Below are 144,179 nucleotides of genomic sequence, written 5' to 3'. Positions count from 1 at the left end.
CCAGAATTGGGAGCTCCCCTTACCTTCAACACCTACTTCCTTCTGCCAACAATTGAATATGGGGCCTGTGGCAAGCACAGTGCCCCAATTTGGGGAAACCACTGGAACTGCCCTCCTGACAGCCTTGTTCTACCAGGTTTAATGAGATAATGGCTGGAATGTACTTAGGGAACTTTGAAGAAAACAAGTCATCTTCATTTTTGGCTTACCATAGGGTCATACTGTTGAGGAAACATGACCTTTAAGATATGAGGTCTTTGGGGAAATTTTAGGAAAGTTGGATGCTACTACTGTTTTTGGCTTTGGGTGTGTATTAATAAAAACAGATTTCACTATGGCAAAAACCTTATCAAAGAGACAGTCCTTGATGAAGTCACGGAATTTGGTAAACATCTTTGACTATACATGCCAAAGTGGAAAAGGACCACTTTTTTATAGGCACATAATATAGGGTCCAACAGTACTAACACTTCATATTTCTTAATAATCCCAATGAAAACAGATAATAATAAAGACAGTTTCCCTCTCTAGACTGTAAACTTGTTTTTTTATTTTGTTTTGTTTTGTTTTTAATGGCATTTGTTAAGCACTTACTATGTGCCAGGCACTGTACAAAGCACTGGGGTAGATACAAGTTAATCAGGTTGGATACAGTCCATGTCCCATGTAGGGCTCACAGTCTTAATCCCCATTTTACAGATGAGGGAACTGAGGCCCAGAGAAGTGAAGCAACTATCCCCAACCCACAAGCAGACAAGCAGCAGAGCTGGGATTGGAACTCAGGTCCTTCTGACTCCCAGCCCTGTGCTCTATCCACTAGGAAACACTGCTTCTCAGAACTTGCTGTGGGCAAGGAATGTGTCTACCAACTCTGTTATATTGTACTTTCCCAAGTGTTTAATACATTGCTCTGCATACAGTAAGAGCTCAATAAATATGATAGATCAATTGATTCACTGATTTTGTGGTCTTCCAGTTTGCCAGCACACCATGACTTCCTTTTCCATTTGAATGCAAGTGTTAAGTTTTTGTGCTCAACTGAAATGTCATTGTCTATGGCAAAGCTTGAGATCCTTTAACTAGCATTGGTCCAGATTCCTTGACTGATCCAGAGTGATATTGTAATACATAACCACAAGGTTAGATTGCCAAATCTGTCCAGGTCAGTGGAAGGAGTAGCAAGAGCAGATAGAATGAAAATCAGCCCCACCGAATCCTTAAGAATCAGAGCATCGGGCTGACACTGAGATGGAAGTGTGGTGACTCTGTGTAGGGAATGTTCACCTACTTGATATATTTTCTAGCTGTAATCTTCTCCATCTGGACCAATAAGTTCTTTTTGTAATTACATGTCACCTGCTGCCCTTCTTGGTCTGGGAAAAGGTGGCCATTAAATATTCTGCCCCTTAATTTAGACTAGGGAGCCTACTCATAGTCCAGTTTTCCCAGCACATCCTTGGTTTGAATTACTTTTAGTCCCTCTACTGCAGTATTGTTATAATGACCATTTCTCTTAACAATGACTAGTAGACCCCTGTGCTGCCTGTGACCTGGAAAGGACAGGGCACACGACAAGTCCTTGCTCTCGAGGAGCAAAAACATGCTATAAAAACATGGCCAAATATATGCACAGACCTATTGCCCCAAAGGCAGCACTTTGCCAAATGTTCATTCTTCAAGGCCCATGGAAGAAGAGATAGTTTTTGGAGAGCTAGTCTAGCCAGAGCAAGGTTTGTGTCTCTTGGCTCCCCATTAATGCTATTGTTTGCTCTTACAGGTCTTCTGGAATTAAGTCTGAAAGGCTCCTTCATCTCTAACCCCATGCATGGTTCAGCTTCCCAGTCACTCCTGCAAATCCTCTGCTTCTGTGGTCATTCCACAGACAATCATGAGCAGAGAAAATGGAGGGTTTTCAGTTCTCCTCTGATGCTCTGTTTCACTGATTCTGCTGTGGCAAACATTAGTTGTTCATGCTTAGAGTACTGTGGTCTCATTATGGAGCTTTTTAATAGTGCCTAATATTTTCAAAGAGTTTTACAATCATTTAATCAATTTACAATCATGGAGGAGCAGTGTGGCCCTGTGGATAAGCATGGGTCCGGGAGTGAGAAGGACCTGGGTTCTAATTTTGGCTCCTCCACTTGTCTGCTGTGTGACCTTGAGCAGGTGAATTCATTTCTCTGTGCCTCAGTTACCCCATCTGTAAAATGGGGATTATGACTGTGGGCCCCATGTGGGACATGGACTGTGCCAACCAGATGATCTTCTATCTACCCCAGTGCTTAGAACAGTGCCTGGCACAAAGTAAACACTTTGCTCATACCATAAAAAACAGAACAAAACAAAAGAATGTATCCATCTCTTCTTCCCAGTCAATGGATGTTTGTGTAGTGGGGCAGATCTGTGCTTCCAGGGCAAATAATACTCCCTCTATTTGAAGGATGAGGCAATTGAGGTAGAGAGAGAAATGACTTGCCCAGGTGCACACAGCATCCTCAGAACTAGAACTCAGAGTTCTTCAGTCTCCAGAGCATTGCTTCCAGCAGTGAATCATGCCCATTTTTCTGCATTGGTGCCACCTTCATTGTTGCCAAAGCTAGAACTCTATTTAAGATGGAGATATCTTATTTTATCAATCTCCCAACTACTGTTTTCCTAGTTGCTCTTTTCTCCCCATGTTAGAGTGTTTCCTCCTTCCTCTCCCTCTTTGGTTACACACTCACCACCCCTCCCCAACGCGCCCACCCCCCCAGTCAATCCTTTCCCCCAACTAACATTTCCCTGGCTGTTCCAACATGCTTCCTGTAGATCGTCCCACCCTTGTGCCTGGACACACCCAAATGCAGTGTCCCTGACCAAACAATGCGTAGCTAGGTGAAGTAAGAGCCCAAGGTGTGAAAATAATTAGGTAAGTGAAGCAATGGAAGGTCAGGGATTCTTTTGTCTGAAAGAACAAACAAACACACACACACACACAGTGAAAACCAAAACAAGGAAACACATCTGTGAACTTCACACCCATCTTGTCTCAGCTATGATCTGAACTCCCGCACTCTGAAGCCCAAATCACCCTGAAACCAGGGCTAAAAGAATGGCAGAGCTTGCAAAGAGTGGTTATTCTATAACCAAGGAACGGACATGATTTTTCAAGGGTTTCAACACACCTCTTGTGTTTTCTTCTCTGTTTATTCCCACACCAACCTCACACCTTTGTTCTCCTGTTGCAATGAATCAGTGTCACGGTTAACTAGGGCCAGACTCCATGCCTCCCTGTGATCATGGTAAAATGCTCCATATGTTGGCAGCTGGTACTAAATGTCCAGTCTCAGGAGAGTTTGGGGGGAACTGTAACTCCAAAACAGCTCCCTTTCAAGGGAAAACAATCTTCCCAGCTTTGCTCTTGACAGTGCCTGGGTTTCTGAAGCTTTATCCTTGCCCTGCCTAGACCTATATCCTCCCCATCTGAACTCTGGGAAGATCAGCCCTTTAGAAAGGATAGAGAAGTCTTCTCCTTAATAAGTTCTTTGTCTAGCTCTATCCCAGAAATCAGTTAAGATTCTTGGGAGGCATAATTTATGAATGCTGAATACCATAAGACCATTTTTATCATGGGACTTCAGGAATGATCTAACAGGAGATTGATTCCATACCCACAAGGAGAGGCAGGAGGACCCAGCAGAGATGTTATTGAGATATTACTCTAACCTATACATCAGTTCCCCCAGGCACCCTGGGATGCCTGGTTGATTTGCTGGACCTATTGGAGTCAGTCAGTTGGCCCTCTGTAAAATGGGAAGGATAGGTAGTCTCTGAGACCAGTTCTCTCTCCCTTTTCAAAGCCCTACTGAGAGCTCACCTCCTCCAAGAGACCTTCCCAGACTGAGCTCCCTCTTTTCTCTGATCTCCTTCCACTCCCCCTCACCCTCTGCTCCTCCTCCTTCCCCCTTCCCCTCCCCTCAGCACTGAACTCATTTGTATATATTATTTATTACCCTATTTATTTTGTTAATGAGGTGTACATCCCCTTGATTCTGTTTATAAATAAAGCACGGACCAGGGAATCAGGACTTGGGTTCTAATCCCAGTTCTGCCACTTGTCTGTTATGTGACCTTGGGCAAGTCACTTCACTTCTCTGTGCCTCATTTACCTCATCTGTAAAATGGGTATTAACACCGTGACTGTGTCCAACCTGATTAGTTTGTATCTACCTCAGTGCTTATAATAGTGCTTGGGGCATAAAAAGTGCTTAACAAGTACTATTATTACCATTATCATTATTATTATTTTCTACCCCAGTTCTTAGTACAGAGTCTGACACAGAGTAAGCACTTGACAAATACTATATAAATTATTCAAGGACCAATTAATCAGACCCTTTTCTTCCTTACTTTTTTAACACCCTTTCGTGGCTCCTGCATACATCCACAGTAGTGAGCAAGGGACAGGAAAGAATGTAAAACTCACATTGCTGAGTTTTCTTACTTGGTAGCAGCTGTGGTCAAAGGTTTGGAGGTGAGGGACTTGAAGCTATTGACTATAATTAGATTTCTACATGATCTTTGGATTGAATTTACCGATATTATCCCATTACCATGGATAGTTGAGAGTTGGCTATTTATCTTTTTTTCTTAGCTTTTTTAAATGAATTCATTATTTTAATATTGATTTGAAGTGTTTTTAAATTGACTCGTTTTGAGGTATTTGTCAGAGAGTACCAGGGGGCGTCAATTTTGAAGCAAAATCTAAAACTGGTGGAAAGAACTTGAAGAAATTAATTTAAAGTGCTGATGCATCACAGACAGCCCATGCAGTGAGGAAGACATTGATTGGCACCTGGAGCTGAGGGCTGTGTCAGGAAATGCCCAGCTTGGAGGTCATTAGTGCAATTATAAGTCTGGAAAACAGACAGATGCAAGCAAGAAATGAAATTGTTTTCAGCCTGACATGTTGACATATTGGACATTTGAATTGGCTATTGTGGGGCTGGTCCAGCCCAAGAAGCTAGCACCTGGAAAGGAAAGATTTCATTCTGAGTGTTTACAGTTTTCAAGTGAAATAAAACAGACTCTCTACAGGCTTTTTATCAGTCAGTATGCTAGGGACCCTCAGCGTGCTGCCTTGTCAGTCAACCTGCTGCTGAACAGGAAAAAAAACCCACAGAAAAGGAGAGGCTGATCCCAGTTATCAAATGAACAGCCTCCAAATGGTAAAATACATTTCCTCTGCAAGAGTTGCCTTTTGATTCTTTACTTTGGATTGGATACCCTGGTGGGAGAGAACTTCTTCTGGTGATATTTATTGAGTTCTAAAAGCGCTTTTGCCTGAGGTCCTGGGAACACTCCACAGAAGCAACAAAGGTCTTGGATCAGTCAGTTTAAATTCTCTTTAAAAAGGACAGGCTAGAGGAGCACCTGCAGAGGATCGCCAAAGCCAAAAGATGTCCTCTGCAACTTGAAAAAATTATACTTTGTTGGATCTAGGAAAAGAGGATGCTACAGGGACAAATGCCCTCCAGGCCTCTGATTTTCCCACCATTCAAATATCGGAGTCTTTCTTCTACTCAGTTCAGGGCCATGAATTGCTTGGAGGAGTCATCTCCAGACAAACATCACTAGTGTAAGTCCTGATGATGGAATTCTGGGGTTGGAGGGAAGGGAGGAGACTAGTGGGTAGAGGACAGCAGCCCTCTCTATTCTTGGGAGCCCTGTTAAAGGCACTTGACTCACAGATAGGGTTCATTTCTGAAATGAGGTATTCTTTTTTCTGCTGATTTCCTTCTTAAGGAAAAAAGAGCCCTCCTCCACTCACCCCCACCCCCACCCCCAGCCTCTTAGTTGGTCTGCTAAATTGATGATGTCGGTGTTCTCAGAATGCTGGGAACCATTCTTCAAGGTAGAATATTAAGGGATGGGAGAGCCAGGTGGTATTTTGGTGTCTGGAAAACATCTGAAAACTAGTTCCTGAACTTTTATTCTTCAGTTTGGCAAATAATTTAATACATGTTTTGCGTTGAACACAGTTCCCCTTGATTTTTAAGCTCCTGTGTATTTGGAGGGCATTTTAATCCACCCGTTCCTAATCCTTCACCCCCTTTAGTCCAGGCTTTGTTTACTGAAGTCATCTGATATCCAAGAAGCTGATTGTACTTTTTCTTTGAAAGATATAAACTGTTCAGAGCTTCCTTTCCTTTGAAGTGGGTGTTGTCAAGTTTTGCCAGCACTGAAGGGAATCTTTGTGGGTAAGGCCTCCAGCTTGATTCTAAACGTGGGGTCTGTAAACTCTGGGGGGAGGTTGAAAGTTAAGCAGCGCACTTTGTCCTCTCCCTAATAAAGAACTTCAAGAGCTTCACCCAGGTGGATGCCACCCAATTTGATGCCATGCCATTTGATGTAGGAAGTGGAAGCTTTTTGAAGTGGCATTGAACTTCATCATCATGCTTTCTTCCTTCTCCCTCTTCCTCCTCTCCATGTTTTACCCCCCTTTACTTATTTTAGCCTCCCTGCACCCTTCTCAGATCTGGCCCCAAACTAGACCTATGTTGGCCCCATTCCTCTCCTTCTTCCTGACAAAGAACTTCTCATCCTGTTCCATAGATAACTTCCATCTCTTTGCTGAAAAAAGCCATCTTAAATCCTTGGTCTGATTGCTGATTGGCTACTGCCTTCTGCTTTGTTCCCTTCTTGTTGTTTCTTGTTGTTTCCCCCTGGATTGCTTCAAGGAATTCCCCTTCTGAAAAGCATAATTGAGCCACAGTTTCAGGGATTACGAAAGTGAGGTGCTGATAGCCCTGGCAGGGGCCAGGCACTGTGCCACTTGGTCTTGGGTAAGCTTCTCTCTCTAAATTCGGCTCTGCAAATGTACCTCGAGTCCTGCCACAAACCTGTTCATCCAGTCTTCGGCACAGAATGGACCGCCGTGTCGGTGAGTTGGTTGATATTGAAAGAACTCACTCAAGGGACTGGATTGAGACTTCCCAGCTCATCCGCTCTTGATGCCAAAGCTAGAGGTGGAACCTAGCTTTCTAGAGAGGAAAGTGAAGGAAGAAATTGAGGTTGATGGATTCCACTTCCTTTCACCGAGGGCCTATAAACCAGATCCATTGAAATGCCAGTGTACCATGTTCCTGACTCATAAGCTGACTCAAGGGGTGTGAGACAATCACAGTACATTGGTGATTGCCAGAGGGGAAGGCACTCCAACTTGGCATTTTCTTTCTGTCCATTAGGGTCTGAATAAGCCCCCCTCCCAAATTCATTTCCCTGTGGTCCAGGAACAGCCAAGCAATGATCACTATGGATCTAAATTGGATCTGAATCAGGGACCTAGGAGGCAGTAGCACTCCAGCTAAAGTAATCTCATTCTATCACCTGCCCGTGTTTTGGAAGGGCAACTGGATTTTTATCCTCCTATTCCAGAGCGTCTCACTCATGTGCCTTTAGTCATGTAGCTTCCACATGTGTTCCTGAAATCAGGGGACTGGGAATTAGCTGGATTTACTGTCATTCTGGTAGTCATCTCTGGTTCTTTTTCTGGGAAGGCTTTATTCCTCAGGGGTTTGTCTCCATCCCACATTGCTCCAGCTCCCTGAATGGACCGAAATTAGAAGCCAGAACACCTGAATTTCATTGCCTCCCTTCACCCCCACAGTTATCAGCAGCCTCCCTCTAGACACTTTGAAGGAAATTATAGGGTTTTGAATCCACGGGATCTAAGGACACTCAAAGTGCCTGGAAGTTTGGCAGTGAACCGAGGGCTCACCGATTCACCCAAGCGTTGCAGCACGTGTTCTAAATTACATAACTCCTTGTGAGAAACCTTGGCAGTGTCCAGGAATAGCAGGTGAGTCGAGGATGGAGGGCAGGTTCTCCGACTCTGACATTCCAGACTCCAGTTGGAGCCTGGTGCAGTTCCCATTCATTGTTGCCTAGGTTCTTGTCAATTTCTCCCTTGTTTATATTTTCACTTGTTTTTTGCTCTGATAAACTTTGTGGATTTGTTCATACAAAAAGTCTAGATCGTCTTTTCCCAACACAACCTACTCCACTGCTCACTCAGGTGAATTACTGCTGAAAACCCCATGTCACTCAATTTAAGAAAAAAGCACTATCTAATAATAATAACGATGATGATGGTATTTGTTAAGCACTTACTATGTGCCAAGCACTGTTCTAAGCTCTGGGATACAGATTGGATGCAGTCCCTGTTCCACACTGGGCTCACTGTCTTAATCCCCATTTTACAGATGAGGTAACAGCGGCACAGAGAAGTTAAGTGACTTGCCTAAGGTCACACAGCAGACAAGTGGCAAAGTCAGAATTAGAACCCAGGACCTTCTGAGTCCCAAACCTGGGCTCTTGCCACTAGGCCATGCTGCTTCTAAGAGGGGCAGGAAGATGGCTACTTCTAGTAGGTTCCATTGTTTGGAACTGGAAGCAGTAGTGGAGATCACTACTGGGAAGGGTTCTCTTTCACCCACTTCTGCCACCTGGTTGATGCTGCTGTTGCTGAGGCTGGAAGCCTCTGGTGGTATTTTTTTTTCATTTGGGAAGATTGGAGTGGAGACTCCTGGGAATGGAGAAGAACTGATGGCATAACCAGTCTCATTCCAGCTGCTTTCCATATACATAACCTTCAACCTTCAGGGGGGTGCAAAATAATGGGCCTATTGAAGAAATAAGAGGGGAAGGAAGCATGCATGGTATATGAACATCAACCATGAACGTAAGCATTTTATGAGTGTGAAACATGAGGCCGTGTAGCCTAGTGGAAAGTTCATGGGTTTGGGAGTCAGGCATCCAGCTCTCTGAAGCAACTTCTATCACTTATCTCCTGGGTGACCTGGGACCAGTCGCCTAATTTCTCTGGACCTCAATTTCAATAAATCAATCAATTGTATTTATTGAGTGCTTACTGTGTGCAGAACATTTACTAAGTGCTTGGAGAGTACAATATAACAGAGATGGTAGATATGTTCCCTGCCCACAACAAACTTATAGTCTAGAGGGTTCTGGATTCATTTATTCATTCAATAATATTTATTGAGCACTTACTATGTTCAGAACACTGTACTAAGGGCTTGGGAGAGTACAATACGACGATGAACAGACACATTCTTTCCCTGCCCACTACGAGCTGCTCCCCACCCCACAAATGTCAGGCCAACGTTGTTTGTGCCTCCTCCCTAACAGTTTTGGAAGTTGATGCCACAGAGCCCCATTTCCAGTTGGGGTAAAAGTACTCTACCCCTTCCTCATGGCCACCTGAAGCTATTGATGGCCCCCTCTAGGCAAAGCTCGAGGGGACAGTCTATTTGTAAAAGGTGTGCAATAATTCCTGCCTTTCCCAACTTCACGGGGATATTATGAGGCAAAAATGAATAAATTCATGTGAAAATGCTTGCAAAATAAAAGTGCTAATTAGATATAAGATTATTATTAACAGTAGTATCATTACTATTGTACATGATCCATCCACAACAATTAAAATGAATGTCAACAAGGGCCACCATCATTTATCTCTTCCAAGAATCCTGTTGTCACTGTCAGAGATAATAATGAGAACCCGATTAACCACTGAGCCAACCCAGCAGTGGCATTGCTTATATTCTTATCTGCTCAGTGGCCTCTTCTTTAGAATCTCTCTTTGTCTGGCTTTCAAGAAAGTTATGTTTACTGTGGAAAGATGAATGGGTGCACTACAGGAAAACACATCTGTTCTTTGAGCTTCGCGATATGTGGGAATTCTGATTTTGGTGCTAGAAAAGGGGGAATGAAGAACTTCCCAAATGCCTGATTTAGCTTCACAATCCCATTGATGGGGTGAAGGGGTGGGGGGAGGGAAGAGAGGGAAGCAGAGGTGGTTTAAGGAATAAAGGGGGGTAAGTAGCAGTAGTAGTAGAAATAATAATAAAGATTGTTATAAATGTTAATAGTCCAGGTAGGATGGAGAACAGGTTTTGAATCTCCACTTTACAGATGAGGATCAATTTGCCATACAGATGGAAAGTGGCAGAGCTGGGATATGAACCCCGGTCTTCTGATTCCCGGGCCCATGCTCTTTCCACTAGGATATGCTGCAGTAGTGGTAGTAGCAATAGTATTTATTAAGTGCTTGCTTTGTGTATAACACTGTACTAAGATCTGGGAAAGAAGATACTAGTGGGAATTAACCCTCGTGGAGATAAAAATCTAAAATTAAAAAGGGTGAGAGGAGACTGGCAACAGATACATTAAGGAGGGATGAAACAAAATACTAAGATCACATAAAGACAAAAACAGAAATCAGTAGGGTGCTGTGTTCAGAGGAATAGAATTTCAGGCTTCTTGCCTGAATAAACTTAGATAAACCTGGAGGTGTGGGAAGGGTTAGAATTGGAGAGATGTGAGAGGAGGTATTTAGCAATGAAGAACTCTTAAGGTACTCGCTCCCTGAGTTTGGTGTCAGGGCCTAGGTTTTCAACCCACTGACCACTAATCAAAGGCATGAATATACATTTGGAAGTAGCTTATTTTCTAATAAACACACTGGTATCTACATAAATATATAGATAGATCCCATCATATCTATGTGGAGGAAGGTATAGAGGTAATTCTAGTATAAAATATGTTTTCATTATGAGTTTTGGATAGAACATGAAGGCAGAATTAGGACACATTCTTCCTACAAGGCACCTCTATCTGGGTAGATCGCCATCAGGTAATAGGAGAAAGGGTTTTATGCATGGGCATGATTTCTGAAACAGTGTGGCTACAACATAGATTTTCATTTACACGTTAACTGTATCTGTCTGTCCTTCTTTGTCAAAGGTGGCACTGCTGAGAGTCAGACTACCCACTTTCAGAGTCACCGAACAATGTCTCCCCACCAACAGCAGCGGTTCCAATACAGTTGGCCCATCCAGCCCTGACTCTGGAGCTGCTACTGACCCAGAAAAAGCCAGCTGAGCTGGAGCCACTGCTACATGCCTTTTTTAAAAATGGTATTTGTTAAGTGGTTGCTATGTGCCACACACTGTACTAAGCATTGGGAGTAGATACAAGCAAATCAGCTTGGACACAGTCTATGTCCCACATGTGGATCATAGTCTTAATCCCCATTTTATAGATGAGGTAACTGAGACACAGAAAAGAACCCCACTTTATAGATGAGGGAACTGAGGCACAGAAAAGTTAAGTGACTTGCCTAAAGTCACACAGCAGACAAGTGGTGCAGCCAAGATTAGAACCCAGGACTCCTAGGCCCATGGTGGCTGGTGGGCCTGGTCCAGGAAGATCAAGCCAGTGACAGTAAGACTCTGTGAGGTTAAACAGTCACCACAGCTGTCCTGGAACCTTAACCTTAACCCTGTCCCTGAAGGCTCCCCCAAGGGGTCTGGGTGGGCTGGGGGCAAAGCAAGTGGATTTGTATTAGAAGCTTCAGATGGTCTAGCGGTGAATGGAGCATCTGATCTAGCCCTAGACCTTAGTGAAGGCAGGAGAAATCCCTGTGGTTGTAGGGTGAGATGGCATGGCGAGGGGAACAGTTTTAGCTTCCTCTCCCTTTCCCCCTTTCCCCTTCCTCCTGTCCTCCATTGCCTTTACATCCTCCCCTATGACTCCTCTTCCTCCTCCTTTTCCCCTCCCTCTCTTCCACCTCCCCATTTGGGCATTTCTTCCCCCCTCCCTTTCACTCCCTTTCCTCCCTTTTTCACTTTTCCTGTCTCCTCATAGTCCCACCCACTCAAGGCTCCATCCTAAATTCACACCTGTACTCAAAATGAAACATCACCTGCACCCCTGTGGGTAGCTGTTTCTGAAACGGTCTCTCTGTTTCCGATGCCCTCGAGGCCTCAGTTCAAGAAGAACATTGCTTCTCAAAAGGTCTGCCAGCCCTGCTGTCATTGATACTCAACAATCTACTGTTCCAGTGCAGAGTGTATTTTGAATACATACACATTTAGGGCAGCTTATCTTAAAATGAAACTACTTTCAAATAGGTCATCCTGCACAAATATGCACACATTGTAAAAACAAATTTAAGGTAAACCCATACCTGCTTTCTGAAAGATGTTTCAAAAATTCCCCAGTGAGTCATGGATTGTAGATATTTGTGTCATTTTTATGCTTTCTATTACAGACTGTATAAACCCAGATGTCAGTTTTTCCCCAATACTCTTTATCATTACTTTTCCCAAGACACCATTTCTAAATGTATTCTGAAGTTACCATCAATCTAATATCTAAGAAGATGAGAAATTGAGAAGCAGTGTGGCCTAGTGGAAAGAACATGGGCCTGGGATTCAGGAGACCTGAGTTTTAATCCCAGCTGCCTGCTCTTGGGCAAGTCACAATTTTTGTGGACCTCAGTTTCCTCATCTGCAACAAAGGGGACTCATTAATTGTTCTCCTTCCCTTTTATTGTGAGGGAATTTGTCCGATCTTCTTATATTGTATCTATCCTAGAGTTTAGTACAGTGTAGCACATAGTAAGTACTCAAAAAATTCCACTGTCATTATTATTATCCAAAATAACTCGTTGATAGGGGTCTTTCCATTTCAAATGTCTTGAAATATCTCATAAAAAATAATTGCCATCTCATCTACTCAAAAGTCAGCAAGTCATTTCTAGAAAAGAATAGCAAAAGAGGCTTCTTACTGACGGATTCCCTGCAAAATGGACCCCGTCCATGAGGCCTCATTCAATCAATTAATCAAGCAATTGATCAGTGGTATTTATTAAGTGCTTACTATGTGCAGAGCACTGAACGAAGTGCTTGGGAGAATACAACACAGCAGAATTCACAGAAAAGTTGCCTGCCCATGTCGAGCTTACAGCCCATGATTGATCAACCGTAGGGAGTTAAAACCCTAGCAAAGATTCTGAGCCAGGCTATAATGAATAAACTCACTGGGCCAGCATAGCTGCATAGTATGGCAAGGAGCTTGAGGGAGATTAAATCCTGAGAGCCTAAACAGAAGCCCAGTCCATCTGTCATAAATATTCAATCCAAAGGCCACAGGTGCATGTTGAAGTACAAAGTTCCCTTTTCGTCAGCTTCAGTGCCTAATCCACTAAGGAAACCTTTCCTTCCTTCTGTCTGTCAATCATTCTTTCTTCTTTTATTATTATTATTCTTTTATTATTTTCTCATTAACTTTATGCTCTATATCCTATCTGCAGCAATATAATAGTACTTGGCTAAGAAGTTGTTCAGTCAAACTGGACAAGCCAAAGCAAACCAGGAAAGAGAGAATTTATAGTTTTCTTATTTTAATCATTCTGAGTTTAATCAGTCAATCATTTGTATTTATTAATTGCTTCCATATACAGAGCACTGTACTAAGTACTTGGGTGAGTATAATGTAACATAGTAGGTGCACATATTCCCTGCCTACTAGGAGTTTACAATCTAGAGGGGGAGTCAGAGATTAAAATGAATTGCGGATATGTACATATATGCTGTGGAACTGAGGGTAGGATGAATATCAAGTGCTACGAGGGCATTGATCCAAGTGCATAGTTGAGATAGATGAGAGCGGGAGTAGGGGAAATGAGGGCTTAGTGGAGGAAGGCCTTTGGAGATGTGATTTTAATAAGACTTTAAGAATTTAAAATGGCAGCATTGCATTCCACTGAATTGGGAATGAGATGATGCCCCGTTGATTGCAGGTTAGAAAGAATCCTGTTCTCTTCTTATCTTCTCAATGACAGGGTCCTCAAGATCAGGTGATTAAGCATTCGATGCTTCAGCGATTTATGCTTTGGGTCAAGAGCAGCTCATGGGGTGCCTGGACCTCTCTTACATGATGATTTTTACAAACTGATGTTTAAAGTAGGGTTTGTTTCTATTTCTCTATTGTTTGGGCTTATTTATATGTACGCATTTTCTGTGTGTCCAGTTACCACCCCAGTAAACAATTATGGAATTTGGCCCAGCTGGGTTATGTGACTAGAGGGAAGCTATATAGCTTGTCAGTGCTCAAACCAGAACTACAGTCCAGGCTTCAATTTCTAATTCAGAGGTCTCTGAGGCAATAAGTCATCAGAACCAGTCTACATATTCTATTAGTTCTAGTTTTTCTGAAGGTGTTATTTTGACCTGGTGCCCATGGACCCTTTGCTATTTTGGGTGGTGTCCCTAGAGCATGGCAATTTCTTTCTGCTCACAACAATACAGGTTCCACCTACCAAGCTCACTGTGGTCAGGGAATGGGTCTATTTAACATCATATTGTAGCCTCCCAAGTGCTCAGTACAGTGCTCTGCCCACAGTAAGTGCTCAATAAATCAGATTGAACTAATTAATTAAACGCAAGTCCTCTCAGAGCATCTCTGCTACTACTGTACTCACATGATCTGTACTCACATGATTTGGGGGAGAAGAGTAAACGTAAGGATAGATTGAGTGAAGGTAGATGTGGGAGTAGAACATGGGGGGGAGAAGATGGTGTCCATCTTCTGAGTTACATGGCTTTATGTCCATCCCTCCTCTCTCAATTCAGTGGTCACCAAATGAATCTCTCATCTCTTCCTCCAACAGTTTGGGCTCTTCTATGAAATCCTTTAACCACGGGTTTCCCCACCACTATCACCTCCACCTTACTACTCTCCTCCCCCTCCCAGGAAATAAGATGAGCAAGCATCTGAGTGATTCATCTCTCTCTACACACATATACAACATGCACATACACGCACACACACACACACACACACAGAGTTTGTGGGCCCAGAAAGTGTTTAAACAAGCCTCCCAACTGGTTCACACAATCTGATGAGGTTAATAAAGTATAAATATAAAAATCAGAATGATGCCACATTACCTCCAAAATCAGCAAGAGTGAAAATGAAGTGTCGTTGCCACCTTTTCCAAAAATGAAATGGAAATAGCCATCACCCAAAAGCAACTGTTGCACTGGGATTACTTCTTCCCTGAGCTTTCAGCAAATCAAGGGGAATTAACCCAAACCAGCAAATCCAGCAAACAGCTATGCAATCCTGTGGGTGTTTAGGTTGCTCAGAGCCCTGCTGTAGTGCCTGATGCTTACTGGTTTTGCCTCTGTATTTCACTCCATCTGAAACACTGGGTTGACTCCAATAATGAGTAACAACACAGCATTGTGGAGTTCTGCACAGACAAGGATACCACCTCCTGTTACAGCAGATTAGGGGAGTGTGCTCGTTTGTCATAAGTGAACTGAGGATGAAAACTCATTTCTGGCAATGGTCCAAGCCATGTAATTCAGAGAAAGGCGATAAAATTATATAAAGAGCCTAGGACTCAGATGAGGCTCAATAAGCCAGACTCTCCTTTCTGGAAACACCATAAACTCTTTTGGGCCATTCAAGTGCCACTTATTGTCCTGGAGTGGTCATGAAGTGGTTGGAGAAGCAGCGTGGGCTTGTGGAAAGAGTACAGGCCTGGGAGTCGGAGGACCTGGGTTCTAATCCCGGCTCTGCCACTCGTCTGGTGTGTGACGGGTTTAGTGGGTTAAGTGGTGGGCAAATCGCTTAACTTCTCTATGCCTCAGTTACCTCATCTGTAAAATGGGGATTAAGACAGTGAGCCCCATGTGGGACAGGGACTGCATCCAACTGGATTAGCTTGGGTCTACCCCAGAGCTGAGTACAGTTCCTGGCACATAGTAAGTCCTTAACAAATGCCACAGTTATTACAATTATTATGTACTAACTAATTGGTTCCTAGAAGTCCAAAGGATGACCACAGCTTCCCAAAGGCCTTGACCTGCTCCCAAAGAGCAGCTTGCACGTGGGGAGAATCTAGTTCAATATGTGTGAAGGAGCAGTGCCATCCTGTATACTTTGGAGGAGTTGTTGTGTTGTGATTCACTAGCAGAAAAAAAAAAACCAGTCTGTTTCAGTTTGGCCCAAACAATACTTCCAGATAAATCTGAGGTAGGGAGAGGTTGAGGTACTATTGGGTCCAGTCAAACCTACTCAGACATCCAGTTAGCTACCCTCTCTCCCTCATGGACCTCAGGGGCAGGACAAGATGACTCCAGAATCCCTGGAGTCTCTGCAGCCAGGGAAAATCTCTTCTTTTCTGGGCTGAGGCCCAGGGTCTGCCTGAATAGTGGGGAGTGGGGAGGAATTAAGCCTTCTTTTCCCTGACTCGCTCTCCCTTTTGCATTATCTATGTATTTCAATCTTTGACCTTTAGACATTTGATACTTACCCCACCCCCAAACCCACAGCTCTGCATACAGTAAGTGCTCAGTAAATACCATTGATTAATCGATATTATATATTATTTATATTCATGTCTATCTTTCCCTTTAGACCTACTCATTATGGGCAGGGAATGTGTCCATTAATTCTGCAGTATTGTACTCTCCCAAGTGTTTAGTACAGTGCTCTGCACATAGTAAGCACTCAGTAAATATGATTGATTGATTGATTTAACACTGATGAGGAGCAGAATAAAAATAAAAGCAACAGTAATAATAAGAATGATAATAATAATAGTAATGTTTGTTAAGTGCTTACTATGAGCCAGGCACTGTGCCTACCACTGGGGTAGATATAGCAGAATCATATCAGACAGTTCTCAACCCTACATGTAAGTATCAAATCTATTTTACAGAAGAGGAAAGTAAGGTCCAGAGAAGCTAATTGACTTGCCTAATGTCATCCAGCAGGCAAGTATGGCTCTGGGGATTGAACCCAGGTCTCCTGACTCCCAGTTCTGTGGTCACTCCATTAGACCAGGAGACATCCCTCTGCTCAGTAGTGGGCTGTCTGAGAGTAGAGAGTTATAGGCAAGGCCACACATCTGGGAGATGATTCCACTCAATTCTATTAGAATGGCAGGGAGGGATCATCCTGGAAGCCAGAAGGAAGCAATCTGGGATTATGCCGCCACTACTGCCTTTGAATTAAGGCTGGAGGAGGACAAAAGAAATACAACCCAGAAGTGAGTCTCCTACATTACAAACACACACCAACATCGCCACATGTATTCACATACATGTGGCATGGCCGAGTTTAAACAGCATGGGCCAGAGAGTCAGAAGGATCTGGATTCTAATCTTAGCTCCACCGCTTGCCTGCTGTTTGGGCAAGTCACTTCACTTCTCTGGGGCTCATTTACTCATCTGTAAAATGGAGATTGAGACTGTGAGCCCCATGTGAGACATGGACTGTGTCCAACCTGATTTTCTTGTATTTACCCCAATGCTTAGTACAGTGTCTGGCACAAAATAAGTACTTAACACATAAAAACCATAAAAAACCTGATTTACTTGTGTCAAGTCCAGTGCTTAGAACGGTGCTTGGCACATAGTAAGTGCTTAGCAAGTACCATCATTATATTCTATATGCTTTTAAGGGAACATACAAGCAAACATGCACTTTCTTAAGCCCAAACATTGCGTACATTAAGCACCAAGAAGGAAAAGAAGAATGATCAGTGGGAGGAAGAGAAATGATATGGTGAGAATGCCTAGTTGGGTGAGTTGGATAGTGAGCAAGTGGGAGAGAGTAGATAGGTGGATGGGAAAAAGTGGTAATACTTGATGAAGACCTTTCTCCTGGCAGTATGATTTGGGGTTCCTGAATTGCATCTGTAAGTTCCTAGGAGAGCTAAATGCACTGTCTTCTGTATTAGAATGTAGTGGAGGAAAGACAAGTTTAAACAAATTTGGTTTGGTTTGGTTTGGTTTGGTTTGGTTTGGTTTGGTTTGGTTTGGTTTGGGAAAGAGCACATATGCAGGATGTAAAAGAATGTGCAGTGGGTTGGAGTGAATGATGAGAGGAGTTGGGTTGCACAGTCACTGAAATCAGATATAAGTGCTGACCAGAAAACGCAACTACCTTAGAAGAAGGATTTGGCCACTTCAGCTGGTTTTCCTTTCATTAACTTATTTAACCAATCAATCCATCTATCAGTGGTATTTACTGTGAGCCCACTGTTGTGTAGGGATTGTCTCTATCTGTTGCCAAATTGTACTTTCCAAGCATTTAGTAGTGTTCTGCACACAGTAAGTGCTCAATAAATACGATTGAATGAATGAATGAATTTACTGAGTATATGCCATGTGCAGAGCACTGCATTAAGCACTTGGTAAATTACACTACAATTTTGTTGATAGATATGATCTCTGCCAAAAGGAGATTTCAGTCTACTTTTACAAAGAAAAGTCTGCTTTTTCACAGGCTGAATGTTAAACTAAAATAGCAAATTACACTTTGGTTGAACTTATTTTGGAACTCCGTTCAGGTCTTAGTACAGTGTATTACACAAAGCAGGAACACAAGAAATAATAGGGTTGGTATTAGCACTAATGTGAAAAGCTTATTCAAGTTTTTTGGGCCACTTCAACTGGTTGACAGTGTAAGGGAAAGCTGAGCAGAGGGCGGAAAGGAATGATTTGGACAGGAAGAAGAGGAGCAGTAGCTATCAAATCCTCCCACCATCCACTCAGGAAAAGTTGTTTAGGCATGCTACACTGCAAGGGCATGATTGTTCCAGAAACTTGTTTAAACTGTATTTATGCATCCATCTCTCAGGGGCTTCCACATGTCCCAGAAGCCAGGTCTCTCAGATGCCCTGCCCCTTGGAGGCCCTACTTGGGGCCCTGCATGAAAACATACTGGAGCTGCTCTGGAGAGAGTCTGACCTCCCAATGAGGAAACATAATAATAATAATAATAATGGTATTTGTTAAGCACTTACTTTGTGCCAGGCACTGCTCTAAGAGCTGGGGTGGATACAAGCAATTAGGGTTGGAGATAATTCCCATCCCAAATAGGGCTTACTATCTCAATCCCCATTTTACAGATCAGGTAACTGAGGCACCGAGAAGTGAAATGACTTGCCTGGGGTCACACAGCAGACAAGTGGCGGAGCCGGGATTAGAACCCTTGACCTTCTGACTCCCAAGCCTGTGCTCTATTCACTATGTCATGCAGCTTTTATCTGTGGCGCTCCCAGTTCTGACCTCTGGGATCATTGATAATCCTCTAGACTGTAAGCTTACTGTGGGCAGAGAACGTGTCTGTTTATTATTACATTGTACTCTCCCAAGTGCTTAGTACAGTGCTTTGCACACACTGTTCAATAAATTCGATTGACTGACTGATTCACCGTTTGATTATCTTCCATCTTGGATTGTGAGGATACCTGCTTTGGGAATGGTTTATCTCTAGAGGGAAGGCAGCAGCACCTTGAAAACCCTTTGTATTAGGATGAAAGAGGCTATGACTCACTCTGGGGAAGCTGTGACCAGATAGACAAACAATGACAGAATGACAGAGTCATTGATTCCCTTGCCCTGCTGATCAGCTTGGGCTCTCTCAGCTTACAGTTTACACACCCTGAGTCCCCACAAACATGAAGCAAGCCAAAGCTTAGCACTTTGCTTTTGTACTCTGAGGGTTCAGGGGTTTGTGGTGAAAGAGCTTCCTATACCTCCTTTGGTTACATGGGTCACCCTACCTATCAGAGGAAAGCACCATGGAGCTGCCACAGTGGCAAGCAGTTTTGGAATATTCCAGGGGCCAGGATTTGGAAATGATAGGCTTACCATTGTTTCTCCTATTAAAGGAGCGGGCTAGGGAGGGAGATGGCCCGATCCTTCGAAAAACTCATTTCATTATGATCTTGATTAGTTGTGGCATAGACTCTGAGGGCGTTGGCCTGGGTATATAGGTTGAATTCCCATCAGGGGAATTGCATTCTGCTGACCTACATTCCAGTTTGGCAGTTTCAATAAGAAGCAGGATTCTTCTTCACTTCCTGCCCTAATTGTTGTTCAGTGTTACTGTGTGCTGTTAAACAGCTGGTACACTCCACCCAAGAGTTGGCTGCATTTCAAGGGCAGGTAAAAATATTCCTACTTGCACATAGCTTGTAAAGAGAGCCTTCTGGATGAAAAAGGACTCAAAGCATGTGGAATGTCATATACTACACATGAAATGCTTTTCTTTCTATTCCGCAGGTTAGAAAGTTAAACTGATACATTCATTCTCTGGGGTCTTCTATACCAACTGCCATTTCTTCAGACCTTCTGAGATGAAACCTCAAGATTAGGTCTCCTCCTATGAATCTTCTATGATGACTAGTCAGAGTTCAGGGATGCTCCATAATTGAATCCATGCTTGAGGCCCGTGAACACACAATCTTTGAGGCTCTCATCACCAAGACATAAGAAACCTTCATAAGGCTCCAGAGGATTTAGAAATCAGAATATCAGCTCTTAGAGGAAGAGGAAATGTGGAGACTTTTGATCCCTGATAACCTTTAGGGTAAGTGGATTTCTCAACGTGGTTCTAATGGGCTTGTGAGAAGGGGTTCCCTCCTGGGAGAAAGCAATTCTACTTCTTAATTTAAGGAGTCTGCATTTGGCTGGTTGTCATGAAACAGGCTTCAGTGTCTATAGGTAAAGAGCTGGAGGTCAGAATTTACAGAAAGAATCTGACAGCCACCAGGGTTTTAGCTACATAGCCCTCTCTATCCATTTCTGAAGAGTTCATATGTCTGTTTGGTTTCCCTTTGTTCTGCAGCAAAACATCTGATATTGTCTTTTGCTGGTTTGGGTCCATTTTGGTTTCTTTAGGATGCAGGGGAGATTTCAGTATCCACTGCATTAGCTGATTCCCAGGTGGCCACTGCTGCTTCTGTAATATTAGCCATTTTTAAGAATAGTTTATTTAGGGATGATGACTTCTGTTGGATAAAAATCAGCACTTGACCCTTTGGATGGTGTGTATTTTCAATGTTTGCCAATCACTCATTCTTACACATTTCCAAAATGTTAGGTATTGGATGCTAGACCTAGATTCCATTTCTGCATCTGCCTCTTTGAGATTTGAAGTAAGACATTCGAGTCTTCTGCATGTGCTGCACTTCTCTGAATATAATATAAGGGTATAATGATATTATACTCATCTCAACAGCCTGGGAATGAATGGGATAATATGAGCGCAAGGAGAAAGGTTCTAACACATGGTTCCTTTCTAATTTGTATTTCAGCTGAAATGGAAGTAAAGAAAGGAAGACACTGCTGGAATTCCAGATATTTTGGAGGACCTGCATCCCACTTCATTCATACTTATCTACCCCAAGGCCACAAGAGGCAGACTAATCAAAGAGAAATTTCTACCAGAAATGAGGATGACCTATTTATGTTTGAACATCCTACCTCTATTCCTGGGAAAATAGCCGCTGCTTAATTTTGTGTGAGTGTTTTTATAAGTTTTTATTCTCTCATTTTCAATTCTAAATACCTGGGATGAAAATGCAATGTGGTCATAAACCAATGAGAATGTGGAAATGGATAATTAAATTCTCATATGTGAGGTCCTATACAAAGCAAGTTGAGCAGACACAGTTCATTCATTCATTCATTCAATCATATTTATTGAGCACTTACTGTGTGCAGAGCACTGTACTAACCACTTGGGAAAGTATAATACAACAATAAACAGTGACATTCCCTTCCCACAATGATCTTACAGTCTAGAGGTACTTACAGTTCCTGATTTTGAGTAGTAGCAATCTACAGCAGGAAACAGTGAGGTGGAGACTTACATAAAAGTTCAAGCAGACCCACATACAACCAAGAAATGATATTTCAGTAAGCGCATAAGCTAAAATGAAATAAACATTTACATCATGCACCATACCAGCATGACTTGTTTGTGGTTGTCAAGTGAAAAGTGTGAGTTGCTTGATGGAATTCAGGGGCGGTAGGGAGTCGTCAGCTCATTTTCACTTCTTACTGCTTTCTGACTTCAATCGCTTTGTTAACTTCACCAGGTCTGAGAGAAGTTTGTTCTAGTGGCTTCTGTGTTGTATGTTATCAGGAGAATGAGTTCTCATTCTACCACTCGCTTCCTTTCCCTTCTTTCAGGTATTCCTCACTTCAAACCTTGATTTCTGGAAAAATGAGGACTACCCTTGCCCTCATCACTCTCAAGGAGAAGCAGAGTAGCCTCGTGGATAAAGTATGGGCCTGGGGGTTTGAAGGACCTGGACCCTATTCCTGGTTCTGCCACATGCCTGCTGTGTGACTTTGGCCAAGTCACTTGACTTCTGTGTACTTCAGTTACCTCATCTGTAGAAATGGGGACTAAGGCTATGAGCCCCATGTGGGACAGGGACTTTGTCCAACCTGATAAGCCTGTATAATAATAATGGTGGTATTTGTTAAGTTCTTATTATGTGCCAAGCACTGTTCTAAGCGCTAGGATAGATACAAGGTGATCAGGTTTTCCCACTTGGGGCTCACAGTGTATTTCCCCATTTTACAGATGATGAAACTGGGGCCCAGAGAAGTGAAGTGACTTGCCCAAAGTCACACAGCAGACAAGTGACAGAGCTGGGATCTATCCCTCTGCTTAGTATAATGCCTAGCACATAGTGAGCACTTAACAAATACCTTAAAAAAAGGATAGTTTGGGAGGATAAGGTCTTTAAAGAGTTTTGAAGTCCTCAGTGATGGGTGCAGTTTAATGGCAGCTTGCTTATCCCATATTTTAAAATGAGTTCAGTGATCTTTCATTCCCTCGCCCCCCAGTCTCTGGCATCAAAGTGCTAGCTCCTGCCCTGGCTATCACTCTGCTCATCACTCTTTGGACTTTCTAAAACAGGCCTTTCTCTCATCATTTAGCAATGGCATGACCATGCCACCCACTCACATTCCTGCATAAGGCCACAACTCTGCCCTGGGCTCAGTCTAAAGTCATAACAAGAGAGGGGAAACCATACAAGAGAAAGCAACTGTTTGACCACAGGCTGAACTCTACACAGCTTATAGCCTCAGGATCGGGAGCCTGCAACCCACACCTCAATTGTGTTCTAAATACAGAGAGGCTGAACAAAAGCTTTCAACCTGACATCGGACAGTCAACCAGAATAAGTGATTAAATCTCTCTTACCTGGGCAGGCTGGGGACCCAAGACATCGACTCATTGGAACATGGAGGGTGAAATGGACAGAACCCTGATTACACACCTCTAATCCATTGTAGACCCACTGTGTCCACTTCACACTCCCACCGTCCCAGGCATTGACCACCAACTACTTTTTTATGACTCACCCTTCCCCAGTGGTACTGATCAAGCAAGTTTTGATCATTTTAAGTAGTTAGAGTACTGTTGGTTTTGATTATGTGTTTTCCCCCCCTATGGACAATGGAAATATTTAGAGTTTCTTAGACTCAGCCCGTTCTGATAGAGCCACTGGGCCACGACTTACCAGAGTGAGGTTCAGGCGGGTAGGGAGGAAAGCTTCTGGATGTGCTCCTCTTTTCTCAGCCAGTTGTCAGATGTCTGGAGTCTCTGGCCTGCGGAAGGCAATCTTCAGATTCAAGATCTGAGCCCCACATAAGAAGAGTTCAGCTTTAAGAGGGACAAGATGACAGATCTTTCCTCCCTTTTGAGTGCCTGTAGCCAACATCAGTGAGGAACTGTCCAGCAAAAGAACAGCTCCTGCAGTAAGACTTGGTACAGAGTTCTTAAAAGGGAACAGGAGAAAAGCCAGTTGGGATTTCCGTATAAAATAACGAACATCACCTGAAAATCCAAGGCGATTAACTCCACACTCCTGCCACCCTTCCAGTTTGGGCTACTTTGGCCACTGGGGAAATTGGGCATTTTGTCCTTGGCTCTCTGTACTCAGGAGGCTCCCTCTAGCCATCAGAGGAGCCTGCTAGTGTTAATTTGTCTGAACACCCTCATAGCCTCTCTTAGGTTACCTGAGCAACCAACAAACAGCCCTGCAGAGGAAGGGAGGGAAGACTGGGACATAGCAGCTCTGAGCTTAAATGCCAGTCATGCCTCTAGCTGTGTGACCTTAAGGAAGCTACGTGAATCCCCTATGTCTCTTCTCTCAAGTGACGTCAGTGGAGTAGTGCACCTACAGAGATTCCCCCAGGCAGGCAACAGCTATGGCCCAGAAAAGGGCCAGGCTTGCAAGAGGGTGCTGCTGAAAGCAGATGTCCCCAATTCTTAGATCTTTTCTGCCCCCACAAAGTCAGTCAGTCAAGCATATTTATTAGAGTTTACTGTGTGCAGAGCACTGTACTAAATGCATGGGAGAGTACAATAGTTATATAAATAGTAAAATAAATAGACACTTTCCCGGCCCACAGTGAGTTTACAATTTTCAGAAGATCTGAAGGGCTCATACTCCTGAACTAACCTTAAAGTCATACTGTCTGTCTTCAATGAAGGGCCCTCTAGAAAACTACCTCTCTCACCCCAACCCATGGATCAGAGACTAGGGAGTTTGGTGGTGGTAGAGAGGGGAGCTAGGGGATGAAAACAGATAGAATTAGACTCTTGTCTCTGTTTCTCTCTATGGTCAGACATCCCAAAACATTTCATTAACTAAAACCCTGCAAAGGAAGAGGGGTTAGGAGAATTTGCATAATGTAGTCAATTTACCTGATTATAAATTAAGAATCCAAAGGAAATCAAACTGCATTCATTCGATTCATCATCATCATCATCATCATCAGTGGTACTTACTGAATTCTTATTGGGTACAGAACACTGTACCACGTGCTTGGGAAAGTACAATACCACTGAGGTAGTAGACAAGTTCTCTGCCTACAATAAGCTAACAGACTGGAGGACGGTAAGGTATTCAGTTGCCAGCCTTAGCGACCTCCTGGAAATGTTCCTTACTCCAAACACCTCCAGATGTCCCCTCTGGCAGTTGTATATATGCCTGGATAGCTGAAAATGATTGTAAGTTTCTGTGGTTTTTATTTACATATGTTTTCTGCTTTTGTCCTGTCTCTCCCCTAGGCCCTCTACCTTCCCCCATAGCTTCCCAAAGCACTTAGTAGAATAGCCTGCCTTAGTAGAATAGTCTGGGGTTCAAAAAACAGTGGCCGTTATGTCCCACTGTTTCTACTCTGAGACTACGCAGGCATAACATGGACCCTCGTCAGGGCAAGGGGCTGTTTTCTAGAGTGCCATACACCCTTGAAGTAATGTTTAAGGCTTGAGTGAATGCAAATGAGTCTACAGATGCTGCTGAGAAGAAGAGGTATTTGATCTTGGGTTCTTGCCAAGAGTGTCTGACAGCCAGCACAAAACTCCCGAGCTCAGTTCATGCCCCTGGCTGACTCATGGCAGAATAACACATGCACTAGTTTACTTTATTTAACTGAATAGGGCTGCCACTTTGTTCTCCTCTCCCCAGGGAGTCAGGTGGCAGTCACTTGAAACTGGCTGAAAGCATTTTTTTCTGGCTTTCTGGAATCCAGAGGACCTTCACTGCTGCAGGTGAGTTATAAAATTCACCTTAGAAGTTCACTCCGCACTAGGCTTGGCCATAAGGCAACTGACCAATAACAAAGAACATCAGAAGGCCCTGGGTTCAAATCTGACCAAGGTTGCATTGTTCATTAAAATGCCCGTAGTGAGGACTTTGGGAAAATAGTGGAAAGCATGATTTGGCCATGAAAATCTGAGGCTGCTTTGGCAATGAGCTTTTCTGGCAGCATAAATTATTTTAAAGACGGAAATAATGATTTCATGCAGTTTCTTGGAACTACGCCTCACCCAACATTGGCGCTCAATGAATATTAAACAACAATAATAAGACTTTTATGGATCAGAGGCGATTAGGCAGAGAAACATTGACCTCAAGATAAATAAAAGAAAAATGTGATTTAAAAAATAACCTGAGTGATTTAGCTCTATTATTAGGAATAATACCATGCATTTCCCACCACACTTTCAACCATGGAACCCAAAGTGCTTTTGAGGTGGGTTTTATTGACCTGTATTTAAAAGCACTTGCTATTTGCCCCAACATCAACCCCACCACACTTATGTAATTTATTTTAATATCTGTCTCCCCCTCTAGATGGTAAGCTCCTTGTGGGCAGGGAACATATTTATCAACTCTGTTGTACTCTCCCAAGGGTTTAGTACAGTGCTCTGCACCTAGGAAGTGCTCAATAAATAACACTGATTGATTACAGGGGAAGAACCTAAGGACTAATAGATTTGCTGGATACACCTAAAGAATTCCTGGTAAACAAATCAGGGATACTGCTGCAGTGAGGATAGTAACAGTGAAAATTCATCTGCTCAGCACTCTATCCAGAAAGAGAGAGAGGGAGAGAGACAGCAAGAAAGAGAGAAAGAGAGGTGAAAGAGTCAGAGAGATAATCCACACTTTGAGCTCTTCATTCCACTCTCCCATAAACCAGCACAAACTTATCTCTTCAGTTTTCCATGAATTAGGCTCTTACTACTTCCTTTGTTTCTCTTTATCACTGGCAATCAGTCAATAAAGCAATAATATTTATTGAGCACTTACTCTCTACAGAGCATTGCACTAAACAGTTGGGAGTGAAAAATAGAGATAGTAGACATGATCCCTGCCCTAGAGGATTCTATAATCTAGCAGGTGAGACAGACACTAACACTGATTGCAAGTAAGAGGAAGCAACAGAGTTTAAAGATATAAATCCTTGTGGCTGGGGCTGGGAGAGAGGGAATGAAGATCCAAGTGCTTAGGTGAATCAGAAGTGCTGAAGTAGCAGAAGTGGGGAAATAGAATTGAGAAAAAAAGAGGTTAATCAACAAAGGTCTCCAGGAGGAGATGTGATCTCAGAAGGGCCTTGAGGTTGGGAAGAGTAGTGGACTGCCAGATGTTTAAGGGAAGGGAATACCAACCAGCATGGAGGGTGTGAGCAAGTGATTGAGGTGAGATAGATGGGAGCAAGGCACAGTGAATAATAATAATAATAATTGTGGTGTTTGTTAAACACTTACTATGCGCCAGGCACTATACTAAGTACTGTGATAGGTACAAGCAAATCGGGTTGGACACAGTCCCTGTCCCACGTGTGGTTTATAGTCTCAATCCCCATTTTACAGAAGAGGTAACTGAGGCACAGAGAGGTTAGTTGACTTTCCCAAGGTCACAAGGCAGACAAATGGTGGAGCTGGGATTAGAATCCATGACCTTCTGACTCACAGGCCCATGCTGTAGCCACTACACTCTGCTGATGAATATCAATCAGTACATCTTATTTATTGAGTGCTTACTATGTGCAGAGCATTGTACTAAGCATTTAGGAGAGTATAATACAATAGAGTTGGTAGACACATCCACTGCCCACAAGGAGCTTACAGTCTGGAGGGGGAGATATACATTAAAGAAATTACAGATCTGTACATAAGAGCTGAAAGAGTGCCTTAAAGCCAGTGTTCAGTAGTTTCTACTTGAAGCGCTTAGTACAGTGCTCTGCACACAGTAAGCACTCGATAAATTTGATTGAATGAAATGAATGTAAAGGGAATGGGCAGCCATTGGAGGTTTTGGGGGAGTGGGGAGATGTGCAGAAGACAGTTAAGAAATGGTCTCTGGTGGGCCAACATTCCCTTTGGCCAAATTCACCCTTTCAGCTGCTTTCAGAAACACTAAGGCTTTGCTCTCTTGAGTGGGTATTAGCCAGAGGATTCTGGCTAATTGCATCCAAAAGAATCTGACAAGTATTCTTCAGAGCTTTAGCTTTCCTTATCGAGAACATAGTAAACACAGAACAAGGTGGGGTTTTCCATGGTTGCTTTGGTCAAAAAAATCTGAACACCAAACATGATATTTGGAAATATCATTTCAAAAGTTCCTCTTCCAAAGAGCTATTCAAGGATATGCTCTAAATGTTTTATGAGAACATTCATTTTTCCATTTGTTAAAAGTAAAAATGGGATTTGACTTTTTGCTATGGCTCTAAAACAAACACAAAAATACTGGTTCAAAAATCCCACTTGAAAAACTGAGTCAACAATGTAAGTGCTTAACAAATTCCATTTGATGGTGATGATGATGATGATCTTACGTGAATAACAATGAGCAAAATGGATTTCATTTTCAAGGATGATTCTGTTCTGTAATGTAGAAACGTGTTCCAAATTTCAATAGTGAGCACACACAAATACACACAGCTGTCTTTATAGTGCCTGGTTCTCAGCCCCTGCAAGACTTGGGAATACTACCGCAGAAGGAGAAAAAGATTTACAAGGGGAAAAAAAAATCTCATGCCCCTCTCACCACCTTCACCACCTGGTGATTCTCCCTTGTATTCTTGGTGTCTTGGTGAGAAATAGGTCCCCTGTGGGTTCTTTGCACAGAGTGGGCTTGGATAGTGCTGATGGGACTATTCAAAAAAATCAGTCGAGAAGCTGAGGGAACTTTGGAAAAGTTTATGGACTTGAAAGTTGAGTGCAGGTAGCTACAGGTTGGACTTCATGGTCCTCCAGCTAACTATGACAGAGCTTGTAGTCAGCAATAAGTACTTACGTGTCTGTTTCCCCAATAGTAAATGCCATCTGGTCGATTATCCCTTTGGAGACAGGGTTCAAGCCTGTGAAAGAATCTGAGTAATTTAGCATTAGCAAGTGCCAGCAGTAACCAAGAGACTGTACAGAACAACAGCTCTAGAGAGTTGAATTAAGTGCTAGCAGTAACCAAGAGATTGTACAGAACAGCTCTTGAGAGTTGAATTGGGATTAAATAAGGGGGAGAAAATGCATGCTGGAAAATCATGGGTGGAGTCTTACTTAGGCAGACTAACTGTCCTCTCCACTCTGGGTAGGCCCCAAACGTTCCCTCTCCCTGGAACAGGCTGAAGAACTTCCCTCTTTCCCCTTTATGATTTCCCCATCTGCAGCTGGAGGATTCTCTCATTCCTGACGGCGGCTTGGGCAGCATTTGCAAATACCCAACCATTTCTCTGGCTGCAATCGGAAAGGTCCTCCCTCATATCTTCTGTATGGTTAGAGGAAGTCATATAGAACATATGTATATTAGAACATAGGTTAGAACACACACACACACATATATATATATATATATGTATGTCTATATCTATTACACTTGAAATATATTTAAAATCATGTTTATATGAAGACTTCATGAGAAACAGCATTGTCTAGTGGACTGGAGTACAGGCCTGGGAGTCAGAAGGTCATGGGTTTTAATCCCGGCTCCTCCACTTGTCTGCAGTGTGACCTTGGGCAAGTCATTTCCCTTTTCTGTGCCTCAGTTACCTCATCTATAAAATGGAGAGTGAGATTGTGAACCCCATGTGGGAAAGGGACTGTGTCCAACCTGCTTTGCTTGCATCCACCCCAACACTTAGTACAGTGCCTGGCATATTTTAATTGCTTAACAAATACCATAATTATTAATTTAATGTTAGAAAACAATACTTATTCTAGGTAGTCTGTATTAAAATTGTGGGGTAGATTGCTTTACAGATATTAAATATTTCTTATATTAAGAGTTAAAAATCCAGCTTCTGTCTATGTATGAAAAATGAGAATATTAAATACAAATACATTATCATTACATGTAAGAGATTTATTAGTTTCACTGAGGGGATAATTCTCCCTTCAAACCCAGAGGCAACTCCTACCTCCAGGGAAATATCAATGAGAGAATTTAGCCCCACCCCAAAACTCTTGCACACCTCGTTTGGGCACTCAATGGGGTTCAAGGAAGAATCAGGCTTAACTTAAGCTTCACATTCATTAGACTATTAGTTTTTCCCATACAACTCAGAGCATGTTCAATATATTGAATATCTCAATTATATACACCAAAGCAAGAATATGAGAATAAATAAAACCAGCCATACATTTTCAAAATGAAATTCATTTTGGTGAGGGAGGGATTCTGAGCAAATTAGATTACCAGATTTGCATCATTTACCTTGCTAAGTATCTCCCCAACTGGCAGTGGAGATTAGAGGTCAAGTCATTCTGCAATAATGTTGGCCAGCCATTGGAATGCTTACCAGCTCATTTCCCATTGCTTCCCAATATCCCACAGCACAAACCTTGAATTACAGGAAGTGAATGAGGCCACACCACCTGAATGTCAATTTTCAATCTTTATTTTAAGGTTTAGGGGCCAGTAGACTGTTTCCTTTTCAGCCTAGTTGAATTTCTTTCAGGCTCTCGGCCTATTCCAATTGACCTAGGTGTCTGAGCCTGGATTTCAACCGAACAAATTCTGCAGGAAGTAATGTGCTCAATCACCTAGGACACTGGAATGGGATTTAGAAACTATGGCCAACTCTGCATGGGGAGGGCATATTTGGGAGTGGACTTCTCTAATGGAAAATTCCTCTCGTGATCTGACTCTGCATGGGACAAAACACATATTTACTGCTCAAGCAATGCTCACAGGAAGAGTACTGACCAGGCAAGGGCAAATCTTTGCAGCCAAGAATTACTAGTTCTGCCCAATGCCAAACCGGGTACCCTTCAGCAGACAGTTCCAGAGTCCACCTTTTTGAGAAATAGCATTAAGGACTCTTTTAGTCCCTGAATTTGCCCTTACACCCTACTGCCATCCAAGGTGACCACAGTGTTCAGGGAGGCTGGCAGTGGGCAGTAATGCACTGTCCCCAGCACTCCTGGCCAACTGCTGCAAAATCACATGCCTCAGGGGCAGTCAAGACCACAGCAGAAGCCATCTTCCAGAGAAAAATCTACATCTGCATGGATTTTACCAGCTCACCAAATTTCAACACACAAATGTATTGTTACCCACTCCTTTTTGTGTTACTTGAAAGGCAGATAGGCAAGTTTGCTCTATTAAGAAATGTCTATTCAGGATTTGAGGATCTGGGGAAGTGCAGATGCAGCCTGTGAGTACTGGCTTTGCATCTTTCAATGTCTCTGTGACCCTGAACAAGACATGCAGCATTCATTTGCCTCAAGTGTTCTTTTAAAAGAAGAAAAGTAACATGCATGGGGGGTGAGTTTGAATAATTGGGTGACCCATGCCAGGTCCACATAGCACAGAGTAGAGTGGAAAGCTGGCAAATAGTTGGTGAATCTGGCCAAACTGGATAATTCAGTGGAGTATTAGTTTAGAGCCTACATGCTGGTGTAAGCCAAACTGAACAGTTCAAGTTCATTTGGTGCATATCCAGGCCATTTCTAAGCCTGGGGCCTCAGATTGAAGATTTCTGTTTTATTTTTGGCTTGAGTATTCCAGGTGAATTGAAACTGGGAGACAAGGGAAGTTCAAGGCAAGTCACCTAGGGAAGTGGGAGGAGGTGGCAGTGGGACAAATTCTCAAGATCCCATAAGAGGAGGGCTCCTTATTTTTGGTCACCCGGGCACTTTCATCATAAGAGCAGCATGGTCTAGTGGAAAAAGCAAGAGCCTGGAAGCCAGAGGACCTGGGTCCTAATCCCAGCTCCACCATTTGTCGGCTGTGTGACCAGTGACAAGTCACATAACTACTCTGTGCCTCAGTTACCTCATCTGGAAAATGGGCATTAAATCCCTCTCCCTCCAATTTAGACTGTGAGCCCTATGTGGGATGAAGTCTGTGTCCAACATAATTTCCTTGTATCTACTCCAGCACAGAGAACAGTGTTGGACACCTAATAAGTGCTTAAAAATACTACAAAAAAAGGCCATTGCTATTTTAGAAGCACATGGTGAACAAGACCTGTTAGTTTAAGCAAACACAGTGTGAAAACAGCAACTCTCAGGATGCAGAAGTGGTAGGGGTTGCACATGGTGAGAAAATGACTGTGAGCATCAGTGGTGGCAAGGTGCTAAGCTGGAGGGGGTCAGCCTCAAATATGCAAACACTCTTTGCTGCCATTATTCCGTGGTTCATGAGAAGCAGCATGGCCTAGTGGAAAGAGGACCTGGGTTCCAATGCCGGCTCCACCACTTGTCTGCTTTGTGACCTTGGGCAAGTTACTTAACTTCTCTGAGCTTCAGTTCCCTCCTTTGCAAAATGGGGAGTCAGTCAGTGAATCAAATTTATAGAAAATTTACTGCATGCAGAGCACAGTACTAAGTAGTTGGGAGAGTAGAATATAATAATAAACAGACACATTCCCTGCCCACAATGACCTTACAGTCTAGAGGATTCAATACCTATTCTCTCTTCTACTTAGATTGTAAGACCCCTGGAACCCGCCCCAGGGCTTAGTACAGTGATTGGCACATAGTTAGCACTTAACAAATGCCACAATAATTACATGACATGATGATGTATCCTTACCTTTTGTACATTCTCTGCACTGAAAGTCAAAAGGTAGGGCTTTATCACTTACTCCCTTCTGAAGAATAATGAATAGTTCTGGAGCTTTGTACAATTTCCCCATTTTCAAAATAAGGCTGAAAATACTCCATCCCAAAACTACAGGGCTGCTTGAGGATTGTGAAATAGTGTCTCTATTGTGCTCTGAGCATCTTGCAGCTGAGGTAAATGAAATAAATGAAAGACATTCCTTATTAATAACTGCCACTTACATAGTATAAAGGGTGTTGCTCTTTAGATTTTGAATGGAATTTTCCTATTAACACACTTTTCCAAGGAATCAATAGCTCATCAGAGAAAGGGAGACAGAAATAGCTGAAGTCGTCAATCCTTGCTCAGAATTGAGCCCATCAAGCTCATCTTGGACAGAGGGCCTAAGTTTGATTACCTCCCCTAGTTGGGCAACTTTCCACGGTGACAGGCAATTGGGTGGGATTTGAAGCTTTGAGGTTTCTGGGGATCTGTGACATTTGGTGTGACATCATTAATAGACTCAAAACTCTTCTCTAGACTGTAAGCTCTTTGTGGGCAGGGAACATGTCTACCAACTCTGTTGTATTTTACTCTACCGAGTACTTAATATAGTCCTCTGCACATAGTAAGAGCTTAATAAATACCATCATTTGATAATAGGAGTGGGACTAGGGCAGACCAGAAGAGGAGCTGACCCCTGTCCCCTCTCTGGAACATAGCAAAAAAATGCCCTTTACCACAAAGGGCAGTGTGTAGATGCTCTTGGATTTTCTGGAGCATTCTGACCCTGGAGAACCACCCATTGCCCAGGCCACCAATTGTCAACCTCACAATGAAGTTGAGAGAACAGACCGAGATAACTAGTGGTAAGGGCTTTGGGAAAAAAGAAAACACCTACAAATGCCAGGTATCCTCATTACTTTCATCATTAAACTAGCAGCTGCCAACAAGAAAATAGAAATAAGCTCGCTGTGGGCAGGGAATTGGCCTATTATATTGTTGCATTGTACTCCCCCAAGTGCTTAGTACAAGGCCCTGAACATGGTAAGCACTCAATAAATATGATTGATTGATTGTTTGGCTCATGGGAAACAAAGTGATCACGTGAAATTAAAGCAAGCCTGTCTTTGGCAACCCAACTGGCCTAGAATTACACCAACTCAGCTTGCATTAAGAGTACAGAGCCTATAATAACGTTCCCAATTACTATTTTTAAAATTATACCAGGCTGCAAGCCTCATCTTTTTTTTTCAGGACAAAATGAAGGCACATTTCCACATGTACAAGAAATGGTCCTGCACTGCAACTGACGCATAGAATTTGTTCAGAAACCTTCCCTGGATTTTATTTCTCTGGCTATGTGATTGGCCCAGTTTTTACAGTTGGAGTCTCTTAAATAAGCTTCCATGACGTACTTTGTGCATCAATCCCCGAAGCTGTTCAGTCCTGGTCCCGGGAGATGAAAATAGGACCTCCTGGTTATAGCCCATGTGCTCCAACCAGAATGTTGATTGGGCTTAATGCATTTGATATAGAAACGAATCCAATTTCAATAAGTACTTTTCTCCCAAGAATTTTTAAGAGCTTGCAATAAACAAGGCCAGAGCCACCCCTCAAGAAAGGCAATAGTAGATGAATTAAGGGGGAAGGGAGGTGACTTACTGCATTCAGAAGAAATTTAACCCTAATGACTTTTTCATGTAATCCAGCAAAGTGAATGGATCAACAGAAGTTGGGTTCCAAAACAGCTGAATTGGCAATTTACTGATGACATCACCCTCCCCACTTGCTTGATTTAATGTGTTCCCTCAATGAATGCCTCATCAATCGAAACAGGCATAAGATGACACATTCATATTGATTTTTTTTATGCTAGAAAGTTTATTCTGGCTTTAATAAGCCTAATGAATTTGACATCATTTTCAAAGATGCTAATTAATCCCTGGCTGAAAAGGGTTAAAAGAGCTCTGTTGGAGTTCTGCTACTGGCAGGTTTTTCACTGTGCATTTGCGCAGACAGAAAACTAACAGTGATGGACAAACCTCCCTGAGTTCAAAGGTTTGTTTTGGATGAACACCTAAAAACTTCAGATGCTTTTCTGAAGCTTATCTGATTTATTCAAACTGGGGAGGGGAGAGCACCAACGGCATTTTGGAATCCAAAAACCACAAAATATGCTCTGCTGGGCTCTTTTCACCTTTATTTTGAAGGCCTTGTGTATTTGAAAGGGAAATTTAATCCATGTGTTTCTGATCACCTCCGCCCTCGAGCTCATTGAAATGCTGTTCGGTGAGATCCAGCACACGGACCAAGCCGTAAAATGTTCTTTGGATCTCTTGGGAGGAAACACGCTATGGAAAAGAGAAGTCAACACTGTTGTTGTAATTCTGGGTGCCCCCGGGCAGAGGCAGAGAGACTGCAAAATGGTGTGGAGCAAAGACATGCCAAGGATTTTGAACCAGCGTAGAGTTTCGATTTGAAGTTTCAGAACAAATTTGGGTCAGTTCTTATGTTCTCCAAACCGGTTTACCCTGTCCCCTACTTAAAAATATATCTGTCACAGGCAGTACTTTCTATTCTTTCTGGAAAACAATATGAAGTGGGCACACATTTTTCACACCAAACAGAAAAACTATTTCAAAATGTTTAAAAAGACAGTGCCAAAGCAGATTATATCACATAACAAAAAATGAACTTTTAAACTTTGGAAATCAGACAAGAAAAAAGAACTCCATTGCTTCACATTGTATATATATATATATATATATATATATATATATATATATGTGTGTGTGTGTATATATATATATATATATATATATATATATATACATCTCGAGTTCACTTCACAAACACAAGGTGCACTGTCAGAAGTGCCTTGGGCAAAGTTTGTACTTTGCTTGAATTCTAACTTTTGTTTACCAAGGTAATAAACCGGTCTTCTCCTCCAGGTGTAAAAGCTATTATGAAAAGACATATTTGTATTTCACCCCACCTCAGATGTACGGTATGTGCTACATCCTACACTATATGAACAGCCTGGATTGAGACAAAGAGAGAGAGGGAGAGGGGCAGAGAGAGAGAAAGAAAAAGAAAGAGACAGAGAGAGAGAGAGGAATATGCCACAGAGGATTTAGAAGACTAGGAAATTCTGAAGCCCTTGAAATGCTACAGCTCCAGTCATCTAGATTCTTCACTCCCACCTGTATTCTTTGAAGCCCAGCCCTGCCCTTCTTTGCGGTATTTTTGCATTTACAGTTGGCTTCCCTCTCTAGCTCCCAGAGCTGTATCGCGTGTGGATGTCCCTCCAGGCCTATTTGCCAACTCTGTTTAGGCAAGTTAAGCCCCAAACACTTAATGTATTTAGTTTTCCAATCAACTAGTTGCAGACATATTTTTGACTGGAAAAATTTATGTTAAGTAACTCAAGGTGGGCTGCAATTTCAGACACATCAGAGATATTTCACATTCAAATTTCTTTCCCATTCTTCACACAGGCTCGTCACGCCCTGGTGGTTTATTGGAGAACCAGAGGATGGGTGGGAGAAAACCTTCACCCATATTTCAGACCTGATTGAGTGGCACCATGTGCCTCAAGCCATAAATGCATTGGAAAGACACTGGCACATGAAGAAGAAAAGTATGTATGGAAAAGGGCAAAATTTGAATGCAGTCAGGTATGCTCTAGGCTTGTGCGCACTAAAACACTCCTCACCAGATTAATGCAATGTGTTCTACTTGTGGCTACTTTTGAAGACCACCTAGAAGCTCATACTGAGGCACAGTGCAACAGCCTACTAGTGATATTACAGATTCAGAAGAGGGTGATTTTCCATGGATCTCCATGGTCCACAGTGATTGTCTCTTCACTTTCTTATGGTATTTATTGAGCACTTACTATGTGCCAAGAAGTGTACTAAGCGCTGGGATAGATACAAGCAAATCAGGTTGAACATAGTTCATGTCCTGCATGGAGTTCACAGTCTTAATTCCCATTTTACAGATGAGGCAACTGAGGCACAGAGAGATGAAATGACTTGCCCAAGGTCACATGGCAGACACGTGATGGAGTCAGGATTAGAACCCAGGTCCTTATGACTTCCAGACCTAGGCTCTATCCACTAATACATGCTGCTTCCACATACAATGCAAGATCTTCAGTGGTTGAGTACTTGGGGCCTGCAACTGCAATCAGCAGGAGCATATCTGCTTTGAGGACCTGGGGAAAGGGCAGACATTAGGGGATAGAAGTATGGTGTCATCCACATATTGCCTTTAATTTTGGAGAGAAGAGGCAGCTGCCTCAGACCCACTTTCCCCAAGAGGCCTCTAGAAGCCTCTGACTTGAAGGAACTCACCTTTCTCAGGTCCCTGCAGCCATCCTGACATGGTCCCTCCATACTCTTACCTCTGCTGCTACTAAGGAATATATATATATATATATATATATATATATGTTCTCTCGTTATAAAACAAGTCCTGTTGCTTTATAGTATGCAGGGTGGGGAGGGTGTACTTTGGCCTGGGAGGTGCCGGCCTTCGTCTGTCCTGGGCCTTCCAGAGTGCCATCTAGCTCTAAGGAAGTGCTTAAAGTCGCAATACTTCCCTCTTCAATAGAAGTTGCCATCACTAGGGTATATAATGTTCAATGCCCTCTTACTTCTTTTGCTTTTTAAATAGTATTTACTAAGTGTTTACTTTGTGTCAAGAACTGCTTTGAGCTCGGGGTAGACCAAGTTTATCAGCTTGAACACAGTCCCTGTCCCACCTGCGGTTCACAGTTTAAGTTGATTTAATCCCCATTTTCAGATGAAGTAACTGAGGCACAGAGAAGTTTAAGTGATTTGCCCAAGTTCCCACAGCAAGCAATTGACAGAGCTGGGATTAGACCCCAGGTTCTCTGACTCCCAGGCCTGTGCTCTTTCCACTAAGCCAAGCTGCTTCTCCATCTGTGAATTATTAGCTGTGGATTATTTTGGAATCTGTCTACCCCCACTAGGTTGTAAACCCCTCCAGGGAGGGACTAACTACTCGCTATTTTATACCCTCTCAAGCACTTAGTTCTGTAGTGCTCTGTAAAGAGCAGGTGCTCACTAAATACTATTGATTGATGACTTGATTCTTCAGGACCTCTGAAATGCAATCCCAGAATTTCAGGGCAGCACCACCTTTGATTTCACAATTCCCATGACCTAAAGTAAAAAAGTGAGAAGTGATGTGTCCAAGTAAAAAAAGTGCAGGTTTGGGAGTCAGAGGACCTGGGTTCTAATCCCAACTCTGCCAATTGTTTGATGTGTGACCTTGGGCAAGTCACTTCACTTCTCCCTGCTTCAGTTACCTTATCTGGAAAATGGAGATTAAATCCTCCTCCCTCTGATTTAGACTACGAGCCCTATTTAGGACAGGGATTGTGTCCAACCTGATTGTCATGTATTTAATCCGGATCTTAGAACAGTGCTTGACACATGGTAAATGCTTAACAAAATATCATTTTTAAAAAAAGGCAGCAGTGCCACAAACAGAGAATCTCTATGCTTCGTAAAATGCAGGGTGATAGGTCCGTGAGCATAAACACACATACACACCAAAACATATTCACTCCTAAAAACTTCTAATAGCAAGGGGCACCGATCAACTGCTTGTTCTACATTAAAGAACATAGCCTGCAAACTAGGCTGTTAACTGGATAAAGGTGAGATGGATGTGGCTTTAATTATTTTGTTCCTTAACTTAGGATCAAGGAATCTCTTCAGAGATGCTCTGTGCCTTGGTTGGTTGCTGTGGAAACCCTGTCAGATCCAGTGAGTGCTGCACCATGACTTGACACACGCAATGGTGACATTACTGCTGTTCGTCTCTCACCCAGAATGGAACGTAGGCTTCTTGTTTTCCCGGAGAAGGGTTCGTTTAGACGAGGGGAGTGTGAAGCCAAACTGTTATCTGCAGCCCGGTAGACCCAATTGGTTCCAATCCTGGTACAACTGGAGTTGATGTCACCATTGCCTCCAAATGTAATCAAACGCCTCCTATTGCCAGACGCCTTACTCAGTGGGGAGATCTCTGGTTCTGTTTGGAATTTGTCATGTGTTTCATAACTTTGTCTGGGTGGCACTGGCAGAATGAGAATGAATAAGAGAAAGGAAATGAATCGAGCTAAAAAATTCCAAACCCAGGTTAATTGTGGTTATATTCTAATGAATCCAATAAAACGTTCATGGGGAGGAGCTAAAGTTTAATTATTTTTTAGTATTAATGGAGGTGGGGTTGTGGGGAGATTAATACTGGAGTTTTTCAAATATAATTTCACAAACTTTTGATCTGATCTAAGGTTTTTGCTAGACCTGGGCCATCTCTGGACAGTTTCAGGGGTTGGATTATGTCAAAATATCAAAATCCATTTTTCTCTGCCCACCCCCACCATCAAAAAATAGTAAAGTGAGGTCAGTAAAGTTCAGATTAAAGTACCTATTGTCTTTAGACAATATTATAAATGGACAAGATATCCACAGCCCAGGGCAAATTATTTTGAGGATGCCCAAGACAGATTTTGCATATGTCAAATGCCTCTTCATTCTGGAGTTCACTTGATAGGATTCTCTACACTCAAATGTCGTTTCATTTTCCCAATTAATTGCAGGTTAACACTTGAGCTTCCAAAGAGTAAGTTGCTTCTAAGATTGATTTATGGATATCAATAAATCATTGGTATTGATTGTTTACTGTGTGCAAAGCACTGTACTAAGGATATATTTTTAAATACTGTCAGTCTTAAGATACTCATCATATATGCCAGCAATTATGAAGATTTTCAGTTCAGATTATCACCATGGGCTTGGGTATGTGTTTTATGATCCTTATCATTTTCAGGGGGCAATTTTTGAGTGCTTACAATGTGTTAGATGCCATTCAGAAGATACCAATACCATGGATGAGTCACTTTATCATTTTACTCCTTGAGATTCAGTAACAACAGATTTCTTAAAAATTCCATCTCTAATGTGGAAAAAAAAATGAGTTTTGGCCAGAAAGGCTCAGAAACTTGAGGACAAAATATAAGAGTAACATAAGCATCTATTATTATTCAAAATCTGCCACTTGCCTATTGTGTGACCCTAGGCAGTCACTTAACTTCTCTGGGCCTCAGTTTCCTCATCTGTAAAATGGTGATTAAATACCTATTCTCATTCATTCATTCATTCATTCAATAGTATTTATTGAGCACTTACTATGTGCAGAGCACTGTACTAAGCGCTTGGAATGAACAAATCAGCAACAGATAGAGACAGTCCCTGCCGTTTGACGGGCTTACAGTCTAATCGGGGGAGACGGACAGACAAGAACAATGGCAATAAATACAGTCAAGGGGAAGAACATCTCGTAAAAACAATGGCAACTAAATAGAATCAAGGAGATGTACATTTCATTAACAAAATAAATAGGGTAATGAAAATATATACAGTTGAGCAGACGAGTACAGTGCTGAGGGGATGGGAAGGGAGAGGGGGAGGAGCAGAGGGAAATGGGGGGAAAAGAGGGCTAAGCTGTGGAGAGGTGAAGGGGGGGTGGTAGAGAGAGTAGAGGGAGAAGGGGAGCTCAGTCTGGGAAGGCCTCTTGGAGGAGGTGAGTTTTAAGTAGGGTTTTGAAGAGGGGAAGAGAATGAGTTTGGCGGAGGTGAGGAGGGAGGGCGTTCCAGGACCGCGGGAGGACGTGGCCCAGGGGTCGACGGCGGGATGGGTGAGACCGAGGGACGGTGAGGAGGTGGGCGGCAGAGGAGCGGAGCGTGCGGGGTGGGCAGTAGAAAGAGAGAAGGGAGGAGAGGTAGGAAGGGGCAAGGTGACGTAGAGCCTTGAAGCCTAGAGTGAGGAGTTTTTGTTTGGAGTGGACGTTGTTCTCCCTCCTATTAGACTGAGCCCGACGGAGGACAAGGTCTGGGTCCAATCTGATTGTTTTGTATCTCCCCCCAGGGCTTAGTGCAATGTTTGGCAATAGTAAACGCTTAACAAATACCACAATTATTAAAATCAAGCAACATCATCTCAGGCTTTGGAGAGGCACAGGGACACTGAGTGCTTCGATGAGCTTTCCAAAGTGGGGGAAGAGCAATGATGAGCCTCTCCACTGATAGCCTAGTAAGCATAGCAGTAATCAATGTAGCACCCAGTGTTGAAGAGCAAAAGAAATTTTTCCTCTCCCATTCCTCCTCCTCCTCCTATGCCATTGCAGGCCCAGCCTAGATCCCATCCTACCGCTCTGATCAGCATGGCCTAGTGGAAAGAACACAGGCCTGTGTGTCAGACGTGGGTTCTAAACCCGGCTCTGCCACGTGTCTGCTGTGTGACCCTGTGCAAAACACTTCTCTATGCCTCAGTTATCTCATCTGTAAAATGGGATTAAGACTCTGTGGGACAGACTCTGTGTCCAACCTGATTACCTTATATCTACCCCAGTGCTTAGAACAGTGCTTGGCATATAGTAAGTGCTTAACAAATACCATAATAATTATTATTATTATCAAGTACCAGGCCCCTAGGTTTGGTCTGGAGTGGTCCTACCTGAGGGTTCTGGCCCAGTATCAGGTCATCTGTAGTGTGGGGATCCCTGCTGATATGCCAGGTTGTAAGAAGGGTCATCCGATTGCTTAACTATATTTCAGGCCAGACCTGTAGGCTCAGACTAAATCAGCTCCCTAAATATATCTTTGAACTGTAACTAGAAGAACGAGAAGAGGAAAGGTGGCAGGGGCAAGGGCATGGGACAGATCAGGGACACCTGTATTGAAAGTTCCTTGTGGCCAGGGATCATGTCTACCTCTTCTACTGTATCAGCTCTTCCACTCAGTTCAGTGCTCGGTACACAGTAAGCACCCAATAAATGCCATTGTTTGATTGATTGAGTGTCTGATCAATTCAGGGAGAACCCTCCAGTCCACGATAAACTCAAGGCTGCTCCAGACAGGAGCACACACTCCTCTCTGCTCCCCGACTTCATTCTCCAGGCACCTCTCAGTTTGTTCCTGTTCCCTATAGTCTGAGCTGGAATTAGACTGCACTACTAAGACCTGAGGAAACCAGGCGAGTTTGTTAGGGCCCACATTCCTGCTCTTATTACAGTACCTGGAACATAGTAAGCGCTTAACAAATACTATAATTATTATTATTATATGTCTCCATGTTGTACTCTAGACTGTAGGTTCATTGTGGGCAGGGAATGTGACTGCTATATTGTTATACTGTATTCTCCCAAGTGCTTAGTACAGTGCTCTGCACACAGTAAGTGCTCAGTAAGTACAGTTAACTGATTTGGGAAGAAGACTCATTTTACCCACCTGTGGTCCCTCCAAACTCTTCATCTCCCTCTGAGAAGAATCTAGAACAGTGTAAGAATAGAACACATACTATTTAAACTTCCTTTCCAGAATATACATTTAATAGGCAAGCCAGTTAAAGAGCCAAATCTCTAGATATTCAGTAATTCACAGAAAAGGGAATCCCTGCTTTAGACAGAGAAAAAAAAGTTTCTTATAGCAGGAACCTTGATTTTACCAACAGATACTGTTACCAAAGTGGGGCCTGATTTAGGTCAAGCCCTTGAATTGGCACTGTAGCTACATTTCCCGATAACAGCAACTTTCTTTTATTTTTTAATTTTTTTCATTTGTGGTTAAGGCTGTTCCTCTCAGGACAGTAACCCTTGAGTGAAAGTTCTCATTTCCATTTCCAAACTGTCCCCCTTCCCATTTGCTTAGTTTGGTCAAAACAGTATATTCTGGGCATTAGTACTTCTTAAAAAGAAAGCCCATGCTGGTGGAAAAAAGGGCCATTTAGGACTATGGAGAAAAAAGCGGTGAGAAATACAAATAAGTTTTCCAGAAGATATTATTATATCAAAACACAGGCTGTCCAAGGACATGGTAGCACCTCAAGACTGTAAGCCTCATTATGGGCAGGCAAAGTGTCTGCTAATTCTGTTTTTTGCACCTTCCCAAGCAGTATAGTGCTGTGCACATAAGTGCTTAATAAATACCATTGACCGACTGGTTGATTGATTGGGTCGACTGTTCAAGCAGTTTTCTACTTTTTCAGTGGCCTCCATCAGTCTGGATCTACGCAAGACATTACCTTAAAGGGAATTGGTCAATCTTAATTAGAAACCAAACGTAGGCTTTGCTTTAGGAAAACTAAGCACCTAGAATTCAAAAAATCCTGTCCTTTCTAAAAATCAATGCAAATGTTTTTTCCTCATATCAATTTTTTGCAAACCTGGGAATCAAGAGATGAGATGGGACACGATGCGCAGGAACCAAAAGGCAAAACTATTAATAGAAATTGAAACTCAACAGAGAGTGAAATCATCTTATTTCAAGTTTCCTTGCAGGAGACACATTACTAAAAGCACATTAGATTCTTGGAACTGAAAGATTTTTTTTTTCTAAATTGACTTTTCAAAGTTTCTTCTGTTGGTTTACTGCTTACATTTCACTCATCCAGGGTCAGTGAAACTAAGCTGGTCAGCATAACTTTCTAGGTACTCTGGTTTCACTTCCTTGGGGATGGTTAGTTTCATTTGGGCTTCTCATGCTATCCTTCGGCAATGCACTCTGGTCTTGCAATTCTACCCCTCAAAAGGGTCCTGAAATTATCAAATTCTACCTGGGAGAGCAGGATGTACAATTTGATTACTCACTGATGTAAGCCCCAGAGTTCAGAGCTGGAGGCAATGAACAGCTACTGGTAGAGACAGGGCCAAGTTGGAGCATTCAAATCAATCAATCAATGGTATTTATGGAGTGCTTACTTTGTGCAGAGCACTGTACTAGGCACTTGGGAGAGTACAATATCACAGAGTTGGTAGACCTGTTCCCTGCCCACGTTCCATGTCCAGAAAGGGAGACCAACATGAATATAAATAATTTAGAGATATGTAACGTAAGTGCTGTGGGGCTGAGGGTGGGGTAAATACCAAATGCCCAAAGAGTTCAGATCCAAGTGCAAGACCACACAGAAGGAAAAGAGGTCTTTACTGGGGGAAGCCTCTTGAAGGAAATGTGACGCTAATAAGACTTCAAAGGTAGGAATAGTGGTGGTCTGGCATATGTGGAGAAGGAGGGAATTCTAGGAGAGGACTTGGAAAAGAGGTTGGTGGTGAAACAGATGAGGACAGGGGACAGTGAGCAAGCTGGAATTAGAAGAGTGAAATATGCAGCTGGGCTATAGTAGGAGATCAGTAAGATAAGGTAGGAGAGGGTAAGGTGATTGAGTGCTTTAAAGTCGACAATAAGGAGTTTCTGTATGATGCGGAAGTAGATGGGCAACCACTGGAGGTTCTTGGGGAGCGGGGAGGATATGTACTCTCCTTCAGTTGACTACTTACTAGGAATCTCTCCAAGTTACAGAGGTACCAATATGCCAATCCAGGGACAGTCAGAACTGCTGCCCAAAGTCCCTGAGTATTCATTCAATCATATTTATTGAGCACTTTCTGTGTGCAGAGCATGATACCAAGTGCTTAGGAGAGTACAACAAAACAGCAGACACATTCCCTGCCCACAGTGAGGAACCAACTGGGAGGGAAGAGATGTGTGTAGGGCAGGTTGGCTCAATGGCAGAAAGAGTGCCCCACCATCAAGAAACTTTGATCCGATGACCCACCAACAACACAAACAAGATAAGACAACAGCAGGTATTCTAATTCCTCTACTTGCTCCATTTAGGGTGCTTCTGGTTTTTGATGGTCTGAGACCAAATCTTAGTCTGGGAAAATGGTCCTGGGCAACTTTGGGGTTTGCTTGGTGGCTCTAATCACTTTCCTTTAAACCAAAATCAAAATTGGGGGGCCTCAGAGAAGATGTTCCTCCTAAAGCAGGAACTTTAAAAAAAGGATCAAGGTGAATAGTGAAGCCATCACCATATAGATGAACGGTTCACACTGAGTTTCTGTCTGTAACAACTGGAAGCTGTTGGTAAGCTCTCCCTTATGGCGCCCCCTTAGCCCCCTTCACCCTCACCATCAATCCCCTCCACAAACACACTGGTGAGCCAGAATCTGGGTTTCACCTTGGTGTCCTAGTTGAGTCAGGCTTATCCCCACATGGAGTACTGGTGCATTAGTCACCAAGGAAAGGTTGAATTGATTTTTTTTAATAGATGGCTCTATGATTATGATTTCCATTTCACCCTTTAGGTTCCGGGAGACCTCAGTTTCACTTCCCACAATCTTAGCCTAATAAAGACACTAAAGAGACCCTTTGCCCAGCGGCTGCTAGTGGAGAGCACAGCTGCCCAGTTGGTTGGCGTTGGACCCCTCTCATACCTTTCAGGGGCACCTTCTCTCAGAGCCTGGCCCTCCTTCCTGGGAGCTAGAGCTGAAGCTGGCAAGGAGAAGGCTGCGATGTCGACACAGGGGGAGGGTTTTTCTCAGGGTAAACGGCTGAAACCACCCTGCAGCTGATTGCCCTTTAATGGCATAATAATAATGCTAGCTCCTTGCCTCTGCCTGGCTAGGCGCTAAGAACTGGCATTGCCAGGCCCTGGCCCTGGAGGGCCGCACCCAGTTTAATTGATCTCTTTCTATCCACAGACTGGCGCTGGGCAGGAGTCAGCACATTTTCTTCTATTCACTGATCTTCCTCCATGCCAGGTTCACACAAGAATGTTTCCCAAGCAGAACAAACATGATTAAAGTCTGTTCTCTCTCTCTCTCTTTCTCTCTCCTCCTCCTCCCCCAACACCTTCCCACCACCTTTTTTTTAAAAAAAAAATCAACATGTCCATAGCTTTTAAAACTTGCCACACACACATCTTTGGGGGCAAGGTCCTGGTTTATTCCATGCCAGCACTTGGCATAACATACAAGAGTTTGGACCTAATTCTGCTTCTCCCCCAAAACCCAGAGCTAAGGGGTATTGGAGTGAGCCACTCTTTCCAAATTCAGAGCCCACCCCACCCTGAAATGGCCCTCTCAAGAGGGACACCTCCCAGGGTTAGACTCCCCATGTGGAGGTGATTGGAATGAATTCAGAAGCCTTGTTAGAGAGAGCTGATGGGAATTTGGCTTCCAGAGCTCCCCCATGCTGAGACCTACTGCTGCAATAGAGTTGCCTATTTGCCCCCTGGAGCTTCTGACTGAGCAGCCTTCTCTGTGCACTCAGGCCAATGGTATAAGCAGGAACACATGGAAGGGCCTGGATAGTGCAATGTGGATTCACACCCACTAGGAGGCTGTTGGGCAATAGGCAGGACACAGTCGGACCCAAAGAATTCACTTCATATCCTGCTGTGACTCGTAGTGATCATAAATTTTGAAAAGTAATATTCCTATTAACTTCTCTCCTCCCATTTTCTGGTGAATTAGTGAAAAGAAATAGAGGGTGACTTGAGGCAGTAGAATTCTCACCTTCCTGCCCTCCAGCACCCAAGCTCTCTACCTCACCTCTCCTTTCTGACCCCAGCTCCTACTCACCTCCTTGGCCCAATCAACTTGGCAATGGGCAAGCTAAAACAGCTATATATTCTCAGGGTCCGGGCTCAGTGGGCAGCCAGGGAGAGGAACTCTAGGGGTGGGTTAGAGTTCCAAGCAGGTGCCTCTCCAATAATAACAATAATTATTATTTGGCTCACAGTCTAAGTAGGAGGGAGAACAGGTATTGATTCCTCACTTTACAGATGGGAAGCAGTGTGGGCTAGTGGTTAAATCACAGGAATTGGAGCCAGAGGACCTAGATTCTAATCCCAATTCTGCCTATTACCTGCTGTGTGACTTTGGGAAAGTCACTGAACTTCTCTGTGCCTTGGTCTCCTCAACTGCAAAATGGAGATTCAATGCCTGTTCTCCCTCCTACTTAGACTTTGAGCCTTATGTGGGATGGGGACTGTATCTGGCCCAGTTAACTTGTACATACCCCAGTGCTTAGAAGACTGATTGACACATAGTAGGCACTTGGCAAATATTAAAAAATGAGAAAACTGAGGCCCAGGGAAGTTAAATGACTTGCCCAAGGTCACACAGCAGGCCAGTGGCAGAGCCAGGATTAGACCCCAGGTCCTCTGATGCCCAGGTCAGTACTTTATCCACTAGTCCATGCTGCTCTCTGCTCATTCCTGTCTACATTAGAGACTAAGGGGCACGCTAGTTGTCTGCCCATGCTCTGCTAGAGTGTAAGCTCTTTGAAGACAGGGAATGCATCCGTTACATTGTTCTAGTGTACTCTCCTAAGCACTTAGTAGAGTGCTCTGCACACAGTAAGTGCTCAATAAATGAATGGAAGGTAGTCAGAAAGTTGGAACAGATCACAAAGACCCAACCCTGTCCTTACCATTTGAAGATCTGAGCTGAGGCATCCAGTCAGGGTGAGAGAGAAGGGCCCACTTGTTTACTAAGTGCTATTCATCTCTCATCTCAATCAGGAAACATATTCATTTGCTCAGAATCATCCTTCAAACTCCCCTTTTTTGTTCTGATAATTATAATCATTAAGGTATTTATTAAGTACTTACTGTGTACTAAGCTCTGGGGTAGATACAAGATGATGAGACTGAGCACAGATCCTGTTCTATGCAGGGCTCACAGTCTAAAAGGGGAGGGAGAATGCACCTTATCCCCATTTTACAGATGAGGGAGGTAACTGAGACTCAGGGAGATTGAAGTGACTTGTCTAGGATCCCATAGCAGGCCACTGGCAGAGCTGGTACTGGAACCCAGGTCTCAGTACCCCTAAAAGAAGCAGTGTGGCTCAGTGGAAAGAGCCTGGGCTTGGGAGTCAGAGGTCGTGGGTTCTAATCCTGGCTCTGCTGCTTGCCAGCTGTGTGACTTTGGGCAACTTCTCTGGGCCTCAGTTACCTCATCTGTAAAATGGCAATTAAAACTATGAGCCCCACATGGGACAACCTGATCACCTTGTATCCTCCCAGCACTTAGAACAGTGCTTTGCACATAGTAAGTGCTTAACAAATACCACCATTATCATTATTATTATTATTATTATTCCTAGATGTATGCTCTTACCACGAAGTCACAATTCCTACGGAAATACCTTTTAACCATTAAGGTAACATAGCTAACACTCAAAGTGGGCAGGAGCAGTAGCAATCATTGCTCTCTATCTAAATAACAATTATCTAGAGGGAAAGTAGACTTCCATCTAGAGGGAATGTGCACTTTTCCCATCTCTTCTATTTTTAAAGTCCAACTTCCTCTGATTTTGTTTACATAGGAGGATCTAATGAGAACATTTGTTTCTTAACCATTGAACCCAATGTAGCCATTTTTGGACACTTGTGCTTTCTTTTTGCATACACTCTTCAAATTGGTGCTAATTACTTCTATCTGAGTTACTATTCCAAGAAGGATGACGACAGAATGTCAATTTGCAGCCTCAAAACATAATGTCCCAATTATCAATGCATTCCAGACGAGAATGGTCTGGGCTTCCACTGGAAAAGATTTGGTTTCATTATAATCAGCTAGTTGCTTGACCTCATTTCATAAAAACTTGCTTTCTAGTAACATATGTATATTTGGGTATGTACACATTAGATATATTCATACACAGATATGCATATCTCCATGCAAATACTGTACAAATTTACTGATATCTGGAGGCATGTATATACAACAATGTACATTTCTATTCATGCAGTTGGAAACATGAAACAAATTATAACTATAGACAATTATAATCAAAGCAGCATGGCCTAGTGAGCAGAGCATAAGCCTGGAAGTCAGAGGACATGGGTTCTAAGTTCTGCTCCATCACTTGTCTTCAGTGTGGCCTTGGGCAAGTCACTTAACTTCTCTGGGCCTCCGTTGTCTCATCTGTAAAACAGGGATTCAGACTATGAGCCTTCTGTGGGTCGAGACTGTATCTAACCTGGTTACCTTGTATCTTCCCCAGAGCTTAGTAGGGTGCTTAGCACATAGTAAATGCTCAACACACACCATAAAAAATTAATACAATTTTTACGAAATGCTTATTTACAATGTTTCCTCACATAATATTTTAGATTCTTTTTAAATGGTCCAGATCAATACCTCATACATCTATTGTTCTCCACTTTAATTTTTTTCTCATTTAAAATGTGTGTTTTCTCAATTCTTTGGGGAAAATTATAAGGAGATTTCATGGAGTGTAAATTGAAATCCAAAGAGTTCTGTGAATAATATGGACATGAATACATGGACCAGTAGATTTAGATGAGCACGCAAACTGTGTGTATACAGAACAAATGATTATATGTGGTTTAATAAAATATACATGTAAAGGTGTAAACTCAAATTCTCTTAAGTAGGGAAATGATGAAGTTGTCATAATTGTTTTCCTGAAAACACATCTCCTACGGTTATTTATTTACAGTATAATTGTGACTCAATCTTATAATAAAAGTTTGTGCTACTGAAAAAAACTGGTTTTCTTATTCCAACATCTTGAAGTTCTTTTAATGTTTGTTGAATGCTCAGTTTTCTTTCCTTTTCAAGTTGGAAACAGGTTGAATAGCTTATCTCTCTGTTAATTTAGTTATCAAAATCATGCAAGAACTGAAAGCATATATAATTACTATTTGTAGTGAAGAATAGTTTCAGGAAAATAAATCACCTCCATGTTTATCAAACAGTATTGAAATTTGTTTATATTGCTCTAGAGTTATGAAAACAGACAATTTGAAACACAGAATTACATCCCGTATCTGCCTCCCAAACCAGTTTAATTGTTTAAACCTGATTCCTTCTCAAATTTTGCCAGGAACCCATTCCTTAAGGAACGAGACCTAATAATACAGAATATTTCCATTTACGAAGTGTACCCGGTGTTTTTAGACATTTTAAAGAATACAGCTTGTAAAGGGGATTTCTTTAGCTGAATGAGGAAAAAAAGTCCAGTTTCCCTACAAAATGACTAAGTTTGGTATAATAGATATTCCTCAAAATAGAAAAGAATAAATTCCATTTTCTAAAATTGCTACTAAGCATGGTAACTTCCGCCCTCTAGAAAAGCTCAGGCATAAACATTGTGTAATAAATGACATGGAAATTTTTTACTAGCAGCTGAGTACAACAACAGTGTTCACTATGGTGAAATTATTTCTATAATGATTTATAATAATAACTCTTTGTATTTATGCAGCACATTACTTTCAGGGAGATCAAAATATTTTTCTGATGTTATCTCAGTAATCTTCATGACACTCTTATGAAGTAGGTGAGGTAGGTATTATTATCTCCAATTTTACAGACAGAGAAACGAAAGCCCCGAGAGGTTAAGTGACTTGCCTGAGGTCACACAGTAAAAGAGAAGTAGAGCCAAAAATAGAATCCAACTATTCTAACTCCAGATCCTCTGTCTTGGCCTCTGATAGAACCTCACTGACTTATTTTCTGCCACTTGCAAAAAAAAAAAAGCACAAAGAAAAGTGGGCATAATTAAAATATCCATGAAATCTTGCTATAAATATGGTCTATAATGAGAACTCACTATAGTGATAGGAATCTATAGCACTAGAAGTAGTAGTAGTCACAGTTAGTAGTAGTAATATATACACTTTGTGTAAAGCACTGGGAAAACATACACAAAGCCACAGTTAATGGAATACATGGCCATGTGATCTGTCTTAATCAATCCAATGGCATTTATTGAGAATGTAGAGCACTGTATTAAATGTATTTTTCAATCTAGCAGGATAATACAGATACTCCTTATCTCAGGTTACATTGGAGCACTTTACAAACTTGTTCTAGTGAGGTTTCTTCTGTATAATCATTTAACAAAAAGTATGAAATATCTACTAGATTTGAAGATCTTCGAGAATGGGTCTTACATCTTTTACTTCTGTTGTGTGTTCCCAAATCTCAAGTTCAATGCTCTGCATACTGTAGGCCCTCAGTAAACACTGTTGCTGCTGTTGATGATAAGAACAAGTAAATTTGACCACTGGGCTGGGAAAACCTGGTTCACATTCTCCAGGAAAGAGTAAAAGCCAAAGCATTTCAACAGACAGAGCTGCCTTCCAGTCACCTCAACCCCTGACCATCCCCCCCACACCACCCCCCACTCCCTACCTCTGGTCTGCTACCTAAGCCAATTGGGATAAGTTCTTTCCCCTCTAAGAGTTTGAATTCTGAGGTATCCAGAGGAAAGTGCATTGGATATGATTAGGATTAGGGTCGGATTAGGATGTAGAGGAATAAACAGTGAACATCCTTATCAAAATCTCCACCGGACTTTGCCTCTCTGTTTTGAAATCATGTCTGAGTTGAACCACTTTTCCTGATGGTAATTGCTCAACTTGTTAGAGCAAGTAAACCAAACATGACCCAGGGCTCTCATCTTACAGTGGTCCTGAGGAAAAATACATTTCCACTATAAACATCCTGTGGGGAACACCAAGCAACACCTGGAAGGGGCTTTCTGATTTTCCTGGAGCCTTACAATGGAAGCATGATAAATCTTTGATGTTGAGCCAGAATCACCATACATCAGATTTCAAATATGAAAATCTGAGTCTTCAGACTCCTGGATGATCATAATGAGTGGGTGTGCCAGCCTGATTTTGGATACCATGGACACACACATATGCCCACCCATTCACTATTCCTACACATTTACCTGCTTCCACTCAGGTTGGACTCCAGTTTCAACTCTTTTGCTGATGTCCCCATAGCTGGGTTGTCCATCCTCTTTATACTTTATTGTATTTGTTATGGTATTTGTTAAGAGCCTACTGTGTGCCAGGCACTGTACTAAGTACTGGAGTAGACACAAGATTGGGTTGGGCTCAGAACCTATCCCACATAGGGTTCACAGTTTAAATCTCCATTTGTAGATGAAGTAACTGAGGAACGGAGAAGTTCAATGAATAGCCCAAGATCACATAGCAGACAAGTGGTGGAGCTGGGATTAGAATACCCAACCTCAGACTCCCAGGCCTGTGCCAAACTAGACCACACTGCTCCCCGTCTTCTCCACAGAAAGGTTAAGAATGGATAGTTCACATCAATAAAATCCAGTTTTTATTCTTGGTAAAAGGCCAATGATCCCATGATACTAATGTACAATTAGGGAACAGTGATGGTATTTGTTGAGGGTTTACTATATGCCAGGCACTGTACTAAGGGCTGGGATAGATACAAGCAAATCAAATTGGACTCAGTCCGTGTCTCAAGTGGGACTCAAAGTCTCAATCCCCATTTTACAGATGAGGTAACTGAGGCCCAGAGAAGTGAAGTGACTTGTGGTGACTTGTCCACCACAGCAGACAAGTGGTGGAGCCGGGATTAGAATCCATGATCTTCTGACTCTCAGGCCCATGTTCTATCCACTACGGATGGGTTCTGAGATTTCCTTCTGATCCAAGAGTGTGTTTGATATCCATAGGGAAAACAAAAATATACACTTTTCCCCACTCTTGCTCCAAAATTAATCAATCAATCAAATGTATTTATTGGGTGCTTGCTGTGTGCAAAGCACATGTCCTAAGTGCTTGGGAGAATACAACATAGCAGAGTTGATGGGGGATGGATTGGGTGAAAGATTAGAAAGCAGAGACTGAGAGAACTGGTAGAAAAAAGGCTAAGCCTACTTGGGTTGTTTTTGCTGCTTCCTACTCCTGTGGGAGTGGAAATTTTTAGAGGTCGCTCTGAAGAGGGAGGGTAACAGCAAGCTGGGAAAGAAGACAGGAAAAACAATATTCAGAAAGAAGTGTAACACTTGCTGAACTTGTTCTGACCAGAGAATCAATCAGTCATATTTACTGAGCCCTTACTGTGAGCAGAGAAGCATACTAAGCACTTGGGAGAGTACAATAGAACAGATTTGTTAAACATATTCCCTGTCTACAACGAGCTTACAGTCTAGAGCAGGGGATAGTGGTGACATCATAGCTCTCAGCCTAATGGATAAAGCACTGGCCTGAGAGTCAGAAGAACCTGGTTCTAATCCCAGTTCCATCATGTGTTTGCTGTGTGACCTTGGGCAAATCACTTAACTTCTCTGGACCTCAGTTACCTTATCTGTAAAATAGGGATTAAGATTGAGACCCCCAGGATGGACAGGGACTCTGTCCAACCTGATTAGCTTGTATCTACCCCAGTGCTTAGAACAGTGTTTGACACATAGTAAACACTTAATACTTAAGCACTTAATAATGATAATAATATTTGTTAAGTTCTTGAAGCATAATAAGCACTTAAGCATCATCATTATTATTATTATTATTATTATTACCCTGACACCTGATGAATGAGATCACTCATGGAGAAGGGTACTGAATACATCTTCTTCTGTAGAGAGTTACCCTCCTCCGTGGAGTCAGATTTGCCATTGGACATGTTTCTTTGGCCTCTTGAAACTACCTAGGTGCACAGATAACTGAATGATGATCCTATAGAGAGACCAAGACAGTTCAAAATGAAGCTTCTGAAGATTGATGATATTTGCAACGAGCTCCATGAAAACTATTTTATGGTATTTGTTAAGAGCTTACTATGCGCTAGGCACTGTACTAAGTGCTGGGGAAGATTCAAGCTAATTAGATTGGACACAGTCCATGTCCCACATAGGGATCACAGTATTATCCTTATTTTACTAGATGAGGTAACTAAGGCACAGAGAAGTTAGGTGATTTGCCCAAGGTCACACAGCTGACAGGTAGCAGAGCCAGATTTAGAACGCCAGTCCTTCTGACTCCCAAGTTCTATGCTTATGCTCTAGCCACTAGCCTGTGCTGCTTCTCATTGTATTGTACAATGCAAAATATTATATTGTAATCTCCCAAGCATTTAGTACGGTGATCTGTATACAGTAAGCATTCAATAAATGTCATTGATGATGATGATCACAACAGCACTTTTGGATCAAGGAACGTCTACTATAAATAGCAATGTGAAAACAACCAGTTTCCCATTGCTCTCTTCTGCTGGACAAGTCCTCGACAAAGGCTATCCAGAGAGGCTAATGGTGCAGACCATTAATTGTAATCTCCCTGAATCACAGAATGGTTTCAGCCCAATATATAGCATGAGAGACCCAATCTTCCCAGCAAGGCAGACTCAACGTATGTGAAGGAGTGACACCAAGACTTCTATAACATGTTTATAAATCTTATAAATGCATTTGACACCAACAACAGGCCTGAACTCCCAGCAGCTCAGAGAGGTTTTCTGAGATCCTGAGGCTACATGATGATGCTATCACTGGTTAAGCCGATGTTGAAGATTCTCCTTCTGACTTTCTCCCCATCACCATTAAGATAGAACAAATAAACCATTAAATTAAAATAAAACCTGTGTTCTAGGTCCATTCCCTCTCCACCCTATTCCAAATAGTCATTCTTGAAGATGACAGGGCTTAGAGCAGGGGCCAGGATGGGCTTCTAATTTACCAAGAAATCCTTCCAACTTAGTCGGCTTCAAGCAACAACAAATGTTTTTGAAGTCCTCATTCACTAGCTATAGTTCCAAGATAAATAATTTTTTGAAGGCATATTTGCCAAAGGAACATAGATTATTTTGAATCTCTCTGCAGGGACAGCAAATCACTGTGTGATTACAATTAGCCTTAAGAAAACTGGGACTCTATATCAGCCAGTACCTGGGTAGCTCTACAGATATCTATTAGTTAAGGTACTTGTTAAGTGCTTATTATATAATAATGTTGGTATTTGTTAAGCGCTTACTATGTGCAGAGCACTGTTCTAAGCGCTGGGGGAGACACGGGGGAATCAGGTTGTCCCACATGGGGCTCACAATCTTAATCCCCATTTTACAGATGAGGTAACTGAGGCCCAGAGAAGTTAAGTGACTTGCCCACAGTCACACAGCCGACAAGTGGCAGATCTGGGATTCGAACTCATGACCTCTGACTCCAAAGCCCATGCTCTTTCCACTGAGCCACGCTGCTTCTATTTATATGTCAAGTACTGTTCTAAGCACTGGGTTATATACAAGTTAATTAGGTCAGACGTAGTCCTTGTCCCACATGAGGTTTGCAGTCTAAATAGAACAGCGAACACATATTGAATCCTTATTTTACAGATGAGGAAACTGAAGCATGGAGAAGTTAAATGAATTGGTCAAGATCACACAGTAGACAAGTGGCAGAGCCAGGACTAGAACCCTGGTCCTCTGACTCCAAGGCCCATGCTCTATCCACCAATCCACGCTATTTCACTAATTTGGCCACACAGAACTTAATGCTGTCATTGAACACTGTGGACCATCCCTTCTCCTTGATATGTTATCCAACCTTGGCTTCACTGACTCCGTCTTCTCCAGGTTCTCCTCATTTCTCTGGCCATTCATTCTCAGTTTCCTTCAAAGTCTCCTCTTCCCCCTCCCCCTCCTATCTCCTAACTGTTGGGATCCCTCAAATTTCAGTTCTTGGTCCCCTTCTATTCTCCATCTATACTTACTCCCTTGGAGAACTCATTCGCTCCCACTGCTTCAACTATCATCTCTATGCAGATGACACCCAAATCTATATCTCCTCCCCTGTTCTCCCTCTCTCCCTCCAGGCTTTCATCTCCTCCTGCCTTCAGAACACCACTCCTCCCACCACCTCAAACTCAATATGCCCAAGACAGAGCTCCTTATCTTCCCTCCCAAACCTTGTCCTCTTCTGAACCTTCCTTTTACTGTGGACAGCACAACCATCCTTCCCGCCTCATAAGCCCGCAACCTTGGTGTCATCCTTGACTCTGCTCTCTCATTCACCCCACACATCCAATCTGTCACCAAATCCTGCCGATCTCACCTCCACAACATCGTCAAGATCCACCCTTTCGTCTCCATCCAAACCACTACCACGTTGGTACAATCACTCATCCTATCCCGAATGGATTACTGCATCACCCTCCTTTCTGACTTCCCAATCTCCTCTCTGACTTCCCAACCTCCTCTCTCTCTCCACTTCAGTCCATACTTCACTCCACTGCCCAGCTTACCTTTCTACGGAAATGTTCAGGGCATGTCACCCTCCACTTCTGAAAAATCTCCAGTGGTTACCTATCAACCATCATATCAAACAAAAACTCCTCACTATTGGCTTCAAAGCTCTTCAGTGCCCCTTCTTACCTCACCTCCCTTCTCTCCTTCTGTGTCCCAGCTGGCACACTCCACTTCTCTGGTGCTAACCTTCTCACTGTGCCTTGATCTCCCCTGTCTTGCCACTGACATCTAATCAAACAAACATTTGTTGGATTGAAAGTATGAGCCTTGACACAACTGGTGATGACCACTGAAAAAGTAGGTTAGGAACAAAAAAAAATTTCTCTAGTATAGGCAAAATATTGAAGAAAGCACAAGATAGAAAGTATATTTGAATACCCTTAAAGTGTCTCTCTATATCATGTACATTAAAGCATTTTCAAAAAGCATTTTGCTATCTCCTTTTCAAACTATAATGAAAAAACTTTGAGTTGGCTCTTTGGTCTTTTTAAAGTGATGTCTTCTGAATTATATACTCAATTTTGGTTTCTTCAATGCAGAGTTAAATCATGGAATTACAGGACTGGAAGGCACTTGTAAAGATCAAGACAAAAGCTTCCTAACTAGTATGCCATGATATACCAGGATACTCTAAAATTTTCCTGGATGTGTTTCTTCTAGATTGTAAACTCCTCTCTACATTGCAAGCTCTTCACTAGACTATAAGCTCTTTGAGGGCAGGGATGATGTCTACTTTGTTGTACTCTCCCCCAAATTTAATAGTAATAATAATAATGGTATTTGTTAAGCACTTACTATGTGCCAGGCACTGTACTAAGCTCTGGAGTGGATATAAGCAAATCGAAGTGGACACTGTCCCTGTCCCACGTGGGGCTCACAGTCTCAATCCCCATTTTACACTTGAGATAACTAAGGCCGAGAGAAGTGAAGTGACTTTCCCAAGTTCACACATTAGACAGTGGCAAAGCAGGGATTAGAACCCATGACCTTCTGACACCTAAGCCCATGCTCTCTCCACTATGTCAGGCAATTCTCTGCACACAGTAAGGTCTCAATAAATACATTTTATCAGCTGGTGACATCTGGAAACTTAGGAGATGCAGTCAGATTTGAGAGAGTGTTGTAGAGGGTGGATTCAGACTCTGAAAGATGAACCAGTCAGAGAGGTTGTAAAAAGATTGAAGAGAGAAGCAGGACGTCTCATTAATCATCAAAAGGGGACAGGGTGGAGGGCGATTTAAAGAGAGACTTACAGAAAGTTATTTGAGCATGGGGGCAAACTGATGCATTTTAAGGAAAGAAGTAAAAATACTTTTTTAAGGAAACAGTTGCAAGATCACTTGATCAATCAATCAGTGGGATGAATTAAGTGCCTGTTGTGTAAGCAATTGGGAGAATAAAATACGATAGAGACACATTCCTTTTTAGGATTTTACAATACCCAGATCCCGTATCCTGTTATAGTAGTGAGTGTTCAAGTGAAGTAACAGATGAGGGCATTAACAAGACCAACAAATGATGAGCGAGCCAAACAAACTGAGTCTAAGAGAGAAGAGAGACAGGCACGACAACCAAAGTTGCTAACACTAGACATTTAAAAATGCCCATGGGAGAGGAAGAAAGAGCAAGAGATAGTGACACTAAAGGACAAAGAAGGATAAGTGAAGAGTGACAAGAGAGAAGTCCTGGGCATTTATCACTGGAGAGTGGCTGCCAGAGGAGTTGGGAAAGCATTCGCCTAAGATGAATCTGACCAATGACATGACCAGAAGAAAACTTTGGAAGGCGAGACTTCAGGAGAAGAGGTCGCTAGAGTGGTGGAAGTGCTAAAAAGGGAAACTTTGAGAAATGTAGAATAATAAAATTAGGACAAGCCATCATCCATACAATGGTCAATGGGATAAAAATGGAAGATGGGCAAGTTACAGTTGTATTATTCTTATGCAGGGGGCAAGATGACAACAAAGAGAAGCCCAAAGCTACACACTGGCCTTGTTTAAAATGGAAGAATTTCTTCTTAGCTCCTTCATTCAAAACTATTATTTCTGTATCACAGTGTCTTTCTTCTTTTTAAACCATGGTGCTAAGAAACCAATAAAAGGTCAGTTTGGGATCCAAAGTGGCCCACAGGTGCTTTTATTAATAATAATTATTATTATAATAGTGGTATTTGTTAAATTCTTACTGTATTCCAGGCAGGGACTGTATAATCTCTGGGGTGGATACAAGCAAATCAGGTTTAAAACAGTTCCTGTCTCTGTCCCACGTGGAGCTCACAGTCTCAATCCCCATTTTACAGATGAGGTAACTGGGGCCCAGAGAAGTGAAGTGACTTAACCAAGGTCCCAAAGCCGACAATTGGCAGGGCGGGGATTAATTACCCGGGATTAACCGGGTTACTACAACCTTCTGGCTCCCTGGCCCAGGCTGTATTCACTATGCCATGCTGCTTCCCCATCAAATTGTTTTGGTTTTCTTTACCATAATGTACCAGTCTCTTCTGGTACTTCTCTCTATTGAACTCCAAATCAAGGTTTTTAAAACCAGTTTGCCAATGTAGCAAGTTCATTTTCAGTTTTCTCTCACATATAGATTAACTGATAGGATTTACTTATTCTATTGAATAAAACAATAGTTCACAACCATATTGCCTTTGTGTGCAATTTCACAAGAAGAGAATTGAAGAAGAGTCAAGTGCCGGATAGAAACTGGAAGTAGAATTTGGAAAAGCAGAATGTAAGTTAATTAAATTGGTCAGAGTGCTGGCAGAAAAAAATGTCCATTCAGTGTAGGGGGACTTTGAACTCTTTGAAAAAAATCTGTTGTTCTGAAGAGTAAGTGAAACAACCAGAGATTCTGATTAAGAGCACAATTTTCAGTGGAAGATATTAGAAATGAGAAAATTGACACCTATTTTAAATAACTCCAAAGTCTGGTCAATACCAGTTTTTCTTGCAGCCCTTAAAGGAACCTGAGAAGATTCCCTCAGAGAAGAGCACAGAGTGTCAGACTGGAAGCGAATGCAAATGTTCATATCAGCTTTAATTTTGCATAGCATGTGTAGCTTGTGTAGGCGGATAACTCTAGATTGATATTTCTGGTGGCATCAACCACTCATACGAGGATACCTGAAAGGGAAAGGGGGTGGAATCATCATCTCTTTTAATTTTAAGAAAGTAGATTAAATCTCTTCTTGAAACTCTCAGGCCTCATAATGATCATCATCCACAAACATTTGGTGAGGACCCACTTACCACAATATGTATTACTAATATTTGTTATTTGCCTAATTTGGGTATGTTATGTTCTTGGGAATATCCAAATGCATCTAAATTGAGTACAGTCCCTACCCACAAGGAGTTGGCAGTCTGGTGAGGAAATACAGAAACAACTCTAAGTCAAGCATATAAATAACCCACTTCTCTTCTATCCTGTCCCCACTCCAAAAACAGTAAGGATAATGAATGTTATCTCCACTCCAATAAGAACGAAGTTCCTAATGTTCTACATATTTTCAAAAACCACTGCTTCTCTATCTGGACCAACAGGGGTATGGGAGGGCAGGTGGTGTTCCTGGGGAGGGGGTGAGAACATGAACCATGAGCTGTCAAATTATGATAGCAAAGGGCTCAAGTGTAATTCTGGCTTTACTCTCCATCTTCTTCTGTGGAGGCATGAGGCTAGGTCCTCAAAGATACTATACTAAACTTCCAGGAGACTTATAAAATTTGGAAAGGATGCATTCTTTCCCTGAGGGAGATTACAATCAGAGACAATAATAATAATGATGATATTTATTGTTTACTGCATGCCAAGCACTGTGGAAGATATGGGATAATCAAATCAAAGAAATGGACCCTGTCCCACACTTAGCTCTTAGGCTGTAAGCTCCCTCTAGATTGTAACCTCCCTCTAGACCATAACCATTTTGTGGACAAGGAATGTGTCTGCTATATTGCTGTACTGTACTCTCCCAAGCACTTGGTACAGTACTCTGCACACAATAAGCGCTCAATAAATATGATGGACTGATTGACTGACAGACTGCTTCCCCATTTTACAGATGATGAATTTGAGGCACAGAGAAGTTATGTGACTTGTCCAAGTTCACACAGCAGGCAAATGGAAGAGGCAGGATAGAACCCAGGTCTCCTAACTCTCTGCCCTATACTTTATCCACTAGTCTATACTGGTTCTCAATACAGGTACACCTTAGAGCCTTGGCCAGGCCAGAAATCTGGGACCTGCCTTGGCCCATCCCAGTGCTTGTCCCTGTCAGGCTCTGGCTCCTGACTGGCTCCCACCTGGCATGGTTGGGCCCTGCTGCAACACAGAGGTAGTGGCACTGAAGGAAGAAAGCAGCATGGCACAGACCTAGGAGTCAGAGGATATGGGTTCTAAACCTGGCACAGCTGTGTGACCTTGGGCAAGTTCCTTAACTTCTCTGTGCTTCAGTTACCTCATCTATAAAATGGGGATTCAGACTGTGAGCCCATGTAGGACAGAGACTTTGTCCAACCTGCTTTAGCTTGTATCTACCCCAGCTCTTAGAATAGTGCCTGGTGCATATTAAGGATTTAACAAATACCATCAAAAAAGAAAAAATGCCGAATACCAAGGAGCGCGGAGGCCTAGTGGAAAGAGCACAAGTCTAGGAGCCAGGGGACATAGGTTCATTCAACCATTGATTCATTCAATCGTATTTATTGAGCGCTTACTGTCTGCTGAGCACTCTACTAAGAGCTTTAAAAGTACAATTCAGCAACAAATAGAGACAATCGCTACCCAACAATGGGCTCACAGTATAATCCCAGCTCTGCAACTTGCCTGCTGTATGATACTGGGCAGATCACTTAACTTCTCTGTGTCTCAGTTTTCTCAACTATAAAAGGGGATTCAACACTTAGACCGTGAGCCCCATATGGGAAAGGGACTGTGTGTGATTGTGTCTGTGTGTGAGTGTGTGATACTTGATTACTTTGTATCTATCCCAGCTCTTAGAACGGTGCTTGACACAGAGTATATGCTTAGTAAATACCATAAAAAAAGAAAGAAATGGAAATGACCAGAATGTCACCTCTGAAAAGCTGCTCCAGACAGATATGGAATAACCTGGCAAGAACCCTGAAGCAGGATTTTAGTCACTTCAGATTTGGAGCCTTCACAACTTGCTCCTGGAACAAGGGGCTCTAAGGGCCAAGGGTCATCCAAGCCTGACCTGAGTCCAGGCAGGTTTGGCTCAATGTCTATCCAACTGACTAGAGTGAGTTCAGACCCCTTAGAGTCATGTGAATTTCTAAGCCAGAGCTGAGCTCAAATATAAACACTTAAATGATGAATGTATATTCCCGCACTCTTGGAGCTAGTAGAGAATGGGCTGGAAATTGGCAGCCCTCAAAAATGCCCAATACTGAGGTGTTTGTGACATCACGTGTTATCTTGGACGCCAATGATGACATGAAAACATCACATGCAGTACTTTGAGGAAATTCTCCAAGTTTGCCAATATCTTGAGCATGTCTCCAAATGGGCCTCTGCCTCCCCATGTCAGCTTCAGAATCTTCAAGTGACTCTTCCAAGTCCCTGTAAACATGGCTGCCACTTCTGAGCTGGGACTCTCAGCATGAGGAAGCTTGCGAAGGGAGGCTTGGCATTGAAAATAAAAATTCCAGACATAAAGGCATCCAAATACCCACAGGGGAGAGGTTAGGATGGGATGGACCAGCTGAACACCTGACTGGCTGGTTAAAAAAAACCCCCAAAACCCACATATCTGGACACTCAAGTAAGAGGGTTCTGATAGAACCACATAGTAGTATATTTTGTATTGAGGAAATGAGTGGGGCAACTCCTGCTCATTCTGAAAAAGGTTTTGAGAAAGAGTCAAAATTTATAGCGTGTCTTTAAGAGCTAGAAGGAGCAAAGTGGGACAGAGAGGCTCTTCCAGACACAGGGAATGGAGAGGGTGGTTTGGGAGGTTGGCCTGACGGAAGTGGCAGTTAACCAGTCATAAGGAAGGCTCCCCTTGGAGAGGAAACAGAGGCAGATATAATTGAGAACGACTGACTGACTCACCAATCAAAACAGGAAGCTGGGCCTGACAAGGGAGATGGTGGGCCTGAGCTGGTATGAACTTGATGACTGTGTGTCTCTGCCACTTTCCTAATGGAGAAGAATCAGAAAGGATTATAAATGGAGGCAAAGGCTAAAGCATAGTCAATAAAACCTCACTCAGCACATCTTCAGATGCCATGAAGTCACCAAGATGTGATTTATACAAATCTATTAAAATCAGGAGACTTAATTCACATTGATGGCAAATCAAGTAAATTCACTGGGAGCTGAATTTTGGGAAAAATTTCAAAAAGGGAAATAAACTATCAGCCATTTTTTAAAGCATAGCAAGTCCTCTAAAGCTTTAATATGAGATAGTTCCTACAATTATCAAATTAGCTCTGTCTATTAAACCTCCAGTGATAACTACTAAAACAAATTATTTTTGTTATAGCATATAACAAATTATTACTATTATTAGTAGTATTATTAATATTAATCTCAGCCCTCCAAAGACCTCAGCCCCATTTCCTATTGATACACTGATTTCATTCATCCTTGTGTTTTCTTTGTCTGTAACTACAGTGTTATGTGAGTTTTTACTCTAAAGAAACTGGTTTACACTAGATTCAGGTGAATGGAGAAAGACTTGACTATTATGGGATCCTAGAGGTAAAAGGAGTTTAACAGATTATTTAGTGTGTTCCCTGAAACCACTCCACTATATTGAAACCCTTCCAAGGCTGTTCAGAGAAGCTCCAGTGCTTGCCTATCCACCTCTGTATCCAACAGAATTTCCTTACTATAGGCTTAAAAGCGGTCAGTCACCTTGCCCCCTCCTACCTCTTTGCTACTCTTCTACTACAACCCAGCCCGCACACTTTGCTCCTCTAATGCCAAGCTACTCACGGTACCTCAATCTCAACTTATCTCGCTGCGGACCTCTGGCCCATGGCCTAGAACACCCTCCCTTTTCATATCTGACAGACAATTACGTTCCTCACCTTCAAAGTCCTTTTTGAGACACGTCTCCTCCAAGAGGACTTCCCTGACTAAACCCTAATTTCCTCTTTTCCCACTCCCTTCTGCTTAGCCCTGACTTGCTCCTTTATCCATCAACCCCCTGCCCCCAGCCCCACAGCACTTATGTACATATTCATAATTTATTGATTAAATAAGATTGATTAATTGATTGATTTAGAGTTGATCCTGTTTTTTTTTTAAATCTCCAATAAAAGGAGCTTCTACAACCTTGCCATGCTTATATTCATATTATTTATATTATATGTTGTTTCCAGGTAATTCTGGTACCTAAGCTAAATCTCTCATGCTGCAGTTTAAACCAGTTTGCCCTAGTTCCTTTCTTAGTGTGGGTGGATAAAAGTTGGACACTATTCCCACTGCAATCACACCTCATGAACTGGAGAACTGCAACAGTTATGTTTATTGAGCAGCGGAGGGTTGGTGGGCTTGCAATCAATTGTATTAAAATTTTCCATCAAGCCTAATCCTGTAATCTTTCTCCACACCAATATCTTTTCTCCTCAAACATTCCCTTTTACTTACTGCTAGGACAACTAAACTTGAATTTCGTATACTCATAACTGTGCAGCCATTTGGATTTTCTCTGTTCTCCACATCTATACCCCAGACTACTCCAATAAATTTGATATTTGTTAAACATATTTAATAATAATAATAATAATAATGTTGGTATTTGTTAAGCGCTTACTATGTGCCAAGCACTGTTCTAAGCGCTGGGGTAGACACAGGGGAATCAGGTTGTCCCACGTGGGGCTCACAGTCTTAATCCCCATTTTACAGATGAGGTAACTGAGGCCCAGAGAAGTGAAGTGACTTGCCCAAAGTCACACAGCGGACAGGTGGCCGAGCCGGGATTCGAACTTATGACCTCGGACTCCAAAGCCCGGGCTCTTTCCACTGAGCCACGCTGCTTCTCTATTTTACTATGCATCAAGCAGTGTTCTAAATGCTGGGGTAGATACAAGTTAATCAGATCAGACATAATCCCTATCCCACATAGGGCTCGCAGTCTAAGTAGTAGGAAGACTAGGTAACCTAGCCCTCTCTCCTTTTTAACATCTCTAGAATTTGAGCTCTTTTCCACTACAAGTGCTAAAAGTTTGTCCATGGCAAAGACACTTTCCAATTTCCTCCTTGGCACTCTCATCTCAGCTTCTGATCTCTCTCCATCCTAACTTGATCAGGATCTTGTGAACAGGCTGTTTTTTCTGCCCCTGCCCCTTAAAATGGGGCATGACAGGACTGGGCTTGTTCCACTAAACCATGCTGCTTTCCTAAGAAGAGAGAAAGCAGCAGCATATACAAAAAAGTTATAAAGAAACCAGCAAAAAGACCTTTCTTCAGCCATAATATGATCTCCTCTCTCACTCTTCTTCTCCGGCTCCCTCACACCCCCTTCCTCTTGAGTGTCCACTACACAGTCCCACGCACTAACACACTCATCAGACAAGCTTATATTCACTCTTTCAGCCTCACATGCATATTCACCCACACAGAGATACATACACTGACAGACTGGCATAGTTGTCCATAGAGACATCTCGAGTTTACAGAAGACTGGAGCTTCCTTGGTGACAAGAGAAGGTAAGTCATAAGGGCTACATTTTCATCAGTGCTTTTCTGGCACTACTGCTAAATTCCATGGAAGTGGGCTTCCCTGAACTGGTTCCCACAGGATACAGGACAGGATTTAGGTCTGTCTCAGAAATGGCAATAGTGGCAGTAGACTGCAGCCAAGAGGCCTTCCCTGACTAAGCCCTCATTCTCTCTTCTCCTACTTCCTTCCGCATGGCCCTTACACTTGAATTTGCATCCATTATTCACCCCTCTCTCAGCCCCACAACACTTATGTACATAACCATAATTTATTCATTTATATCAATGTTTGTCTCCCCCTCTAGACTATAAGCTTGTCTCCCCCTCTAGACTATAAGCTCACCGTGAGCAGGGAGTGCTTAGTACAGTGGTCTGCACACAGTAAGTGCTCAATAAATATGATTGATCATTTGATTGCAGCCTGACTAGCTTGACCTATCCAAAGTGCTGCTTCAGTCCTCTGTACTGAGTTCATCTGTTTCCCTGTAGTTAGAAGTTCATTAGTCATATTTTCAAAGCACTTTTGAAGCACTGGGAAAAAATACACAGGTGTATAGTGTGGCATAGTGTGTGAGCCTGTTTGTGTGTGTGTGTGTATAAGTTGAGTAGGCTGGGTAGGAGGAAATGGGAAGGAAAGGGGAAAGAAGTGAATGGAAGGTGGGAAGAAGAGGGGAGTCTGCAGTGGTCCACTTGTGAGTGAGGAGATAGGAGAAACCTGTTGACTGATTCTCTTTCCCTGCTAGAATTTCATCTGCTTCCCTCTTGCAGGATTTGTGGCTGGGGCTCTGACCAGAGGTGCACTGGGGATAGCAAACAGTAACCTGGGCAAGACATGGAGTTTTCCATGGAAAGTTATTTCTTTTCATATTAGAAGGGGGTACATTATGTATGCTGACCCTTAAGGGTAAATCTTAGCAAAAACTCTGCTTGAGGGTGTAGGGGACATGCATTTCTAAATGCACGTCCTCTCTTCTCTCTTCCCTACTATCCCAACTCCAGCAGCCCAATCCTGCTTATTGAGCATCACTTTCAAGTCAATCAAAGGTCCCTGGGGCAGAAACTAAGATGGCAATTCATCAACATATATTTGCATGTTTATGTAGATGTTTTTATGTGCTAGAGAACAGCTGGAATGAATGAAGTGTCAGAGTCCAGAGGGTCTAAACTATGAAATCATGGTGGAGGTGAGTCTTTAGTAGAGTTTTACACAGGATGGGGGCAAGCATGGTAGCTGGTCTTGGGATCTGGCATTGTCCAGGGTCATTTAGGGACACACCCCTCTTTCAGGAACTGCAAATAGACAACTTACTTCCCAGAAGCCCTGTTCACAGAGTTCATCTGATCCCTGAGAGAAAGGAGCAGAGCTAGCCTGAAGATTTCTGGGACGCGAGTAAACTTGTGGCCTTAAATAGGAGGTAAGGCCCAGGACAGGGCAAATTAGGACAACTGCCCCAAGTGCTAATCCCAAATAGGCTAGTGGAGGACCAAATAGGCCCCAGATTCAAAGTTTCCAGCTTAATTCCAGGGAGACTGATGGAAAGGCCACCCTGAAAGTTGGCCAACTCTTTAAACCCTCCTTGGGCCAAATTCAAAAATGAGGGGGCTTCACATTGTTCTACTCATCCTGGCCCTATGCCAGCCCACCTCTACTTAGTGTCAGCTTCATCCTGGAAACATTTCTGGGACTGCTCTAGATGCCCCTGAAAATTGTTCCAATCAGTTATTTGTCTTTCTTTCCCCTCCCTTCCTCCTTTCCCCTTTCCCCTCTCTCCTCTGGGCATCAAGATGTCATAATACACAATACAGCATCCACATTACCCATTGGGAATGCTCTTCTTGGGAGAGAGCAAAAGAAGAAATGTAGGATGGAAATTGATAGGAAAGGACTCATCTTTCTCATTCAACCCACAAACTCTATCTGTCACCAAATCCTGTTAGTTTAGCCTTCACATCATTGCCAAAATCCACTCTTTCCTCTCCATCCAAACTGCTACAATGTTAATCCAAGAATTTATCCTATCCCTCCTCAATTATTGCATCAGCTTCCTTGCTGACCTCCCTGCCTCATGTTTCTCCCCACTTCAGTCCATACTTCATTCTGCTTCCTGGCTCATTTTTCTACAAAACCATTCAGTGCACATTTCAAGAACCTCCAGAACCTTGAATGGTTGATCTTCCACCTCCGCATCAAACTGAAATTTCTTACCATTGGATCAATCATTTTGCCTCCTCCTACCTTCCTCTCTGATTTCCTACTATAACCCAGTCCTCACATTTCATTCCTCCAATGCCAACCTACTCACTGTACCTCAATCTCATCCATCTGTCCACCAACACCTCACCCAAGTCCGGCCTTAGACCTTATACACCCTCCCCACTTCATAACCATCAGATGATCACTCTCCCCACTTTCAAAGTCTTATTAAAAGCACATCTCCTTCAAGAGGCCTTCCCTGACTAAGCCCTTGTTTACTCTTCTCCCACTCTGTTCTGCATCACCCTTGTACTGGATTGTCACCCTTTATTCACTCCACCCTCATTTCCACAGCACTTTATTGAATAGAACATGGGGTTGGGAGTCAGAAGGATCTGGGTTCTAATCCCAGATCCTCCACATGTCTGGTGTGAGACCTTGGGCAAGTCACTTAACTTCTCTGGGCCTCAGTTACCTCATCTGCAAAATGAGGATTAAGACTGTGAGCCCCATGTGGGACAGGGTTTGTTTCCAACCTGATTAACTTGTATCTACTCCAGTACTTAGAAGAGTGTATGGCACATAGTAAATGCTAAACAAATACCATAATAATTTTTATTATTATTGTGTACATATCTGTAAAGTATTCATTTATATTAATGTTCGCCTCCCCCACTCTAGACTATAAGCTCCTTGTGGGCAGGGAACATGTCTACCAACTAGATTGCATTGTACTTTCCCAAACATTTAGTACAGTGCTCTGCACAAAATAAGCATTCAACATATACAGTTGCTTGCCTGACTGATTGAAATGGGGGCTAGCAGGAAGAAAGGAGAGTGTAGGCAGAAGAGAAGAAGGAGAACAGGAGAAGGTTTGGGCAAGGGAGGAGGATATGAGAGAAGGCAGAATATATGGGCCAGAGTTCAGGAAGGTAGGGTTTGGCAGGTTCAAGAACTAAATATAGGGCGGAGCAAAGGGATAGGGAGAGAGACAGACAGACAGACAAGCTGCCTAGCCTATTCCTGGTAAAATTAATCTTACCAAACATGTATGCCAAGGTTCCATTTGATCCCACATAAGATAGAATGAAAGGAAGCCTAGACTCTTCCTCACTCTTTCAGCCGTAGTTCTCAGATCTCTGAAGTGCCCTCTTCATTTCCTGCCAAGGAGACACGGCAGGCAGGTGGGAAAGCCTCCTGGCAGGATGTGGCTTTGGTCCCGGAGGCTGTGGAGAGAATGTGGACAGGAACGGATTAGCCTAGCTTCAAAGGTAAGAACAAGGAGTATGACCTCGTTGCAGAGAGCAAAGAGGAGCCTGAGAATGAACTAAGCTTTTATGGCAGTGTGGCACCATTACCCTCATACTTCAGAATCCTGAACATTGTGCTGCTGGATGGTGGCAAGTTCTATTTAGGTTGTTGACGTGCCCAAACCTGGGTTTGGCAAGAATACAGATGGAGCGTGAACAGGTCTCTGGCATTCACCATGTAGCTTGCCAATAACAAACATGCCCGCCACTTTCCTGAAATTCCATGAGTCGGTCTGCCCATGGCTGTGTATACAGATGGATCGATGGAATTATTTGTGATTTAATCCAGTCCTCGACTTCTTGGCATGATGCCTGCCTAAACTAAGAAGTTAAGAGGTTGCACTTCCTTAAAATGCAATATTTCCCAACAGAACCTGCATCAATCAGCCGATTAGTGTAATTACGCATGCATCATTCAAGGCTCCAGCACTGGGTAATGATAGCCTGCTCCAGGCTCCACTGGGCTCTCCCTGAACCGGCTCAAAGAAAACTGTTTGAAGGAAGGCATGAGTGGATTCGAAATGCAACCCACAGGACATCGTGGCAAGTCACAACAGTCAGTTTGGAAGGAAACATCCATATGATCTGCCCAGCTCTGGTAAGGTAGTTGAATCTTAGTTTGATTGGTTGGGTGTGGATATTGACTATGAAGCGTGGCGTTGCAGGGCATAGGAAAAATGTCCGTGGAAAAGAATTCTTTTCCCCATTTTGGCCCCTCGGTCTGCTCATTCCTCTCCAGTTCCTCTGGCTCCTGAGGCTACTGCTGAAACACCAATGGTGATCTGTCAGTTTGTTGTGATTTCAGAGAGAAAGCCAAGACCTCACCTGACAAAGTAATAGTTCAAAAACTGTGAAGGATCAAACAGGGCTCCGGGGAGTAAAATTGGCTCCTGTGCTGCCTGAGGCAGCAGATGGGTTGCCCCTGAGCTTCAGAGGATTTGGGCAGCTTCTGTGATGCCCATTCCTGTTTCCGGGATGCCCGTTCCTGAAGGCTCAGGGCAGAGCCCTTGAGCAAAAATTATTCTGGAGTCTCCAGAAACTCCCTCACAATTCCTTGTACCATCAGGGTCAAATCCAAGAGGATGACAGAGCAACCCTGCTGTTTCATGGAGATGAGTGCAAATCTTTTCACCTGCCGGGGGTCCCTATGAACTCCAGTTTGCACACAGGTGCCAGTTTAGCTAAGGCCTGAAATATATGTCTCTCTCTCTATTTTCCTCTTCTTTTGCTTTCTCTTTCTCCCTTCCTGTGTTTTTCTCATTTTTTTTCTGTATTTCACTTGATGTTGTTTCAGTTTACAAAATAGCTTTGGGGAGGTATATTTTTAATTATTTTTTAGACACATAAAAACCTGGTTCTTGTAGAGGATTTAAAGCTTTTTCAGTCACTTGAGAAGCCTGGAAACACAATTTTGGTTCAGTTCGTGAGAACAGGGAAATGATACCAACGATTGCAGTTTGTTTTTTTTTTCTGTGGTTGCACACTGAGCTAAGTGGTGAAGCCAAAGAGATTACAACATCAACTTCAAACCTGGGTGGTTCTGATTCTTTCCATTCAAAGCCATAACCAAGAGCATTCCAAGAAAGATCAATGGCTTTGCCTACTGGCTTCTATGTCTACATCCCACTGATCTTTCTAGCAGTGGTTGGTTGGAATATACTGTTGGAATATCAGTACACTAAGTATCTGGCTTGGATAACCAGTCCAACTTTTCTCCTAGTGTGGAAAGAGTTTCCAGAATGATAGCCTTGGAGAAAGACATTTTTCATGGACTCTCTGACAATGCCACAGACCTTTTAGAAGATAGAGTGTTGAAGGTCAATTTCTCATCTTCCTTGCTGTGGGTGCCCTGGGTATATAGGGAGGAAAACAAGCCTTTCAAATTGGTCTTGCAAATATATTAAGAGAAAAGTATTAATCTACAATTTAACTTCTAATCCTTCACACAAATTGTGAAATTAATGAAATCTGAATTGCACACTTTTCAAGCCTAAAACATTATTTTTCCTAAGTTAAGTGATGTTTTTGTGGCTGATTTACTGGTGCCCTATGGTGAAACTCATTGGCAAGAGATTTTGGTTACCTGAACCTTGTAATACCATTAGAAAGTTTACAGTGTTCCCAGAGCCCAGTTCAAAGAGCCTGCCAGACAGTGATGCTTTTCAATCCTCTTGGACTGACACTGCATTTGAGATCATCCTCATTTTCTTCCTCTTCATCATTAGTTATTTCTACTCAATACTCAGTTGCAAAAGATGTTGTACTAGTATCATTGATTGGAATCCCTGGTTAAGTTTTGCCTAAAACTAAAATTGTCTGAAAGGGAATTGTCTCCTGGTAATCTTGAAAAGTAGGGGTTTTCACTTGCTCCCATTTTCTCATATGAATTTTTTACTGCTTATTTTTCCAACCTCCATTCTTCCATCTTCCATCCTCAATATTTCAACATGGAAACTGAGGCACAGTAAGGAAATGAAGTGAACTGACTTGTCCCAGGTCACAAAAGGATTCACTGTGGGAGCTTGGACCAAAATCCTGGCCTCCAAACTTTTATCCATGATCGTGGATCTAATAGGCCCATGGGCATCCAGAAGATATCTTTAGGAATAATTCAGAAGCTTTTGTTTTAATGTCTCAAATCTTGGGGGGAAAATTTGGAAAGGGACCAGGGAAGCCTTGCAGTGCCTGTCAACTGTACTCTAGAAGTGAGGCTCCTAAAAAGAGAAAGAGAAAGAGAGACAGGAAGAGACAGAGAAAACAAACACTATCTGATGCTAGATCACTGACCCTGGAACCTTTTAGATCTGGAATGTGAAACACTTTGCTGAAAGTAGCCTGCTAAAATTCACAATTTACATAGGAATGGAAAATAAACCATACCAGAAATGAATTAACAAAAGTGATTTCCAGCTACCTGAGAGGCCCAGATACCATCCATATCTTGTTTTCGTTTTCACGCTTGCCTGTTTTTGACACCGCACACACACAGCATCTCCAATTAGGACTTGACTCTCTATTTCGCTACTGTGCTCCTTTGGGTGTGATGAGTTGCCCTTTTGATCTAACCCAGGAACTGTCTTAGCATTAACTACAATCTCAAACCCGAGAGAAAGAATGCATAAATCAAATCCATCAATGTCTTCTGTCACTGCTAAATCTTCCTTGCTCCTTACTTGTTATCTCACTATCTGTGACAAATAAGTACTATATTCTATGGCAAAAATCTCAGGCAGGCTGCCTCTTGACCTGTTAGCATATGCCAACACTCAAAGCAGGGCTTGTCGCTTTAGATGAAAGGCAAATAGTGGCCATCAGGCCCATAATGCTTTCTAAAGTGTAACTAATCAGATTCCTCTTCTAAACATGATTTCTAATACCATAGTGAATTGTGATGAATCAGGTACCAGAAGGAGACTGAAATCTATGTTAAGCCTAATGAACTGACTTTTATACAATCACGAAACCTTTACTTTTTTATGCCTTCTGAAATCTTTGCCGTACTTTACCATTTTTAAACACAAAAATATGCTTGTAAAAGCCCATGGATTTGCTTAACAAGATGCATATTTCACATTCATCATATATACTATCATTAGCGTGTCTGTATTTTGCCAAGGTGAACATGGTAAAAAGCTAGCACTGAGTCAGGAGACCCATTTTCAATGTAAACCTCTTTAAAAATACTGGAAAACGGAGACCTTTCTATAGAGCTATTAACCTCTCTGTCATGGACTTAGTGTTTCTTATTATACTAACTTTGCCAAAGAGAATTTGGGCTAAAACCTTCACTAAAAAAAGAGAACTAGGGCAAGTACCCAGTTCCTTCTCTAGCTATCGAAAACTGAAGGCCACTGCTCAAAAATATTAAGAAATATATGAAGTGCTTTTCTGCGTTTGACTAAAAGGAAGTGATATAGAGTAGCAAAGGGCACCATCTGAAAGTGAATGGATGAATTACTTGGACATTTGAAGGAGGAGAGGCAAGAGGCTTTTTTACTACACAAAAACATGGAAAATGCACATAGTATATCCAACTCATTTTTCTGCCCTCTATGAAGAAATAGTGTGCTGCCTGCCCTCCTTGACGTTCAAATCCATGGATAAACTTTCCAACATCTTTAACTTTTCCCATATAAAATGACCAGCCACCCCTTAATTTGTCCACTTCCTCTTGAATTTATTGGTGACCATTTCAGTTGTAACATTTTTGGGTTTGTCTCCCACACTAATGTGAGCTCCTAGTGGGCAGTGAATATGTCACTTCTTTATTCTGTCCTTCCCAAGCATCTAGTACAGGCCCCTACACCAAGCATGTACTCAATAAATGCTACTACCACTATTATTTATTCAATAGTATTTATTGAGCGCTTACTATGTGCAGAGCACTGTACTAAGCACTTGGAATGTACAATTCGGCAACAGATAGAGATAATCCCTGCCCAATACTACTACTTCCATAGCTGAGTATGGTCATCCATTTTGGGAAACAGCATGGCCTAGTGGAAAAAGAACAGGTCCGGGAGTCAGAGGACCCGGGTTCTAATCCTGACTCTGCCAATTGCTTGCTGTGTGACCTTTTATTCATGACCTATCAGTTCCTCCAGTCCATAGTTTCTCAGTGCTGCTATAAATCACTGGTTCCCCTCTGTTCCCACATTTGTTGATCCCCTTCAAAAAACTCGAGCAGATTAGTGAGGCCTGACATCGCCACAGCAAAAATTATATTGTCTTTACTCCAATAAACTGTTTTTCTACTTGAGCCTTAAATTTCAGATTAGGTTTAGAGGTGAAGCTCACTTTCGATAATACTGAGAATCACTCTTTAAAGCTTCTTCTACATGGTGTTACATTAGCAGTCTTGCTCATCCTCTGATACAGAAGCCATTTATAATGTTACATATATTTCTTGGGAGTTCAGCATTTTCTTGCCCAGGCCCCTCAGGATCTCCAGATGGATACCACTGAGTATCAATGATGTGTCTATATCTAGTTTATCAGTTTGATCTTAAACAATCTAGGTGGTTACAACCATCTGATCCTGCCTACTATGAAAAACAATTTAGGACTGTTAGCCTCCCTAACACCTTCTTTGCTAAAGGATGAGTGAAGGAATTCATTGAGTCACTCAGTTACCTTCGTTCCAAACCTCAGTGCACTTTCACTTTTTGCATAACCATCAACAAGTGTCCCCTGATTCCTGTTTTAATATGATTGAAAAATCATTTATTATTGGCTTTCCTCTCAAATTGTTCCTCAAACTCCTCTTTTGGCCCACATAACTTTCTATTTACAAATGATTTGCCAATCTTTATAAGCTTACCTTTATAAAAAAAAGCATACATTTTTCCCCAGGGTCTTGATTTATCACTTAAGATTTTTGTTCTATGGTACACATTTTTTATAGGCCTTAAAACAGAATTTGTAAACATCTTCTCATTCTTTTATTATTTTAGTTACTCCTTTCAGGTATTCCCCAATCAAGGCTCACATTTTATTATCATTCCCATTCTAAATCTCTGTGTTGGGTATTTTGTCCTTCACTCCCCAGCAAAAATGTCATAATGAGACTATTATCATAATGAGACTATTACTGAGGAGTGGGTCTCCCATATATACTATCCTTTCTATACCAAATCATGTCCACTAATATCAATCAATCAGTGGTATTTATTGAGAGTTTACTGTGTGCAGAGCCCTGGGATAACCACTTGGGAGAAAACAATACAACAGAGTTTGTAGAAATGTTCCCTGCCCACAGGGAACTATCAGTCTACAGGTGGCAAAGTGATTTATACCAATTGCTACTGAGATGCTTAGATTGTAAATTCCTTGAGGGCATGAGTCACGTCCTCTAATTCTACTGTATTTTCTTCTAGTCTCTAAGTGCTTTGCACACAGTAGGCACTCTATAGATACTACTGATGAGTTATTGCTAAGGAAATCTGAAAAGTGCAACATAATCATCTCATATCATCTCATTTGTGGCCCAAAAGGGGAAAATGTGAATAGTTCAAGGTTCAAGGCTATTATATGCCCCCTCCTACCTCACCACCCTTCTCTCCTTCCTCAGCCCACCTTCTGCAGCTAACCTCCTCACTGTGCCTCATTCTCGCCTGTCCCGCCATCGACCCCTGGGCCACGTCCTACCACTGACCTGGAATGCCCTCCCTCCTCACATCTGCCAAAATATCTTTCTTCCCTTCTTCAAGTCCCTTCTGAGAGCTCACCTCGTCCAGAAGTCCTTCCCAGACTGAACCCTCCCTTTCCCTCTGCTCCTCCTCCCCTCCCCATTCCCCCTACTCCCTCCCTCTACTCTACCCCCTTCCCCTCCCCACAGCACTTGTGTATATTTATATATATTATTTATTACTCTATTTTATTAATGATGTGTATATATCTATGATTCTATTCATCTATTTTGGTGGTATTGATGTCTGACTACTTGTTTTGTTTTGCTGTCTGTCTCCCCCTTTTAGACTCTGAGCCCATTGTTGGGCAAGGATTGTCCCTATCTGTTGCCAAATTGTACATTCCAAGTGCTTAGTACAGTCTTCTGCACATGGTACATACTCAATACATACGATTGAATATAACGTAATTGTAGAGGAACAAGGGGTGAAGACTAGATCAGAGCACCAAAGCATTAAGGAGACATGACACTCATCTGTTTTCAGTGACTGAATCATCCTGATTTCTAAACAAATCTTTTGGATTCTTATTGGAGACAGTGTTCCCTGGGGTTAAAGGCAAGGAAATATTCTTCCTCCTCTCACTGTTTTGCACTACATCTATCCCTTTGCAAAGAGTTTAAGTTTTTAAAGTAATAGGAGTAAATATAAATAAATACTGACTAGGTAGATAAAAAGACAGAGAACTACAAGTTTTTACATCACTGTTCTACCATATCACTGGTGACAGGTGGTTAACAAAACTCTTCTTTCAATCCAATACCCAATAATCCTATTTTTAAAAACCTATATTAAGTGCTTTACTGTGTACCAGACACTGTACTAACTGCTGGAGTAGATAAGCTAATCAGGCTGGACATAATCCTTGTCCCACATGAAGCTCACAGTCTTAATCCCCATTTCTCAGAAGAGGTTACTGAGAAACAGATAAGTGAAGTGACTTTGCCCAAGGTCACATAGACAAGTGGTGGAGGCAGAATTAGAACTCAGGTTTTTCTGACTCCCAGGTCCTTGCTCTATCCACTAGGCAACACTGCTTCTCCCTATATTCCCAAACTTCCTTTGCCAACATCCTAAAATGATGATTAAGAAAAAAGAGCCACATTCCTTTTATATCACATATGCAGCAGCTTTCAAAATGTGTCCTGTTGTGGTTATTTGATTCCCTTTGCTTAGAAATCAAACTTGAATTTCCCATTTTTGCCCTTCTAAAAAGAAAACACCTGATTTGATCTTTGCTTTCTCCTTCTTTAAGTTTTACTGACATTCCCAGCCCCAGGTCATGACACCCTGGTTGAAAATCACAGGCCTGATTCTATCTTAAGTGCAACATGACTGGAAATAGAGCCAATTACGCAAAATTCTCAGAAATGCAAGCCCCAACAGGACCTGTTGGTTGGGATCTGGCCTGTTAATTGGTGTCTGGTCTGAATATGAGTCTTTAGTTACTCTCTTTCCTACTGTGCTCTGATATTTGACTTTACCTCCCCCATCACAGGAGAGAGGAATGGGTTTCATTAGCCACTGATCTTGAGAACTGAGGCAAGGGATGGGACACCAGCTAAGGGCTAAGGGAGATTTTTGGGTAATGACTCTCAGCATAAACATGTAGGGAGAAAACGAGGATGCCTTCCTCCCTTTCATCCACCACTAATAATAGTAATAATAACAATAATGGTGGTGTGTTAAGTGTTTACTCTGTGCCAAGTACAGTATTGAACACTGAGATAGAAACAACGCAATTAGATCGGACATACTCCTTGTCCCAAATGGGGCTCACAGCGTACGGGGGAGACAGACATTTAATCCCCATTTTACAGATGACTAAACTGAGGATCTTGGAAGTTAAGTGACTTGACCAAGGTCATGCAACCGGCAAGTGATGGAGCTGGGATTAGAAACTAGGTCCCCTGACTCCCAGTCCTGTGATCCTTTCACTAGACCACACAGCTTCAGAGCGTTACTTAAGAGAATAAGCACTGCCATCACCCACCAGAGCTGTGATAAGTGCTTAGTACAGTGCTCTGCACATAGTAAGCACTCAATAAATATGATTGAATGAATCCTCCCTTTTTAGTATTCTGCCCCTGACAGTGGAAACAAGGTATTTGTCAGAACAACGTGATAAGAGCAACCGTCCTCCTCATTAATAACCCTCCTCATGGTTGAAGATGTACCTTCCTTTAGATATTCTTAGCTTTTCCCTCTTACATCCCCCAAGTAGGCCCATTATGGCACTCATCCAGGAACAGGAGTAATGTATCCCCTTAGCTAGTTCATTATACCTGCTCAATGATTATTAAATTATTATATTATTATAAAAATCTATTCATTTCATTGTAAGCCTACATTGAAACATGCATAAATAAAGCAAAGGAACTGAGGATGTTGTAGGAAACCAATGGCATATTTTTCCCTCTGGATTTCTTTCTTTAGGAGAACGCTTTTAGCCCTGAGTTCCTCTAAGTCTCCTTCTGACTTATGGGCCAGTACCACTCTGGAGACAGACTAAAAGCTCACTTCCAGGCTGCCGAAATCATGTAAGGAAGAAATCCTGCAATGTACACTAGTTTGCCACAAGGAATTCTTGGTTGCACTGTAATCACATGTTTTATAGTGCACTCATTTCAGATGAAAAATGCATAGGTATCTTGTTTTGTTAATATATAAACTTGTTCATTTCTCTCAAAAAATTGTCATCCTCTCTTTCTAAAATGTCACTAAAAGGCTGAGGTCTACAGGGTCGATTAGCTTATGAACAGATCCAAACTCCTCTTAAACCTCCTAACATTTTCAGCCTGCAAAGCATCCTGTGGTACCGAGAGCCCATGCTCATCTACACGCTGAGTGAATAAATGCTCCCTTTAGATAATTTTCAAAATATCATACTTACACTTCAATGGGCGCTCCCTCTTACTGCTATTGTGGGATCAAGAAAATGAGAATTTTGCATTTGCTATACCTATAATTCATTTATTTATTTTAATGTCTGCCTCCCTCTAGACTGTAAGCTCATCGTGGACAGAGAATTTGTCTGTTATTTTGTAATACTGTACTCTTCCAAGCACTTAGCACACAGGAAGCACTCAATAAATATGATTGATTGATTGGATTGTTCTACCACATCTTCCATGACTTTGTCAATTTCAATCATATCCCCTCTCAGTCTACCTCTCCCAACTGAAGAGTCCTAATATTTTCATTCTTTCCTTCTAAGGAATCCATTTCATCCTTCTGACCATCTCAGTCGCCTTTCTCATAATAATAATAATTATGGTATTTGTTAAGTACTTACTAAGTGCCAGGCACTGTGCTAAGCGCTGGAGTAGATACAAGCAAATCAGGTTGGAGACAATCCCTTTTCCTTCGTGGGGCTCACAGTTTCAATCCCCATTTTAGTTATGAGGCAACTGAGACACAGAGAAGTTAAGTGACTTGCCCAAGGTCATACAACAGACAAGTGGTTGAGTCGACATTAGAACCCATGACTTCTGACTCTTAGGCCAGTGATCTACCTACTAAGCCTTTGTGCTTCCAGTTTCAACACTTTTCCTATGAAGGGGTAACTAGAACCTCCCAGAGTTTTTCTATGGTTTTCTTTTTTTTTTTTCCATTCTCTTTCTGATGATGCTCAGTATTATGTATGTCTTTCTGGACTGCAGCCGACACAACCTAGGACCTTATGAATTACCTAGTGGGGTTTGGCAGTGAAAACAGTAAATTGCAAATTGAGGGAAGGTTATTTAATAAAGTGACTCCTGTAGTTTTTTGCAAAGATGTGACTTGGATCTCGTCTCTCCACTTTAAAATGAAACATATATGTTGCCTAAAAAGCAGCATGGACTAGTAGAAAGAGCAGAAGCCTAGGAGTTAATGGTCTTGGGTCCTATTCCCAGCTCTGCCACTTGTCTACTGTGGGACCTTTGGCAAATCACTTCACTTCTCAGTGCCTCAATTTTCTCATTCATAAAATGGCGATTCAGTACCTGTTCTTCCTCCTGTTTCAACTGTGAGCCTTATGTGGGACAGGGACTGAATCCAACCTGATTATCTTGTAACTACCCCAGCACTTAGTACAGTGCCTGGCACCTAGTCAATGCTTAACAAGTACCATGATTATTGTTCTTATTAATTATTATATCAAGCAGAACCTTCCAAATACAATGATTTGGGGCTGAAAGTACATTTTCTATCTCGAATGCCACCCCCAACAGCTTGCAAACTATGACTGCACACACAGTGATTATTCAGTACTTCAAAAACAGAACAAAGGATGGCAATGGAATAATGAACATAGTATAGGTGTTGGAAAGTCCCAGACCATGTGGCAGGAGGTGGCATGCCCAGCTCGCACACTTCATTCCCCTAGCACCAGCCTTGTTCACAGTGCCCCATTCTCATCAATGTCACTGCCAACCCCTTTCCCTCTGCCCTTCCATATATACCAGATCAACACTTTCCCCACCTTCAAAGCCTTATTTAGGTCACATCTCCTTCAAAAAGCCTTTACTAATTAAGCCCTCTTTTTCCTGATTCCCTTGTTCTCCTCTGCATTGTCTATGCACTTCAATCTGTACCTTTTGGGCACTTGATAATAATAATGTTGGTATTTGTTAAGCGCTTACTATGTGCAGAGCACTGTTCTAAGCGCTTGGGTAGGTACAGGGTAATCAGGTTGTCCCATGTGAGGCTCTCAGTTAATCCCCATTTTACAGATGAGGTAACTGAGGCACAAAGAAGTTAAGTGACTTGCCCACAGTCACACAGCTGTCAAGTGGCAGAGCAGGGATTCGAACCCATGACCTCTGACTCCCAAGCTCGTGCTCTTTCCACTGAACCACGCTGCTTCTCCTAGTATTCACCCCATCCTCAGCGCCATGACATTTATGTACTTATCTGTAACTTATTTATTTATAAAAAACGTGGCTCAGTGGAAAAGAGCCTGGGCTTCGGAGTCAGAGGTCATGAGTTTGACTCCCGGCTCTGCCACTTGTCAGCTGTGTGACTGTGGGCAAGTCACTTAACTTCTCTGTGCCTCAGTTCCCTCAAATGTAAAATGGGGATTAACTGTGAGCCTCACGTGGGACAATCTGATTATCCTGTATCTACCCCAGAGTTTAGTACAGTGCTCTGCACATAGTAAGCACTTAACAAATACCAACATTATTATTCTAGATAGTATGCTCATTTTGGGTGGGGAGTGTTTCTACCAACTCTGTTATATTGTACTCTCCCAAGCTCTTAAAACAGCACACAGCACATACTAAGTGCTCAATAGATACCACTGATTGATTGATTGATGCCAAATTATCCTGGCCAACTTTAGAGTCTCCAGTGGAATTTAACTGTTGCTATTTCTGAATTCCATGTTGTTGTTTTTTATATTTGTTAAGTGCTTACTATGTGCTAGGTAATTTTACTAAGCCCTGGGGTGGATACAAGCTAATCAGGTTGGACACAGTCCCTGTCCCACATAGGGCTCACAATCTTAATCCCCATTTTACAGATGAGGTAACTGAGGCCCAAAGAAGTGAAGTGACTTGCCCAGGGTCCACAGAAGACAAGTGGTGAAGCTAGTATTAGAACTCAGGTCCTTCTGACTCCCAGGTCCGTGATCTATCCACTAGGCCACGCTGCTATGGCCTGGCATAGGATAGGGATTCAGAGGGCATCTGCAGTGATTTGACCCTAGAAGCAGTAGCAGACAAAGCTTTGGTCCCCCTTGGAAGCAACACACTTGCCTCACCCATACACCAAGTCCCTGCCTCCAATCAGCATGACAACAGAGAAACATTTCCAATGACTGGTCCAGTAGAAAGCACCCCAAAATAATGGTTAAAGTGCCAGTCCACTTCTGAATTTATTTACAAATCCCATCTATCCTTCTTCCACCTCTCTCTACTTCCGAGAATCAGAAGAAATGAGATCTCAAGCACTGGGACCTCTCAATCAATCAATCAATCAATCATATTTGTTGAGCACTTACTGTGTGCAGAGCACTGTACTAAATGTTTGGGAAAGTATAACATAACAGAGTTGGTAGACATATTCCCTGCCCACAGTGACCTTATAGTCTGGAGGGGGAAACAGACATTAATATAAATAAATAAATTACGGATTTGTACATAAGTGCTGTGGGACTGAGGGCGGGGAGAAAAAAGGAAGCAAATAAAAGATGCAAGGATACGGCAGAAGGGAGTGGGAGAAGAGGAATTGTGGGCTTAGTTGGGGAAGGCCACTTAAAAGAGATTTGCCTTCAACAAGCCTTTGAAGGCAGGGATGTTTTTTCTTCTAAGAAAAACATGTTCTGTGTCCAACCTGATTATCTTGTATCTACTCCAAGTACTTAGTAGATACTCCAGTATTTAGAACAATGCTTGACACATAGTAGGATTTTAACAAATGCCATTAAAAATGAGATTCCCAAATGCTGTGGGCTCTGCTAAGAGCATTATGCTCTGAGGAATTGCTATATTTTTGTATCTGTACTGTCACTGAAAATACACAGGTTGGTGAGACAGGGGAAACCAGGTCCAAGTATTCCTGTTTGGAAGCATGGGCTCAACTCAGAATCCACAGAATAAAATATGTCTGGGGCGGGAGTAGATGGAGATGGGCACTCGTACTTGTGCATAAAGGGCAGTTCATGAGTTATTCCTTTAATTCAAGTGTCTTGTTGGGGGGAGTGGGGGGAGAGAGAGGAATTTTAACTGCTTAGTTCAGTGATTCAAAAATCTACTAATTTGCTCCTAGTCCCTTTAAAGAAATGATCATAGGTTACCTGGTTGATTGTAGAAATCAACCATGAGGTCCCAAGATGCCCCTTACATATCTTCCCTACTTGGCATGGTAACTCAAAGCAACAGTCTTTCGATTTAAGAGAGGGAGGAGGAGGAGAAATGGGAGGGGCAAGAGGAGGAGGAGGAGGAAGGAAAGAGGAAGAAGGCATTAAAAAGGAGGATCTAAAACTGGATTTCAGTTCCCACTACTGGGAAATGGTTCCATTTCCAATTCTGCATTTCAAGAACAAGAAGGCATTAATTTAGTTTTGTTTTTCTTCTCTGCCTTTGAGTGAATGAATGGATTCATCAATAGTATTTATTGACCATTTACTGTTTTCAGAGTACTGTACTAAACACTGATGAAGAAATCCTCAGAAGTGGGAGCTAAAAATGGTTCTGGAAGTGTGAAGTCCACAATGATTGCTTGCTAAAAATTCAGAATGGAGAACTTTCAAATGTGCCTTATTCCAGCCATAATACTCTACCCAGCTATTCCTATGACATTAATATCACCAAAAAGCACCAGATCTGTAATGTTTCCTTGCATTTAATTTCTCCCAAATACCATAATAATAACAACTGTGGTATTTGTTAAGCATTTACTATGTTCCAGGCCTGTACTAAGCGCTGGGGTAGATACAAACAAACAAATCAGGTTGGACAAAGTTCTTGTCTAACATGGGGCTCATAGTTTTAATCCCCATTTTACAGATAAGATGGCTGAAGCACAGAGAAGTGAAGTGGCATGTCTAAGGTCACAGAACAAAGTGGCAGAGTCAGGATTAGAACCCAGGTTCTTCTCACTCCCACACCCACACACTATCCATTAGGCCACTCTGCTTCTCTACCATGAAATTCCAAAACCACATTATAATCATTATCATCATCACCACCACCTTCATCATCAGCAACAGCATCTATTGAACACTGAACTAGGCAATTGGGGAGGGGTGGAAGGGGCCAACATTCCTGATATAATAATAATGATGTTATTTGTTAAGCACTTACTATGTACCAAGGTCTGTTCTAAGTGCTCGGAGAGATGCAAGGTAATCAGGTTGTCCCATGTGGGGTTCACAGTCTTAATCCCCATTTTCCAGATGAGGCAACTGAGGCCCAGAGAAGTTAATACTGGCCCCAAGTCACACAGCTGACAAGTGACAGAGGCAGGATTAGAACCCAGGTCCTTCTGACTCCCAAGCCCGTGCTCTTTCTACTAAGCCACTACAATGTCTTTGTGTGGGGAGGCAGTGTTCTCTAGTCGAAGGCACAAAGGACTGGGAGTCCGAAGAGCCAGATCCTTGTCGTGTCTCTTGCAATGGCCCGCTGTGTGATTATGGGCAATCAGTTCCTTCATCTGTAAAATGGCATAAGATACTTGTTGACTCTTCTTCCTGGTTCTCAGTGGGTTACAGGCTGTAACCGATCTGATCGTCTTACATCTATCAATTAACAGTATTTAGTGAATGTTTACTGCATATAAAGCACTGTACTGAGCACTTGGGAGAGTACAATATACCAATATAATGGGCACATTCCCTGCCCACAACTCGCCTACAGTCTAGAGGGGGAGACAGACATTACTATAAATGAATAGCTTACGGTCATATAAATTCTATCCCTCAGCACAGTGCTCTAGCATATAATGAGTTTAATAAATGTTCTTGGTAAAAATATCTAATCTCCTGTTAGGTGGTCAGGGAGGGTTGCATCTGTGTACTTAAGTGCATGCAAAGAGGAAATGCATCTGTTCCTTCCCCTACTCCCTATCCCTGACTTTCCCCGGCCCACCAGGCCTGACAAGAGGACAGTTGTATCTTTGGGAGCATCAGTATCTGCTTTAACTATCCTGTTACCCTCCAACACCTTCTTAACATGTCTCTAAGAGCCTCACTGGGAGAGAGAGAAAAGAATCCAGTAGCACCTAGATACAATTCTCCTTTTAAAGTTGGTATACACCTATAGGAAATGGAGTATCAGAGGGAGTTGTAGTTGATTTCCGAGAAGGCTTTGTCAAGCCTCTAAGAAGTTCAGGAGGGAGTGCAGGGCTCAGTGTCCTTATCCTTTTATTTTTGACTTCTAATTTTACACTTGGATAAATCACTTCCCTCATATTGGAGCAAGGTGGCCTTACATTTACCCACTGACAGGAACTGATAGAAAAATTGTGATCTTAATTCTTTCCTTTGGCTCTGGGGGTCGTGCATGACTAGCTATAGCTTGTGAATGCCCTTCTTGAATGTTCTCTCATTCTCTTTGTCCGGTCTTCCCCCCCCCCCCCCCCCCCCCCCCCGCCTCAACTGCTTAGGATGAATCCAGAACCTCCTCATGCTTGAGGAGATGGAAGGGTATCATGTTCTCCCCAGTATAAATCTGCAGACTATAAGCTTCTTCAGGACAGGGATTGTGAATACTTACCCCACTGTACTTCCCCAAGCATCTAATACAGTGTTCTATGCAGAACAATAACAATAATAATGATAATTGTGGCATTTGTTAAGCACTTACTATGTGCCAGGCACTGTATACTAAGCGCTGGTGGTGGATACAAGGAAATTGGGTTGGACACAGTCCCTGTCCCACATGGGGTTCACAGTCTTCATCCCCATTTTACAGACGAGATAACTGAGGAAAGGACAAGAGAAGTGACTTGCCCAAGGCCACACAGCAGACCAGTGGCAGAGCTGGGATTAGAACCCTTGACATTCTGACTTCCAGGCCCATGCTCTAGCCACCATGCCATGCAGCTTCCCATAGGCCTCAATCAATAACAATGATTGAAGCAGTATGGCCTAGGGGAAAGAGCACGGGCCTAAGAGTTATCTGACTGGGTACTCCCACATACCTGCTATGTGACCTTGGGCAAGTCACTTAACTTCTCTGTGCATCAGTTCTGTCATCTGCAAAATGGAGATTCAATAACTGCTCTCCCTACTACTTAGACTGTGAGCCCCAGGTGAGACTTAACTATTTTCTATCTATTCCAGTGCTTAGTACAATGCTTGGCTCATAGTAAGCACTTACAAAATACCACAATTATTATTGCTTGATTGCAGGCTAATGTAAGTTTATGACAACTTGCTTACCCTTGACAGAAAAAAGATCGGCTGACTTGACAATAAGATTGCATAGAGGTCTTGAATAGAGGTGATATGCACAACCCTTCAAACTTAACTTTCCCATCCCTCAAGAAAAGGAAAATCTAAATAAAAGAATGGATGAAACGACAGATCAACTTATTCCAGTTTCCTCTATTTATTTGTATTCATTAATCAAAGAATATCAACAGCAGCAAAAAAACTCAGACACAAGTGCCTAGAGATCCCAAATGAGTTCTCACAACAACCCTGCTTTTTACTTGTGTGACCAAACCTTCAAAATTCATACAAGCAATTAGATTGGCCCGTGCAAATGAAGTGGCAAAGTCTGATTTAAAAGGGGGAAAAAAAGGCAAAATCCACACAAGGGAAGCAATATTGGTATATTTCAATGAGGTTCAATTTTGGTTATGTCCCGAACCATATTCTCTCAGTATAAAAACTTCTCTCTGGATGTAAATAGGGTGTTTTTGTAACAGCATTCATTTTTTTTCAGACTTGGAGACTACTATTTAGTAGTCTGAAACCAAATTATATATAAAATGAACAAGTGGCCCAGGATCTAGAGCCAAACTGTAGGACTATCAAATCTGATCAGGATATTAATTTCATGATGCAGTTCAAGGGCCACCAGGGCTCCCCCTGGACATGGTATTTACCTCAGGGGTGCGGTCACCCTCGAGGTGTTGGACTGGAGGGTACCACACTCCAGGACCTCAGATAACCGAGCCCCTCCCATAACTAAGCAGCCTGCCACCCACCTGCCAAATGCCCCAGATGGATCATTATGGTGACATCGATACTATCATGATTTCCTCTAACTGTTGCCTCATTTAATCTGCTTCCATTCCTGTCCAAACACCTTAAAGGGGCTGATACCTCTCTCTACCATCTCTCTTCTGGATCCTCTGTAACATGGATTTCGTCCTCTTCATTCTTTTGATATTCTCTTGATATCGTTCTCTTGATGTCCCCCTCTAGACCGGGCGCTCATTATGGAAGGGAACATGTCTACTGATTCTGTTGTATTGTACTCAGCCAAGTGCTTAGTACAGTGCTCTGCACACAGCACTCAGTGAATGCAACTGACTGATTGATTGATTGACATCATGCTCATGGAAGTCTCCACTGTCCTCCTTCAGTTAAAATTAATGGACTCTCACTGGAATCCTGCTCTAAACCACCTTAGCTTCTCTGCTGCCTTTGGCACTGCTGACCACCCCTTCCTCCTCAAATCTCTCTTTTGCTCCCTCATTACCCCTTCTCCTTTTCCTTTACTGACTTTTCATTCTCCCCTCGCTCTGAAACTGTGGGGGGTCCCACCAAGTTCAGCTCTGGAACATCTACTCCTCTTGCTCTCCTCTCCTTGTCTCAGGAGCTCATCTATTCACAGGGTTTCAGTAACTAATTCTATATTGATGACTTGCAAATCTACATCTCCAGCCTTGTCTTGGCTTCACACTTCATAATAATAAAAAGAATCATTATTAATAATAGCAATTATGGTATTTGTTACTATGGGTCAGGCACTGTACTAAGCACTGGGGTAGATACAAGGGAATTGGGTTGGACATAGTCCCTGTTCCATGTTGAGTTCACAGTCTTATTTCCCATTTTTACAGATGAGGTAACTGAGGCACAGAAAAGTAAAGTGACTTGCCCAAGGTCACATAGCAGGGAAGTGGCAGAGCTGGGACTAGAACCCAGATTCTTCTCTATCCAAATCCAAGCCCGTGCTCTATCCACTAGACCACGCTGCTTCTCAACCTACTTCCAGGAAATCTCAACCTAGATGGAAAACTAGTACATTCTACTCAAGATTTCAAAAAACAAATTCCTTATTTTCCCCCTTGAATCTCCTCCTCTAGACTAGAAGCTCACTGCAGGCAGGGAAAGTATCTACCAGCTCTGTTGTATTGTACTTTCCCAAGCACTCAGGATGGTACTCTGCACAGAGTAAGCACTCAATAAATACAGTTGACTGATGCTCCTCTTTCTGACTTGCCAATCTATGCTGATATCACCGCTATCTCACAGACTTGTTGCCATCTTTGTCTCTGTTATTTCCCTCTTACATCCAGTCAATCAATCCTGTCACTTCTCTCTCTATAATAGTTCACAAATACAAACCATCTTCTCCGCCCTTCTGACCACTACCCTGGTTAAAGCCTCATCACCTCACAGCTTCCGTTTTGGTCTTCCTGTATCAAGCCCAACCCCCACTTCAGACTATTCTACAGCTAGCAGTTCACAATATCTTGAAATGCTATCTAGAACACATGACTTCCCTCCTCAAAATCCTCCAAAAGCTACCCATTTCTTTCTGCATAATACAAAGACTTCTAACCAATGGACTCAAGATGCTCCTCTATCTCTCTTATCTTTTCACTCTCTTCTTCTATTCTTCGCTTCTCCCAAGCTAACTTTCTTACTATACCTCACCTGAGATAATTTCACCTCCATTGCATTACTCACGTCTTTTCTTCTGCTTGGACTCAGTGGTATTTATTAAGCACTTATTGTGTGCACTAAGCACTTGGAAGAATACAGTACAGCAGTGTTGGTAGACATGATCCCTGCACCCAAGGAGTTTATTCTTTTCTCACCTTCAAAGCTAACCTAAAAAAATACCTCCTCCAAGAAGATCTGGACTAATCCCTCAGATTTCTGATTATGTCATCTCATCAGCCACTTTAACCTTTGTACTTATTTACCCGCTTTTTATCAATTCAACAACTGTATCGATGCTTACTATTTTTTAACCTATTGTCTATTTGGTCATCACTGCTTTTCTCTCCCCTCCATTAGATTGTAAAGTCCTCAAGGGCGAGATCTGTGCATTTTCCCAAACACCCAACATGGGCCTCTGCCCAAGGAAGTATTCAGTGAATGCTGTTTTTGAAGATAATGATGATGATGTTGACAATCATATTAGCCATTTTTTTGGCTCACTTGGTTTGTCCCTCTTCTCCCCTCACCAGAACACAGCATCTGGTTATTAGAGACCTTTGTATTTAAATGGGATTTAAAAGATCAGAAAGAGTTACTGCAGGCCCTTGAAGTGCCTTCCTTGCTACCAGTGAATGGTTGATCCAAATGGAGAAATGGAGATTCTGGTCAAAAATGTTACTTTGGAAACAAATTCCTCCAAACATTGAGGTAAATGCTGATAATATATCGTAGCCTCTGGCTATGACATCTTTGAGAGGGAGTGGGAAGACTGCTGCTTCTCAAAAAGGGCAAGGTTTACTAATTTGACTGATTAACCTGGAGAAGCACTAGGCCTTTCTTTTAAAGACTGATGATCAAATAACTGAAGGAAATAGTTATGAAATGCATGCACCTCACTATCAAAGTTTGTGCTATAAGATCAAGGTATTTTTTTTTCTTCTAAAGGAAGGAATGCCCCTGATCTGTTATTTCCTGTGAGATCAAAAAAATTGCCATTTATTTCTGTGGAGGTGGAGCCATCTCTAAACTTCTTAGCAGGAATCTCTGTCTAGGTTTTCTTTTGTTGTTGTTGCTGTTTTTTGTTTTGTTTTGTTTAACAATCACTTGAATGTTAAGACATGTTTTAATTATACAAACACACATACCCCTCCCCCCACCCCACAGAACCCTTAAAACTGTAAGGAACATTCGGCTTTCCAGTGTACCTATTTTATAAATGGTCACAAGTCGAAAGGAGCTCTAGGAGCAGACAAAAAAATTGGGAAGAGTGATATTTGTTTTTGGCAATGTTGTAGATCAAAAGTACAAGGTCTGGCAGACTGGCTTCTCCACCCAGAACACCCATTTTATCTGCAATTGGCTTTTGGACATACTCAGCACAATCCCAGACTTTGGCCTATGATTGGTTAAAAATTGATAGAGGGGAGGATTCTGGGTGATTAGGCAGATGCCTGCTTGACTTCACTTTGTAGTTTAAATTTTAAACCCTCCCTCCCCCATGAGCATAGAACACCGAGAGCAAGATATGCATGTGGATATGTACATATATGTATATATTATTATGACTAGCCCAAGCAACAACAACCAGTGTTCTGACCTCAGGGAGCAGTTAAATGACTAGGATTTCAGGCAGTAGAAAGGTTTCTGTGTGGAGGATGAAATAAACAAGAAAAGCCACTGTGGGGTTGTGAATGGAAAAGTACCAGGGCAGTCCCTGTGCACATTCTTCAGGGATCGGTGCAATCAGACAGCCTTTAGATAGGCTTCAACACGGTCAGGTGTACAGAGGGCGTGGGTAAGGAGGGGGGAAAAAAAATGCAGGCCCAACACGCAAATCAAGTTTTTCCACTTCTAGATTTACATTGTAAGGAGGGACAGAGGCAAGCAAAGAAGGCTCAATAGAAACCCTCTGTAGTTTACAAACACTGGAGTGTTGCCTTTCCCTCTCCTTTTTACAGTCCAGCTGCTGCCTTCTCTCATGCTAGGACATCATGGGAAGTGAAAACCTCGCTATCCAAACAGACAGTGATCGAATGCAATAAACAAGCCATCGGTAACTCTGAGACTTTTATTTATTTTCAGCTCCCAGAGTTTATTTCCATCCCAGGGTCATTTAAAAAGAAGCTGAAGGAACATTTAGGAAAATAAGTGTTTAGGGGGGAAACGGCTGACTGCGTTACGAAGGTTTCTAAATTTAAAAAGAAAAAAAACCGGACTGAGAAAGAACAGTCTGAGAAGCAGATACTGGACCTTTGGATTGATTTGAAACTGTAATAGTCCTTTTCTGGAAGCTGGATTGCTGGCATAAATCTAGGGATAGGAAAAATTTAGTTCTTAAAGCCATTTTCATGACCCATATCCAGAAAGAAAACCTTCTTTTTGTCTGCGTGGCAAGAAATCGCGAAGCAATATTAGTGTGTTGCGGTAATGCCAAATCTAAAGCCATGTGATTTTATGCAAATGGACGGAATGGATGGGCAAAACCAAATGTCAGGTAGATAACATCACATATAGGCGCCTGCACATACACTGTCTCTCTCTCTCTCTCTCACTCACACACGCGCGCGCACACACACACACACACACACACCCCTCTATAGCAGTGTCATGATATTCCTGTGCTGGTTACACTCATATCGAAAACCAGAATGCGGACCGAAATCAGACACCCACCAGGGCTCTGAGATTGCACTAAGTATAAGTTCCTGCTTAGCAGCAGCCTCTGACCAAAAATAAATAAATAAATAAAGTAGGTTAGACTAGGAAACAAGATAACACAGAGGGTGCAGTGCCAGCCACCCGTATTTTATGAAATGACACTTCTCTATAAACACACAACTCTCTCAAAATCGCATTAGAGTTCTCCAAACTCCAGAACGAGGAGCGACAGGGGTGCTGCTCTGTTCCATTCTTGCCTCCTTGGGGGTGGAGCGGAGGGGTGGTTAGGGCAAGACTGCGTGTCCTACTAGAGTGACAAGCTGCCAGAGTTCTGCAAGTGTGTGTTAAGATAATTGTCGCATTTCTGGGGTGTGAGTTTGAGAGGGAGACCTTGGAGGAGGGATTGGAGGCCAGTGTATTTTTCCAAGTGCTTAAGTTTTCTTTCGTGGCTGAATAAAATGTAATAGATCTCTAGAAATAGCTTTTAGGAAAGAAATCAGATGTGGAAGCTGATCTTTTCTTTAAATAGAGTTTACATTATAAATATATTTTCATCTTGTTGTATGGATTATATTTATCCAGCAGCTGCAACTAAAGGAAGCATTACCATAGCAAACTCCCGGGACCCTCTCTATTTTAGTTTTTGTGCTCAATAAATGTTAAAAACAATTTATATACTGTAAGGAGGGAACAGAACACCTCTTTCTTAAGGTCCACATAGTTCCTGGAATCTGCCTACGTACTTCGTGTGGCCTTGAAAGTGGAATTGTCATTTTATTTCTGAACAGTGCATATTCCTCGTACTGATCTGAATGATTTGGGGCTTCATGGAGTTTTGGGGGTTTTTTGTCTCCCAAGAACTGTACTGACTTCACTACTGAACCGGTCCTTGCTGATACCCCCTACCTCACAGCCACAGCTGAAGTGGAATGGACTGCCGATGCTAGAGGCTTTGCTGGACAGGGCAGAGAGGTTTAGGGAAACTAACAGAGAGAAATTTGAGTGGGCTGAATAACTGCTCTTTGACTTAGAAATCCAGGGGCAGATTTGGTCGATTAGCGGCCCTTAGTTTATACCGAAGACATCATTACTCAGAAGGCGTGAACATCCAGATAACACGGAGTTGTTTGATCCACCTGGACCTATAATGTTTCCCCCAATTAATCGAGGAATATAAAACGACCCACTTAAAATCTGACCCATTGTCTTGACTACCCTTCAAGGGCTCACTTTTAAACAAGCTACCATTCATACTGATTTCTTTATTTGATATTGACTTGTCAGAGGGCATAAAAGCTGATACTGTGGGCTCCCACCCCTCAGCTCCCCAGGATATGTGTGAGAAGACAGAAAATTCTGAAGTGGATAGAAATTTGCAAGCGTCCTTGGCACAGGTTAGCGATCAGAATTGGGCCAAGTTGAATTTCTCCCTCCGAAAGCCTGACCAGAGCTTTAAGTTTTAGGATGATCTCATAGTGGTCCCCCTCCTCCATCCCTCTACTGCAGAGATTGTTATGGTGGAGGGAAGCGTTGGGAATATTTCATTCACTCTGCTCTGCAGTGCCCCCGTGGGGCTCTGCTAGGAGTGCCAGAGTGGGCTGAGGAAGGAGGTTGGTTGGTGTGGATGGAGGACTACAAGCATGATGGGAACATTTGTGAGGAATGTCACGGAAAATTATAGGAGGGAGATGGAGAAGTGTGGGATGCGATGGGGCTTGGGATGCGGGCCAACTTGAACAGACAAGGTGCCTAAGACTACACAATCCTACTACCTGTAAGCAGGTAAAAGATGACGGGGAAAATAGATATGCCTGCTGTGGATTCTTTTTAACACTGGACACGGTTTGGAATTTTAGGAATCGATGCTCTAAATCCTCAAAAAAAAATATAGGGGTGGTTACAAAATGAAAAAACAATCGAACACCTTGAACTATGGTGGCATTAAAATATCTTTGACATAATCAAATATACCTCGAGGAGGTTAATTTCAACCACTGAAATGATTAGGCCTCTGTATTTTTTTTTAATCCTCTCTCATGTATTACTTTCTGCAGAGACTGCAACAACCCATCAATCTATACGTATTAAGATATTCAGATTTCATGGGGACAGAAACCATAGGTATTTTGCCTGTTTCATAATTCCCAGCTTTGGGAAAAGCAAACCAACCAACCAACGAGACCCTCATAACATCCCTCCCTATAAGCTTCTGTTGCCTTTTTTCAAACCAAAGACAGATGCTTTTCAGAGTAAGGAGAGAGAACACTTTCAGTGCCCCGTGTGATCGTTTCGCTCAACTGCCTTAACTTCTTATGAGATAGGACAGGCAGCAGGTACGCCTGGAACCCAGCAAGCATTTCTACAGCCCTCTTTCCCCTACCCCAGCACAGCTAATAACACTTCGAGAACTTTACTGAGAAACAGCACGTGTTTGATAACTTTATATATAAGGGCTAAAGACCCTGGGAAACTCATCCGTAATTTAATGACTAGCCCAAAGGAATCTGATCAGCTGAGCTCAGAACATTCTGAACCTTTATGGTTCACTGGTCCACCAATTTGATGGTTAATTGTTGAGAATTATGAAATGGCATTTTCCCCTTCTCACATGTAAAAAAAAAAACCTATAAAAGAAACCTGGTTACCTCTAATATGGGATAAGTAGAAGGGGGAAAGCCCTAACAACATTTAAATAAATAAGAGAAATCAGCCAATTTGTACAATCAGGCCAGTGAGGCGATCCAACCTGAAATTATGCTTTGCATTTGCTTTCATAAAAAGGTGAAGACCCCCTCGTTCCTCTCCTTGTTTCCTCTCTCGCCCTGCAACAAATCATCAGAAAAGTGCAGAGAGCAGCTTTGCATTACAGCACCGCCTGTTCCATAGATAAATGCAGAATGCGTGATACTGGAGTCTCCTCCACTGGCAAAACAAGGCCAGATCTCTATACGTGGATTAAGTGATTTAAAAAAAAAAAAAGTCCTTGGTCTGAACTGAAAAAGACCTGAAAGGAAAAAAGCAGAAAATTCAGACGGACATGTATTTTTGGTCGCATGATTCTGTAAACATACACAGACACACTCTCTCTCGCACGCATGCATTCATACATATTACAACATGAAATGGATTTCATAAGTCAACAATAACAAAAAAAAAAAGCAAACCCACCATTTACAGTCCTGGAAAGGAAAAAAAACAAACCAAAAACAACCCAACATAATCCTCTGAGAATTTTGTTCAAAGCAGGCTGTTCCCCCTTTAGAAAAAGCCCAGCCAAAAAACGCAGCAGGAAAAAAGGGGGATTAGGACTACGACCAAAAATTAAGCTTCTTTCAATAAAATAACAATAAATAATAAATCCCCATTAAAAGTATGAGCCAAGAGGTTAAAAATACACCTACAAGAAAATCCAAATTGAAGCCGTGATCCTTGGGTCTATATAAAACCAAAAACTTGCAAAAGGCAAAATCAGAAGCAAAAACCAAAACCAAAAAAAAAAAAAACAACAAAAAGCCACACCAGAAAAACAAAAACCAACGACTAAAACAAAGAAAAATGCAAACAAAAAGCCCCACCAAAAACAAAAGCGCTCTGCAAAGCTTTTTCTCATGAAATTCTAGATGGAAAGCTCTCTCTGCCTTGCGTGGTGTGTTTATTGGTTTCATCTACCTGCTCTCTATACAGACATATATACTTTTTGCCATGGTGCAAACCTCTTGCCCCCTTTGGTGCATTTAGCTGGTGGAGCTGGTGGGGAGAGAGGATGTGTTTATGGGCGCGAGACAGGGAATTAGCCCCGGACCCCGGGCAGGCGGCGGGCGCTCCCCCCTCTTATGTCACCGAATAGCAAATTAGTTCTCAGAATTCCAGAGGCCGAGCTCGGCTACATTGAAGCGCCTACGTCACAGAGGAGGGGCCCACGTGACAGCCGTCGAGGCGACCGTACCATCTCGGTCGGCCAGCAAGGGGGACGCGGCCCCTCGCTCTTTGCAGCCCCTCGCCCCATATCTTCACGATGGTCCTCACGCCACGGAGGCGATTTTTCTCTACCGGGGGGAGTTTGGAAACCCCGATTTGGGGGGTCGCGCGGGAGGGAAAGCCGGGCCGGGAAGGACGGTCCTGACAAGGGGGCCTCCCCTGCCCTGTTGCAGTGGTAGGGTCGGCCGCTCAAATTCCGAGAATTGGGCTGTGTTGATTCTTAGAACTGGGGTTCTTAGAAGTGGTGATGCAAGGAGTTTCTAGGAAAGCCCGGAGACCAGGTGATTATTGCTGCTGCTGCTGCCGCTGCTACTCCTCCTCCTCCTCCTGCTGCTGCTGCTGGTGCCGCTGCCGCTGCCGCTCATGATCATTATTTTACCCTTTAATTCTTTTTATTATTTTTTTTTTTTGCTCTCGCCAATTGCTCTGGCTCCAAGTTTCCTATGTATATCTATTGATATCAATATATTTTTCTTTCTAGCAGGTGTTAAAATAAATGCAGATGATTAGTCCCCTGTCTCCCGTTCTAGGTTATAGATTTTTTTTTTTTTTCCTCCTAGTGCTCTGAAAGAGATCGGGTGTTTTTTTTCTTTCTCGTGTTGTTTTGGTCTTTGCAAAGGAGGTGGGGGAGAGAAGGAGGGAGGGAAGGTGAGACTAGAGAGGGTGATGTTTTGGGGGTGATCCGTGAATGTAGGGTGACTGCCACCAGATGGGCAGGGAGAACACGGGTTTTAGAGCTGCTGCTTGCGGTGTTGCTGAATTTATGTGGCTTTTTGCACCGGGTTGATTTTTTTTTTTCTTTTCTCCTTTCGGTTGCGATCTGTCTTCTCTTTCCCGTCCTTCTCTCCTCTCTCCCTTCCCTGTCCCTCGTAGCCGCTTTTCTCCTCTCCTTTCCCTCCTTTCTCTTTTGCTCTCTCCTTCGCAGCCCCAGCGGGCGAAGAGGCTGATTGCTCGCTGCGTTGGTTGGCTCTCTTCCATCAGCCTCAGCCGTTTAGATTAAGTGACACCGGGCGGAGCAGAGATTTTTTTGGGGGGGGGGGGAAAAATGTGCAAGCAAACTCCTTGGTTTTGTCATGATCCCAGATGAAGTGTCGTTCTCTAATTCCATTTCATGGCCTGGCTCTTTTTTTTTTTTAAAGAGACGAATGTCCTTTTAAAATGCCTTTTTTTTAAAATTTTTGCATTCAAACATCTTAAGCGTTAATTTTCTCATTGCCTTTAGGGAAGGGGAACTCCTGGCTGCCCCTCTAATCCGGGGAAGGGGGAGGATGGGGGTGCACCTGCAGAGGAATTTTGTGTGGGGGGAAGGTTCAAGGGCTTTGACAGGACAACTAAGTGGGGTAGGATGGGGTGTGGAAGGGAAAAGCACTCCTCGCAAGCGGTGTTGTTGTGTTTTTCGAGCGCTGCGTGACTCTGGGTTGCCTTCCAATGGCTGGGTGTTTTTTTTTTTTTTGGTGTCTTATTTATATATAATAGATACAGGGGAAATTGCGGGATTGAGTGTAGCAGACACACACCAGGCTTCAGACTACTAGATTGACTGGTTGTGTCCCACCCCCTCTGACCTCCCTTTTCTTTAGGGGGAGAAATCCCCGCAATTCTTACTTACCCAACAGAGGAGGATTGTTCGCAGCGGGTTTAGCGCTCTTTGGGAAGCAGGAGGGAGCGTGATCCCTCTGCCAGTGACTTTGCAATCTAGATTGTGAGGCAGTCGTGTTTCGGCAACCTGTGGATGTCCCTGACGACGAGGACTAGGGGACGATATGGCGGGATTGGGAAGAGATTAGCGGGAATGGGGACTGTTGTGTCACGATGTTTTGGGTGTGTGTGTGTCAGTTTTTTTTTTAAAAAAAACTGACTCGGGAGAGCCAACAAGTTGCCATGTGTAATAATGATCATGCAAAATGTCTCTTAGAAATGAATATTCAACACCGCGGTTGACTTTAGATCCTGGGAAATGTGACGCGCTCTTATTAAATCACTAGTTGAAAATGGAATCCTTTGTTGTTAATATTGCCATAAGTAGAGTTAACACCCCCCCCCCCTCATTCTCTACTACCCAAAGCCACTGTTATTACAAAATTAGTCAGGCTAAGAGGTGGGAGCGGATATGACCAGGGACTGTTTTGGTTTTTTTTTTTTGGTATTTTTTTTTAAATAGTGGGAATGGCCCCAAGTGGGAAGATCTGTGTGTGTGATGCACCCGCGCGTGAGAATGTGAAGAAGCATCGTTAATTCCGTCATTTAGCCCCCTGCTTCTCCGAAAGGAAACAGATCTAATCTTTTATGGATTTTTCAATTAGTTTATGGTCCCGAAGAGGGCAGCCTGCGACCGATTCCTCTTAAGGAGAAAGAAAACACTTAAAGTGTAATCGGGAATGGTCTGAAAAGTGGGGCAGGCAGGAGAAAGGGGGCAAGGAAGGAGTAGAAAGCCCCAAGCTTATAAAAGCGTCTTAGAAATAATGGTCGTGGCTTTACCGTCATGATGCTACCGGCTTCCTCTTCAAAGACAGATAGCTTCCTTTATTTTTCCCTGCAAGGTGTGTGTGGTTTAAATAAATAACTTCTTTAAAAAAGAGGACGGGGGGAAGGAGCCCCATACGGCAAGGGACAGGTCTCTATTTTGTTCACTATTTACTACCACAACCTTTGGCATAGGGACAGAGCCTCGTAAATCTGCAGCCCAAGTTGAAGTTCATCTGGCCCCTGTCCACACGCTATTCCTGGAGGTAGCGGCAGCAAACATGAGCTCTAAGGAGCGAGCCGAAGCACATTCCTTTCCTTTTTTTTTTTGAGAAGGCTGGGAGGGGGTGTGGGGAGATGGAAGTTTTGGCTTCTTTAGAAAACTGACGCCTTGGGCCGTCCTTGCAAACGAGGCCCTGGTGGAAAAGAAAAGATTGCTTTGCAGATGGGATGGGGGGGGTGGGCTCTCCAGTCCATCGCCATCTCTTCTTTTTTTTACCCCCCCCCCCCCCGACCCACTTATAAATAGCAAGTCTTGAATATAAAAGGCCATCTAGTGCTCGTTGCCGCAGGATTGTAGATGGCGATGATGGAGGTTGTTTATAAAAGGGATCCCAGTGACTTTGGGGGGTGGGAACAAATACAAAGTGGTATTTGTTGCCGAATTGTACTTTCCAAGCGCTTAGTCCGGTGCTGTGCACACAGTAAGCGCTCAAGCAATACGATTGAATGAATGGATGTGAATGGGACCCGTTTGGAGATCTTCTGGGCCCTGCCTTCAGGAGCGGGCCCGTGTCCCAAGAAACTGGTTCTGACCCGTGCGAGGGTTTGGTGGGGGGAAGGAGGGGAGACAGATATTTAAGTCGAGGAAAGGTTGCCAACTCTGCGGGGCTGTTTGCCGATGCCTTGTTGAAGAGTTCCAGTTTGGGAATACAGTATTTGGTCGGGCGAATCGGAGTCGTGACGATGTCAAAATTCCTCCTTCCCTCCCTTCCAGCCCCCGACACCCAAGCCTTAACTTTTTTTTGTTTTGAAAGGTTGAAGGTTTGGTAGAAAGAGCAGCAGCGACCTCCGTCGGTTTTCTGAGATCTTCCGCTCGGAGGCCTGTTAAGCAGAAATCCAAGAGTCAGGAATGGTTTGAAAACTTGGGAAAGCTGTATTAGGGGGAGAGAGATTTTTTTCTCTCCCTAGTTCAGGAATTTCAAGAGGGAGGGAGATAGAGTGTGTCTTTTTAAATTCCCTCTACGGCTGATCTCCCCCTACGAAAAAATAACTAACCACGCGTCTACTTTTCCACTACCGTAGGAAAAGGGGAGGTAGTGGGTATTCGTGACGCGGTGTCTTCAATCCAGTGTATCTCGTTTAACATTTTTCTAAAATGCTAGGCGTATGTGGGGGAGGGGGAGGGTGTGGAACTGGGCCAGGCCAAAGGAAAGACGCATATTGTAGCCCACGAGGGTTTTCCGGGGGTGGGTGGGGAGGGGGGAGAGGGCAGACTTCGGTTGGTGCGGTTGGACGGCGGTTCTGCTGGACGGTGGGGAGCAGGAGCGGTTACAGTTGCGCGGCCTACGCAGGACCCTCCGCGCAACAAGTGGGACGGGGAGAGCGCCGGTCCTGAATCCGAGGCAGAGGGAGCTTTTACCCTCCCGCCTCCACTGCCTTCCATCAATCCATCAACTGGTGACTTGTGCAGAGCACTGTACTGAGCGCTGGGGAGAGGACGGTGAGGGGGGGACATCGCTCCTGGACGGTCAGTTTTGAAGTGTTTCCCAGGACGCTTCTCTTCCCCCGCCGACCCCTTTTTAGTGACCACCTGTAAGGTCGCGTCCGAGGGGTCGGCGGAGGAAGGGATGGATGGGAGGGATTATTGGAAATACCCTGGAAGAGGGGCTCTTTCTGACAACTTAAGTGTGGGCGACTGGACGTGCGGGGCGTGCGGGGAGACAGAAGGAAAAAAACCATCAAAACAAACAAACAACCCTCTTTTTTCTCCCTGCCCCCTCCCGGTCCAAATTCCAGGACTCTTCGAAGCCCTGTGATTGGAAAGCACGCACACACCTCTCATAAAGTTGCTAGAGACGTCTTCAAAGGTAGACTGACTTGCCTCGACCAAGTTATGGGGGGTTTTTTGGTTGTTTTTTTTTCCTTGGTCTCCCCCCTCCCCCTTTTATTTTTTTTTTCCTTCCACGAGTTGATGGAAAAAGAAATAAAAAGTGGAAGAGGCTTTAAGCTGGGCTCAGCCTGCCACCTAGCGGCCGCTCCCTAGCACGGCGCCCCGGTCCGGGCCAACTAGCGGATCTCCGTCGGGGCAGGGCCCGCCGATCCCGTTGTGCCTCCAATAAGGCCCTGCCAAACGCTGTGGCCCCTTCATCCCCGAGGAGTTAACTGACCTTACGGGATGAGCTGTCCACCGGTGAAAATGACCACCACTCGATCATGGAAGGGGGAAGCTTGGAAAAAGGGAAAATGAGGTCCAGCTCCTTGGAGCTCCACGCTGCCCTTAGACCTGTGCGTTGTTCCCACGCACTCAACCTGCCGTCCATTATCCACGGGAAATAAACTGGACCTAGAAAAGAGTGACGGAATTTAAGGAGGGAGGGAAAAAACAATTAAAGCATCGGGTATCCTATCTTTTTGTCGGGGGGGAGCTGCAGAAGATTTTTAGTTTCCCTAAGTCTTTTTTTGTAAGATCTCTTGGCTGTGTGTGTGTGTTTTAATCAGCTCTGATTGCCTTTTGATCAGTCTGGATATGATCTTTACTCCCTCGGTCGTTCTCGCAGCCCGCAGGCAGAACAACTTGTACCGTCGCTTATTGAATTTTCTCGGAGACTTTGAAGGCAGGCAGGCAGGCAGGCAGGCAGGCAGGCAAGGAAAAGGGAGGCTTGTGCGTTTAATGTCCACCCCCAACCCCGTCCTCGGACTGTCTCTGAACCAGGACTATTGACTCTTGCTATCCCAAGTGTCTTAAAATCGAATAATGTGGGTCTTTAACCACTAGGGTAGAAAGTCGAGTGCCTTATAGTGGGGTGCCGTCCTCCCTTGTATTAGACAGGACTCGAAAGAGCGTATGCCCACAGCCCTAGTCAGCAGTTAATATACTGGATCATTTTCAGCTGCTCTAACAGCACACGCTATTGGGAGGCTGCCTGTCTTTTGAGAAACGCTCGTGCATTCATTTTGGAAATTAATGCATGGAAATTTTTGAAGTGCTGTCATGTTTGACTCATCGCTTTCCAAGGACAGTTACTTCTTTCCATCTTCATTAACATGAATAAAGAGCTTGGCTACCCTATGTTCAAATAATTTAAAATGTATTGTTGGAGGGGGCGGGGAGGGAAGGGAGTGCTGATGCCTTTTTCAAACGAGGTCAGGTAAACCTTCTTGAAGTTGCCCATCCAAGTCCCTAAATCCCAAACTATTTTTACTTGCCAATGCCCATTCATCTCGTTGATTTCCTGGGGCATTTCTAAGCTAGCATGTTGAGAGATTCTCCTTGGGAAGGGTAGGACAAAATGCCCACGTTTCACAACTTCAAATGACGATAAAACCCATCCCTCAATTTTTGTTAAATTTCCTAGAAGCTTGTTTGCTCACAAAGCAGTGTTGGGCAGGAAATACGATCAAACTGAAAGTCAGGACAGGCGTGCTGCCGAGCGACCTAGACACCAGGCCTACAGGGGAAACGGCAGTGGCTACCAGCGCCATCGAGGCTCCTTTGATGTGCAGTTTTTGCTTCTTTAAAAAAAAAAAGTGTCTGCGCGTGGAGTTTTTAGAACAAAAACAAGGCGGTTTGACCCGAGGCACCCAAACAGAAGCAAATATGTTAATAAATAAAGCTGCTGCGCTTTGGAAACCAAATGTAGCCTTAAACAAACACATGCATACACAACAGGATCGTTTAGCAATGTGCAGTATCGCCGTATTACAGCCTGCAGCTCTCCCTGAGGCCTGCTAGGTGAATCTGCCGCTCCTTACCCATGTCACTCCCCCTAGAAGCTGGGTACTCTCGCCCCTTTTCCTCCGGATCCTCGCTGAAACACTTATTTTTTTCACTGGTTCTAGGCTGGGGAGGTTTGGCCAACCCTGGCTTAGTTCTAAAAAGGGTTTCGACCCCCATCTTCGCAGCCACCTGTTTCAGCAAGTTAGGAAAGTCTAAAAAGCCTGTCCAAGCCTCAGGTAGCTCCTTCTGCCTTAGCTGTGCCAATGCAGCCCTAGAAGAGGGGCACAATAGCTCAGTGCCTGCAGGGGCGCCCCCTCGCGGAAAGTCCGGGGGCAGCAACTCGGCCTCAGTTGGCAGAAGTGCCCAACCCTTTGAGCAGTGCGTTTTCCATCACTTGAGCTTCGCAGCTGGGCCCGGGAAAAGAACCCCGCGGTGGGAAGCAGGAGTGCTGGGTTCGAGTTCCGCCTTGAGCTGACTAGCGTGGGCGAAGACCACACATGCACTCTGCAGTGTGCTGTTCCCTTGCTCGCCTACTCACCTTGCAGTCTGAGCCTCAAAAGGCGCAATCCCGACAGGGATGGAAGGAGAGGGCCAGGGGCAAGCCATTAGAACTATAATCAGTTGCTTTGTCCACCTTGTCGGTCCTGAACCTCCGGGAGAGACTCTGAGGGCATCAGCATCTCCATTGCGTCGTCCACCTGCAACCTGATGGTGGTGATTGAGCCCCTGCTATGTGCAGAGCATTGTCCTAAGCGTCGGGGAGAGGACAACATAAGAGTTAGGAGCCGTGTTAAATGCACGTGCAGGCGTTTTTCCCCATGCCTCTTTCCACGTGCGATTTTTGCACGCGTGCCGTTCCTTGACAGTTAAACGGGGAGGAAGCAAACGTCTTTTGCTTCTTGAAGACAGTGGGCGTCTAAATCAGCTCTTTTGAATTGGATGCTTTCCCCCAAGAGCCGAGTACAGTGCCATGAGCCCCCAGAGAAGGGAGTCGGAGGTGGGCCGAGCCCCAGGGAGGCGGGATTTCGGGGAAATCGGCCTCGGAAATCCCGAGCCCCTTCCCCCTTGGCCACAGCAACTCCGATCCTTGCAAGCTCGGGGCGGAAACCCACCCGAGGCCGGCTTCGCCTTCTTGCAAACGTAGGCGGAAGGGACTTTCAGTTTAGTTTCCCTTCGGGTTGGTTTCTTTGCCGCATTTGGACCCCGGAGTCCGGGCTTCCTCGCCCCACCCCCCCTCCACCTCCATCCCGGGGAGAAACATCAAGTTGCGCCACGTCCAGGGTATTGCCCAAGGCGAGATCAGTCCCTCCCTGGGGCTAAAATGCAAATTTCCAGGCTGGGGAAAAGAGAGCAGCATTAGTAATCTCTTCCCACCCCTCCCCCCCGTCCCACCCTCCTCCCCAGTGCTCTCCCTGGAATTCTGCAGCGGGCAAGGGGAGCGAAGCGTGCAGGAAAAGCTCCCAGGCCGAAGCCAGAAAAGCCCAGCGCTACTTCCTGGAAAGTTACTTCTGTTTGGAGCTGGTGATAGGCGAGAGCGTTCTCTGAAACACGCCTAGTCTCAATCGACTACATTCCGGGAATGAGAGAAGGCTGTGACATCCCCCTTTCTCCTCCCCTCCTCCCCGCCCCCCTCCTTCCTTTACCCCGTAGAGAAAAAAAAATGTTAGCTTACGATGTGCATGAAAAGTTTTATTCTAAACACACTAAGAGATGCTACAATAGCCCCGATCCCGTCACTCATCTCCCCAGGATTCGAGGCGGATGGGGCTCAGAGCCGGCTGTGTCCCTGGGGGTGGGGAATGGTTTGGAGTCAGGTATGGTGGCTTTTTTAATTTTTTCATTTTTTTTTTCCTGGGCGTTTGAGCGAATGGGGGAGTATTACGAGTTTTTGCAGGAATGTGGCTGGTGATGCCTCGCGTCCCACCAGGGGCTGGGGAGGGATTGGGGCGAAGAGTGGTTTGAAAGTGGATTTCCTTTTCTAGTATGCACCCCCCGGCTGGTTAAACACCAGCCCCTCTCCTGGCAGAAATTGGAGGAGAAGGGGAAAGGGAACTTGGGGAGGCAGAGAGCCCTCTTGAAGCAGGAAAACTCCTTGCCAAGGTTCTGTTCCTGTAGCCCTTCTGCTGGAGTCTCTCCCCCGGCTTCCCTCTTTTAGTACCCAGGTAAACGAACCACTCTCCAAAGAGCTTTAAAATGAGCTTCGGTCACTTTTGCAATATCCAAGCTCCCCCTGCTTCTGTTGGATTTTCGTTTGGTTTTTCCTTTGGACAGTCCTTTTTAATTTTTTCCAGACAGTAATGTCATTTGGGGTGACTTAACCGGGCTGCTGAAGAACAGCTGCCCGAAGAGCAGAGTTGTCAAATCCTGAGGGGTGGACCTTGGGAGTTAAATATTCTCTTAAACCCACCCTTTTTCGCGAACCCTGACCTCCCTAGACAGGGCTGCTTACGTAAAGTAAGGCTTAAAAAAGATGGAAGACCCTGAAGATTTATTACTGTCACAGCAGAATTCCCGTTGCTGAGATCGGTGCAGTTTGGTTCACTCTGCCAAGGTGAAATTGCATTGGCTTCCTCTGGCTACTATGTGGTGGTAGCTAATGTGATGTTTTACACGGAAAATACCTTTGTTTTTGCGAATAACTGACCTTGTCTTCAAGCCAACTTCTCAGATCTCTGAAGTGTGGGGAGCTTAAAAGGTGACTCCTCCTGTAAGTGGAAGGGAAGCTTTTGAGTTTTTTGTTAACAAGAACCCTCCTTTGCCATACAGATCCGTTTGGTATTTTTTCCATTTGTTACTGCATGGGGAAGAGGTGGGGAGAAGGGGTTCCGAGGCAGAGGAGGCAAACTTTTAGGGCTTGCTTTCTCTTAAAGCTGGTGAGGTTGTGTGTGGGTGGCACCTGGGCTGTAAAAGAAAGGTCAGAGCCTTTGCAGCCTCAAGGAAACGACTCATTTTGGAGACTCCAGTTAGTAAGATTCAGAGCAGCTTTGAAGATACAAATAGTTTAAATGAATGCCTTGAAGTCTCATTCCGTGCACTAAGACTAAAAGGCAAACTTTATTGGAACAGAAGAGTTTCGGGGAAGAGCGAAATCCTCTGCACGACTAATCATTTACTCTCTTTTTTTATTTGAAAGGGCAGAGTCCATTGCAGTTTAGGAGAGTTGGAACATTTCCCTAAGGAGCGAGACGGGAAATATTAAATTATTGTGAATTTTTCACGGGTCACAGTTAGCTGATGTTTATTTCCCAGTCTCTTAGGTGTACAATTGTATACCTAGCCAAACGTTTGGAATCGTCAGCCAGCAGATGGCATCAGAGATCACAAATCTCAGAAGCCAAGGGCCTGAATTTCTTTGGGAGCTTCAGAAACGGGGAGAAGAGAAAATACTCAACTATGACAGGAACTCTAGGATAGGCTCACTCAAAAGGAGTCATTTCTAAATAGATGTTCCAAGAACACCTCTACATTGTTGGTCCTCAAAGGTTAATACTAATAATGTTAATGATGAAGAAGGGAATTAGCAGCCACTGCTTTTTATTTTCTTTCCTCTATCCCACACAGTCTCTGGCTGTGGTACAGTCTCAGGCTTTGGGAGGGAACTACCCTTTTCCTATTCCCGTAGCTGAGGATGAGAGGGAGGATGTGTTTACATAGTTTCTGATGCCTGTGGTCTCAGTAAGAATGCTTTGGAAACCTGTGCTATCCTGTTGCAAAGCCTCTTACTGTGCTCTTTAAAGAGGCTTTCCACTATCCTAATGTGCCTATCAAAGCAAAACTCAAGACCTGACTTTGAACACAAGAACGCCATATCCCATTTTGCATTCCGAAATCGATTTTCTGTTTGTTTTTCTCTTCCCTGCAGATTTTAGAAGAAATCTTGGACAGTGAATTGAGGCATTGGGTAGGTAAACTTAATTTGATACTTTTTAAAATGTCCTTCATTAGAACCAACATAAATGAGTATTCTAACTCATTACCATCTGACAAAAATCTACATTTTCATAAGAGGAAGGAAAAGGGTGGGGTGGAGGGGGACAGGCCTCTTTCCTGCATCATTCTTACCCCTACCATCATTATCCTAACCATCATCAACTTTCTCACAAATGGTATCTGAGTGCCTACTGCTTGCAGGGTACAACCCCACTGAGAGAGGTTGCATTTTCAAATTCTTTCTTAGACTGCAACCACAGCTAAATAGACACAGAAAATATAATCATGATCATCATCAGTAATATTTACTGGGTGCAGAGCACTGTACTAAGATCATGAGAGCTTTCTTGAGAACTTGTCTGCTCTACGACCTTGGGCAAGTCATTTCACTTCTCTGTAACTCAGTTACCTCATCTGTAAGATGGGGATGAAAGACCGTGAGTCACATGTCCAACCTGATTAATTTGTCTCTACCCCAGTGCTTAGTACAGTACCTGGCACATAGTAAGTACTTAATGAATCCCCTTTTTTAAAGTAGATTAGAATAAAGAATAATTCCTACCTTCAAGGAGTGATCCTGAGAGATAATTAGGTTGCCATTCTTTATGTGGCCCAGTAAAATTATGGACTAGGTGTCCGAAGACTCAGGTTCTTACCCGTGCTCTGCCACTGGCCTATTTGACATGGGAAGGTCATTCAGCCTCAATTTCTTCATCCATAAAATGGAGTTAATACCAGCTGTCTTTACTCTGTAGAGTGTCAACTCCATGTTATACATGAACGGTCTGATTGTCTTTTATCTACTCCATGCGTAGCATAGAATAAGTGCTTAAAAAGCATCGTAATTATAATTTCTCATTTTGCTGATGCAGTAACTGAGATCCAGTGATTACAGATTAGAACTCCTGGACTCACACCCTTTTGCTTAGCCCGCTGAACCAGATTCCCTCCTTTGACTGACTGTAATCAGGCTTTTGGACATGCTCTCTCCCATCCCTCTCTTTCCAGGCACAAACACAATGGCTTTGCCAGCGGACAGTTGCATCCAGTTCACCCGCCATGCCAGTGATGTCCTCCTCAACCTCAACCGCCTCCGAAGCCGGGATATCTTGACCGATGTTGTCATAGTGGTGAACCGAGAGCAGTTCCGGGCCCACAAGACAGTCCTCATGGCTTGCAGGTATGACGACAGACCCTTAAAGAGAATGGGCTGTCGAGACAAAGCCCTGCGTGCCAACATCATGCTTCCCACTAGAAGCGGATATAGTTAACTTAATTCCTGTCCATTCGGAGCCCTAGTAAAGTTAGGCATGCAGGTGGGGGAATTGGCAAACGTAGTGATGCAGTGGGGTCAGGCATGGCTTGGATTGGCTTCCAAGGAAAAATGAGCCTGGAGGAAGGGAACTTCTTGACTAGCCAGTGGAATCTATTTCTAGTCATAAAGGAAAGTATTGGAAGCCCAATGAGTAAGTGACTTTCTTCCCCTGCCCCCCCCCTTTCTTTTTTGCAGTGGCCTATTTTACAGCATCTTCACAGATCAGTTGAAGTGCAATCTGAACATGATTAACCTAGATCCAGAAATCAATCCTGAGGGGTTCTGCATCCTCCTGGACTTCATGTATACATCTCGCCTGAACCTGCGGGAGAGCAACATCATGGCAGTCATGGCCACCGCACTCTACCTGCAGATGGAGCATGTCGTGGACACGTGCCGAAAGTTCATCAAGGCCAGGTGAGCCTCTATCTCTGGGACCAGTGGTCATCACTGCCTTCCTTCTTCTCCCCCAGCAGCAGCCTCCCAGAGGAAGAGCCCACACCAGTCCCCAAATGGGGGGAATTTTGAAATCCTCGGCTGCTCATCCCCATTCTTACGGAGCTTTAGGGTGGGTAGACTCTCAGTAGGCTCCAGCCTTCTTTTATGGAATTTATCCTGATGGTTGGAGGAGAAGGGAGATCTCTCTACGTGTTCCATAGAAGATAGTGGGTTTTAATCCAGGGTTCTCCACTTGTCTGCTGACATTGGACAAGTCACTTGATTTCTCGGTGCTTCAGTTACCGCCTCTGTAAAATGGGGATTGAGACTGTGAGCCCCACGCCAGGCAGGGACTGTGTCCAACCCAAAATGGTTGTATCCACCCCAATGCTTAGTACAGTGCCTGGCACATAGTAAGCACTTAAATGCTACAGTTATTTTAGCATCTGCCTTTAACATTTTAGCAAATATTATATTTTAGCATCTGTCTCCCCACCAAATCGTAAGCTCCTTCAGAGAAGGGATCATTTATACCAACTCTGTTGTATTGTGCTCTGCCCAAAGTAAATAGTCAGTAAATATCTCTGATTTGGTTAGGGAGGTGAATTCACTTACCCCCACAGTTTAGGTCAGCTCCTTTTGATTAAAAAAAGTCACTGCGATCCAGTTGAGCTCCAAAATGAGTATCTGGTCTGGGGGGGATGTCATCTCCTCTTCTTTCTTCTCCCCCTGCAGCGAAGCTGAGATGATCTCTGCCGTCAAGCCTCCGCGGGAAGAGTTTCTGGTTGGCCGCATGCTGCTGCCCCAAGATGTCATGGCATACCCCGGCCGGGAGATGGCCGAGAGCAGCATGCCACGCCGTAGCGCCCCTTTGTGCGACGGGCGAGCCTTCGCCCCCAACTTGTACAACAGCCTGCCTGCATCTCCCGCCTCCTACCCTGTCTACAGCCACCTCCCCGTGAACAACTTTCTCTTCTCTGACGATGAACTGAGAGATGTCAGGATGCCCATGACAGACCTGCCCAGAGCCAATCCCTTCCCCAAAGAGCGAGGACTGCCCTGCGATAGTTCCAGGACAGTGCCCACGGAATACAACAGGGCCGCCATGGAGGTCCCATCCAGCCTGTGCCACGCCACCATCTATTCCCCCAAGGAAACGTCTCCTGAGGAGGTGAGGAGTGACATGCACTACAGCGTGGCTGAGGGCCCCAAGACTGCTGCCCCCTTGGTCCGGAACAACCCTTACTTTGCCTGCGACAAAACCGGCAAGGAGGAGGAGAGAACCTCCTCAGAGGATGAGATCAGCCTACACTTCGAGGCCCCAAATGCACCCCTGAACCGGAAGGGCCTGGTCAGTCCCCAGAGCCCCCAGAAGTCGGACTGCCAGCCCAACTCCCCAACCGAATCCAGCAGCAGCAAGAACGCCTGCATCCGCCAGGCCTCGGGCTCCCCCGTGGCCAAGAGCCCCAGCGACCCAAAGGCATGCAACTGGAAGAAGTATAAGTTCATTGTGCTCAATTCGCTCAACCAGACCAACAAGACAGACGGAGCGGAGTCGGGTGACCTGGGACGCCTCTCCCCTCGCACTTATGTCCCGGCATCGTCCTGCCAGCAGTCCATGGAGCCAGAGAACCTTGACATCCAGTCCCCAACCAAGATGAGCGCCAATGGGGAGGATTCCACCGTCCCCCAGGCCAGCAGGCTTAACAACATCGTCAACAGGTAATTCAGTGGGGGAGACATCACCTTGGAGACTTTGCTTCGGTGTGTTTCCTTGGACTCTGGTGGCGGAAGGGTTGAAGGCGTGGACCACCAGCAACTGGTCCATACTTCCCATGGTGTGGCTTGGTCTCAACAAGTTTGAACTGGAGCTGGGCTCCAGTGTTCTCCCAGCCCAGCTTACAGTTCCTGTACTCTGTGAGCTCCTTCTGGGCAGGAAACACAATTGCCAACTCTGCTGTATTGTACTCTCCAGAGCGCCTAGTGTAGTATTCTGCACACAGTAAGCGCTCAGTAAATACCATTGATTGATTAGTGATGAAACACTTGCTTTGCCACCTCCCTGTCCATTAAATGGGAGTATGGGAGTAATTGGACCAGGATGCCAGTTGTGGGAGGGAAATCTCCAATTCTGAATTCCCCTCCTGTCCTGGATGGTTTTGGTGTTTGCCTGTCTGGAGGCCGGGAGCTGGACTAGATGGCTTCTTGAGATCCCTTCCAGTTCCAGTATTGTCAAATAGTCCTGCCCAGCAAGGGACTCCCACTAGCACTGCAAAGAGTCTGCAGATCGGGGCAAGCTAGGGTGATCCAGGAGGCATCTGTTACTTGGGTGAGGCCGAAGGGGTCTGGACACTGGAGTCCTTACCTGGTGGTGAGAAGGGGTGAAAATGAGAGCTGGGGGAGCAAACCAGATTTCCCCTTAGAAGCATGAATTCAGTGATTAATCGATTAATTTTAATTTTTTGATTTTTTCTTTACCTTGTTTACCCCAGCAGATCTCTGGATGGCTCTCCACGGAGCAGCAGCGAAAGCCACTCGCCACTGTTCTCTCACTCATCTAAGTGCAGTTCCTGCGGCTCCCAATCCCCGCAGCATGCTGAGATGTGCCTTCACCCTCCAGGCTCCACCTTCCCTGAGGAGATGGGGGAGACTCAATCTGAGTACTCTGACTCCAGCTGTGGTGAGTTCTGGTTAGGGTGGGGATTGGCGTTGGGGAAGGGGGTGGGGAGCCTTTAACAGGATGAGTTTCCTCCCTCAATATGATGTCCTTATGGCCTAGTTTTGACCAGCTCACTTCCCACCATCTGATCATTTGTTATTAATGACAATGCCAACACTGGCATGAAGGAAACCGTACTTCCAAGCTACCAGAGTTGGGGGGATTATTTGGTTGTCAAAACTGACCACTGTACTTCAATCAGTGGTATTTACTGAACACTTACTGAGTACTGTACTAAGGGCGTGGGAGAGCACAATACAATAGAGTTGTTAGGTACAATCCCTGCCCAAAAGGAGATTACAGTCTATACTTCAGGCAGAAGCAGATATGTGGGAGGTAAAGATTGCCTGAAAGGGCAGCCTAGAATTCATTACGTCTGCTTTGGCTGTATAGATACAGCCTATGGGCACGCAGAGAATGTTCAACAATAGCAAATTCCTGTTCTTAATAATGGGAATATTAGCAACACGACTCCTAGGAAATCTATCCACCCACTTTGAGAGCCCTAGCACAGAGGGAAGTGGGCTGAGCTTTAGAGGAAGCCGGGATCCTTTTGCTCTATAGTCTGCCTCAACTAGGTGATCTAGGATTAAGCTTATGTCCTTATCTCTACCTCGGTTTCCCTGTCTATGAGATAAATGGGAATTCCTATCCGTTTTCTACCTATAGGGTGTTTGTGAGTAATAATAATGAAATAGTGGCTCGAGAAGCAGCATGGCCAAGGGGAAAGAGCACGGGTCTGGGAGTCAGAGGACCTGGGTTCTTTTCCCGGCTCTGCTGATTGCTTGCTCTGTGAGCTTGGGCAAATCGCTTAACTTCTTTGTGTCTCATACCTCATCTGCAAAATTGGGATTAAATCCTCCTCCTATTTAGACTGTGAGCCCCATGTGGGACAGGGAACGTGTCAACCTGATAAATTTATATCTACCCCACTGCTGCTTGATACTAGTAAGAGCTTGCTACCATATAAAGGGGCAAAGAGCTCCTTAGATAATGCACCAGAGAAGTGAGGGATACTGAATAATTAAATAGATTCTTAAATGGTGGAGATCAGTCTTCTGGGCTTTCGGGGGAGGAATCTGGGCTAAAACTCTTAAGGTTTTCTAACTAATCGGGTAGGGAGGTTATTGTTTCCTTTCCCCTCCATAACCAGCTCCCCCAGATCAACCGAATCTCTCAATAAATCCCATAATAATAATAATAGTAATAATAATAATTGTGGTATTTGTAAAGCGCTATGTGCCAAGCACTGTTTTAAACACTGGGGTAGATACAGGGTAATCAGGTTATCCCATGTGGGGCTCACACTTTTAATCCCCATTTTACAGATGAAGTAACTGAGGCACAGAGGAGTTCAGTGACTTGCCCAAGGTCACACAGCAGACAAGTGGTGGAGGCGAGCCTATGTCCTCTGATCCCCAGGCCCTTGCTCTTTCCACTAAGCCACGCTGCTTCTATCAGGTCTCTTTGGGACCTGGGTTTGCCAAAAGTGCTGTTCTGCTTATTCATCTCAGTTGCTCACCATTTTCCCTTCGTCTCCTTCAGAAAATGGGGCTTTCTTTTGCAACGAGTGCGACTGCCGCTTCTCAGAAGAGGCCTCTCTCAAGAGGCACACCCTGCAGACTCACAGCGACAAGCCCTACAAGTGTGACCGCTGCCAAGCTTCCTTCCGCTACAAGGGCAATCTTGCCAGCCATAAGACGGTCCACACAGGTACTCGCCCCATCCCTCCCTCCCCACAGGAATAATCAGGATTGTGGCACTTGTTAAGCACTTATTATATGACCAATCACTGTACTAAGTGCTGGGATAGATACAAGACAATCCCTGCTCCACATGGGGAGCATAGTCTAAGTAGGAGGGAGTACAGATAAATACCCATTTTACAGATGAGGAAACTGCAGCAAAGAGAAGTAACTTTTCCAAGGTCACATAGCGGGCAAGAGGCAAACTAGGCAAACTAGGCAAGAGGCCTAGGCTTAGAACTCAGGTCTCCCAGGCCCGTGCTCTTCCACTAGGCCACGTGGCTTTTGGGAAGAGGAGGTCTTGGCCCTAGGCCTCCCCATGGAAAGGGGGATTTGTGGTATTTGTTAAATGCTTACTATGTTTTGAGTACTGTACTAAGCGCTGGGGTACTTACAAGATACTCAGGTCCCACTTGGAGCTCACAGTCTAAGTAGGAGGAAGTATAGACATTGAATTCCCATTTTGCAGATGAGGGAACTGAGGCACTCATAAGTTAAGTGACTTGCCCATGTTCACACAAACAGACAAGTGGTGGAGCCCGGATCGGAACCCAGGTCCTCTGACTTCCAGACCTGTGCTCTTTCCATGAGGCCATGATGCTTCTCTGGCTTAGTGGAAAGAGCATGGGTTTGGAAATCAGAGGTTGTGGGTTCTAATTCCATCTCTGCCATTTATCAGCTGTGTGACTTCGGGCAAGTCACTTCTCTGTGCCTCAGTTACCTCATCTGTAAAATGGGAATGAAGACCGTGAGCCCCACTTGGGACAACCTGATTACCTCATATCTACCCCAATGTTTAGAACAGTGCTTGGCACATAATAAGCACTAAAAATATTATTGATTATTATTATAGTCTACTAAGTTGAGTAAGGAGCAGGAACCCTTAGGTAGGTGATGGGAGGAGGTGAGGAGAGTTGAAGGCAGGGGGGTATGTAGGGGTAGTCTTTTTTTTTATTTACTAGAAGAGGCTGGTTAGGAATCGATGAAAGGAAAGTAATATCTTTTACTGTGGGCTCTTCTGAGAAGTTTGGGGCACTTTATGAGCTTCATCTCTGTCCATCCTCACCTTATCCCATTAAGGTACAAAAGAGGCAAGCGCTATCATTATTCCTCACTCCCAAGCTGCCTCCCCCAACCCTAAGTCACTCTCTCCCACATGCAACTCTCCATCTTTTTTTTTTTTAAGTTGCTTGAATGGAGAAGATAAGTTTTGTGGTGGGATTAGTTTTTTTAACCCGCTGACACCACCACCATCCAACACCAACATTTAGAAGTCTCGGGATCAAGGTTATGAGAAATGGGGCAGAGAGTGTTCTTATTCCTAAAATGAATAACTTTCACTTTTCCAAAATGTGCATTCTGCTGTGCTCACTTATTATCCAGAAGATACAAAACCTTATGACCTTCCTTTTTCCTCATAAGTTGAGCAAGATGTATTCCCAAATCCCTTAGTTCCTGACCGTACTCTTCCTTCATTCAGGTTCCTGTTGAACCAGAAGGATGAGGACCACTGACACCTTTTTATATCACCCTCATGAGAGACCCCCCCCCCATAATAACCCTAAGAAGGCTCCTTCCCTTCTCTAGATCTGTAAATGATCCACTCTAAATCTAAAATGAGGACAGTGGTTCTCTTGATCTCACAGAGGAGCCAGGAGCTCTTGCCTCTGGGACTTGGTGATTCCTTAGAACTAGGTCTTAGATGGGGACCGTGCAGAGTTTTAAAATTACCATTTCATTTTCTTTTCCAGCAAAAGTCTGTACTCTGGGGCTTTACAGGCTCTTTGATAGAAAGAAAATGATCCTTGCTCATTTAGTACCATTTTCAGAAGTCTAGTATATGGGTTATAGCTCTAGTGTGTGCAAATGGGATTCTGCCTCAGGGAAGGTGAGGGAAAATTTCTGTTTCCTGGAAGAAGAAACTGGAATGATTTCCAGGCTGATCATCAGCCTGGCTAAGATTTTACAGAAATAAAAATTCTGTGTCTGGAAGGGAAAAAAAAATATGGGGCCTACGAGATGAAGAACATTAGCTTGACAACTAGGACTGGGTTTGGGACCATGGCTCACCGCGTATAGTCTTCCTATTGGGGTGTCTAGTTTCTCTAGTTTTTCCAGTGAAGATACATATTTGCTGTGACCTCCCAATGCTCTGGGAAGACACTGAATGGGGGTGAGGTCAGACTCCCACTGGGACATTCCAGTTATATATTCTCTCTGATACTTTTCTGGCAACAGGTGAGAAACCCTATCGATGCAACATCTGTGGGGCCCAGTTCAACCGTCCAGCCAACCTGAAAACTCACACTCGCATTCACTCTGGAGAGAAGCCGTACAAGTGCGAGACCTGTGGAGCCCGATTTGTCCAGGTGAGGGTAGTGGGTTTTTGGGGTGGGCGTTTGACTCTCCAAATTTGGAGGCTTTGATGACTCAGGAGTCCTCAATCAACTGATGGCATTGAGTCCTTTTAAAGAAAAATTTGAATGGCATCTGTTAAGCACTTACTATGTGCCAGTCACTATACTAAGCACTGGAGTAGGTATGGCCTCTCAGGTTGGACTCATTCTGTGTCTCACATCAGTCTCACAGTCTTCCTCCCCATTTTACAGATGAGGGAACTGAGGCACAGAGAATTGAAGTGACTGGTCCAAAGCCACACAGCAGTCAAATGACAGAACTGGGATTAGAATTCTAATCCTTTTGACTCCCAGGCCCACGCTGTATCCACTAGGCCTCGTTGCTTCTAGTTAGAATCCTTCTGTCTCTAACACGGTCTCTTTCTCCAACAGGTGGCACATCTTCGTGCGCACGTGCTCATCCACACTGGTGAGAAGCCCTATCCCTGCGAGATCTGTGGCACTCGTTTTCGGCACCTGCAGACCCTCAAGAGCCACTTACGGATACACACGGGAGAGAAGCCCTACCATGTACGTGCATCGCATTTTTACCTGGTCGGGCGGTAGCACCTCATGTCCTCAAGGACCTAAAATTGCCAACTTCTACTTACCTACTGATAGGCCAGCGGACTAGGGCAGAGAACGTGACGACACCAGGAGTGAGAGGGTGTTTTCACAGCTTGTTTCCTTTTTCATCACCCCAGCCTCCAGTCTGTAACACAGTAATAATAGTAATATTAACAACTGTGGTATTTGCTAAGTGTTTACTCTGTGATAAGCATCATACTAAGTGCTGGGGTAGATGCAAGATAATCAAGGCCCACGTGGGGCTCTAAGTGGGGCTCCCTTCTAAATAGAAGGGAGAACTAGTATTGAATCCCCATTTTGTAGTTGAGGGAACTGAAGCACAGGGAAGTTAAGAGAAGCAGCGTGGCTCAGTGGAAAGAGCACAGGCTTGGGAGTCAGAGGTCATGAGTTTGAGTCCCGGCTCTGCCACTTGTCAGCTGTGTGACTGTGGGCAAGTCACTTAACTTCTCTGTGCCTCAGTTACCTCATCTGTAAAAAGGGGATTACCTGTGAGCCTCACATGGGACAACCTGATTACCCTGTATCTACCCCAGCGCTTAGAACAGTGCTCGGCACATAGTAAGCACTTTACAAATACCAACATAAGTTAAATGACTTGCCCAAGGTTAACAGCCCACCAGTGGCAGAGCCGGTATTATAACCCAGGTCCTCTGACTCCCAGGCCCATGGTTTTTCCATTAAGCCATGCTGCTTCTCTCTCCACTAAGTGTGGATGGAGGGAATTGAGCATGGTGTCACATAGCTGTGTTTCACAACCTATTACTTCAGTGCGGTTTTTACTTAGCTTTGATTATTTCTCCCTTCTACCATCTACCCTATCTTAGTGAATCAGTCAGGGCTTGGGAGAGTAGGATTCTGACTCTCCTAGCATCTCCTTCTCCAACTACTAGTTTTTGCATCAGTTTTCCATCAAAAATAAACCCCAGAAAAAAGTGGAGGAGAAAGAACCACCCGCTCTCTGATGGGCATCCCAAATGAGGTACTAGCCTACCAGTGAACAGGTCTCTCCAGATGGACTTGAAACCTGCTGATACCTCTTCCTCTCAGTCTCTTCAAGCACTTGTGAGCTCCTCCATTGGACTAAGTTCTGTGAAGACAGGAATCACATTTATCAATTCTGTTATACTCTCCCAAGCAGTTAGTACAATGCTTGTCAAACGATAAGTACTCAATAGATACCACTGATTGGAAAAGTATGGAACAGTTGGTAGATGCAGTCCCTGCCCTTAAAGAGTTTATATTCCCATCTTTTACCTCCCTTTGTTTTGTTCTGAGGAGGAACCCCACCTTCCAAATCCAATTGCCCTTTGCTACACATTGGTTCATCTCTTGGTAATGGTCTTAGCTCATTTCACAGAGGGGAAAAAAAGCGAGCATCCACCTCCCAGCATGGTAATAGGAAATCACCGATACCCTTGGGCAACCGAGCTTACACACATGCTCGACCGCTTTCAGAAACGGCCTCCGGCTCCCTCGATGCTGACACTAACCTTGCATTGCTTTGTACTCTTTCAAGCACTCAGTACAGTGCTCTGCACACAGTAAGCGCTCAATAAATACCATAGATGCTGATGACAACGCTGATCTCTCTCTCTCTGTTCCTTCCAGTGTGAGAAGTGTAACTTGCACTTCCGCCACAAGAGCCAGTTACGGCTTCACCTGCGGCAGAAGCACGGAGCCATCACCAATACCAAGGTCCAATACCGTGTCTCCTCGGCTGAGTTGCCCTCAGAGCTCCCCAAGGCTTGCTGAAGCTCACCCGCAGCGCTCGCCTCCTGCCTCCCCACCCCCGCCCCGGAAGCTATCCAAAGGATACTGTAACACTTTAAAAATGTTCATCCCATGATGTAGTGCCTCTTTCATCCATTAGTGCAGATCGTAGGTGGGGGAAAAGGAAAATTTCCCTAGTGACATAAAAGAAATGATCAGTCTCCTCTGTGTAAAATATTGTCAGCAGAAAAAGTCATTTTACATGGCGGCGTGGTGGAGTGTGTATAAGCTTTGGAATATGACTTCACTCGTTCTGAAAAATGAGGAATGTATATGTTTTGTGGGAACAGATGTTTCTTTTGTATGTAAATGTGCATTCTTTTAAAAGAGAATTCAGTATGCTATAAAAGAGAGGGCTTTAATTTTTTAACCAAAGGTGAAGGAATATATGGCAGAGTTGTAAATATATATAAATATATATATAAATAAATATATATATAAACCTTAAAAAGATATATTAAAAAATATAAAAATGCATTAAAGGCTCGATTTTGTATCTGCAGGCAGACACGGATCTGAGAATCTTTATTGAGATAGAGCACTTACAAAATATTTTAAAGTATTGCATCTGTATAAGTAAGAAAATATTTTGTCTAAAACGCATCAGTGTATTTGTATTTTTTTGCAAGTGAAGGTTTACAATTTACAAAGTGTGTATTAAAAGAAAACACAAAAACAGCCGCAGAAGGAAGAAATGTGTAATTTTGTTCTAGTTTTCAGTTTGTATATATATATACGTACAATGTGTACTCACGGTGCCTTTTTCCATGGAAGTTTTCAATGTATGGACTATATGAGCCCAATTCCTTTATGAGGTGCAGGCAGACCCATCGACTCAAAGTTGTCACTAACTAAACTCTATTTGGGAATGTTTGTCTTATTACATGCTGCGTCATGCTTGTGTTCTAAATACTCCGGAGACAGGGTTTGGGCTGTGTCTAAACTGCATTACTGCATTGTAAAATATAGCTGTACAAATATGAGAATAAAATGATGAAAAGTCATGTAAACCAGCTCCACGGTCTTTCCTTGCTGGGTCCTGGTGGTACTCTCGCGTTTGCCGTAATATGACGCTTGCTTCTAACCTTCCCAGGGAACAAATTCTCGCCTTAGGTTACAGTAGTCCCCTTTTTATTAGGAGGGCCTGGGACTACCAATCATTTCAAGCTCTTTTTTAGCACTCTACAGCTTCTGTCTGCTTCGCTCTCCTAGTCTTTCTGGGAGGGAGGTGAGGAGCAGGGATTATTAATATTTCCACGGTTGGTGCAAGGGAAGAAGCTGAGCGCTAGGAAAAATCAGCGTGGCATGTTCAAGCACGCGTGGGCGAGGTGGGTGTTGATCTGGGACCCGCAGCCACAGCTCTGACTTTCTCCCTAGATAAAGCTGCCTTAACCTTTAAAAGGCATGGAAAAATGCTACCGGTTCATTTGGATATTTGACTTCCCTTTCCTTGGGCCTCGGTTATTGCTAGCTACTGTGCTACAAGCTGTTAAAAGCAAACTAAAAAAGCAGGCTCCCTGACCTCCTACCTGGGAGACCACACCTCCAAAGCAGGACTTTAAGGTTACAAAGACAAACATTAAATATATAAATGCCAAGCTACATTCTGTACACAGGGCTAAGTGCTGGTTTGAGAGCTTCCAAAAAGTCACATGTCCCCTCTGCCTCGTGGAGATGGTTAGTAAGGGAAAAGTTACCTTCTCATTTAAAAGGGAGATACAGAGACACAGAAATCACACTTCTGGGCAGTTAATCAATAGATCATACAGCGAGTATTTTGTGTGTGCAGAACACCATACTAAGCACTTGGGAGGGTACAATATAACAGAGTTGGTAGATATGTTCCTGGCCCATGAGAGAATTGTAACTGGTTATGGGTAGGGAATGTGTCTGTTATATTTTACTGTCCCAAGAGCTTAGTACAATACCTGACATTTTCCTTTTTCCCATTTTCTCTCCCCATCTCCCCCAATCCTCCAAGTCCAGAACTGGATGAGGGGCATGAGGAGGAAGAGGAGGAAAAGAGGGTAGCATATTAGCTACCTTGAGGACAGTAGCAATTGCTTTTGCAAGTAAACTTCCTTGGTTGTCATACTCACAGGACAACCCAAAATTGATTCCTCCAGAATATTCCCTTCCATACCCAGAGGCCCTTTCAGGACATCTCAGGAATACTCAGCCAACTCAAATGAATTCTTTGCCAAAAAAAAGCACAGCACCTTCCCAATATTGTCTGGTGACAGTCATTCACTAGAGCCAGATACGCAGCAGACTAAAATAGCTCAAGCTAAAAGTCATAGTTTAATCGTCTCGTAAATTGTTACCTTCTATTGCTATGTAAGGGTAACACAAGTTTAACACGTCTAAATTTCCAGGGCTTCTGAAATAATGAAATCTAAAAATGAACTCTACTCCTATTTTAAAGGCCTCAGGATATTTGAATCCAAAGTAGGCTACCAATTTGCATATTTTGATATAAATGTATATACTGTACTGCGTTTCAAGGACTCTAACTGCGTAAAATAAAATAAATGCAATACATTGAGTTGGCTACAATGTATTTCATTTGTTTTCTAACCGAACATTCCAGAAATAACGTGAAACTCATGGGACATTTTGGAAACTCAGTGGACAGGTACTGTGTCTGCTAATTCTGCAATATTGTACTCTCCCAAGTGCTTAGTACAGTGCTCTGCAAATAGTAAGCACTCAGTAAATACCATTGATTGAAATTCTGTTCAAGGTTGGAAGGTGCCTCTCCCTTCAGAAATGACTGATGAGTCTCAGACTTGACCCTTCCAGACAGAGAACATGCACGGAAGAATTGAATTTAGTGGGCCAGTGGTTTCCCCAGCATCAGTTGCTGCCTCTCATCCCTGCCAGCCTTGCTCCCGCTGGGGCTCAGAGGGCAACGAGAGAGTAGTCGAGCAGGGGGGCAGTACACTGAGGAGGCAGCGTGGCCTAATGGTTAGGCCTGGGAGTCAGAAGGACCTGGGTTCTAAACCCGGTTCCACTATTTGTCTACTGGGTGACCTTGGGCAAATCACTTAACTTCTCTGTGCCTCAGTTCCCTCATCTGTAAAAGGGGGATGAAGACAGTGGGACAGGGACTCTATCCAACCTAATTAGCTCAAATCTACCCAATGCTTAGAACAGTGCTTGACACAGGGTAAGCACTTAAATACCATCATTATAATTGTGAAGTTCACAGCAGTCTTCGCCCACATTAACTACAGGCACAACCAGGACTAGAACCCAGGCCTCCTGCTTCCCAGAACTCATTCTTGCACCAAAAACAGGGGAAGGAGAGACAGGCTCACTCAGTATAGAATGAGACATGGATATGGGATACACTTCAGAACCAAGGGAAAAACTTGGACTTTGGCTACGGAAAGCTGATCACAGACACAAATACAACAGTTTAGCTGAAATACCTTTTCAAAAGCTTCTTCTGGAAGAGAGGCAGGTGCCCCCTGCTGTGCGCTGGATTGGCGAACTATCGGGACACTGCCCTGGGCCTTGACTGCATCTGCTTTGTTCCTCAAAGGAAGGGGGATGCAAATGGGGATGTGCCCTTCAGCAAATGGAACAGAATTAAAGTGAAATGGCTAATAATACTGAATGTCATCAAGTACATTCTCTAGTGCTCCGTTAATGGACTTCATTTGTCTCTTTCTTCGTCACCTCTATGAGATAGACTAGAGAGCTTTCCCAGTCCCCATTTTACAGCAGTGCTGGCCAAGGTAATGGTTGGCTCAAGGTCGCCAAGTGAGTCAGTGTCAGCAGCTGGGAAGAGTGCCCAGGCCTTCCGGCTTCCTGGCCCCCAGCTCTTGTCGCCAGACCTCATGGCCTCAGGCTGCACTTACTGAAAGCAATTGGACCGAGACAAGCCTTTGACAGCCATTGGTGCATTTTGGGTTGTTTTGACATCTGATTGATATTTGACAGCCGTTTTCAGACTGGCACAGTTCGTTGAGCTGCTGGCAGCAAGGGAAGCTTTGAGAGAAAGAAAGAGAGAGTGAGAGAGTGAGAGAGAGAGAGAGAAAGAGAGAGAGCGCCACCACAAATCACCAACACATGCAACCTTTTGAGGGCAGGGAACATATTTACCAATTCTGTTGTATCGCACTCTTCCCATTGCTTAGTATAGTGCTCTGCATGCAGTAAGTGCTCAATAAGTACCCTTAACTGATTGCCTGAGCTTTGTTCCTGGCCCCAAACTCTATTTATTTAGGAAAGCTGAAGGATCATCCCTGGTGCCTGAAAATTCAGACAGTTGAAACAACCATGGATCAGGCTACTGGCTTCACTAGGATAAATCTGGGCTGCCTTGATCTGGTGAAGGCATGGACAATGACCATTTGTCTGTACAGGACTTTGCATACAGTAGTTGATCAATAAGTACCATTGATAGATTAATCTCCAGCTTTTCCCAATCCTCCATGAGACCTCTAGGCATCTTTGACTGGAACTTCCTCATAGGCTCTGGGCAGATGCTGGATAGATCCCGGAATGATGGATGACCCAGAAATAAATCTCTGAGAGATGCTGTGGCCGGTGATTTCCATGTCTCAACTGGGATTGTCTGCTCTGGAAATGAAGACAAAGAGACTTGTCCTCCCCCTTCCAACCCCTGCTTCTGAATTACAATGTAGCCTGGAGGTTACACCTTGGGAAGCAGCTTGGCTCAGTGGAAAGAGCACGGGCTTGGGAGTCAGAGGTCATGGGTTCGAATTCCGGATCTGCCACTTGTCAGCTGTGTGACTGTGGGCAAGTCACTTCACTTCTCTGTGCCTCAATTCCCTCATCTGTAAAATGGGGATGAAGACTGTGAGCCTCTTGTGGGACAACCTGGTTACCCTGTATCTACCCCAGCGCTTAGAACAGTGCTCTGCACGTAGAAATCACTTAACTACCACCAACATTATTATTAACAAATACCAACATTATTCCACGACTGTACCCCCTGGTTCTTCATTTTCTGCTTAACATAACAAGGCTGAGAATTAACCACCTGCCACTGGGTTGGAGCTGACCCGGTCCTGAGGCAAAATCTCAGCTGGCCAAACTGGGCTGCTCCTCTGAGGAATGATTCGGTAGTGGTGGAGGTGCGGCAGACAGGGAGGAGAATGGTCAAGTTTGTGTCCAGAAAGCCAGCAGATGGGATAGAAGGTCACTGCTTAGAAGGGGATCTGCCAAGGAAGAAGCCAGAGTCAAGGCTAAAATCAGCCAGTGTCTCAGATTCAGAGTAAGGTGGGCCAGGAGACCAAGGTCTAAGTTATGTACCCTCAACAGCCATCTGTAGCCAACTGCTTCTCATTAACCTTGGCTGTGTTGTACACTGAATTTATTTGGGGGAGCCCAATTGGATTTTAAGGGAAGCAGCAAGGTCACTCACTTTCTGGGCTTCCTTGGACAAGCCAGGCACTCTCATAATCTCTTTGGCCTAGTTGTCATAATTTTGGAGTGGTAAAAATGATATTTATGATTCCTCAAGGAGACAGTGATGATGAGGAGATAGTGTCTGGGAAATAACAAGGATCCTGGGAAGAGAAGGGCTGAGATAAAAGCAAGCATCATTTCTCATTCATTCATTCAATAGTATTTATTGAGCACTTACTCCCGAGAAGCAGTGTGGTCCAGTGGAAAGAGCATAGGTTTGGGAGTCAGAGGACCTGGGTGTTAATTCCGCTTTGCCAGGCACCTTCTGGGTGATCTTGGATAAGTCATTTAACTAATCTGTGCCTCATTTACCTCATCGGCAAAATGGGGATTCAATACCTGTTCTCCCTCCTACTTAGCTATGAGCCCCATGAGAGAACTGATTATCATGTATCCATCCCAGTGTTTATTATGGGGCTTGGCACATTGTAAGTGCTTAACTACCACAACTTTATCATTATTATTCTCCTTTCAACAAAAATTGATCCTCCCATCAGCTGATCCATAAACTTGACCGTGGGTTTCCCGATTCCAAGGTGGACTAATGGTCAAGAGATGAGGTTTGGAGGATAGGGTAAGTAGTGGTATACAAATGGCCTCTTGTAGCAACTGGAGATGTGGAGGCTCAGTTTAGCCACAAGACAAGTTGGATGGGGAAGTAGGAATCCAGATTAAGTGCAACCAAATTTCTCATTTCTGACAAGCACCAGTCTGGGCAAAAGAAGTTCAAAGAAATGGCAAACATATTGCTTCAAAAATCAAAGGTCACTCTGAAAACCTCTTCACATTTGGTTAGTGGAAGTAGTATTAATGTTATTTATTATGCACTCACTGAGTGCAGAGCCCTATACTAAGTACATGCACACAGTAAACATTCATAAAGTATGATTGATTGATTGATGTCCAGGTGAAAATTATTCACGGACTTTGGCTCCCAATCTAAGCATAAGAGAGAGGAGAAGGAATGGACATGGATCCATAAGGAAAGATGCAACCCTGGAAACGCAAAAACATTATAAGAGACAAAGATAAATACAGTGAGATAAGACCCTGTGTTTTTCAGCTCCTGGTGGCTCAGAATCTAACAGCCCCAGCCGCCACAACTTTCCCTACATTCCGAAAATTGCGACGGTCTCTTGCTGCCATTGCACCTCACACTTCAACCTAGAGATGGAGGGGGTTGGGGATTAGGACCCTGGCTGGTTTACCTCCTTTCTAGCTTAGGAGGCCGCTTTCTCCAAATTGGATTCCCATCAGCCTCCAGTTGGTCTCTCCGATTCTTAAAAAGGTAACCCACCCAGAAGCTGCCTTCTCTCTCTTGCTAGAGTCCCTCTTCCCTGCACTCCTCCACATTGTCCCACCTAGCCTGAATAGGAACCATTCTCAGGAAAAATGAAAAAAAGTAAATAAAACAAGAGTTCTCCTGAAGATGTCACTCCAACACCCTCTAAGGAAGAGTCAATAATCTGATTTTGGATCAAGCCTCAGGTCTTTTTTGAACCCCAACTACCTCCTGTAAAATTGGGAAAATGAATTTTATTTTCCTGACTGTTATGAGGCATGTTAGCAAGAGATAAGGATTTGGCTCTTTTTCTGAAGAGAAAAATATCCATAGAATGAAGATAATGTTTCCAAGAACCCAAAGTGATTCAGTGGCAGAGGAAGGCTTAGAATTTCCTCAACTTCCTTCCCATTGTAGAATCCTCAACAGGCTGTACTGGACTCTATCCTGGGGCTACAGGTACATTAGAGGAGCTGGGGAGATAAAGAGTGGTATTGAATTCCTAAAACCTCTTACTCCCACGAAGTTAGCTTGCAGGCCTGCTGAGGCAAGATGCAGTCTCCACCAGGAGGAGCAATTATGCAGGAAAAGACCTTTGATCAGTCTGCTGATTTGCAGCCTGGTAAGGAAGTGTTCACAGTGAGTTTAAAACTGAGAATGACCCAAGAACTGTGTGACATCAGGGGTGAGGCACCTGAGTGACATCTGGGGTGACACCATTCTATGAGCTCCCGCTCTGTGAAATAAATCCCTCTGCACAGGGGACCCTACCAGCTCCAGATGTTCAACATGCATCAGCTTTCATTAGTAGTAGTAATAATTACTATCATGTTCATTAAGCATTTACTAAGTGATAGGCATCATAATAGGCACTGAGGTATGTACACAAAGAAACCATACAGAGTCTCTGTCCCACATATGGAGCTTATGGTCTCACAGTCTAAGGGAGAGGAAGAACAAATATTATTGTTTCATGAATTCCCATTTTACAGGTGAGGAAAATAAGGCATAGAGGAGTTAAGTGACTTTCTCGAGTACATACGGCAGGCAAATGTCAGAGCCAGGACTAGAAGCCCCCAGCTCTCCTGACTCATTCATTCATTCTTATTTAGTCTGCTTATTATTTGCAGAGCACTGTACTAAACTCTTAATGAATGTCATAGTAATTATTACTACTACTAATGAAAGCTGATGCATATTGGACATCTGGAGCTGGTGGGGTCCCCTGTGCAAAGGGATTTATTTCACAGAACCAGAGCTCATAGGACGGTGTCACCCCAGATGTCACTCTGGTGCCTCACCCCCGATGTTACACAGTTCTTGGGTCTTTCTCAGTTTTAGACTAACTGTGAACACTTCCTTCCTTGCCAGACTACAAACAATAGTCACATTCCCTGCCCACAATCAGCTTACAGATCAGGAAACTATCCAAATTCTTCCAGGAATTACCTGTGGACTGAGTAAGAAGTGTCTCCAAGAGAGAGGGATCTCTTCTCTTTATCCTTGAGTCTGACAGAGCAGCCATAAATTGCACTTTAGCTGCCGGAATTTAGTGACAGTCCTTTCAGGTTCCTTTGCACTTGGCAGTGAGGTGCTGCTAGCAGGCCTCAGACCCTTGCTTCACTTCCCCCCCAGAGTAACTGTATTTCTGTTAGAGATGGTGAAGTCTCAATTCATTCAATCATATCTATTGAGCACTTACTGTGTTCAGAGTACTGTACTAAGCTCTTGAGAGAGTACAATACAACAATAAATGGACACATTCCCTCTCCACAAGGGGCTTAGAGTCTAGAAGGTGGAGCTACTGAGATCAGCATAACTACTGAGCAACTACTGTGTGCAGAGCACAGCACTAGGTACTTGAGGAAATTACAGAAAAAGAGTAGTGCATCATCCCTGGCCAAGAGGAAGAAATAAGAAGATACAAAGTGATGACTATAAAATAGCTAAAAGGACATAATAGACAAGTAATAATTATAGGGGGATAAATAAACCAATAACAAATAGATAAGTCAATAAGAGTGACTAGGTGGCAGAGAGCAAGGCTTGATTAGAAGCAATTGATGGAGTTAATGCTTAGAAAATCCATTAACCACCAACTAATCAATAAATAGTAAAACTGGAACACCTACTGTGTGCAGAACAATGTGCAAAATGCTTGGGAGAATACAATAGAGTTAGTAATCATGATCCCTGGTTTCAAGGAGCTTACAGCCTAAACAGAGAGAGAGAAATACAAAGATTACTGGTAGGGCAAGGTAGTGGAACATAAAAATATGTAAGTGCTATGGTGGGGAAATAGTAATGGTAATTGTGGTTTTGTTAAATGCTTGCTATGTACCAAGCAGAAGGGCTGATGCAAGACAATCAGGTCACGCACAGTCTCTGTCCTATATGGGACTCACTATCTAAGAGGGGAGAAGAAAAGGTATTTAATCCTCATTTTACACATGAGGAAACTGAGGCACTAAGAAGCTATGTGACTTGCCCAAAGTCACATAGCAGACAAGTGGTAGAAAGCCACTTGTAGAAAGCCAGGGTTAGAACCTAGGAACCCTGACTCTCAGGCCTATGCTCTTTCCATTTATTCATTCAATCATATTTATTGAGCACTTACTGTGTACAGAGCACCGTACTAAGCAATTGGGAAAATAAACAGCAATAAAGAAAGGCAATCCCTGCCCACACGAGCTCACAGTCTAGAAGACGAGCTCACCCAGGCTTGCTGCTTCTGGGGTGACTGTGAGTACCCAAGTGATTAAGGCAATGTGGAAGATTCAAAGTGACAGTTGTAGGATTTAGGACTGGGAGAACTCCCAGAACAGGCCTAAGGGATAGGGAAGCAGTGGTTACCATCCGATTACAGATAGAGCCAGCCCAATATCTCAAAAAATCAATAGTCGCCTTGAAAATACAACCCAGGCACCAAGCTCTCTCTCCGCTTTTCCTGACCCTTGTTTAATTACAAAACCCAAACCTTCCTGTTGGGCAACTGGCTTTTAGATTGCCCTTTGATTTTTTTTTCTTTTTTTGGATGGAGTCTGCTGTTGTAGTCTGAGAAATATCCACAAGGTGTCATTATAAGTCAATTTTTTTCCTGCCATTAGCAGAGAATCGGATAGTATGCTGAGAGGTTCATCTAATATCACGTTGGTGAGGCCGTTGTTGGGTATGGAATGTCTCTGTTGCCGAATTGTACTTTCCAAGCGCTTAATACAGTACTCTGCACACAGTAAGCACTCAATTAGTACGACTGAATGAATGGGCCCTCAGAACCGTGCCTTTCTCTAGTCAGTCACAGAAAAGATGGAAATCGGTTGTTCAAGGGGTATAAGCCAAAAAGAGTTGAGTGTTTAGGATATTTGTGTTATTGGTCAGCCTGGTCTGGTAACCCACAGTCACCTGAACTCTCTTTGCCTGGGCCAAGGGCAGGAGCAAAGCGTCTGACCCAGTGGGAGGCTCAGGAAACGCTGTTGTGGTTGATGGAGATGTTCTGTCCACATGGGACAGGGACTGGGTCCAATCTGATCATCCTGTATCTAGCAGCCTGGTCTAATGGAAAACACACAGGACTGGGAGTCTGGATAGGCTCTCATCCCAGCTTGGTCATCTGCCTGCTATGTGATCTGGGGCAAGCCATTTAACTTCTCTGTGCCTCAGTTTCCTCATCTGTAAAATGGAGATCCATCAATACTTTTTCTCCGTCCCCTTAGACTGTGAGTCTCGTATAGGACAGGGACTGTGTCTGATCTGATTGTCTTGCATAAACCCATGTGCTTGGCCCAGAATAAGTGCTTTAAAAATACCATAATTATCATTACCCCAGTGCTTGACACACCGTGAGTACTTTAAACAAATTCTGTATCCTATCTGTCACCAAAGCCTGCCAGTCTCACCTTCACAACATCATCAAGATCCACATTTTCCTCTCCATCCAAACTGCTACCATGTTATGTCGGTATTTGTTAAGCTCTTACTACGTGCCGAGCACTGTTCTAAGCGCTGGGATAGATACAGGGTAATCAGGCTGTCCCACGTGAGGCTCACAGTTAATCCCCATTTTACAGATGAGGTAACTGAGGCTCAGAGAAGTTAAGTGACTTGCCCACAGTCACACAGCTGACAAGGGGCAGATCTGGGATTTGAACCCATGACCTCTGACTCCGAAGCCCAGGCTCTTTCCACTGAGCCACGCTGCTTCTCTATCACTCATCCTATCCAGACAGGATGACTGCATCAGCCTCCTTTCTGACCTCCCAACCTCCTGCCTTTCCCAGCTTCAGTCCATACTTCACTCTGCTGCCAGGATTATCTTTCTAGAGAAACATTCTGGGTATGTCACACCCTCTTCTCAAAATTCTCTAGTATCAACCTCCGTATCAAACGAAAAACTCTTCACTATTGGCTTCAAAACTCTCCATCACCTTCCCCCTTCTTACCTCACCTGTCTTCTCTCCTTCCACATCACAGCCCACACACTTTGCTCTTCTGGTGCTAACCTTTCAACTGTGCCTCGTTCTCACCTGTCCCACCGTCGACCTCTGGCCCATGTCCTACCAGGTCTGGAACACCCTATCTCCTCATATATGCCAAACAATCACACCCTGCCCTTCAAAGTCCTTCTGAAGGCTCACTTCCTCCAAGAGGCCTTCCCAGACTAAGGTCCCCTTTTCCTCAGCTCCCCTTCCCTTCCGCATCACCCCCACTCTCTCCCTTAGCTCCACTCCCCTCTCCCCACCCCACAGCACTTGTGTGTATATACACACATACACATATCTATAATTCTATTTATACTGATGCCTATTTACTTGTTTTGATGTGTATATATCTATAATTCTTAGCACAATGCTAAGTGCTTAGTACAGTGCTCTGCACACAGTAAGCACTCAACAAATATTATTGAATTTATTTATATTGATGCCTGTTTACTTGAATTGATGTCTGTCCCCCTCAATCTAGACTGTAAGCCTGGTGTGGGCAGAGACTGTGATTGTCTCTCTTTATTGCTGAATTGTACTTTCCAAGTGCTTAGTACAGTGCTCTGAACAAAGTAATGACTGAATGAATATTACTAATATTATTGTTGTTATTAGCTGTCCCTGCTCTGCCAAGAAAGAGACCGGAACCCAGACTGACCTCAGCAACACCCTAACCAGGATTATGCCCTGTTAGAGGTAGAGGCACGCTTTACTTGGGAAGAAAAAATTATATCAAAACCCATCTGAGGAAGGCTTTTTCCCCTATATTTTCTTTCCACACTCATCTGGGACCCTTGCCTATAATAGCTAATTTAAGCCATGGAATGGGGGAAAGCCCAAGGCAAGGAAGGGAAGCACTTTTCCTTGGCCTAACAATCCTCCTGACTGCTTAGCTTGGAGTTCCTTAGCCCTTTGATGCTCACCTTCCACAGAAATTCCTTGGACCACTTCCCCTATCAAGCACCCCTCCCTGGCACCCTCAATCTGCTCTAACAATCCCTACCCATCTAATAGAACAAGTAGTTTTACAAGGGAAATTCTGCTGCCACCTACTGCCAATCCCCATGTAGACTGAATGTTTGATCACACTTTCAAGCACACCCCCTGATTTGCACTTGCACCATTAAGAGTATCTGGAGGAAGTTATTCCAATGCAGGAGGCCATTCATACAAAAGTCTCTCCCTTTCCTCAAATACTGGGAGCTCTGGCAAGGCGTGGCTAAACTCTAAAATAGGGTGACATCCTCTTGATAGATGATTCTAGGACACTGTGGCAAGATCCCAAGTGATCTTGCTTACATCTCTGAACAAGAGACTTGGGGTCCACAAACTTCCCTGGAGGCCAAACAAGAAAAAGGTGGGCCTCTTTCCCAAAGGTGAAAGCCCTGGAAAAGGGGGACCAAGAGGATGCTGTCCTGGGAGGAGAAGAAAATCACCCCATCTGACCACTCTGGTTAGAAGGGACCCACTGGAAGGAGAAGAAAGTGCCCTGCTCTCTTGGCTGAGAATGCTGAAAGGCCTGGTTCCCATGAGTCCTTCTTGCCCAGGGAGATAGGGGACTGCTGATCCCCAATAATTTCAACTAATCTATAAGACCTTTAAACAACATTTGTTAAGCGTTTACTATGTGCCAGGAACTGTTCTAAACACTGGGGTAGATGCAAGATAATCAGATTGGACACTGTCCATCTCCCACATGGGGTTTACAGTGTTAATCCCCAATGTACAGATGAGAACTGAGACACAGAGAAGTTAAGTGCCTTGCTCAGAGTCACATGGTAGGCAAGTGGCAGAGCCAGGATTAGAACCTAGGTCCTCTAACTCTGAGGCCCATGCTCTTTCCACTAGGCCATGCTGCTTCTCATCCTTGAAGGAAGGGATCGGGTCCACCAACTGTACTGTAGTGTATTCTCCCAAGTGCTCAGTACAGAGCTCTGCATTCAGCAAGCACTCTAGTCTGCCTCCCCTTCCCTCCCCACTCCCTGACTTATTTTGATTCTTTGGGCACCCTGAGGTTTACATCCTAATTTTACCTGGCTTCGGAATTATTTCTCATATTGTCACCTATTACTCTGGTAAAAAAAAGAACCATTTTACTATATAGGTATATTATGAGCTATAATATCTACTGAATTCCTAGGCTTCATCGTGTGAGCCCATTATATCTTTACAGTCGGTGTAGACAAACTGTAAATCCAGACTGCAAACCCATTTTGCACAGGGAATGTGTCTATTTATTGTTGCATTGTACTCTCCCAGGTGCTTAGTACGGTGCTCTGCACACAGTAAGCGCTCAGTGAATGCAATTGAATGAATAAATACTACTGACTGATTGATCAAATGACTTGGGACTGAGGACTCATACCACCAGGTGGAGAGTTCCAGCATCTGCAGCCTTAAACCAAAACCACCTAGAAAGAGTTTCCTGTTTATGGGATCATCAATCAGTGGTATTTATTGAGCATTTACTGCCTGCAGAGCACTGTACTAAGCACTTGGAGAATACAATAGAGTTGATAGACACATTCTCTGTCCACAAGGAATTTTTAGTCTGAGGGGGAGATGGACATTAAAATAATAAATTACAGAAATATACACATCAGGGCTGTGGGGCTGAGGGGAATATCAAGTGCTAAAAGTGTTCAGGTCCAAGTCCACAGGCAGTGTAGTGCAACAGGGAGAGGGAATATGGGGAAAGGGCTTTTTTATCAGGGAAGGCCTTTTGGAGAGATGTGATTTTATTGAGGTTTTAAAGATAGGAAGAGTGGTAGTCTGGTGTATATGGAGGGAGAGGGAGTTGCAAGTCAGAGGAAGGACATGGGCCAGGGGTTGGTTGGAAAGGTAGACAAGATCGAGGTACAGTGTACAAGTTGACTTCAGAAGCATGTGGGCTGGATTGTAGCACGAAGTCAGCAACTTAGAGACATGTATCAGTGATCCTGAACCAGAACCCCAAGTCTGACCAGGACCTGCACCCACTGCAGAAACTGGAGACAGGGTCAGGACCTGTGCCACTGTGACTGACACTGTGAATCGGCCAAAGTAACACAGAAAAGGTGATCAGGTCAGTCTAAAACCATCATGATTTCCAATTGAGCTCTGTCCTCTACATTCTCTTTTCCCTGATTTGATCAAAAATGGAAATGCGGAAGATTTTCCTAAAACTCACTGTGGGCAGGGAACAGGTCTACCAACTCAGTTGTAGTGTACTCTCCCAAGTGATTATTATCATTAATAATAATTCTGGTATTTAAGCACTTATTACATGCCAGGGACTGTACTAAGTGCTGGTATCAAGCAAATCAGGTTAGTACAGTACTCTGCACATAAGACCTCACTTAATGCCACTGACTGATTGATTTCAGGGTTGATCTGCCCCCAGCTGCAGTTACTGACAAGAGTGACAGCCTCTCAGAGGAGCCTATTTCCAAAATTACATTGGTCTTTCCTGCTAATTGTCACCATGACAGTAACAACGTGTGAAGCTCCAGAGAGTGAGCTGCTCTGTGGGAAGAGAGATGTTTACCCAGGTGATAGGAATTTAATGTTCTAGGGCAGCAGGATACAGGCCAACCAATGCATCCTTCCCGGCAATAAATGAGACATCAGAGTCCCAGAAGAGTTTGTTCACCTTGCTTGGGTAAGTTGTTGACCTCAGAGAATAATTCATTCTCTACAGGATCTCATGAGATATTGGTTTGGTTGCCTGCCTATCAATTGTAATATGCAGCTTAGGAGATAGTAAAAGGAAAGGAAATTCTCCTCTCCTTTACTGTTCTGTTTGGTCCACAAATATACCTACCCTAGGGCAGCTCTGCAGTTTGTGGGAAAATGGAGGTAAGGTGACTGGTGCTGATTCTTGCTGGGGAAAAAATCAACCTGGGCTCCAGAAGTGACTGGTCAGTCACAGGTTGGATAAGAACAGAGCCAATTAGAGAAGCATCTAATGTGAAGAGCCCATCACCTTAGCAGTGTATTCCTGCTGCCTCTACTTCAAGAGAATAGTGACCAAAAAGCCCATCCAGAGAGGTAGCAGAGAGACAGAGTATGAGTGAGAGGGTGCATAAGTGCGGGTTTTTGAAGGAAGTAAAGGTTTCAAGGGAGAGGTGAGAATGAGGAGGAAGTAGGGGATCAGACAAGTACTGTAGAAAAGAAGTTTGTAGAGAAGCAGCGTGGCTCAGTGGAAAGAGCATGGGCTTTGGAGTCAGAGGTCATGGGTTCGAATCCCAGCTCTGCCACTTGTCAGCTGTGTGATTGTGGGCAAGTCACTTAACTTCTCTGTGCCTCAGTTACCTCATCTGTAAAATGGGGATTAAGACTGTGAGCCCCACGTGGGACAACCTGATTCCCTTGTGTCTACCCCAGCGCTTAGAACAGTGCTCTGCACATAGTAAGGGCTTAACAAATACCAACATTATTATTATTATTATTATTGGAAGCAGCGAGGCCTAGTGTAGAAGCAGCATGGACTAGAGAATAGAGCATGGGCCTGGGAGTCAGAAGGACCCGGGTTCGAATCCTGCCTCCACCAGTTGTCTTCTGGGTGACCGTGGGCAAGTCACTTCACTTCTCTGTACTTCATTTACCTCATCTATAAAATGGGGATTGAGACTGTGAGCCCTGTGTGGGACAGGGACTGTGTCCATCCCAATTTGCTTGTGTATACCCCAGTGATTAGTACAGTTCCTGTCACATAGTAAGCACTTAACAAATACCAAACTATTATTATTATTTTTAAGAGGATTCCATTTGATCAGGGTTTGATTTCCAATTAGTGAGTCAGCCTCAGGGTGAGCATCTGGAGGGATGGCAGCCTTAAGCTTCTGTAAGGATCTGGGAGGGTAGGGAAGAGGGAGTAAGATAGTTAAAGTGTTATTGGGTCCCAATGGCTGGACTGAAAGATGGGACCTACCCAGGTTGCGAACTAAGAAACAAACACTCACCGATGTGGTCAGGAGGGCAGAAGATGGGGCAGGCTGCAGGTCAAACAAGATGGTCAAGCAGTCGGAAGTCAGAGTCTGCAAGGGACAAGTAAGAATTAGCACTAGGACTAGATAGACAGATTACAAAGCACATCTCCTCCAAGAGACCTTCTCCTGATAGACCTTCATTTCCTCTTCTGCCACTCCCTTCTGCAACATCCTTATACTTGGATTTACATCCTTTATTCACCCCCCCTCAAACCCATAGCACTTATCTACTTATCTGTAATTAATTTATATCAATAACTGTCTCCTCTAGACTGTAAGCTCATTGGGACCAGGGAACATGTCTACCAACTCGTTTATGTTGTACTCTCCCAAGCGCTTAGTACAGTGCTCTGCACACAGTAAATGTTCAATAAATACCATTGATCGGTTGATAGAGAAGAGAAAGTACTTCATTCTCCTGTGAAGAGACCAGAGAGCTGTCTGGATCAGATAAAAGGGATTAAGAGCTCTTTATAGGATCCTCATGAATTTTTCATTTGAATATTACAAAAGTCACCTGATGGTATAGTTCATAAACTTTCATATCTGTCAAAATGCCCTTTTTCCTAATTTAGAGTGGCTTTTCTGCCTTGTACCCATTGCAGTAGGTTACCCTCTGATCTCTCCTTAATCTTCTGCATTTTTATTTCCCCCACAAAACAGTAACAACAAGGATGATTTTCCTCTTCACTTCATGCTTCTTTCCTTTGTAAAATGAAAGACCCCTATGTTCTTGCCTACCAACTCTCCTGCCCAACTTTGTCCTAAAGGTTTGGCTACTTGGTACCCAGGTACTAAGCATTCCTAGGTTCTACACTTCTCCTTGGTGAGATTTGTCTCCTACTGCCTTTGCATTTTATATTCCCGCCTATTCAGTTTCATCACATCATAGAATAACTTTATACTGCCTGTCTTTCCGGGCTCATTTTATTTAATCAACAGGGAGTTTCTTTCATGTGTTCTTCTCTACACCCTTCCCAAAGGACCCGATACTGCAGCTTCTTTAAAATATCTTTAAAGAAAAGTCAGGAGCAATTCTCCCTCTTTCCCATTGCAACGTTCTTTAGGCCACCTCTCTGCCACAGCCTCCTGGACTCCCTCAATTCCTCATTCTTTTCCACAGAGATGGGTCTTTTCCATGACTTTTCCAGCTGCAGGAGGTGTGCTTTAAACTCCATCTCACTCTGCCTCCATCACCACACCCAAGATTTTTTTTAAAAAAAAACACAACAAAACTCATATAAACAAATTCATAAAGAAGTCCCGATTGATCACTCCCAGCTCTCCCTGTCTCCCATCCAACAAGTTGGAGTGGTTCCTATTTGTGTATGCAGAAGCAGGATTCTCATTGAGAAGAAAATTTGCTTTGTGGTCAGCCCTAAAAGTTAGCAGGAACCTAGCACAGGTTCCTCTCGCCTCTTCCTGGATCCAATACGAGACTCAGACAAGCCCCAGAGTGACATTGATTGACAGTGCTCTTATCCTCCCTGGAGTAAACTGTCTTCAGTTCCCAATCCCAGAGGACACCAGCTTTAATGCATGTGGCAAAACTATCAAATCACAGTAAAGCTCAGGATGTCCAGATTTTGGCAGGTCCTGGCCAGGCCCAGAAAAATTGCTTGATATTCACTACTGAGGACCACCACACATCTCCCTAGGACAAAATGTCCAGATGTCATTTGGGTGCACAGAGTAGCTTTGTGAGGTTAATTCTTTGCAGAAGCTCCATGGAAGGTGACATACGGCTTTCATTCATTCATTCAATTGTATATTTTGAGCACTTACTGTCTCTGCAGACCATTGTACTAAGCTTTTGGGAGAGTACAATACAACAATAAACACTTACCCTGCCCACAATGAACTTACAGTCTAGAGGTTTCTAGTAAGAACAGAGACTACCTCTTGGACTCCTTACCTCCTCTCCCTTGATGGGTAAATCCAGCCCTTCATTACTGAACTCGATTCCCTTTCCTTACTGTTTTCTCCTTTCCTATGCTCATTCCACAAAGTGTTACTGGAGGAATTCCAGGTACCACACTGAATTCATATTTGCTTTCATTCATTCTTCACTTCTTTCCGCTCAGCAACATTACTTTTACTTCTCCTCCATCCCACACTCATTCATTCATTCATTCGTACTTTTTGAGCACTTACTGTATGTAGAGCACTACACTAAATGCTTGGGGGTGTACAATAAACAAACATATTCCCTGCCCACAATGAGCTTAGATCTATGTCCACTGCCTCCACCAATTGTTTCAGAACTCTAACTCATTCTTGAAGCCCCCAGTACTTCCTCCTCCCACCTCTTTTTCCTTTGATGATGTCAAATAATAATATAATAATGATGGTATTTGTTAAGTACTATGTGCCAAGCACTGTTCTAAGCACTGGGGGAGATACAAGGTTGCAGGTTGTCCCAGGTGGGGTTCACAGTCTTAATCCCCATTTTCCAGATGAGATAACTGAGGCACAGAAAAGTTAAGTGACTTGCCCAAAGTCACACAGCTGACAAGTGATGGAGCCAAGATTAGAACCCACAACCTCTGACTTCCAAGCCCATGTTCTATCCACTAAGCCATGTTGCTTCTCTTTATTGTTTACATTGATAAAACTGAACCTATTAAGTACAAGCTACCCAAAGCTACCCCTCACCTATTCAACTCCCTCTCACCCCTGGATCCATTCTCTTGGCCTTCCAAGCCATCTCTCAAGAGGCTCTCAGACTCTGCTTCTGATCTCATCCATCTCTCTACTGACCCTTAGCCCACATCCTGCCTCTGACCTGGAACGCCCTCTCTCCTCAAATGATAGACAATTACTCTCCCCCCCTTCAAAGTCATATTGAAGGCACATTCCACCGCCCCCACCTCTTTTCCCACTCCCTTCTGCATTGCCCTGACTTGCTCCCTTTGGCTCATCCCCCCTCCAAGCCCGACAGCATTTATGTACATATTTGTAATTCATTTGTATTAATGTCTTTCCATCTCTAGACTGTAAGCTCATTGCGGGCAAGGAATGTGTCTGTTTACTGTTGTATCATACTCTCCCAAGCGCTTTGTACAGTGCTCTGCATACAGTAAGCGCTCAATAAATAAAAATGAATGAATGCCACATCAATTTCAAAAGCACTTTCCCCCACCCTTCTTCCCTCCTTGACTGCCATCTTCAACCATTACATTCTCTAATGACTCCTTTCACACTGCCTTCCAACACGTGCAAGCCACTCCCACACAAAAAAAGCTTTTTTAAATAATTCCAGCTACCACCCCATTTTCCTGCTTCCATTCCTTTTCGAGTTTCTCAGAGGGGTTATATATGTATCCACTGTCTCCATTTTCTCTCTTCCAAGCGGCATGGTCTAGTGGATAGAGTACCTCTATCACTTTACAGAAGATTCCCACATCACCATATAAATGCCAACAGATAATCTCATCTGCAATCTTTGTGGAATGTAGTCTTGATTAAATAAATAGTTTACCGGTCACAAGTTCCCTCTAGCTTTTCCCTCTTATCCCAAGAACTGCCAAAGCAAAGTTTTCACATTCTGGCTAGAGCACGATTAATGAAATAGGGAAATATTCCCAACAATGCAAGCCTGTTTGGGCTCAGAGGCCATATGGTCAAAGAATTACGAATTACTATGAGACTTTGCAGGAAGGCAGCCCAGTGCATATCAGAGATGATTTTGCTCTCTCATCCATGTATTTTCCCCATTGTTTAGTGCAGTGCTTTGCACATATTAGGTGCTCAAGAAACATGATTACTACTACAGTCATTATGCTCTCTCCACCCTCCACCCGCCTTATGGGCCAATATAAACTCAAAACAAAAGAACAGAATGGTCCCTACATTGTGCAAAAGGAAGTGTTACTGGGGAGTCACAAGAGGTTTGTTACCAGAAGAGATGTCAACTGTCTGGTTGGACTTCTGAAAAGTATTCAATAGACCTAAAAACTGGAGTTTTAAATTTATTGTTCTGGAAATCCCCAGGAAGGGATCCCAGAGGGCAACTTTATCTCACCTCAATCCCACCCTGTTCCCAGAACTGTAGAAGAAGACTCCTTTCTCTTCACTTGATGTGGGGAGATAGCTGTGTTTCAAGTGAACTCTAGTGTGGCAAACAGACTAAGCTGGCTGAATCTTTAGTTTTCCTATGACTATGTCAGAAGATGGGAAGCAGGGTGGCATAGTGGACAGAGCACAGCCCTGGGAGCCAGAAGAACCCAGGTTCTAATTCCAGATCCACCACCTGTCTGCTGTGTGACCTTGGCCAGTCGTTTCACTATGCCTCAGTTACCTCATCTGAAAAAGGGGGACTAAGACTGTGAGCCCTATGCGGAACAATCATACTGATCCCAGCCCCTGTCCCACATGAGGCTCACAGTCTTAATCCCAATTTTCCAGATGAAGTAACTGAGGCACACAGAAATTAAGTGACTTGTCCATGGTCACAAATCAAACAAGTAGCAGAGCCGGGATTAGAACCCAGGTCTTTCTGATTCCCCGGTCCATGCTCCATCCATTAGTCCATTTTAGGGCTAGTCAGGGCTAAGCATCTGAAAGGAAAGGCCACTTAAGGTAAGTCTCCTTCTTAAAGTCCAGTGGACAAGAACCTGGGAGTGTGTGGTCCATTGTAGGGTCCACTGGAAACTAATTTGAGAAACTGGACTTCACTGAGAAGATTGTAATTAGATAGGTGAATGGCCCATGAAGACCTGTGGTCATGGTGACCCATAGAAGAGCCAATCACAGCGAAGTACAGTGGCTTTTGGGATGGCCACCTTTGGGTTATGTGGATATACATTCAGAGGAGGAGAAAGTGATGATCTATGGGTTTGATTTAAGATGTGTTGCTCAAATATGGCCACTTTATCTGTAAATATCTTTATGTCTGTCTTCTTCAAAAGAGCATAAGGAGAGAATGGGTTACTTCTCTGTTGTCCTGTCCCAAGGTTTAAGTTTTGCATAGTACTGAGCTCAATAAATACTATTACAATTAGTACTGTTACTACTACTACTATTTAACTCCTAACTCCCTAGGCAAGCAAATGATGATCATCTGTTCAAAACCAGAAGGGTCTGAGTGGTCTGTTTGGAACTCACAAAGCTCGAAGACAACACTATTACAGGGAGGAGTGAGAGTTTGCCAACTTCTGCACCTTGGACATCAGCTAATTTACTCAATTAACTCCCTTTGGTACTATCCAAGCCTAACTATTATTGGGCTTTTGTTGTGCTCCAATGTGGCATTCCCACTACCACTGTTTATTATTTTTTATTTTTTGAAGAACAACATGCTTCATTAATTTCTGAACTGATTATGAACTCAACTTTGTTTAGACCGTGAGCCCATCACTGGGCTGGGATTGTCTCCATCTGTTGCCAAAGTGTACACTCCAAACACTTAGTACAGTGCTCTGCACATAGTAAGTGCTTGGTAAATACTATTAAACTTCAGAGCTAGGGAGGATTGCATATGTATGTTTGCTGAAAGGACTGGTTAACTGTGAAATGCAGTTACTTCTCATGCCATTTAAAGTTGGAAACGCAGACAATCATGACATGGTGGACAATCTCAGAGTGAACTAGTCAGTCATATTTATTAAGCATTTTCTGTGTGCAGAGCACTGTACTAGGTGCTTGGGAGAGTACAATTCATCAGTAGGGTAGTCCCTGCCCACAACGAGCTTACAATATAGAGGGACTAGCATGTGCCCCTAAAAATGTTCCTGCTTTGGCTGTAATACAAAGTGAGAACTAGAACTTGGGGATTTCCCTGATGTGACTGATGCCAAAGATGAGAAGGGTGGGTTCAAAAGACGACAGAAGGGGCAAGGGCAGACGCACAAATGATTACACACCTAAGACATTTATGAAGGCCTGTGAGCACTCATTTACACAACTCCATTTTGGTAAGGAATGCACATGCACCAATCCGAAATAGGACGGACAAGAAATCAGCAGAAAATTGAATCCCACTGTCTACCAACTGGAGGCAGAATGGCCTAGTGGAAAGACCATGGAGTCAGAGGACCTGGGTTCTAATCCCCGATCCACCTCTTGCTTGCTGTGTGACCTGTGTCCTGTAAAATGGGGATTAAGACTGTGAGCCCTATATGGGGCAGGGACTGTGTCCAACCTGATTATCACATATTTACCCCAGCACTTAGTACAGTGTCTGGCACATAGTAAGCACTTAAATACCATTAAAAAGTAGAAATTACACCCATCATACAGTCTTCCCAAATAAAGCTTTATAAGTTTCAGTTCAGTTATAAGTATTCATTCAGTAGTATTTATTAAGGGTTTACTGTGTGCAAGTGCCTGTACTAAGCACTTGGGAAAGTACAATTAATCAGTCCCTGAGAGGTGAAATTTGTTTTCAGTTAATAAAACAGACTGACATCCAAGAATATAGATATACCTGAGGGGAGAGACAAGTGAAATGATGTTTTCTTTCTCTTCTTGTTCCCCTTTAAGAAAAACATAAATCTTCTCACAGACCCAAGCATCTAGTTTCACTGGAAGACGATTGAAGCAGGCCACACAGAGAGTGACATCTACTGGCTGAACCAGACCCACGTCATCCCGCAGATGACCTATATGGAGTTATCAGAACAGTCTCAGGGAAATGATGACGAACGACAGTCTCAAACTACAGCTAAAAGCTTGATTCTAAAATGTCAAACTAGAAGACTGCTTTGGCTGTCATCCATTCGGACGACCCAGGAAAGTCGGTTATCTTGTGTGCAGACTGAAAACAGTACAGTTCATAGTTATGATCACTACCAAACGAATGCTGAAGGACAAGAGTTGAACTCTTTTTCAGTAAATGTGGATTCAGTTTCAAAGGCAGTTTCATTGTTGTTGGCAAAGTAAGAGTTTGAAGAATTGTAATAATAGGGTTGATTTTAGGATGAAAGATTATAAATTTAACTCTTTTCAAAGTTCTTCCATAGGTCTGAAGAACATTGTTACATGGTTAGATAACTGAGTGGGGTTAAAGAAAAGACAGACTGGAGCCTTGGATGCCTCTCGGGTATTAATGGAGTTGGGAAGATATGACGGTGGCATAATATGTGCTAACATAGGAGGAGAGGCTGTTTATCCTTGAATTCTTGGTTTGGATTGTCCAAATACAGCTCACTCCAATCACGGGAATGATTGGTCTCACAACTCAGATTTGGTCATTGCCTCACAGGAACAGGGAGTCTTGTAGGGAGTATGGGGAAAGGGAGTATCCTATACAAACCTTGATGATCTTTTGGATATTTTCTTTAAACGACAAAAAGTTTCCCCACCTGATGAAGGACCCTATGAAGGGACCTATGCTATAGATGGTATTGGGATAGCAAAATGCAGGTGCACACTGAAAGCTGGCAGTCCAGCTAATGACACACAATCACCTTTGTAAGTGCATCTTCTTAACATATGTTGTAGGGCTAAAATACAGAGTAACTTACATCTTACCATAGACAATACGATGGAAAAGATTGGCTGCATATTTCCTTATTACTTTCTCCCAACTAGTTTTACCTTTACCCTTTTTTTTTTTTAACAGACCTGGATTGAGTAAACCAAAGTACTTATTCAGTTCCAGAAAAAAAACAAAACACTCATTAGATCCTCACAGTACAAATAAATATTCTTCTAGAACAAAGAGAGGAATTCTTGGTTGCATTTTTGGAGAATCATATCTCGGACTGTCTTCCAGGTAATATCACAGATAGGAAAGTACTAAATCCAACAATGGATTCCAACAATGGATTCCAGCTGTTTATTCAAGCCCCCAGAAATATCATCTTAAAGACATGAATATTGAAATTTTTATTATGGTGCATGATGCAACATTTAGGATATTATTAAAAAGTACTTTTTTTGGCAGAGGTGTGCATTACATATGGCATCTTTTGAGGTAAAATAGATCAGTGATTAGTTACAAGAATAATTGAACACACCAGGAGCTACTGAAGGTAATATATACTCCTGGAAATGAACTTTTTGACTAAAGTCTTATCATAAGCCTATCTGATAGCTCACTGTGTTATCAGCTAGCATTTATAGGATCCAAGTAAAAACATATGTCAAGGAGGTGCAAGGTGAGGAAATGTGAATCTGAGCCAAGCCAAACTGATAAAGAAGATACCAGACCTATGAACAGCCATATAGCTTCCTGACAACAGTGACAACACTATGATTGATGGCACTGATGCCTGACTACTTGTTTTGTTTAGCTGTCAGTCTCCTTCTTTTAGACTGTGAGCCTGTTGTTGAACAGGGATTGTCTCTATCTGTTGCCAAATTGTACTTTCCAAGCGTTTACTACAGTGCTCTGCACATAGTAAGCATTCAATAAATACTATTGAATGAATGCCAAGCAATATCAAGGAAGAGACGTGGATACACAGTCCCTACTTTCCACAAAGTTGGACAAGAAGACTTGGCACAAATTAGGCTAAGGGATTAGAATCGTTTGGCATGTGTGAGGAACAAATGGAGCTTTTCGGTGATGGAGGGCCTTATTTTGAAGGCACATCTTCCAGGAGCCCTTCCTTAAGCCCCCCTTTTCTCTACTCCCTCTCCCTTCTGCATCACCCTGACTAGCTTCCTTTGTTCTTCCCCACTCCCAGCCCCACAGCATTTATGTTCTTCCCCTTGATTCTATTGATTGTCATTGTTCTTGTCTGTCTCCCCTGATTAGACTGTAAGCCCATCAAAGGGCAGGGACTGTCTCTATCTGTTACCGATTTGTACATTCCAAGCACTTAGTACAGTGCTCTGCACATAGTAAGCGCTCAATAAATACTATTGAATGTACATATCTGTAATTATTTATATTAATGCCTGTCCATTGCCCCTACAAATGTAAACTCATTGTGGGCAGGAAATGTCTGTTTACTGTTGTATTGTACTCTACCAAGCACTTAGTACAGTGCTCTGCCTAGAGTAAGTGCTCAATACATACAATTGACTGAATAAAGATAATCTGTGAAAGCAAAACCTCTTCATGTCCAATGTTCTCTGTGAATATCCTGGTAATTAAAGTAAAAAAAAAATTTGAGTGAAAAAAAAAAACCTAAGCAACTTTTGGGGTCTGAGTTGACTTTGATTGCCCCTGCTAGATTGAAAGCTCTTTGAGGAAAGCGATCATATCTAACTCATTTGTATTCTCCCAAGCAGTTAGTACAGTGGTCTGCATGGTTTAAGAGCTCAGTAAATACTATTGATTTTTGTGGCATAAAACCTATAAATAGAAAGAGAGAAAAAGAGAGAAATCACCAGAAAGAAAATGACTCTCTTGTTCCTCTCCTCTGAATCAGATCTGTGACTCTGACCAACTTTCTAGTATAGCCCCAATAACATGAGATTGTGTGATCTGTTGTTTTATGACATTTTGCCCACACCCGGCCTCTGGCCTGGAATGCCCTCTCCCTCTTCATATCTGATGGAGAATTGCTTCCCCACCTACTAAGACTTCCTGAAACCATATCTCCTCCAAAAGGCCTTTCCTGACTAAGCCCTCTTTTCCTCTTCTCCCACTCCCTCTTGCATCACCCTGACTTACTTCCTTTATTCATTGCTCCTTCCAGCCCCAAAGCAACTATGTATATATCTGTAATTTTATTTAGATTAATGTCTGTTTCCCCCTCTAGACTGTACTCTCATTGCGGGACGACAATGTGTCTGTTACATTATATTCTCCCAAACGGAGTTCGTTGTGGGCAGAGAATGTGTCATTGTTGTATTGTACTTTCCTAAGAGCTTAGTACATTGCTAAGCACACAGTAAGTGCTCAATAAATCCAACTGAATGAAAAATAATTGAATGAATGAGGAGTAGATATTAAGAGCCAAGATTAGAATGCAGGTCCGCTGACTCCCATGCCTGTGCTCTTTCCACTGCTTTCAGATGCCTACAATGGATTCATCTCAATTTCTGCTTTTTGTTTTAGTGGTCAAACACAGGATTAGAAGTTAGGAGAACCAGGCTCTAAACCCAGCTCCTCCATTTTCCTGCAATGTGATCTTGAGCAAGTTACTAAACTTCTCTATTCCTAAATTTCTTCATCTGCCAAATGGAGATTAAATACCTGTTTCTCCTTCCTAGATTCTCCCCAGTGGAACAGGGACTACGTCTAATCTGATTACCTTATATCAATCCCAATACTTCTCACAAAGTCGTTAATATTTTTATTATTTTGTCCCTTCTCCTCATCTTTTCTCCATACCCAAATCCTCCCCTGTAACTGGCTGTGCTCCAGTTGATATTCCCAGGTAAAGGGGGTGGGTATTTGTTAAACACTTCATATGTATCAAGCTCTGTTCTAAATGTTGAGGTAGATAGAAGTTAATCATGCTCGATTCTGCCCCTGTCCCACATGGGGCTCGCAGTCTAAGTAGGAGGGAGAACATGGATTGAATCTCCCATTTTGCAGTTGAGGAAACTGAGTCACTGAGAAGTTAAGTGACTTGCACTAGGTCACATAGCAGACAAGTGGCAGAGGTGGGATTAGAATCCAGGTCCTCTGGCTCCCTGGGTGGTGCTTTATCCATTAGACTATACTCTTCCCTATCAATCACTCACTTAAGTGTTTATTACAATGATCTGCACACAGTAAGTACTCAATAAATGATTGAATGAACAAACATGCAAAACAGCTTTCCCTTAGGGAAGGATTTCTGGAGTGAGTTGTTTCTCTGCTCTAGAAACCTCTGGGTCTTCCCCTCTTCCCCCATTCCCTTCCTATGTGTGAGGCTAGCCTATCTTGGACTGTCATACTGAGCCCTATGCAATTTTGACTAAGTCAACTTGTGAGTCCTGTAACTGTCTGCCCCACTTCAGCCTTAAAATTCTTAATATTTGAATCGTTTGAATTTTCACAAATGCATCATGCAAGTCTGTGATCATTTATTTCATTTCATCCTAAAAATAATCAAGATCTAAGCTCTGTGAAATTTTAGCAAATTCACTCCCCAGTTTTTTTCCTTAAAGAGCTGTATTTCTCTTGAACACCGAGATCTGAATCCTGTGTCCCTTGATCCATGTTTACAGTGTCCACTCAGGGATGTCATTTTTGTGGACATCATGTTTGAGGAAAAAAGGTCGCATGGGGCACTTAATATCCACAGACCCATAGGAACCACAGTTAACTGATTTCTACTATAGTTCCTGAAATAGAAGCCTTAGATAAATTGATGGACTTTCTACACTTCCCCAAATAATCAGAACTGAAACCTACAAGGGGGCTTATTTCTAAAGTGTAAGATGGGGGGAAACTACAGAAAGATTCAAATTACTTATACCACACCCATAATAATCAAATCCCCATCACCTCAAAAACAATTTTTGGGGGAAAAACAAAGGGTTTTTAGTTCAACAAAATTTTTAAAAGGATATGTTCATAGAACATGGATAGGTTGTTCCCTACAGGAGACATACAGACCAAGTGTTCAGAAGCAGGTGTGAAGGGTAGATGGGGACAAGGGAGAGGGAGGGAGGGAGGGAGGGAGGGAGAGAGAGAGAGAGAGAGAGAGAGAGAGAAAATGAAGAGAACACACTCCTCAATCTTTTAAAGACCTCTGCCACTGGGAATTTGAAAATTGTAAGCCTTCTGGAAGATGTAATTTCCTAAGATTTTTAAATTTTATCTCCAGTTCCCCCTACTTCTCAATTCCTTAGCTCTGTCTCAAAAAGAAGTCAGTGTGTTTTTTTGTTTTTTTTAACAATCACATAGATAAGTTAGTGGATAGAGAATTTCAAGTCAATTTGAACTCAGTAAAAGTATTTATTTTTTATGGAAATAATTTAGGTTTGGTGCAGAATAAATTCATATTTTTACTACTGGACAGAGTAAATCTGATAATTCTCCATGTTCAAATTAGAGAACAGGGTATTTGGAATATTAAACAGGTAAAACCCTAAAGGATAATTCCTGTTGACAATAAAAATCCCCACTGATACTGTGGATCCCACCTAGTATAATTAAGTTCTAATTTTACAAGCCTGGCATGTTAACTGCTCACCAAGGGGTTAGGAACACATTGCAAAAAATAATGAGCACAGCTTAGCGGTTGAAAATTATTCAACCTATCTTGGAATAATGCGCAATACTGGCTTAGTCTACACCAGCCATGGAGAAAGGAAAAGGAACAAAGGTGCTATATTTCACCAGTAAAATAAAAAGATTTTGGCCTCAACTGATTATATTGCTATATTATATATCTCTAGTGGAAAGTGTTCAATAAATACCATCGATTAATTGATTATTGTACCCAAGAAGCACATATCCAACAAGATAAGCATTTGATTTATAATCACTTTGTCAAACCACCCAGTCTAAAAAAACTAAGATGGTTTATCAACCTGCTCCATGAAAGACTTACACACCACCAAAATTCTGTATTGGTAACATAGTGATGAGTGCTGACACAGACTTCTATCATCAGCTCAGCACACAGACCAATGATGCAGTGATAGACCTGGACATAGAAAATTGAATCAAGAAGGCTGGCATATCCCTTAGGATGCTCTCAGAGTGTGGTGGCACCATCTTATACGATGCTAGACCAAACTAAGGTCTTATGGAGCTGCAGTTATATCCAAGCTTCCCTAGAGCAAGGAGATCTGGACTCCCCACAGACACCATATCAGATTCCTTAAGCTGTTCCATCAGTGTCACTTAAGAGCTATACTCAATGTCAGTATCACAAACAACAAAGTTCTAATACAAAGTCAACCTCCTAGACTATAAATTCATTTTTTTTTCCATGGTATTTAAGTTCTTACTGTGCAGAGGCTCCAGGAACTGCTCTAAGCACTGGGGTAGATACAAACTAATCACGTTGGGCACAATCCCTGTCCCACGTGGGGCTCACAGTCTTAATCCCCATTTTACAGATGAGGTAACTGGGGCACAGACAAGTGAAGTGACTAGCCCAAGGTCACACAGCCGACAAGTGGTGGAGCCAAGATTATAACCCAGGTCCTTCTGACTCTAAACCCGTGCTCTACCCACTAGACCATGCTTCTTAGGCTCACTGTGGGCCAGGTACATGTCTGCTAACTCTTTTGTACTATGCTTTCCCAAATCTTTCTCAGATTGGTAATTTTATAAGCATTCTGATCTGTATAAGACTTTTACCCTTCTCTTCTCACCCCAATCTTCTATTCTAATCTCTTAATTCTCAGTAGAATTTTCACAACAGGAACCAAGGACTGTAAATATACAGTGCACAATTCTAGTGAAATTTTAAAAATGAGATGATTTCATATTAAATTTTTTGTTTGTTTCCTTTGAGCGTGATCAGTTTGGGTTACGATTATTTTCTTGTTAAAAATATAAGGTGCATGGGAAGTGGAGGGCAAAATTTGACTTGGTTAAAATAAAGTATCGCACTTTAAATGCCATTTACTAAAAATGAAATGGATGCAATTTCAGTGTTTCTCCTATTGTGATTAGGTAGCTGATAATTGAAAACTGAGTAGGAAAATTAGGTCTAAATATATATTTTTTGGAGAAGGCTTATGGTAAAACATATTGATGGTGGTATTAGAAATAGTGACTGTGCTTATTAAACACCTACTTTGGGCAAAGGACTATGAGTACAGTGCTGTGAGAAGCAGTGTGGCCTGTTGGATAAAGCACTAGTCTGGGATTCAGAAATTCCTGAGTTCTAATTCTAGCTCTACCACTTCACTGCTGTGTGACCTTGGACAAGTCATGTAACTTCTCTGTGCCTCAGGTACCTCATTTGTAAAATGGAACATAGATCACCTCTGACCTTTCATTCATTCATTCATTCAATAGTATTTATTGAGCGCTTACTATGTGCAGAGCACTGTACTAAGCGCTTGGGATGAACAAGTCGGCAACAGATAGAGACAGTCCCTGCCATTTGACGGGCTTACAGTCTAATCGGGGGAGACGGACAGACAAGAACAATGGCAATAAATAGAGTCAAGGGGAAGAACATCTCGAAAAACAATGGCAACTAAATAGAATCAAGGCGATGTACAATTCATTAACAAAATAAATAGGGTAATGAAAATATATACAGTTGAGATTAGTGTTGACCTGATTAGCTTGTTTCTACCTCAGCACTTAGTACAGTTCCTGGCACATCGTAAGCATTTGAATACCATTTAAAAACATAGTAAAATGTACACAGAAGAGATATAGACACCATCCATGCTCATCAAGGGGCTTGCAATCTATGAGTATGGGGGAGGAGGAGATTAGTGACAGATACAGAAGAGGCTCTAAACAAACATAAAAATGACCAAGAGGATGATAAATATGATTGGAACAGCTGGGATTTAGGCTCCTCGAGACTCAGACTACAATTGAAGTCACAGCCATGGCAGTTGCCCTCCCAACACTTTAAAAGTTGAGAAGATC

The 144,179-nt window shown here is 43.4% G+C and overlaps 1 protein-coding gene and 2 long non-coding RNA genes across 11 annotated transcripts; 1 reads left to right on the top strand and 2 right to left on the bottom strand.

The window, feature by feature from the left end:
* Positions 1–47,783: 47,783 nt before the first annotated feature.
* LOC114813201 lies at positions 47,784–91,842 on the bottom strand. The gene is made up of 4 exons (XR_003760848.1): positions 91,493–91,842; positions 66,880–67,063; positions 61,025–61,111; positions 47,784–47,827 (listed from the first exon to the last, which is right to left on the bottom strand). It is a non-coding gene; the product is annotated as an uncharacterized LOC114813201 (long non-coding RNA).
* On the top strand, positions 67,596–114,616 carry BCL6 (BCL6 transcription repressor). Of its 8 annotated transcripts, none has more exons than XM_007669043.4 (10): positions 67,596–67,745; positions 102,568–102,606; positions 103,644–103,815; positions 104,146–104,367; positions 105,124–106,110; positions 106,881–107,068; positions 108,653–108,820; positions 111,091–111,221; positions 111,642–111,779; positions 113,445–114,616. In XM_007669043.4, the coding sequence occupies exons 3-10, from the start codon at positions 103,655–103,657 to the stop codon at positions 113,586–113,588; spliced, it is 2,139 nt and encodes a 712-aa protein (XP_007667233.2). In that variant the 5' UTR covers positions 67,596–67,745; positions 102,568–102,606; positions 103,644–103,654; the 3' UTR covers positions 113,589–114,616. The 8 variants fall into 8 exon arrangements, with proteins under 8 accessions (XP_007667233.2, XP_001512222.2, XP_007667224.2 ...); XM_001512172.4 differs by lacking the exon at positions 67,596–67,745 and adding an exon at positions 92,435–92,583 and having other exon boundaries at positions 106,884–107,068; XM_007669034.3 differs by lacking the exon at positions 67,596–67,745 and adding an exon at positions 92,437–92,583.
* LOC114813199 lies at positions 95,650–100,280 on the bottom strand. 2 transcript variants are annotated; one of them, XR_003760845.2, is made up of 4 exons: positions 100,212–100,280; positions 99,244–99,453; positions 97,156–97,331; positions 95,650–95,869 (listed from the first exon to the last, which is right to left on the bottom strand). It is a non-coding gene; the product is annotated as an uncharacterized LOC114813199 (long non-coding RNA). The 2 variants fall into 2 exon arrangements; XR_003760846.2 differs by lacking the exon at positions 100,212–100,280 and adding an exon at positions 99,818–99,903.
* Positions 114,617–144,179: the final 29,563 nt, after the last annotated feature.

This window comes from Ornithorhynchus anatinus, chromosome 7 (assembly GCF_004115215.2).
Source record: "Ornithorhynchus anatinus isolate Pmale09 chromosome 7, mOrnAna1.pri.v4, whole genome shotgun sequence".
NCBI lineage: Eukaryota > Metazoa > Chordata > Mammalia > Monotremata > Ornithorhynchidae > Ornithorhynchus > Ornithorhynchus anatinus.
This window is presented reverse-complemented; position numbering and strand designations above follow the sequence as displayed.

Coding starts and splice junctions, on each gene's coding strand:
- BCL6 (XM_007669043.4), top strand. CDS start 103,655: ATGGCTTTGCCAGCGGACAGTTGCATCCAGTTCACCCGCCATGCCAGT. Junction 111,222..111,641: donor GTGGAGCCCGATTTGTCCAG/GTGAGGGTAGTG, acceptor TTTCTCCAACAG/GTGGCACATCTTCGTGCGCA. Junction 111,780..113,444: donor CGGGAGAGAAGCCCTACCAT/GTACGTGCATCG, acceptor TGTTCCTTCCAG/TGTGAGAAGTGTAACTTGCA.